Here is a 144,179-nt window from a genome sequence, read left to right as displayed (position 1 = left end):
GAGAGTGAAATTTGGGGGTTCTGAAAAATAATCTTCCCATTGTCACCTGAATGAGTTTTCTGTTGCTGCTATAACAAATGACTGCAAACTTAGTGGCTTAAAAAACACAGCTTTATTATTTTATTCTTCTCAAGGTTAGAAGTCCAAAATGAGTCTCAATGAACCGATTTCGAGGTGTCCGCAGGGCTGGCTCCTTCCGGCAGCTCCAGCAGAGAACCCACGTCCTCGCCTTTTCCAGCTTCTGAGGCCGCCCACATTCCTTGCCTTGCGGCCCTTCCTCCATCTTGAGAGGCAGCAATGGCTGTTGAATCCCTCAGGTCGCATCACTCTGAGCCCTCTCCTGCCTCCGTCGTCCACTCTTAGGAACCCTTGTGATTGTATTGGGCTCACCAGATAGCCTCCCTGCCCTCAAGTCAGCTGATTAGAACCAACCTTGACTCCGCCTTTGTCGCGTCACCTAACACGTCCACGGTTCGAGGGGTCAGAGTGTGGACGCCTTCGGGGGGACATTCTTCTACCTACCCCATCATCCAAAGAACCAAAGTAAGGGGGGCCTTGTGGGAGAGGTGAGGTAGCCTTGATTTCTGTAGGCCCCAAAGCCACACGCTAGGACGCCTCAGAAAGCTGGCTTTGCGCCATGTTTTATTTTGCTTCGCTTTGCGTCAGTCTGGCCTCATTTACGGCTGCATCATCCGTGGTCAGGACGATCTTTGTGGCGGCCGCCCCGGCGTCGTCTTTTCGCGTCTTTTCTCTCTCTCCGGCTCTCCCTCTCCCTGCCTTCCTTTCTCCTTTCCTTTGTCGTCTTGCCAGCTGTCCTCGGCTCTCCTGTCCCCTCACCGCTGCCGAGACGCCGCAGGGCCGGCCGTGGGGCGCGCGGAAGCGCACGGTTCTGCGTCTGGATTGATGTTATCCCCGGCGGGCTGCGGCCCCCGACGTGCTTCCCATGTAGACACCTAGCGGTCACCCGGCCCCTCCTGGGGTCGCCCAGGAACAGGTGCCCGACGCCTGTGAATGTGGAAGCAGGGCCGCCTCGTGGTTGAGCACCCAGGCTTGGGAATAAACGGGCCGAAGTTCAGTCCCTGCTCGTCGCCTCCCAGCGTGGGTCCCTGGACCAGCATCTCAACTGCCCGAGCTTGGCTTCCTTCAGCTGTGAAACGAGGGACTTACTCATGGGGCTGTGGGGAGAGTGAAACTCAGAGAACACTTGAAATGACTGCATCCAAATTGAAAATAGGCAAATAACACATAGTTTCAGGTTTAAAAAAGTAACCCCGATTCATTACTTCTACAGTTTTATGCTTAGCTATAAACTTCCCAAATAAATAACTTTGATATGTTGAACATGTCAGGCTTTGTACCTAGATCACCTCATTTAATCCTCACAATAACCATGCAAGATAAACAGCGTCATCGCCGTTCTGCCCGGGGAGAAGCTGCGAGTGAGCCCTGCTGTAGAAATAGCCGCCCAGCACTAACGCTTCTGGGGCACTCGCGGCCCGAAGTCCCTTCCAGCAGCCCTGGGAGGTGGGCTCCATTGTGGCGTCCATCTTACAGACAGAAGCTGAGGTGCGGAGAAGTCACATGCCGTACGCCACAGAGAGATGATCTGGCCTCAGGGTTGGTTCTCTTGACCACCCACTAGTATTTGCAAAAGTACAAATATAAAATTAGGTATGAAAATAAATATTTACCTAGAAATGAATTCAGTGAGTAGTGAATATGTATTTAGAATACCCCCCCGGCACACCATATGCCAGGGAGGGAGGTGTGGTCGGAGTAGGAGGGGGAAGAGAAATGGGGCTTGAGCTGATTGCAGTTAAATACCTTACTTTTGAAACTTTCCAGAAACCCCTGAGCACATAAGCAGACTGCTGCAGCCCCTTGGAGGCCTCGGAAGGGGCCCTGGCAAGTGAGAGCCCTGCAAAGCCTGATTAGCTTCCAGGTGGATGTTCCCAGTGGAGGGAGAGATGCAGTGGGAAGAGGCTGTTCTGAGCCTTCAGTCCCTGGAGGTCCATAGAGACTGCCAAGTACAACAGGCTAGCTTTTTGGGGGTAGAAAAGAAAATTCTCATATACACGACGTATATTTATAGGTGAGAGTATACATGCAAGGAAGCAGGCTTCCTCAGCAAAACAAGTACAAGCAGGATATGTGCAATATCACAGGTCCCATGACAATATGCACAACATCTTGTTTCAGATGGGCCCAGAGCCCTGTAGTTGACTTGCTTACCAACCATGCACAGTGTTCATGTCTGTTAACCCACCTATTTCTCAAGAAAAGGGAAAAAAACGTTACTTGATGCTCCCAGATGGTCCCTATAAGACTATATAGGACCTTAAAGAGATTACTGTCTGTTGTCCCAGGGTCTCCCATAACACAGATGTCACAACATGCATGCCTTAAAATCACACCCTTTTCTCACAGGACACTCCTTCAAAGCTACTCTTGGACACAATGTTGTATTACAAATATGTATACTATCATTTGCCCTTTTTTTGTTGAGGAAGATTAGTCCTGAGCTACCATCTGCTGCCAATCCTCTTCTTTTTGCTGAGGAAGATTCGCCCTGAGCTAACATCCATGCCCATCTTCCTCTGTTTTCTATGTGGGATGCCTGCCACTGCATGGCTTGATGAGTGATGTGTAGGTCTGCACCTGAGATCTGAACTGCGAACCCCAGGGAGCCGAAGCAGAATGTGCAAACTTAAGCACTGTGCCACCTGTCCAGTCCCCCATTTGCCCTTTTATTTCTGATATTTAAAGTACTTACTTTATTGTAGAAACTATAGAAAAGTAAAATAAAATTCATCTGTAACCCCAGAAATAATCATTGTTATTTCATACTCTCCTTTCTTTAGGATATATAATTTATAAACAAAACCATTTCATTCAGACTTGCCTGGGCTTGTCCTCTAAACTCCTGGGGCAGAAGTGCAGCCCCCAAGAGCCAAGATTGTGGCCTTCTGGAGAGAGCTCCTCTTGGCAGATGACCTGCCAGGTTGAAGGCTAGACAGGGCTTCCCACAGGAAGACCAGACTGGGTAGGGCAGCTGCAGACCCTGGAATTTAACATCAAAGAGTGAACATTTCGAGAGGAGTGACGTCACCCTCATGGTGGAGTGAGCTCTCCCCTCTAAAGTACAACTAAAAGGACGTTCATAAACCAAGAGAGGACATTCACACAACACAAAAGACATCTGAGAGACCCATGCAACCATACATCTGAAGGTAGTGAGGCTGGATCCTCCAGAGGAAGTGGAAGCTGGTAAGGAGGACTTTTTTCTCTTTCCAGTGGCAGCCAGTGACCTCAGGACAGCACACAGCTCTGAGAGGAAAGTGGGGAGAGGTGGCCCTCCACAGGAAAACCATTGCTCTCTGAGTTCCCTCACTGCCCAAGGGAAAGCCCCACACATAGAGGAGACTGAGCTGTTGTGGGGGTGTCTCCATCAAACTAGCACCCCAGGAGAGCAGTTGGTGAGGTCCCAGGGAGAAGGCTGGAATTGCACAGAAGAAAGAGAGAGCCCTTGCTCCCACCCAGGCCTCCAGCCCTGCGATCACTTGGAGCACTGAGTGGAGAGAGAGGTGGGGGCTGGGAAAGGTGAGCAGGTGAAAGAAGGCACGTTTTCCCTGCCTGGAACCCCAGCTCCGTGATTGCCTAGAGCACCATGGGGAGTGACAGTTGGCAGCTGGCAGAAGTATGCACATCTCTGTGATCACCCAGAACACTGAGTGGAGAGAGAGGCAGTGGCTGGGAAAAGTGCACAGGTGTAAGAAGGCACCCCTTCCCCCGCCCAGCACTCCAGCCCTGCAATTGCCCAGAGTGCTGCACAGAGAGAAAAGCAGAGGCTGGGGGAAGGGCACAGGTCTCTGTGATTGCCTAGAGTTTGGCGTGGAGAGAGAGAGGCGGCAGGTGGGAAAGGTGTGCAGGTGTAAGAAGGTACCCCTTCCCCTGCCCAGCACTCCAGCCCTGCAATTGCCCAGAGTGCTGCACAGAGAGAAAAGCAGAGGCTGAAAGAAGGAGGTGAAAGAAAGCACCCCTCCTTCTGCTCAGTGCCCCAGATCTGCCATCAGTCAGAGCATCACACAGAGAGAAAATAAGTCAGCAGCTGGAGCTGGGGAGCACTGGATCATGCCAGGCCCAGAAAACACAGCATCTGATCCCCACCCAGTGGTGGCAGGTGAAAGCTGTGATCAGATAATAACTATGAGGAGGCAAAAATCCACACCATAAAGCAGTATGAAAAAGTATATTAAATCTCCAGACCAGAAGGAAAGTGACAAGTACCCAGAAACCAACTCTAAACACACAGAAATTCATAACCTAAATGACAAAGAATTCAAAATAGCTATCATAAAAAACCTCAATGAGTTACAAGGTAATGCAGAAAGACAAATCAATGAATTCAGGAGTTTCTTCACAAAAGAGATTTAAACTATAAAGAAGAACCAATCAGAATTGTTGGAGATGAAAAACACAATGGATGAGATTAAGAAAAATCTGGACTCCCTAAACCACAGAATTGGCAATATGGAGGACTGAATTAGCAGTTTAGAAGACAGTAATATAGAAACGTTTCAGATGTAGGAGAAGAGAGAACTAAGACTAAAAAGAAATGAAGAAACTCTCAGAGAAATATATGACTCAATTAGGAAATGCAGCATAAGGATTATAGGTATTCAAGAGGGAGAAGAGAAGGAAAATGGAGCAGAAAGCTTATTCAAGGAAATAATAGCTGAGAACTTCCCAAAGAGGGGAAAGAGCTGGACATATGAGTGAACGAAGCCAGTAGATCTCCTAATTGCATCAATGTAAAAAGACCTACTGCAAGGCATATAGTAGTAAAACTGGCAAAAGTCAATGACAAAGGAAAAATACTAAGGGCATCAAGGCAGAAGAAAATAACTTAGAAAGGAACCCCTATCAGGCTTTTAGCTGGTTTCTCAGCAGAAACTTTACAGACTAGGAGAGAGTGGAATAATATATTCGAAATTCTGAAAGACAAAAACCTTCAGCCAAGAATACTTGATCCAGTGAAAATATCCCTCAGATATGGTGGAGAAATAGAAATTTTCCCAGATAAACAAAAGCTAAGGGAGTTCATCACCACAAGATCCCCCTGCAAGAAATTCTCAAGAAGGCCCTCATACCTTAAAAAAAAAAAAAAAAAAAAAAAAAGGAAAAAGGCTACAAAGCCCTAAGCAAGGAGATGAATAGGAAGGCAACAATCAGAAAATGTCAGCTCTCTATCAGATCAGGTTAATAAACACGTTAACACTAAGAATAAAGAGAAGGAAAACACCAAAATAAAAATAACCTCATCATTTTAACCACAAACTCACAACACAAGATGGAATAAGATATGACAAAAATAACTTAGAAGAGGAAGAGGAAAGGGATGGAATTGGTATAGTCCAAGGGAAAAAGAGTCTATGATAAAATGGACTATCTCATCTACGAGATTTTTGATACAAACCTAATGGTAACCACTAAACAAAGAATTAGAGACGTATATAATAAAGAAGGAGAAGATGAAGAAGACCATCATAGAAAACTGCCTAATCAAATAGGTAGTGCGAAATACATGGGATGAGAAACAAAGGAAATGCAGAAGAACTGGAAAATGAGTGATAAGCATTAAGCCCTCATATATCAATAATCACTCTAAATGTAAATGGACTGAATTTCCAATCAAAAGACACAGAGCGGCAGGATGGATTAAAGAACAAGACCCAACAATATGCTGCCTCCAGGAAACACATCTCAGCTCCAATGACAAACACAGGCTCAGAGTGAAAGGATGGAAGATGATACTCCAAGCTAATGGCAAACAAAAGAAAGCAGGTGTTGCCATACTTATATCAGACAAAGTAGACTTCAAGATAAGACAAGTAAAGAGAGACAAAGAAGTGCAATATATAATGATAAAAGGAAACCTCCACCAAGAAGACATAACACTTATAAATATCTATGCACCAAACACAGGAGCACCAAAGTACATAAAGCAACTATTAACAAGTCTAAAAGAAGACATTAATAATAACACAATAATAGTAGGGGACCTCAACACTCCATATACATCAATGGATAGATCATCCAGACAAAAAGTCAACAAGGAAGTAGTGGAACTAAATGAAAAGTTAGACCATATGGGAACACTCCATTCCAAAACAGCAGAATACACATTCTTCTCAAGTGCACATCGAACATTCCCAAGGATAGACCATATATTGGGAAACAAGGAAAACCTTAATAAATTTAAGAAGATTGAAGTCATATCTAGTATCTTTTCAGACAATAATTCTATGAAACTAGAAATCAACTACAAGAAAAAACTGGGAAAGGAAGAAAAATGTGGAAACTAAACAACATGCTATTGAACAACCAATGGATCACTGAAGAAATAAAGTGAGAAATCATAAAATATCTGGAGACAAATGAGAATGAGAGCACACCATACCAACTCATATGGGATGGAGCAAAAGTGGTCCTAAGAGGGAAATTTTTAGTAATACAGGCCCATGTTAACAAACAAGAAAAAGCTCAAATAAGCAATCCTAAACTACACCTAACAGAATTAGAAAAAGAAGAATAAATAAAGCCTAAACTCAGCAGAAGGAGGGAAATAATAAAAATTAGAGCAGAAATGAATGAAATTGAAACAGCAACAACAAAAACAGTAGAAAGGATCAATGAAACAAAGAGCTGGTCCTTTGACACTATAAACAAAATTGACAAACCCTTAGCCAGACTCACTAAGAAAAAAAGAGAGAAGGCTCAAATAAATAAAATTAGAAATGAAAGAGGATAAATTATGGCAGATACCACAGAAATACAAAGGCTTATAAGAGAACACTATGCAAAACTATATGCCAACAAATTGGACAATCTAGAAGAAAGGGATAAATTCTTAGACTCTCCCAACCTCCCAAAACAGAATCAAGAAGAAATAGAGAACCTGAATAGACCTATCACAAGTAAAGACATTCAAACAGTAATAAAAAACCTCCCAAAAAATAAAAGTCCAGGACCAGATGGCTTCTCTGGAGAATCCTACCAAACATTGAAAGAAGATTTATTACCTATCCTTCTCAAACTATTCAAAAAAATCAAGGCAGATAGAAAAATTCCCAGCACATTCTATGAGGCCAACATCACACTGATCCCAAGGCCAGATGAAGTACAACGTGAAGAAGGAAAATTACAGGCCAGTATTGCTGAACACAGATGCAAAAATCGTCAACAGAATATTGGCAAACCAAATACAGCAATGTATTAAAAAGATCATACATTATGATCTAGTGGGATTCATACCAAGGACACAGGGATTGTTCAACATCTGCAAATCAATCGATATGATACACCATGTTAACAAAATGAGGAACAAAAACCATATGATCATCTCAATAGCTGCAGAGAAAGCATTTGACAAGATCCAACATCCATTCAGGATAAAAGCTCTCAATAAAATGAATATGAAAGGAAAGTACCTCAACTAATAAAGGCCATATATGACAAACCCACAGCCAACATCATACTCAATGGGGAAAAACTGAATGCCATCCTTCTGAGAATAGGAACAAGACAAGTGTGCCCACTCTCACCACTCTTATTCAACACAGTACTAGAAGTTTTGGCCAGATCAATCAGAGAAGAAAAAGAAATAAAAGGAATCCAAATAGGCAATGAAGAGGTGAAACTCTCGCTGTTTACAGAAGATCTGATTTTATACTTAGAAAACTCTAAAGAATCCATTGGAAATAATCAACAACTACAGCAAAGTTGCAGGGTACAAAGTCAACTAACAAAAATCAGTGGCATTTATATATTTCAATAAGGAATGAATAGAAGAACTCAAGAATAAAATCCCATTTACAATCGCAACAAAAATAAAAAAATATCTAGGAATAAATTTAACCAAGGAGGTGAAAGACCTATACAAGGAAAACTGTAAGACATTACTGAAAGAAATCAACAATGACATAAAGAAATGGAAAGATATTCCATGCACATGGATTGGAAGAATAAACATAGTTAAAATGTCCATACTATCTAAAGCAATCTACAGATTCAATGCAATCCTAATCAGAATCCCAATGACATTCTTCACGGAAATAGACCAAAGAATCTTAAAATTCATATGGGGCAGCAAAAGACCCTGAATAGCCAAAGCAATCCTGAGAAACAAGAACAAAGCTGGAAGCATCACAATCCCTGACTTCAAAATATATTACAAAGCTACAGCAATCAAAACAGCATGGTAGTGTTACAAAAACAGGCACACAGATCAATGGAACAGAATCGAAAGCCCAGAAATAAAACCACACATCTATGGACAGCTAATCTTTGACAAGGGAGCCAAGAACATACAATGGAGAAAGGAAAGTCTCTTCAATAAATTGTGTTGGGAAAACTGGACAGCCATGTGCGAAAGAATGAAAATAGATCATTATCTTTCTCCATATACAAAAAGAGACTCAAAATAGATCAAAGACTTGAAGGTAAGACCTGAAACCATAAAACTGCTGGAAGAAAATATAGGCAGTACACTCTTTGACATCAGCCTTAAAAGGATCTTTTCAAATACCGTGTCTACTTGGACAAAGGAAACAAAAGAAAAAATAAACAAGTGGGACTTCATCAGACTAAAGAGCTTCTGCAACGCAAACAAAACCAGGAACAAAATGATAAAACAACCCATCAACTGGGAGAAAATACTTGCAAATCATATATCGGATAAGGTGTTAATCTCCGTAATATATAAAGAACTCACACAAATGAACTACAAAAAAAAAAAAAAAAAAAAAAAACCCAAACAAGCCAAGCAAAAAATGGGCAGAGGGTATGAACAGACATTTTTTCAAAGAAGATATACACATGGCCAACAGGCACATGAAAAGATTCTCAGCATCACTAATCATCAGGGAAATGCAAATCAAAACTACACTTAGATATCACCTTACTCCTGTTAGAATGGCTATAATCACCAAGAGAAAAAATAAGAAATGTTGGAGAGGGTGTGGAGAAAAGGGAACCGTCATCCACTGCTGGTGGGAATGCAAATGGGTGCAACCACTGTGGGAAACAGTACAGTTGGGCCCAAGGGATAAAGGGGTGCATATATATGGTGACTGACAAGTAATAACGTACAACTGAAATTTCACAGTTATAAACTTTTGCAATCTCAATAAAATTTTTTAAAAAGTTATTCAGAAATCACCCAAATATTTCTTCCTGGAATTTTAACTAATATCTGGAATTAGGGGAAATTTTAACTTAAAGAACTTTCCTGATTCTTTAAAGCAAACATCGGGTTACTTTACTGGGTCAGAAGCCCTGACCTCCTTTATCAGGTTCTTTACATTCTAACACCCTTTGGGCCCCCTCACTTAAATAGATCACTTTGATTTCTACTACTTTCTCCTTCTGTTTTTAAAAATTGAGTTATAATTGACATATATTAGTTTCAGATGTACAACATAGGGATCTACTTTATACTTGTTTCTATTTTCAGATTTTTCTAAAATGAGTTTATGTTGCTTTAATAATTTGTAAAAAGGCTATTTTCATTTTTTAAAATTTGTTGTATTGAGTTAATGATAGGTTACAATCTTGTGAAATTTCGTTGTATATTATTGTCTGTCAGTCGTGTTGTAGGTGCAACCCTTCACCCTTTGTGCCCACCCCCCACCCCATCTTTTCCCTGGTAGCCACTAATCTGTTCTCTTTGTCCACAGGTTTAAAGTCCTCATATGAGTGGAGTCATACAGAGATTATCCTTCTCTAACTGGCTTATTTCACTTAACATAATTCCCTCAAGGTCCATCCATGTTGTTGCAAATGGGACAATTTTGTTCTTTTTTACAGCTGAGTAGTATTCCATTGTATATATATACACCACATCTTCTTTATCCAATCATCTGTTGATGGGGATTTAGGTTGCTTCCATGTCTTGGCGATTGTAAATAATGCTGCAATAAACATTGGGGTACATAGGACTTTTGGAATTGCTGACTTCAAGTTCTCTGGATAGATACCCAGTAGTGGAATAGCTGGATTGTATGGTAGTTCTATTTTTAATTTTTTGAGGAATCTCCATACTGTTTTCCATAGTGGCTGCACCAGTTTGCATTCCCACCAGCAGTGTATGAAGGTTCCTTTTTCTCCACAACCTCTCCAACATTTGTTACTATTTGTTTTGGTTATTTTTGTCATTCTGACGGGTGTAAGGTGATATCTTAGTGTAGTTTTGATTTGCATTTCCCTGATGATCAGCGATGATGCACATCTTTTCATGTGCCTATTGGCCATCTGTATACCTTCTTTGGAGAAATGTCTGTTCATGTCTCCTGCCCATTTTTTGATCTGGTTGTTTAATTTTCTTGTTGAGTTGTGTGAGTTTTTTATATATTATGGATATAATAATATATAGCCTTTGCCAGATGTATTACTTGCAAATATTTTTTTCCCAGTTAGTGGGTTGTTTTTTTGTTTCAATCCTGTTTGCCTTGAAGAAGCTCTTTAATCTGATGAAATCAAACTTGTTTATCCTTTGTATTGTTTCCCTTGTCTTAGAAGACATGGTGTCCAAAAAGATCCTTTTAATACTGATGTCAAAGAGTGTACTGCCTACATTTTCTTCTAGAAGGCTTATGGTTTCAGGTCTCAGCTTTAGGTCTTTGATCCATTTGATTTGAAGAATTTTGTAAGCCTGGTCAACTTCCTGTAGTAATAGTAACAACAGCTGCTCTTACTGAGCCCTGACCGTGCGGCGGACAGTGGCCTGCTGCCACGCCCCTGCTCACCACCGGCCCGGCGACGTCGGGTGTCAGCACGCGGGCCGATAACGGACGCTGAAACGCGGCGGCAGAGGAAACCATCGGAAAAAGCTGGACCTCGCGGAGCCCCTCCCAGCAAGAGCGCGTGCGGGGGAGGAAGAAAGGCTTTCACCTGCCGTCTGGGGACAAGGGGAGGTCCCGGAGGCCCGTCTGTTTGCTACGTGGGGTGTGCAAATGTGAGGCCAGAGCTGACGCCCTGAGGCCCATTAGGAAGAGGCTGAGTCCTTCCTCCTGGCCTCCTTTTTACTCACCGCCTCTCCCATGCCGGCATGTCTATTAAATTAAAGTTGAGCTAATGTTTAAAGAACATTATTTTAAAGGGGCACCCACCCAGCCGGGCCTGCTTGCTGTGTTTCCGCACAGGTGCTATTATTTCCCCACTTAGGACTGCCCTTCACAGGGCTGAGCCAGCATCAGCTTCGTGGGCCTGAACCCAAACCCGGGCTGCCTAAAAGCAACCGTACAGACTCCACGTCTGCCCGCCCGCCGCAAGAATCAGGCAGAGGCAGCCAGGGCGGCTCGGTCATGACTCCCAGAGGGCGTCCGCTGCCGGGGAGGAGGGGGATCACATGACCACAGCCCCGGGAGGAGGGGGAGCACACGACCACAGCCCCGGGAGGAGGGGGAGCACACGACCACAGCCCCGGGAGGAGGGGGAGCACACGACCACAGCCCCGGGAGGAGGGGAGCACACGACCATAGCTGGGGCTGAACCATGCAGAGAGCAGGCTGGTGACTGTCCCACCACACCTGCTGAAGTGACAGGGAGCACGTTGGCAGGAGCTGCTTTCCCGAGTGGACAGCAGGGCAGAGGTCAGAGCAGTGGAGCCAGCCCCCAGTGGACACAGCCGGGGCCCCGAGAGCCGCCTCTCCACAGCGTGGCCCGGCTGCGGTCAGGGGCCGGCAGTGGCAAATCCTGGACCGGCAGGTGCGGGACCCCATGCTCTTTCTATTTCACTGCCCTGCCTCCATCTCTTCAAATACAGGTGTGCCCATCAATCGGATACAGACCCAGCCCAAAGCCGGCCACAAGACCCCCAGCCGCACCTACCCACAGGATGCCTCCCTCCCTAACTTCCCTCACACGCATGCTCTGCGCACCTGCTTGACACCTAGGCCCTCTTGGCTAAGTCTCTGCTGTAAGTTTCATCTCCCCAGTGAAACTGTGACTCTGTCCTGAAAAGTCCCTAAGACCTTCTTGTTGGGCGCTTCCGCAGCCTCCAGCACGGTGAGGAGCCTCAGAGTAAGCGTTTCACGGTCCTTGTTGAACTGAGTGTGACAGCATAGCTTAGAAACGCAATCTAAGGGTCAACAAATCAACACTAGTAACAGACAGGAAAGCAGGAACCCAGGAAGGGTGTTCAAAAGACGCTGGGCAGTCTCGGACATGGAGTGCCCACTGGGCCACTTCACCCCTGTTCCCAGGGCCACAGGACAAGGTCTCCCTCACCTTGGAACACCTCGGGCCAGCTCTGGGATGCTCCCCCTGGTCTCCTCACAGGTGGTGTCACAGATCTTTTCTTTCTGTCTGTCTCTCCCGGTAGATTGTGGGGAACATTTTGAGGAAATACTATTCATCCTCGTCGACCCCGTGCCTGGAAGGCTGGATGCTCAAAGACTCCTTGAAGGAAGCATAACACACCCTTTCAGCAAGTCCCAGAAGGCCACGTTGAAAATCGCTCTCTGATATACATGTGTTTTTCTCTGGTGTGAACTAGTGACTGAAATAAAGGAAGCAAGATGGTGTCCCTTTAGTACACAAGAAAGAGAGAGGATAGATACCTTTGGCCCAGTAAATAATAGATAAAATTCCCAGAATAACTCATTCTCAAGCTAATGCTTAATTTACTCAGCGGTGATAATATTTCATGTCATCAGGCATGAATTAACGTTCTTTCTACCAGAGACCCATATTTTCAATGCACCAATTTTATTAAATTTAAATTTTCTTATTGAGATAAAACATGCATAACATAAAGTTTACCACTTAAACCATTTTTAAGTGTACCATTCAGTGGCATTAAGTACATTCACATTCGTGTGCAGCCATCCCCACCATCCATCTCCAGAACTTTCTCATCGTCCCAGACTGAAACTCTGTCCCCATTAAACAGTCATTCCCTGTTCCTCCTCCCTTCAGCTCCTGGCAGCCACCATTCTACTTTCTCTCTCTATGAATTTGCCTATTCTAGGGACTTCATATGAGTGGAATCATACAATATTTGTCATTTGTCCACCTTATTTTGCCTAGCATAGTGTTTTCAAGGTTCATCTGTATTGTCGCGTGTCAGAATTTCCTTCTCTTTTAAGGCTGAATAATATATTCCATTGAATGTATGTACCACATTTTGTTTAACCATTCATATTTTGATGGACATTTGGGATGTTTCCAACTTTTGGCCATTGCGAATAAATTTAAAATTTTTAAGTAGTACTTTTAAATAGTTTAAAAATGAAGCAGTAATAAAAGGCAAATAACAAAGACCAGCAATCGCCCATCCCACTGCTGCTGCCCGTCCTGCTGCTCCCCAGAGGCGATAACTTGCGTACCATCGCGTTCCTGCTTCTGGTCATTACAGCCGTATTTATAAATATACTTGTAGGCCCTTTTCTTGAGTTTTTAAATTTTTAATATAATCTACTGACTCCCCACCAGAGAAGAGCCAGCTCTCCTCCTACACACACTTTCCATATATCCACACGGAGACGTCTCCCCTCTACCATTGTTCCAACACATCACATGTTGATAAGACAGGTTTCAGTTTTTATAGTGCCATGCCTGTCAGTCTGGGTCCAGCCAGGAGACAGAAACCACACCTGTAATATGAACAGAGAAAATTCAACAGAAAGAATTATTAACTGGTAATCAGGGAATTGACTACTAAGAGGGATAAAGAGAACTCTAAAGAATACAGAAATATCGGGTGTAGAGAGCAGCTACTATTTCTAGGACGGAGAGAGGGTGCCCAAGGAAGGGCCAGTTTACCCAAAGAAGGGCTGCCTCGAAGAGTCCCCTCCCTCAGGAGCACAGCATGTGGCTGTGGCCTACTGGGTGGCAGAGAAGTTCAAGGAGGTGCTGAGGCTGTGCTGATGCCCGGGAAGCCACCATGAGGTGACGGTGAAACTCACTGGGAAGCTGCCCACTGAGGATCTGTTGGCTGTCTTGCCATGAAAACAAGAATACCAAAGTCTGAAACTTGAGAAGCCCCTTCCTCTTGCAGTGTCCTCCACTGCCCTGTACTGACAAGGTTTGGCATTGTGACATAGGCAAAGGAAATGTTTACGGGGTCCCGCTCCGAGGTCACCAAGCAGGGCAAAGAGGGCTGGGCACAGAGCTGCAGCACTGCTGTGAAAACACCTGAGGACACTCTGGTTCCTGATCTTTTGTATGTGATCTGTTTTTTGGATTTTATTTTTCCTTACTCAGCAGAACCCTTTAGGATCTTTTCTTCATAGCCAGATTTTTGAAATTTCACAACGATGTGTCTTGGTCTGATTCTTTTTAGATTAATTACTCTGGACACCTTGTGCCCTTTCAATGTGGGTGACCCTGTTCCCCAGTTCTGGGAACTTTTCCCATATTACCTCTCTACTATTTTCTTCCCCTGCACTTTCTCTCATCTCTTTCTGGAACTTCTAATTGTTTGATGTTGGACCTCCTGGGTTGAACCTCTAGTTTTCTTCTCTTTTCTCTCTCATACTTTGCCCTTTTTCATCTTTTGCTTAACTTTATGCAAATTTTTTCAACCTCATTATCCACTCTTTCTACTGCATATTTTATTTCTGCTATCGTATTTTTAATTTTTCAGTCTTTCTTGTTTAGTCTTCCTTTTTCATAGCCTCTTATTGCTTCCTGTATGTTTATCTTTCTTTGAATATTACTTCTAATTTTTCTATATGTATTCTTTTGCTTCCTACATTGTGGCTTTTTCTTCCACCTTTCTTTTTTATTTTGTTTTGCTCTCTATCTTTCGTGTTGAAAGCTTTCTTCAAAAGTCCAGTCCATTCTTACTCGAATTAGACAAAACACCTGAGGGGCCAGCCCTGTGGTGCAGCGGTTAAGTGCACACGTTCCACTCTGGCGGCCCAGGGTTCGCCAGTTCAGATCCTGGGTGCGGACATGGCACTGCTTGGCAAGCCATGCTGTGGTAGGCGTCCCACATATACAGTGGAGGAAGATGGGCACAGATGTTAGCTCAGGGCCAGTCTCCTCAGCAAAAAGAGGGGGATTGGCAGCAGATGTTAGCTCAGGGCTAATCTTCCTCAAAAAGAAAAAGGAAAAAGAGAAAACACCTGAGAAGAAGTTCTATGGGCACAAGTACTTTTTCCTGCCTCTGGGTAAGTTCACTGTGCAGGTTGTGATGGCAGCAACAGTAGGAACCTCTGTCTTTTGTCTTGAGCTGGTCTGGCTCTCAGAGAGGAATCCACAGATCTCCTGCCAGAAGGGCTAGAAGCCTGGCCTCAAGCATCCTGGGTACCCAGGGCCAGGACTCTCACTTTCAATCCTTCTGTTTCCAGAGCAGCCTCTCCTGCCTGCCTCAGGCACGCCTGGTGTCGAGTCCCAAGTCTCGCTGTCTCACCCTTCCTTAACCTCCTGAGGTTCTGTTAGCTTATCTTTTTGCATACACGTGAGTTAACTTCGTAGACACCACAGTGCAGTAATTAAGCACACAGTCTCTGGAGCCCAGACAACCTATTGGAACCCTGGTTTCATCACTTACTAGCTGGTGAGTTTGGCATGTTATTTAGCCTCTTTGTACCTCAGTTTCTCCATATGTAAAGTGTGGATACTAATACTCTACAATCGCCCATAGCAAGGGTCAGCACACTGCAGTCCACAGGCCAAATCTGGCCCACAGCCTGTGAGCTAAGAATGGTTTTTACATTTTTAAACAGTTGCAAAAAACCCAAAAAACTCAAATAAGAACAGGTAACAAAACCTTAAGAGGCTCACAAAGCCTAAAATAATTACTATCTGGCCTTTTACAGAAAAGTTTTCTGACTTCTGGCTTCTAGGGTAGTTGTATGAACTGAGTTAATGCAGTTAAAACAGCAGAACAAAATTAAGCCACTCATTCGTTGATTCCCCAGGTGGAGATATCTGTATTTCATACGCGTAATGGGGTCTTCAGTGTGTCAGTGGCATTTAAAGCCCTTGAGACCACATAAGAACCCCAAAGGATTGAGATAGAAGGGGCCCAAGAGCTGAGCTCTGGACACTCCAACTTTACAGAGTCAGAGGATAAAGGAGGATGTTAGCAAACGACACTGAAAAGAGGAGCTATTTGAAGTAGGGGAAAAAGCAGGAGGATATAGAATACTGGAAGCTAGGTTTTGAAAAGCATTTCAAAGAGGAGGAAGTGAACTGCAGTTTGAAATCTGATGACTAAGAATCGCTCACTGGATTTAACAATACGGAGCCCACGGGTGACACTAGTGAATGCAGTTAGTGGAAGGATGTGACAAAAACCTTCTCAAAGTTTAAGAGAAAACAGGAGAAGAAGAATTAAAGACCATGAGGATAGATCTCTTTTGAGGAATTCCTCCCTTTGTAAGGAAGCAGAGGGAAGTAGAGTTAAACAGAGGATTTTTTTAAAGGAGATCAACAAGAGGTTGTATGCTAATGGGAACGAGCCGCATGCTTCAAGTGGGTGAATGTAATGGTGGGATCAGTGGAAGTCTCCTTTGATTGCTCTAACATTGCATTAATTTTTTTTTTTTAAGATTGGCACCTGAGCTCACATCTGATGCCAGTCTTTTTTTCTTTCCTCTTCTCCCCAAAGCACCTCAGTACATAGTTGTATAGTCTAGTTGCAGGTCCCTCTGGCTGTGCTATGTGGGACACCGCCGCAGCATGGCCCAATGAGCGGTGCCATGTCCACAGCCAGGATCCAAGGCAGCAAAACCCTGGGCCACCGAAATGGAGCGTCTGAACTTAACCACTTGGACACAGGGCCAGCCCCACATTAATTTTTTTCATTGAAGTTAGAAGCAAGGTAAGCAACTGAAGCAGGGATTGGCAAACTACAGAATGCAGGCTGTCTTACTCACCACCTGTTTTGGCAGGCACACTAGCTAAGAGTGGTTTTTCTACTTTTAAATGGTTGGAGAATTAATTAATAAAATATTTTGTGATATAAAAATTATATGAAATTTGGGCACGGCCCCATGGCCAAGTGGTTAAGTTCAGCAAGCTCCACTTTGGCTGCCTGTGTTCATGGGCACGGATCCTGGGTGCAGACCTACACCACTTGTCAGCCATGCTGAGGTGGTGACCCACACACACAAAGTAGAGGAAGACTGGCACAGATGTTAGCTCAGGGCTAATCTTCCTCCGGCAAAAAAAACAAAACAACAGAAACAAAGAGGATTAGCAACAGATGTTAACTCAGGGTGAATCTTCCTCAGGAAAAACAAAAATTACATGAAATTCAAATTTCAGTGTTCACAAAGTTTTATTGGGACACGGCCATGCCTTTTCATCTACATGTTTTCTGTGGCTGCTTTTACACTACCAGGGCAGACTCCAGTTGCAAAGGAGTGGTATATGGTGCTTTCCTAGCTTTGGGCTGCTACTCAGTGGTGTAGTTATAACATGACAGTGTTTCAAGTGCCATGTGCATTGCCATTCACCAACATTTTATTTTATTTTTTTTTTACCTGTGCAAACCCATCATGTCAAAACAATTAAAGTGTTCTTCAAATGTCACACTTCTAAGGCACAGTGGAGTGTGCATTGTTTTATTATTGAATTAGATGGCATTGTGTTTATTATGCAATGACACTACAGCTGTGCTAAATGAAGGCAATATCCATCAACCTCACCAGACTGAGTGCTCATCATCATATTTCCAACCCACAGGAAAGCAATGGTCAGAAAAATTAGAAAACTTAAAATACAATATCTCATTCCAGCAGAATTACCTCACAAAAATGAATACATTCAAATGAGCCTCCAACCAAAATAAGTTTCCATGTGGCTCATTTGTTATCCACGCAAGCCATTTACCAATGGTAAATTAACTAAATTATTTGATTGCAGCAGCCAAAGAAATGTATCCAGAGAAAACAAGCTTAGCCTTTTGGCAAAAGAGTTGCTGAAAGAGTTAAAGAGTCATTTAAAAATTTTAAAACAAGACAAATGTTTTCAAGTGGTTTTCCTTAGCTCTTGATGAGTCAAAAGATTTTTTACCAATATTGTAAATTTACCAGTTATCTTTGCAAGGAGTCAATGACAAGACTGAAATGACTGGAGAATTAGCATCTATGAATAGTCTGTAGATAACAACTACAGGCAAGAATATTTTCAAAGAAGTTGAAAAAACACAAATTCAGTAAAACATGAAAGTGGAATCTGCTGAGATTTGTTCAACTAATGGTAGCAAAAATTTGTGTGGAGGAGAAAAAGTCTTAGATGAAATGTAAACGTTTAAAGCTTATGGTTGTTCATGGTATTCTTCATCAGGGGTACTTTACAGTAAATATTTGAATTTATCAAGTGTTATTGAACCACTAGTGTCAAGGGTGAACTTCATTCACTCTCATGGACTTGACCATCATCAGTTCTGTGAATATTTGTCAGATAAGCAGCTGAATATCTTGACTTGCCCTACCACTCAGCAGTCCAATGGCTTAGCAGTAACAAGGTAGCATTGTGACGTTTTGAGTTCAGGGCTAAGATTGACATTTTTCTGAATGAGAAGAACCACACTCGACCACTATTACTGAACACTGAATAACTTGGGAAATTATCTTTTGTTGGAGGCTTGATGTTTCTTAATAAATTCCACTTAAAATTACAAGTCAAAAGTGCTTATATACAAAACGTATTGCAGTAAAGTAACTCCAACAGCTAATGTTGCCTGAATCACAAGCACCATCAAGCTACTTATACACTTCGCACACTGTCAAAAGTTAAAAAGAGCAACATCTCCATTCCCACACATATTTACCACAGATATATTTTCCAAGCTCAAACTACAGTTCCAGTCTTGTTTTTCAAAGATCCATGCAAGTGTAAAGGAAATTTTCTTATTTCAAAATTCATTTAACTGTGCAATTGAGGAGATTCCATCTAATCTTCAATTGGAAGTGATTAATCTGCAACATAATGGCATGCTGAAGGGCACATATCAAGAGAAGAATCTAATAGAATCATATAAACGTCTTCCAAGTGATGAATATGCTTGATTAAAATCATATGCTCATGGACTGATATCAGTATTTGGCAGTACTTATGTTTGAAAAGACATTTTCAAAGATGAAATACATAGAATCTAACAGACGAACATTTGCAATCAATTTTGATGATAGTGAACTGCTAACTTTGAACCTTGCAATTAAGCAGAATGGATACTCCCCCAAAAAGCATTCCATTCTTCTCATTAGTAGAGCTGTATTAGAAAAATTTGTACTCAATTACTATATTATGAATTTTGTCAATACAAAATTTTTCTTCTCTTGTAAGTACCTACATAATATCCTCCATGTTGTCTAAAATATTGACTCTGGTCCTTTACAGAAAAAGTTTGCTGACCCCTGAGCTTCAGGATGGGGGAAGTTTTAGAGATTTTAGGAGAAAGAAAAAGGTATGAAATAGAAACGTAGGATTGTGAGACAGTGAATGGACTAGAGCAGTGTGGGTCATGGTCATGTGTCTCTCTCAGGCATATTCAGCTACAGATGTGGAGGGGTGGGGCAGGCAGAGGAAGTGCTCTGGGGTGGCTATTATTGCCCTGCTAAGTCCATCTCCACTTAGCCATCTGCTTTCTATCTTCCACAATTTTGCTGCATGCTCACCTATTACTTTTGTCTTGGCATATGCTTATTAAACATTTATTTTATCAGCGAGAAGCAATTCACGTATGACTGGGATAGACTGGAAGGATTACCTATTTCAAATCTGTAAGGGTAAATGGACAGCAAAGGAGTTAAGGAATACTCATGAGCTTTCCCATATAAAGACCTAAATTTGGATCACAGCTCCACCACTTACTAGTTGTGTGACCCTAAGCATTTACCAATCTTTAAATTGGTGATAATATCAACACTATTTCATGGGTTGCCACACAGAAAGGACTCCAATAACTATAGTCATGTGTTGCGTGATAACATTTCAGTCAATGATGGGCCACATATATGATGGTGGTCCCATAAGATTAGTACTATAGCCTAGGTGTGTATTAGGCTATACCATCTAGGTTTGTGTAAGCACTGTAGAGGAGGAAGAAATTTTCCTCTACCCTAGTAGGTTCTTCTGGCTGGTCTAAAAATTAAATTGAGATGAGACCGATTAATACGGGAAAAACAAACAAAAGTTAAATAACATGGCTACATGGGGGAAACTCAGGAAAACTGGGTAACTTGCCAAAATGACTGAAGCCTTCACCTTAAATCCCATCCTCAGCTAAACACAAAAGAAGATGTTGGGGTGGGGAGAGTCAGGGACTTCAAAGGGAAAGAAGACAATTCACAGGCAGGTGAAAAGGAGCAAACATTTGGAAAAAAGTGGCCACACAGAAACAAAAGAACACAAAGGGGTTTTTGCTCCCACAAACAGACTTTTCTAGGTCCTTCCCTTTCTATCACCTAGTTCATGTTATGCTAAAGTGATAGACAGCTCACTTCCTGAGATGTGCTTTTTTATCTGAATTCTTTTAGGCAGTTAAGGGGGAGGTAACAAGAAAAACTTTCTGAGTCTTTTGTTTCTTAAAAATAATCAGTCTAAGGAGAGGATGTCAGCATCATGTTGGAATGAGCTCTTCCCTCAGTCTCTCCTTGCTAAGGTACAACAAAAAAGGATATTCATAAACCAACGGAGGCATTCACACAACACAACAGATGTCTGAGAGATCCACGCAGCCATATGTGTGAAGGTGGGGGACCCCTCCCCAGGAGGCAAAGGAAGAAGGTAAGCAGATCTCCTCTCCCCAGGGACAGCAATTTAGGGCACAGGACCTAGCATGGGAGCCAACGAACAACTCTGAAAGGAGAAGGGGGACAAAGCAGCCCTCCCTGGGAAGAATTTTGCTCTTGGAGTTGCCTCACAGCCTGTGGGAATGCTCCATACTCAGGTGGCTAAGCAACCATGGGGGCACCCTCACCAAGCCAAGAAGCCCAGGCAGGCAGCCAGTGCGTGCAGAGCAGGAGAACGAGTGGTAAAGAAGGTGCATGCCCCTCCATTCCACCTGGCACAACAACTCAGCCAGTCAGCCAGGGCAGGGGAGCCCTGCCAAAGCACCTGCACCTATATGTGTAAAGGAACAGTGGCCAGACAAAGAGAGCAAAAGTGGCACAGCTTCCAATGGATGGGCACAATGGCCAAAGCTCATGGGGGGCTCAGAAAACACAGCTCCTGCCCCCACCTCCACAGTGGTAGCAGGTGGAAGCTGCAACCAGACACTACAACTATGCCACAGCAAAAGTCCACTCCATCAAACAGTATGAGAAATATATTAACATTCTAGACCAGAAGGAAAATGATAAGGATCTAGAAACCATCCTGAAGTCACAGAAATTTACCACCTAACTGACAGAGAATTCAAAATAGTTATCATAAAGGAATTCAACAAATTACAAGAAAACTAAAAAAGACAGTTCAATGAACTCAGGAATAAAATTAATGAGCAGAAGGAATTCTTCACAAAAGAAATTGAAACAATTTTTAAAAAATCAAATGTTGGAGATGAAGAACAAAATGAATGAGATTTGAAAAATCTGGAATCCTTAAAAAACAGAGCTGATATTATGGAGGACAGAATTAGTAATTTAGAGGACAGAAATATAGAAATGCTTCAGGTAGAGGAGAGAGAACTAAGACTAAAAAGAAACGAAGAAATTCTCTGAGAAATATCCAACACAATTAGGAAATGCAACATAAGGATTATAGGTATTCTGGAGGGAGAAGTAAGGAAGAAAGGGAAAAAGAGCTTGTTCAAGGAATAATAGCTGAGAATGTCCCAAACCTGGGGAAGAAGGTGGAATTACATGTAAATGAAGCTAAGAGAAATCCCAATTACATCAATATAAAAAGACCTTCTCAAAGGGATATATTAGTAAACCTGGCAAAAGTAAATGACAAGGAAAAACTATCAAGGGCAGTAAGGCAGAAGAAAATAACCTACAAAGGAACTGCTATCAGGCTTTTAGAGGATTTCTAAGCAGAAACCTTCCAGGCTTGGAGAAAGCGGAATGATACATTCAAACTACTGAAAGACAAATACTTTCAGGCAAGAATACTCTATCTAGGGAATCTATCTTTCAGATATGATGGAGAAATAAAAACTTTCCCAGATAAACAAAAGCTGAGGGAGTTCATCAGCACAAGACCCCACCTACAAGAAATCATCAAGAAGGCCCTCATACCTGAAAAAAAAAAGGGGGGGGAGGGTTTAAAGGCCTTGAGCAAGGAGATAAATAGGCAGAAAAAGTGAGGACACTGCAGCTCTCTATCAGAACAAGTTAGCAAACATTTAATTATACCATTAAAGATAAAAGGAAGGAAAGTATCAAAACAAATATAATCACTTCATTTTAATCACAAACTCACAATACCAGATGGAATAAGTTGTGATAACAATAACTTAGATGGGGAAGAGGAAAGGGATGGAAACTTCTTAGACTGAGAAAAGAGGCTATCAGAAAATGGACTATCTCATCTACTAGATATTTTAGACACGCCTCACAGTAACTAGGAAACGAAAAATCAGAACAGAGACACAAATGATAGATAACTGAGAAAACCATCATAGAGAACTACCAAGCTGAATTGGAAGTCCAAACTACACAGGACAAGAAACAAGGGAAATACAGAACAACCATAAAACAATTGGTAAATGGTAGCATTACACCCTCATATATCAATAATCATTCTAAATGTAAATGGATCGAATTCTCCAATCAAAAGTCACAGAGAGGTAGGATGGGTTAAAAAATAAGACCCAACAGTATGCTCCCTCCAGGAAACACATCTAAGTCCCAAAGACAAACACTCAGAGAGAAGGGATGGAAGACAATACTCCAAGCTAATAGCAAACAAAAGAAAGCAGGTGCCACCATAGTTATATCAGACAAAGTAGACTTCAAGATAAAAATGGCAATGAGAGACAGAGGGGCAGTACATAATGATAAAAGGGACAGTCCAGCAAGAAGACATAACACTTACGAATATATATGCACCCAACACAGGAGAATGAAAGTACATAAAGCAACTATTAACAAACCTAAAAGGAGATATTAACAACAACACAATAATAGTAGGGGACCTTAACACCTTACCTGCATCAATGGATAGATCATCCAGATAGTCAAGAAGGAAATAGTGGGTTTAAATGAAAAACTAGACCAGATGGACTTAATAGATATATATATATAGAACACTCCATCCAAAGACAGCAGACTACACATTCTTCTCAAGTGCACATTGAACATTCCCGATGATAGACCATATGTTGGGGGAAAAGGCAAGCCTCAATAAATTTAAGAAGATTGAAATCATATCAAGAATCTCTTCTGACCATAATGCTATGAAACTAGAAATCAACTGCAAGAAAAAAAGCTGGGAAAGTGACAAATATGTGGAGACCAAACAACATGCTACTGAACAACAAATGGATCACTGAGGAAATTAAGGGGAAATCAAAGAATATCTGGAGACAAGTGAAAATGAAAATACACCATACCTACTCACATGGGATGCAGCAAAAGCAGTCCTAAGAGGGAAATTCATAGCCATTCCAGTCCATCTTAACAAACAAGAAAAATCTCAAATAAGTAATCTTAAACTACACCTAACAGAACTAGAAAAAGAAGAACAAACAAAGCCCAAAGTCAGCACAAGGAGAGAAATAATAATTATTAAAGCAGAAATAAATGAAATTGAAACAAACAAAAAAACAGTAGAAAGGATCAATGAAACAAACAGCTGGTTCTTTGAGAAGATAAACAAAATGGACAAACCCTTAGCCAGACTCACTAAGAAAAAAAGAAAGAAGGCTCAAATAAATAAAATTAGAAATGAAAGAGGATAAATTATGACAGACACCACAGAAATACAAAGGCTTATAAGAGAATATTATGCAAAACTATATGCCAACAAATTGGACAATCTAGAGGAAGTGGATAAATTCTTAGACTCATACAACCTTCCAAAACAGAATCAAGAAGAAATAGAGAATCTGAATAGACCTATCACAAGTAAAGAGATTCAAACAGTAATCAAAAACCTCCCAAAAAATAAAAGTCCAGGACCAGAGGGCTTCTCTGTAAAATTCTACCAATCATTCAAAGAAGATTTAATGCCTATCCTTCTCAAACTATTCCAAAAAATTGCATAAGATGGAACACTTCCTAACTCATTCTATGAAGCCAACATCACCCTGATGCCAAAGCCAGACAATGACAACATAAAGAAGGAAAATCACAGGCCAATATCGCTGATGAACATAGATGCAGAATCCTCAACAAAATTTTGGCAAACTGAATACAGCAATACATTAAAAGGATCATACAGAATGATCAAGTGGGATTTATACCAGGGATGTAGAGATGGTTCAACAACTGCAAATCAATCAACGTGATACACATTAACAAAATGAGGAACAAAAACCACATCATCATCTCAATAGATGCAGAGAAAGCATGTGACAAGATCCAACAACATTTATGATAAAAACTCTTAACAAAATGGGTAGAGAAGCAAAGTACTTCAACATAATAAAGGCCATACATGACAAACCCACAGCCAACATCATACTCAATGGTGAAAAACACATACCTCTGAGAACAGGAACAAGAATGCCCACTCTCACCACTCAACATAGTACTGGAGGTTTTGGTCAGAGCAACTAGGCAAGAAAAAGAAGTAAAATGTATCCAAATTGGCAAGGAAGAAGTGAAACTATGCCTGTTTGCAGAGGACATGACTCTCTATATAGAAAACTCTAAAGTATCCACTGGAGAACTATTAGAAATTATCAACAACTACAGCAAAGTGGCAGGATAAAAAATCAACCTACAAAATTCAGTTGCACTTGTATACTCTAATAACAAACTAACAGAAAGAGAACTCAAGAATACAATTCCACTTACAATCGCAACAAAAAGAATAAAATATCTAGGAATAAATTTAACCAAAGAGGTGAAGACCTATACAATGAAAACTATAAGACATTATTGAAAGAAATCAATGATGACCTAAATGGAAAGATATTCCATGCACATGGATTGTAAGAATAAACTTAGTTAAAAAGTCCATAATACCCAAAGCAATCTACAGATTCAATGCAATCCCAATCAGAATCCCAATGACATTCTTCATGGAAATAAAACAAAGAATCCTAAAATTTATATGGAAAAACAAAAGACCCCAAATAGCGAAAGCAATCCTGAGAAAAAAGAACAAAGCTGGAGGCATCACAATCTCTGACTTCAAAATATATTACACAGCTACAGTAATCAAAATAGCATGGTACTAGTACACAAACAGATACATGGATCAATCGAACAGAATTGAAAGCCAAGAAATAAAACCACACATCTCTGGACAGCTAATCTTCAACAAAGGAGCCAAGAACATACAATGGAGAAAGTTAAGTCTTCAATAAATGGTGTTGGGAGCCACATGCAAAAGAATGAAAGTAGGCTATTATCTTGCGCCATACACAAAAATTAACTCAAAATGGATTAAAGACTTGAAGGTAAGATGTGAAACCATAAAATTCGTAGAAGAAAATATAGGCAGTACACTCTTTGACATCAGTCTTAGAAGAATCTTTTCGAAAACCATGTCTACTCAGGCCAGGAAAATAAAAGAAAAAATAAACAAGTGGGACTTCATCAGACTAAAGAGCTTCTGCAAGGTATAGGAAACCAGGAACAAAACGAAAAGACAACTCATCAACTGGGAGAAAATATTTGCAAATCATATATCCAACAAGGGGTTAATCTTCAATACATATAAAGAACTCATACATCTCAACAACAGAAAAACAAACAACCTGGTCAAAAAATGGGCAGAGGATATGAAGAGACATTTTTCCAAAGAAGATATAGAGATGGCCAACAGGCACATGAAAAGATGCTCAATATCACTAATCATCAGGGAAATGCAAATCAAAACTACACTAAGATACCACCTTACACCTGTTAGAATGGCTACAAAGAACAAGATAAAAAATGACAAATGTTGGAGAGGATGTGGAGAAAAGGGAACCCTCATCCACTGCTGTTGGGACTGCAAACTGGCGCAGCCACTATGGAAAACAGTATGGAGATTTCTCAAAAAGTTAAAAATAGAAATACCATATGACCCAGCTTTTCCACTGCTGGGTATTTATCCAAAGAACTTGAAATCAACCATTCAGAGAGACTTATGCACCCCTATGTTGACTGCAGCATTATTCACAATAGCCAAGATGTGGAAGCAACACAAATGCCCATCAACTGATGAATGGATAAAGATGTATATGTATACAGTGGAATACTACTCAGCCAGAAAACAAAACAAAACACAAAAGCATCTCATTTGCAAGAACATGGATGGACCTGGAGGGTATGATGTTAAGCAAAATAAGCCAGACAGAGAAAGACAAACACCATATGATTTCACTCATATGTGGCAGATAAACTAACAAACACATGGACAAAGAGAAAAGATTACTGGTTACCAGAGGGGAAGGGGGTTGGGAGTGGGCATAAGGGGTTAAGAGGCACACACATATGGTGACTGACAAATAATAATGTACAACTGAAGTTTAACAATATTATAAACTATTACAACCTCAATAAAATTAAAAAATAATCAGCCTAAAATAATCCTCATGTTAAAGAGACACAGTTTGGGGCAGCAAATTTTCTTCTCCTCCAGTACAATCTGTGATGTTCACATGACGACGAAATTGCCCATCGATGCATTTCTCAGAAGCTCTCCCTGTTGGTAAGCAACCCTTGACTGTAGATCTGGGGTGGGTCCCACAGAGCTGCTCTTTTAACACCTGGGTTAAAAATCCAAAGACCTACAGTTAAAAAATTTTTTTAATGAAATAGAATTGAATGGAATAGAACACAATAAAAGTGTTTATTTCAGGAAATTTGTTTTATACTCAGGTGTATTGGGTGGCAAATATAAAATGTTTTTCAGTCAAAGTTGGAAAGCCGTCCTCCAGGAAACTCACTGAGAGAAGCTCTACCTCTGTGGAAGCACTTGGTAACCTGAGCCTCCCGTTTGGTTTTCACATACCACTTTCTTATCTACATTGAGCTCCAGAGTTGTGTACTACGGAGACACATGCTTTTCATTTTGCCATAAGCAGCCAGTGAAAACTAATGTGGATTATTTAAGATACACCTATTTTTCTACCTGTTTTCCATAAGTTTGAGGCTTTTTTTTTTTTTTTTTTTTGCGAGAGCGGCTGTGGGAATAAGATCAATATGTAGTAAATCAATCTCCAGGCAATAGGTCCAAAATCTGAGTTTTAAGAAACTTAACAAGTGACTTTTAAGTGTTTCTATTTTTAGCACTATTACAAATCATCAAGCCCTACATCCCAATCCCCTTGGCCTTCATAAATGGAAGGTTCCAAGTACTAAGTGCAGTACTAGTGTATGCACCCCCTTAGCCCTCATAAATGGAAGGTTCCAAGTACTAAGTGCAGTACTAGTGTATGCAGGGCAAATCACACTCACATACAAACACAAGAGAAGTGTTCGAAGGCACACTGAAACCTTAGGTGTTACTTCATGGATCATAGGTCATGTTTTCAATGGTTCTTCTATTTTCAAAGTTCTTGAATTTGAAAATACTTTTAATCATTAATTCACTCAACAAACATTTCTTAACATCTACCATGTGCCGGAAACATCTCTAGGTGCTTGGGATACAACAGAGAACAAAAAAACTCCCTACCTCCATGAGCTTACATTCTAATGAAATATATCTTGTTCTTGCAGCACGGTCATGATTAAAATCAAATCACTTTAAAACTGATTTAAACTGAAACTGAATTGAGAGCACCAGTAATGTTTGCGAGCCTCCAATGTGGCAGACATTGACTGCCATTTTCCAATCTGCATCTCTCTCTGCATCATCAAAGTAGTTGGCACCTCTCCCTTTCCAGAATGGAAACTAGATTGGTATAACAGAGAAATCTGTAACTGTGGTCAGGAGTCAAAGAGTTGGGCTCACTGAAAACAGGATCTTGATAAATTACTTGACCTGAGTAGTAGTTCCTTTACTGTGTAACACAAATGATTGTGCTCACTAAGGCCGAAGTCCCTATCTCATTCTGCCATTCCATCACACTTTCACTTCTCCCCAACTAGACTAAGCCTTTGAGAGGAGGGCTAGGTCTCATATCCTATTATGTTCCCAGCACCTGGCTTAGTGTGCCTGAAAGAATCCCTCAAGCTTGTTGAATAAACGGCTCCACAACTTGAGTACATCTTGTCACAAAAGTGTATCATATCTACGTAGAATAATTACGCTACAAATACGGAGGCAAAAGCAGTTATTTTTAAGTTTCAGAATACAATAATGGTTCTACAACTGCCATATATATGTCTGTTCTAAGCATTTTTTGCATTTTTCTTTATATCAAACATGAAAATTTTACAGAAAGACTTCAGTTAATCTACCAAAACTAATAAAAAAGTACTCGATATTTTATTACAAGGAAAACACTAGATCTGACATTAAGTTTTCTTATTCCAGGTGCGCAATTCCTGTCAGCAATGCTGAGATCCAAAAGTCTGAAAATCTGGTTTTTCCTTTTATGACAAAAACTTGCCTGAACCATGTAAAGCTTTCCCTAATCATAGATACCTTATCCCAGTTACTATGAATATCTAATTTATTGCCGCAGAAATATTTTTTGGTGCTACCCCAGGCCCCATTGAGGTTATTATGTAATCTACAGCATATATATTTTTGAAAAGAGAAAATTCTTAATCCTAAAACTCTCAAGGGTTTCTAAATGATCAAGGATTATAGCACACTTAAACTAGCATAAACAAAGAGCAACTGAAGCCTTGTGCTGCATACTACTGCCATCTGCTGACATAAATTTAGAACTACAAATATGTAATCAAATGGAAAGGTTTAATCTTGCTTATAGGGTTAAGAGTAGTACATCCACATCTTAGAAAATATTTGAGATTCTATTTTCAAAAGCAATTGCTATTAAAAAAAATCCTTAGTGGATGACGTTTAAAAATATCTATGATATACTGGATGTTGTGTGTTCCAGCCAAACCACATAACCAAGAAATTGAATCACTCGCCTTGATTCAATGTGGTTTAATACCTTCTAGAATTACCTCTAAGGCATAGTGGGGGTACCCTAGCAACCCCTTTGGATGCTATTTCTAACTACTCTTGTAATGAGTTGGTCTAAAGCCAGAGACGAGTACTAATGCCATCAAAATAGAACCATTAAAATCATCAGAAATTGCTCCACTGACCATTTCTAACAGAACTGAAAGCAATGTCAAGGTTACGAGAATGAACTATTTTATATAATCACAGGTGACAATTCTCTGAAACTACTCTAGGATCATAACCTTTACAGCATTTCTGAGTGTCCATAATCTTGTCATAAACTATCATGAATATATTCTGTGTTCCCTAGGAGTTAAATGTATGTTCAGCAGTGGATTTGATTTACTTCCATAATTTTAAGCATTGGAACACTAACGTCTTCTTAATCGTTTCTCTTCCTCCCTAACTACTACGGTTGGCAGTGGTTCTTTGGCACAAAGGAAATATGGAACTCAGCTTTGTTAAGTTTTGTGATAATGAATTTTCACGTGCTGAGTTTACTTCGGAAGAGTTAGCTGAGAAGGGCTTATAAAATTAGATCTAACACTTTCTGTGTAAGGCTACTTCACGGAAGCTTCCTCCCCGCTGCAAGAATTTTTATTCTCTCCAAGAATTTGCGATTCTAAATAAATAAGGACCCAGACATAAATATACAAAATTTACAAAGTCTCAAGTACAATATCAACTGCGATTAATTTTAAACTCCAGAATCAGAAACGAAGGCAATGCCTTCATTTTAGACTAAGAAACGAAGCCCAGACAGAATAAAGTGCCTAGTTGCAAGTCCCAGGAAGAGCTCCACTGTTCTTCCCATTTTTAGGATTTCCGCCTGCCCTCAACTCAACCACACAATGACCTCTAAATAGGACCCATATGGCCTGCGGCCCGTTCTTTGGTTTTATTCTTAACACTTTATTTACAGATTAAATCTTAGCCTCTCTTTGGTTCTTTTTTCTCAAAAGGACTAAATTTGTGAACTTAAGTAATTAGGACATTATCTGCCCAGATTTTAGGGACAACCTTCTCCTGGCCAGTTCATTCTAAGGCAGGGGATCACAGCAATTTATTTGGGGTTTTCCTCTAACATCTAGCTTCGAAGTAAAAAAAAAAAAAAAAAAAAAAGTACAAATTGAGACACTCCTTTAGGTGTTTCTACTCTCAGACCCAAAGTGATACAGTTAACCTGTGCAGGACATCAATTTCTAAATTTCTAAGATTTTGTTAGTAGTATCATTTCCAAGTATGATATACCAAGAAACAACAAAGTACTTAACACGAGAAAACAACATTAATAATGGTCTATTCCTAAGAACACAGTAGAATGGAATCATTGAAATTCAAAGAACTTCTCTAAAAATGATAAGGGGATTATTAAGGGGAAAATCCAGAAGTACCATAATTAAAGAAATTTATTCTTTAAAAATATTTTCATGTACACTTTCATGACTATGTTATTTGAGGGCAACAAGATTATCCTACAGCCAATGTTAACTTAGAGCATAAGTGACATATGTATAACAATACATTTTGGAAATAACTGGCAAAATAAAAGTGTAAATTTTTATAGTGATTTAAGACTGCAAGATATTTAAGATCTCAGATTAAATGGACTCACATTATAGTAGTACAAAGCAAAAAGTTGCAATTTTATGACTTCTCCATTACTGTAATCCTTGATACTGTGCATAAACGAGTGACCCTTCCCAAATCACAATTGGCCAGGACAAAGGGGAATTCATCAGAAAAACAGCGACAAAAGTTTGAATGCACAGTACAATATGCATCCTTTTTCCATCTCAATATGTTTAACACACTGCTAACAATTCTGTGTAATTAAAGGAAAACATGAACTACTACTTAAACAAAGACTATTTTTCTGGCCAAAGAAAAAAGGTTGAGCTTCTTGCCTAGAAAAGTCCTTTAATATCTTATATGTATTACCTACTACAGTTAAAAGCCTAAAAGATGCATTTGCATGGGAAATTCACTGTTCTCAATACGGATAAAAACTTTTTCATTGGTTCACTTTAAATGGTGAAATTGTCTTCAGAAAAAAAAATATAGCATCTCCAATACACATCTAAAGACAATAAAGTTATATTTACAGGAAGCTATAATCAGAAATCACTAAGAAGCAAAAAGAAACTGCTATCATTTTACTGATGTTTTTCTCAGCAGTCAGCTAAGACCACACAAACTAAGGAGATTCAGGAACTAAAGAAATGTATCCTAGGTGAAAGAAGTTTCACAGAACAAACAATTCTCATAAAATAGTATCTTTTTTTTTCCTTTTCCCCCTGAGAGTCAAGTGAATAAATCCTTGGATTCCAATTCAGACAAAGACAAGAGCTCTAAATCCTCGATCATGTTAAGATCGAAATTACGTAGCCATTTCTATTTAGAAAAGCTAAAATGTGCAATAAAGGAAGTGTAAATAGCAAGACAAGGTGCTTCATAGTAGTCCCATGGCAGAAACATGGTAATTGGTAAAATATACATTAAGTGACATTTGGAAAAAACTTTATTGCTCTCAATGGAATATAACAGCACCATTTTGAAGAATAAAAGATGGTTAGGATCAACCACCTTTTAATCAACAATATTATGTGTTTATAGGAAAAGTGCTTAAAGTAGTAGTTCTGGAAAAAGTTAAGTATAAGGAAACTTTTGTATTATATATTTTAAATGTTACCCACTTTCCTTCATTAAATAGACAATGAGCAATCTATTTTAGTCAAGTAATATTAGATTTGCTACTGTCAGTCTGATTATCAAATGAACAAATATAAAATTAAGGGACAGAAACATTATTCAAACTTACAATGAGTTAGAACATTATAAAGTAATTTTTATGCCCAAAATATTACTGATAATTATTGCTTAAATATACAGTGTGAATATACTTGTGAAATTTCCAAATCATGATGGAGAAAATTTCTTCTGAATGTTAACATTTATCCTAAGGAAGAGAGAAATATCTAAGGGATGTGTAGACATTGCCTAATCACCGTGGAAAATAGCCCAATTTCCCCCCAACAATTTTAAAAAACTAACGTCACTGTGGTGATTCAGGAATTAGAAACAAGACAACATGATTACACACATGCCATATGAAGTCAGCCAAATGATTTCTTCATGATAATTTGCAGCTAGCATTTTGCTCAGTCTTTAGAAAGTAGAATTTTAAAGTAAACTTCCTTGTTCTAAAAGAAAAGGTAAATTCTATGGATAAATTGCTATGCAGAAGCACAAAGTTTCTTTAATGCAATCTTCTATAAGAAGTAATTAAATTTCAAAAGCCAAACAATCTAACAACAAATGTGATTTCCCTTGAGTATACTTTATCCATCAGTTTCTTTCCTTGTTCTTCAATCATCTGAAATAGCAGAATTAACACACTGGTAATCTTTTTAGTAAAATGTGATACTATCTTATTTAAACTAGCTTGACTTTCTATAATAACTATTTCAGGAGTGACATTTCTAAAAATAATTTTATCCAATCTATGTATGCATCAGTCATGTTTGAGGGCAGGCACAAGAATTCTAATAAAGTTGGTCAAGCTTTAGAGTACTACTCAGGTACTGCGACATGATCTGTATCCTTCGAGCGGAAGGGATCAAATTTCTACAAAGGAAGAGGACTTTGGGTACTTACGTGTGGCACAAAAAAGAAAACAGAACTTTGTACTTTCAACAGACATTTTTACAAAGAAAATGTCTCAATGATCATGTTTTCAACAGCATTCTTCACATATATATATATATATATATATATACACACACACACATATATATATGTATATATACATTTTATCACTGACTGGGGTGATGCAGAAAGCCACAAATAAGAAAAGGACACTAAGGTTTTAATAAGGGGGAAAAAAGTTGTTTTCACCAGTATAGATTCACATTACAGTACACCAATATTGACAGCATTCTCTTGTCTATTTTGGTACAGAAGATGGTATCTCTCTACATAACGTTGTAAGGCTTCTGTAACTAAAATGTAAAACAAAACAAACAAACTCCCAAAAAACAAAACAAAAAACCCAGCCTATTAGTTTACAGTTTATTTTAAAAATTCTGAAAGACACTGCAAGTTCTAAACTTTTAGTAGTGCTACCCATACACAACCATCTGGTCAAGAACCCAGTAAGAGTCCCCTTTTCAAGGAAGCTTTCCAACAGTACAGCTGTGCAATATGGATGTCTCTTACTACAAGAAAAAAAATTATACATGGCACATTCTCATTCATATTTTGTAATGTAAAAAGTTACAAACATACCTAATCAAATAAATAATAATAAAAAAAGAATTTGAATGTATTTGTTAAGTATCCTAAAACCACTACATAGAATAATGGCAACTTTCACTCACAGATTATTTACATGGTAATACCCAGTGTGGGTACACTGCTACAGAACTCAAAACAGAAGGAGTAAACTTGAAATGTTTTCCATAATAAAGATCTAGCAGCATGACTATCTAATGCTGTTTTATCCCGATTGCTTCTGAAACGTTCCTTTTTAGTCTGTGTCTTCATCCAGTTCATAAGTGTCTTTATCATAAATATCTTTTACTAAAAGAACCCGTACGAGCATATTTTCCAAGGTGTTTCGGTCCAGTGAAGTAGATGTGTACCAGACAGGGCTATCTGTAGAACTAGAGCATTCTGGTTGCAAATAAAAAACATCCATCCTCTGATTAAGGTTCTGTGGACTGTGGGAGAAAGGAGAAAGTCAATTTCACAGTATATATACAAAACTCCCCACAACTTTCTTTTCTTCTTTCAAGAATAATTCTGCTATCGCTAACTACATTACGTGGTTAGACCATATGCCCCATTACCTACATTAAATATCCTATCATGAAGATATTTTGAAAGTTAATTTCTGTGATAAAAATAGTATTTTCCATCCATAATGAATTCCGTATTTGACTGAATCCAACACACCATCAATAGAAACATTATTTGTTATCATTATTTTAATATTGCCATAAACAAGTAAAACACTGCTGCCAATTATAACTTTAAGATGCATCAATTATAATATCCCAGTCAACTGCATCCCATCAATTATGCATCCCACTTTCAGAGACAGTAAAATCTGTCTTACAATTGATCAAATATGGTAGCACATGAAATAAAAATACTTAACAGCATTACACAATAGAAAGTTAATTTTTAAAATACCAACAAGATAATACTGAGATAAGGATTTCCAACTAACAAACAGCTACTACCATTGGAACTTCCTGATATACTGTTGCAGCCAAACAGGGCCTACCCCAAACCATCCTCAGAAATATTACTCTCATTCTATAAATGACATTGTTTTTGAGTTCTTCAGAGCTAACCTGGGGACCTAACTATAATTTATAAAATTGTTCACATAAGAAAATGTATTCTGAGTCCATGCTAACCTTTTGAAAATTAGGGAGTGTATTCTTAAAATAAGGGACAGGCATAAAATAATATATGGTCTAAACATTTCACTAATTAAAAATATTTTAAATGTCTGTTGGGGGGCCAGCCCTGTGGCCGAATGGTTAAGTTCACGCACTCTGCTTCGGTGGCCCAGGGTTTCACCAGTTTGGATCGTGGGCGCAGACATGGCACCGCTCATCAAGCCATGCTGAGGCAGCGTCCCACATGCCACAACTAAAAGGACTCACAACTAAAAATATACAACTATGTACCAGGGGGCTTTGGGGAGAACAAGGAAAAATAAAATTTTAAAAAAGCTGTCTGTTGGTATCAGATTAAGGGAAAAAGCAGTGGTATAGCTGAAAAGTATGGTACTTTCAGAACACTATTATCTCTCTCAGACCGTCTTAAAAGGCTATTTTCTCTTAAATGTAAGTACTTTGTTTTCATCTACACCTATCTATACTATCTTTGAACATACCTTTTCATCGGGGGTGGCAAACTATAGCCTGTTAACTTGTTTGTGTAAAGTTTTATTATAACACAGTCATGACCATTTATTTATATATAGTACATGGATGCTTTCTGGCTAAAATAGCAGAAAAGAATAGCTGTAATATAGACTCTACAGCCAAAAAGCCTAAAATATTTACTATATGACCCCTTACAAACAAGGTTTGTGCCCCCTGCTTTACACAGTCATTGTAACTGCTGTCATTTAAAAGACAATAATAGAAGTAATTTCATCAGTAGAGAGCTATTTCTTAACATATGTTTGAATTGTAAAGCATGAAGTAGAAGCTGGGTATTTTATAAAAATGGGACTAAAAAAGTTATAATTGAATGGGCTTAGATATAAATGAGAAGAGAAATATACAAAAGGATCAGTGAAAAAAACGTCACCTCTTGGTGGTGTTAAAGACAACTAACTTATACTACCATTTAAAAATTAAGTATCATTAACACTTACCTTTTAGACAAGTAGCATTCAAACATTTTCACAGGACATCTAGAAGGATTGGCTGTATTTTCAATTTGTTCAAATACTGGCTCATCATCTTCATGTTTTCTTTTCCCAGTAGTAATTTTATCTTAAAAAATAAAAATTACAAAAGCTTCCTAAGACCAATCTTGATGAAAGATAGTACTATTTACTCTATTCACTCCTGGTATCTGTTATACCAAAGAATGGGACTAGCTGTCCTTCAGAGTTCTAAGTTGTGGCTTCTGGTAATTCATAATTTTTCAAACATAATGAACTGAGAGGTTTTAAAAAGACATATGTTGTCTTATTTTATGAAAATGATTGTCCTTAGGTTCTTAACAAGTGACCCAGGCAGTCTTTAGTAAGGCAAGATTTGGCTAGCCCTGCCAGAGACAATCTCAAAATAAAAATCTGTTACACTACCTTCATTATCTGTTCCACATAAGGAAGACACTTGGTATCGAAGACATGCTTTGTTTTCCATCGTTAAAGGATTTTTTTTCCAATGCCTAAATACAGTGCCAAAGGACAGTCTTAAGTGTTGCTCCACTGTTTTCAGGCCAAAATACTTAGTGTTAAAGTAGAAGAGGGTGTTCAGAAGAGCTACTGGGGAATGCGATCCTAGTTGTTTTATCCTCCAGAGATAATCTTCTTCAACTCGAGAAAATATTGATCCTTAAATAGAGAGAAATATTTTAAAAGAATTATAACAAATAAAAGTTTTCATTTAACCATCTAGAAATAGATCTAGTTAAATCAACAACACACCTATTCTAATCCTCCACTCACACCAGGTCAACTGGAACGAATGTCAGAATCACCTAAGCAGCTCTCTGACAGTGCAGAGGCTAGCGAGCACACCAGGCTAGGGAACGGGCACCTCTGGAGTAAGAGACTAGATGTGTGCGTCTGTTTTTCTGTAGGACAAGTAGACAATGAAATTTAAATCTGTAGAATTTCTAAAAAAAAATAAGTGATTTCCACTCACAAACACATTTTCTTCACACATAGAAAACAGAGGTTTCTTAGAGAAATTGATGTCAGACTCTGCACTGGAGGGCTTAGGGAACAAACACCCAGTCTCGTACTCCAGAGAATGTAGGGGGACATTTATTACAAAGTGCTTCACAAACACCAGTTATCAACGACACTCATTTCTAGTTCAACAAAAGATGAACAGATGAGTTCACAAATAAGTACTCTGAAAAATATGCTAATTTAAATTATTTCCTAATTATTGTTAATATACTTTCTGTAAAAATAAAAATTCCAGTAGCAAGTTAGCAACACTTTCATTTAAAAGAGCATTACCATCGGGAAGAATGCTTGGTTGCCAACTTCGGAGTATTTTATTCAATTCTTGCTCAAATGTCTGGTATCCTGGATCAATAAATATGTTGTCTTTTCGATTACTACCACACAAGTACTACAATAAAAAAAAAAATTCTTGAAGGAAAACCAGCTAATTATAAACAGTGAATATATTACTCATATTCTGTATTTCTTAAGAAAAAAATAAGGTTTATATCTAAGAAAAACAAGCATACTAATAAAATATGAGAGATTATCAGCTTTATCTATACATCTAGAAATCATAAAGAATCATAAGTTACCAATTAATCCTTTGCTTAAAAAACCCAAAGCTGAAATACGACCAAGAATCTAAAATATAAGAACTAGATGAGAATCTTCATAAAAAGACAAAATATCTGGCTCCAGTGTTCATTATATAGTACATGGAGAAAACAAAATGAAATTGTAAAGTAAGAGTAATTAAGTTATTCATGATTAAAGAAAAGTTCTGAATGGTAAGGATGGGATGAATCTTACTCTGTAGCTGTTTAAAGATCTCTTCTAGCACTCTGACTTTGTTAGGCTAATGCTTGTTTCCTTATTGCCTCTCTATACATAACTCTCCTTTAAGTCATATAAATTTATGAATCTTGTTACTATGACAAACCTTAACAGTGAGAGTTGCTAAAAAATGACTAGAACACTGAAGTTTGCAAAGTCCGTCTCTAATTTAGGGATTTAAAAATAATGTAAAAATAAAATGGTGACAACAATAGCACAAAGAATGGGAGGCAGGAATTGGGGATACATTGTTGCAAGGTTCTCACATTACACATGAAGTGGTACAACAACATCTGAAGGTAGATAATGATTGTAAGTCCTAGGGCAATCACTAAAAAAAATCTTAAGAGGCATAAATAATAAACCAATAGTGGAGACAAAATGGAATCACAAAAAAAACTAATTCAAAAGAAAGCAGAAAAAGTCAAAAAAACAAAGAACAGGTCTAACAAATACAAAGCAACCAGCAGGCCAATAGAGTTTAACCCAATGATAGCAGAAATTATATTAAACGTGAAAGGTTTAAACCAGGGTCAGCAGAGCCTCGAGCCAAATTCAACCCACTGTCTTTTTTTTGTAAAGTTTTCTTGGAACACAGATCTGCTCAGCATTTACAGATTGTCCAAGGCTGTTGTCATACTGCAATGCAAGAGGTGACTGGTGGCATGACACAAATAAGTAGGGCTGTAAAGCCTAAAATATTTACTATCTGGTCCTTTATCTAAAAAAAACTTTCTTGGTCTAAACACACCAAGACAAAACGAAAGAAAAAGCAAAGCTCAACAACATGCTGCCTACAAGACAGCTACTTTAAATATGGAGACAGATAAGTGAAAAGTCAAAGAATGAAAAAATATGTACCAAATATACACTAATAAAAAACTAGATTAGAGTACCATCATCTGGGGTGATCTAATGTTACTACTAGTCAGAAGAAAGATTAGTCAGCAGAATTTCAATGATGGGAAAAAAATTCCTAACTAATGCCTTTCAAATAGAATGACAGACCAATTGCCTGCCAAGCAATGAAGTGACAATGTCAGAACCCTCCCCTGCTTTTGCGTTAGTCAGAGGGCAGAAGTTTTAAACATATCATTTCCTAAATTATCTGGAAATCCCTCAACATTATGATTATAGCATTAATTGGTTAAAATACAATATGTTGATTCAATTACTTAATGGGACTACAAATAGTTTCTTAAAAGTAGGGTTCCTACAGATTAGTGGCTACCAGGGGAAAGGTGGGGTGGTGGTTGGGCACAAAGGGTGAAGGGGTGCACCTACAACACAACTGACAAACAATAATGTACAAGTGAAATTTCACAAGATTGTAACCTATCATTAACTCAATAAAAATTTTTTAAAAAGTATGGTTCCTAGATTTTTTAAAAAATGTAAACTTAGTGCACATTATATAAAACAATCACAAAAATGAAATCCTCACGTTTAGAACAGCAATTTGTGTTTTGCCTTACCATAAAGCAATACGTAATAAAAAAATGAGGGAAATGATCCTGAAATAATTTTCAGCTATGAATCTAGCAACAAGGAGAAAACCATTTCCATGTACACTCAGAACTGTAACGATAACAAGCCAAAACTACTAAGCTCCCAACTCAGCCCTACTCAAAGCAGGTCATAAAAGAGGTGCTGCCGCTTGGTCCTGCTGAAAGGGCTTCCTTAGGGAATCAGCATAAATTAAAAGATCTGCTGCCCTTATTGTTACATGCTTTCTTAGTCATCGTGGTAGTATGAGAAACAATACTGTACCATTATTGTCGTTATTTTCCATTAAAGGCAGTCTCAATTTACAAACACCTAATCTGTCCCATCATCAAAGCCCTGCAACCAATGGAAATCTGGTGATGAAAAAAAAGCTGTGGTTTTAGAAGCAGTGAAAAGGAGAAGCCATCAAACACAGCAGCACGTTAGAGGAAGTCAGCATGGAGAAGACGCCCTGACGAGACAGGCCTGTCTGAATAGCAGTAATCTTAAAAAATTATCTTCACAGAAAGTCTTTGTTTGAAGAAATAAGCATCCTCTTTCCAAAATATAAATTCCTTTATAAAGGTTCTAGTCTCTCATTTTACTTAAGACTGCTTTGGAACAATATTTGAGAGAACTGGAGATCCATAGATAATTTTGGAACCACTGCAGAGAGCAGCATTAAACAATAAAAATGTAGTGTGATCTACACATGTAATTTTAAATTTTCTAGTAGCCACATTAAAAAAAAAGAAAAGAAACAGGTATAATTAACATTTCACTTAATCCAATATATCTAAAATACACAAGTTCAACATACAATAATATAAAAATTAATGAGATATTTTACATTTTTAAAATATAAATTCTTTGAAATCTTTTATTTTATAATCGGAGCACTTCTTATTTTAGACTACCTAAGTTTCAAGAGCCTGTTTTCTTGTGGATTAAAAACGCAAAGCAGGGGCCGCCCCGTGGCCGAGTGGTTAAGTCCTCGCGCTCCGCTTCGGCAGCCCAGGGTTTCACTGGTTTGGATCCTGGGCGCAGACATGGCACCACTCATGAGGCCACGCTGAGGTGGCGTCCCACATAGCACAACCAGAGGCACTCACAACTAGAATATACAACTATACACTGGGGGCTTTTGGGGAGAAGAAAAAAACAAAAAAGAAGAAGATTGGCACGGTTGTTAGCTCAGGTGCCAATCTTTAAAAAATAAAATAAAATAAAAATGCAAAGCAGCACATTGGTATATATCTACCTACTTAAGTAGAAATTCTGGTATTGGTATTTGAGAAGGAGAATGAAAATCCCATGTAACAGTTAATAGGCAGTTGAGAAGCACGTATTTTAGAGAATACGTTAAGACCATCAACATGTTTGTCTGGATATGTATTGTCACCAATATGGGAAATACATACGGTTAAAGAACATTTTGAAAAGCTAGCTAAGCAAGAAACCTATTATGTGTAACAATATGCAAAACAATTTATAAAATAAATGTTGGCAATATAAGACACAATTTTATGGCTATTAGATATATTTAAGAGATTCTACTTATAAGTGTCTAAAATTGGTTCTTATTAAATGCTATTTACATACAGCTTCATTAAGAAAAATGTAAAATAACCCACCATTAATTTAGACACAAATCAGTAGTTCTGCACAATAACTTGTTTCAGCTGCCTACCTCCAAGAAAAAATATCCAGTGTGATCCTTAAAAATGCAAAAAAACCTTTTCATGTTTCACCCTGGATAAAAGACGAGGTCTAAACATTTTTCAAGGAACACAGGCCCTTTGTGATATGACTCTTACCTACTTCATACCCACCCCCAAAGCTCTCCACACTTCAGTCTATTCTAGCCACACCAAGAAGTTCCTGGAAAACTGTGCCCTTGCATATATTTCTCTCTTTTTGGAATGCCATGTTCTTCCCTCCACCTTTCTGTCTAGTAAATTTCTAGATATACTTCAAAACTCAATTTAAAAGGTCTTCTCGAAACATTGTTCTTTTTTCTCACACTACATTCTTAGGAAGAATCGATTAGCCCCTAGTCTGTGTCACCAACATACCATACCATGAGTACAGCACTGTTAAATATTATTTGTCTATATACTTCAAATCCTTGAGCAGAGCATATTATAGTGGTTTTCAAGTCAAACTGCTTACCAGATTGAAAATGTATGAGCTGTGTAACCTTGGGTGAGCTACTCAACTCTGCTTCCTCATCAAAAAATGGTGGTAAAAGTAAGGTTGCCGAGAGGATTAAATGACATGTCAAGCACTTAGCACATTGCGTGGAAAACAGTAAATAATTAAAAAATGTAAAGTCTACTCCAATGTTCAGTGTTCAGCATAAAATAAGCACTTAACTAATGTTTCTTAAATGAACCAATGAAAGAAGGATTAGCAAAACTCTGAATCCACCATACCATTGCTATGAAAAATAAGGCAAATTCTTAAGGCCCTTCTGAATCAAAGAAAGATTAAGTAAGTTTAAAAACGTTATATGTATTTTAATAGAATTTAATTATCAGAAAATTATTTACACAGAACTCAAATTAACAAGCCATATAAGTGAGTTTACTGTATTTTTTAATTTGGTAAATGGAGTTCATACTCTTCTTAAAAAACAAATTCCTCAAGATAAAAGACTTAGCATATAAAAAAAATTAAAAAGCTTGGAAAAAATTTGGGGATAACAAAGAATTACATCTAGAATAAACAAGGAACTCTCACAAACTGACAGGGATAAACAACCCAATACACAAAGGGACAATTCACAGAAAAGCAACTCCAAACATGGAAGTGGCTGCCTACTCCTGTGTACATTCACAAGACTTAGTCCTTACAACTAAAGATGTTATTCCTTCTATAGACATATCTAAGACAAGCACACTTCTTCTTCAACATTATCTTATTTTATGCGACAGAAACATATGCACAATCGTCCAAAATTAGCTTCTATTTCTGTAAACACGGAAGTAACATTAAACAGTAATGATTTCTGGCAAGTTTATTTTAGATAGCTTATCTTTATATTGAGTTTTAGGATGTTTAAAGTTGCTTATAAATACCATACAGTCTTTCACAAAAATTAAATCAAATCTGTGAAAATATGTCTGATGATAATAGTAAAACAACTTTTTTTCCAATTGTGGTAAAAAATACACAGAACATGAAATTTAGCATCTTAACCATTTTTAAGGGTACTGTTCAGTAGTAAAAAAAATGTTTTGAGGAAACATTTTTTAGTACATAAAGAACTTATTTAAAAAGGAAGGAAGTTCCTTTACAGTATGCTACAACACAGATGAACTTTGAGGACACTGTGCCAAGTGCAATAAGCCAGTCAAAGAAAAGAGAAATATTGTACAATTTCACTTATGTGAGATACCTAGTCAAACTTATAGAGACAGAAAATAGAACAGTGGTTGCCAGGGGCTGGAAGAGGGGAGAATGGGGAGTTACTGTCAAACGGGTATAGAGTTTCAGTTTTACAAAATGAAAGTTATGGAGATGGATGGTCATGATGTTTGCACAAGATTATGAATGTACTTAATACTGCTGAACTATACACATAAAAATAGTTTAAGGCAGTAAATTTCATGTTATGTATATTTTACCACAATAAAAAATAGGGGGAAAGAGCCCGGTGGCATAGCAGTTAAGTTTGTGAGCTCTGCTTCAGTGGCCTGGGGTTCACCAGTTTGGATCCCGGGCAAGGACCTATGCACCACTTATCAAGCCATGCTGTGGCAGGCAGCCCACATATAAAGTGGAGGAAGATGGCATGCATGTTAGCTCAGGGCCAATCTTCCTAAGCAAAAAGAGGAAGATTGGTGGTGGATGTTAGCTCAGGGCTAATCTTCCTCAAAAAAATAAATAAGATAAACAAAAATTTTTAAAAATTGGGGGAGAAAAAACCCTATTTAAAGACATAATTTATAAGCATTCATTATGCAATCCAGTTAGCTCTCAAACCTCTAATAGAATTTGGAGTTCTAATATTTAAATAATTCATTCAGTAAAAAGCAATCCAGAGACTCAACTTCCTGTAACAGGGTTATGAGGAGTCTATCCCAGGAATTCAAGGTTGATTTAACACCTGAAAATTTACTGATACGCCATTATTAATAGAATAAAGGAGAAAAACCATATGATTGTCTAAATAGACGCAGAAAAAACAGTTGACAAAATTCAATAACCATTTATGACAAAAACTCTCAGCAACAAAATCAAAAGAAAAATTGTCAGCCAACTATGGACAGAAGAGAATTTCCTCCACCTGGTAACACGATGCTGCAAAAAAACCTACAGGCAACACCATACTTAATGGTGAAAGACCTTCCCTAAGGATGAGAAATAAGGCAAGGGTTTCTGCTCTCACCACTTCCATTCAAAGTTGTGGGTGTGGGTAGGGGAAAGGCCCCTAACGAATGTAATAAGGCAAGAAATAAAAGACATGCAGCTTGGGGAAAAAAAGAGGTAAAACTGTGTTTATTCGTAGATGACACGATTACATATGCCTCAGAACGTAAATTCATTTATTTGCAATTGTAAGGAGAGAATGATGGCATTTTGATTATCATATATATGGTAATAAATATACAACTTTATTAGGCCTGTTACAAGAGAATTTCAAGTGGCCCATCACGAACTCTGTTTTTCACAAAAATTCTTTTTGGTTTTGGTACTGTTTTAAAGAACTTGAGGATTTTTAGGAACATATCTCATTATAGCAGAAACACCTAAATATAAAGTAGCTAAGAAAATCCTTTACAATATTCTAGTATTTCGTAATAGACTAAATTCTTCTTTGTCTTTCCTGGTAAGCCAATAAATCATCATGTTCCATAAAGCTACCCTTAACATTCTTGAAGCATAACATTTCTCTCTCCAAGAACTACCACAACCACCTCTCTTATTAATATTATATTCAAAAGTATTAAATTACTCACCTCCTGTATCCCAAGGCAAAGATAATAGATGCTGTCAGGTGCATAATTCTCTCCATTTGGCCGTCGGACCTCATTGACAAAATGGGCTAATCCATAGTTAAGCTCAGCTGTGGTGTGAGAGAGTAGATCCTCTTTTAACTTTACTGATTTAGCTAAAAGGAAATTTAAAAATTAGTAATTATTATTATTTACTGTCTTAAGATTAAGAAACTTTCTGAAATTAATTTATTCTATATAAGAGCTTAAGAGTAAAATAAAAGCTACATTTAAACATACTTACAATGCTTTAAGCTACATGTATTTTTTTTTAATTAAAAGTAGTTAATAAAAATCTTGATTTTAAAAAGGACATGGGGAAACAAAATCAGAATACTTACGAGATTTTAGCTCATCTAAAACCAGAAGATCTTCATCAAGTTGCCTAGTTTTGACCCAGTGTTTCCATGCATTTACACCATACGTATATTTGAAAGGAAAGCTGCATTCTGAATTGTCAGAACTATCGTCATGAGACTGGTATCCTGATACAGCTTTTCTCTTGGCTCCCTGTGAGTAAAATACCACTGTAAAATCTTTTTTTTTAAGCCTATATTATTTCATGACCTTATGTAACCCATCTCTCAACAAATGCAAATCAAAGAGAAATATACTTACATGCTTAAAATTGACCGGTATTCCTGAATTTGAGAATAGCTACCTACAACATTATTTGAAATATATCTTTAAGAATGCCATATTTCTACAAAAACCACTTTGTACAACAAAATCATATTAACTTCTGCCATGAGTCACTAATGATGAGAAATTAAATATAAGACATCATTAAACTAAAAATCTAAAATAAGAGGATTCTAAATATTAATCTAAGAGAGAATCTGAGGAACTTTTCAATGACTCCACCTTATAGGGAATGACCACTCATTTTCACCCTTTTTTTTGGGGGATGAGGAAGATGGGCCCTTGTTGCCAATCATCTTTTTGCTGAGGAAGACTGTCGCTGAGCTAATATCCGTGCCCATCTTCCTCTATTTTGTATGTGGGATGGCTCCACAGAGTGGCTTGATGAGTGGTACAGGTCGGCACCCTGGATCCAAACCCACAAATCCGGGCCACCAAAGTGGAGTGTGCTGAACTTAATCACTATGCCACCAGCCCAGCTCCTCCTTTTCACTTTTTTGATGGCAAATTTCTAATTTCTAATTTGAAGTAGTCAGTCCAATTCATCTATTTTTTCCTTTTGTTCCTTGTGCTTCTGGTGTTGTAACTAAGAATCAACACCTAACCTAAGGAAATAATGAAGATTCAGGCCTATGTTTTCTTCTAAGAGTCTTATAATTTTATTCCCAAGTTTAAGTCTTACAACCCCTTCGCAGTTAATTTTTGAGTGTGGTGTTAAGTAGGAGTCCAACTTCGTTCTACTGCAGGCACTCCTTTTTCAGTTTTCTTTCTTTTTTGGGGTGGAAATTTGTGGAAGTCATCTTTTGTTTTCTTTTGCTCTTGCTTAATGTTGGAAATTACACATACAGAAAATTGTTGATCCAATATTTAAAACAATTATACCTATTAACAGATTTAGATTTGGTCTGCCTGAATGATTAAACCATCCAGCATGTCGTCCTATGTGTTGGCATGCTTAAAAGAGACCAGATATAATTAACTGTGTACCTCAATCTCACTGATTAGTGTCATCAGAAGTAACGGTAGCAAAAATAGCCCCCTAGAAAATAGACTCAATTCTTGCCAAATAACTGAATTCTTTTTCCCAACTATGTCAACCTTTTATCAAGACGAAATTAAAAAGAAAAACTAAGTGGCAATAATATTCACTCTTCTATGAAGTTACAACTAAATCTGAGACATTTTTATTATTTAGAAATGAAGTTAATAAAAACTTTACCTCTTAAAGTCTTTTTAAATCTAGGAAACAAAATAGCTTCCCATATTCTCAGGTACAACTGAAGATCACTGTATCCTTACTCTATAGTTATATAGAGAGAAATTAGGCAAATGCAAGAATATTACTAAATTTTATACCTTTTTTTTAGATCGAGGTCTAGGCTGTTCTTCATATTCTTCTCCAAAAACAGGTGGTAATAAAAATTCATTTTCCATATCAAGCTCCTCAGCAGCTGACAATTGAATCAGAAGAATTTTCATTGCAAACACAATAGCACAGGCTTATGTTACACAGCCAACAAAGAACTAACCACAGGATATGAACGGGCACAAGCATGTGGGGGTAACCTGTGCTGGATGCAGAGTGAGTGATTTTCTGTATCTAACATGGTCTATGAATGCTGATAAACCCTGTTCAGACTATTAAAAATAATGTACAATGAATAGCAACACAGAATTTTCATGGAAATGTTTAAGATATCAGAAAAATTATTACAACCCAAAATTCAATTATAAGATCTAAATGGTTTCAATACAAATCTGTTTCAATTTATTAAATCTTTTCCAAAATAAAATGTTTTACATTCTACTCAATGTGCTTATTAGCTATTGATAAATTAAGAAAATAAATAATGAAAAGCAGAACACATTTCTTTTACAACAAAAGACCTGAAAATAATTTTTTCCCTTTGAAGGTAAACTTAATTTTCAAAAAGGTCTTTTTTTTTTTTTTAAAGATTTTATTTTTTCCTTTTTCTCCCCAAAGCCCCCCAGTACATAGTTGTGTATTCTTCGTTGTGGGTTCCTCTAGTTGTGGCATGTGGGACGCTGCCTCAGCGTGGTCTGACGAGCAGTGCCATGTCCGCGCCCAGGATTCGAACCGACGAAACACTGGGCCGCCTGCAGCGGAGCGCGCGAACTTAACCACTCGGCCACGGGGCCAGCCCCTCAAAAAGGTCTTAAGGAAAATACTATCAATATTTTATTTAAATTTTAAAAAAAGACAACACTTCTTTATTCTTTTCTCTTTCTTTGAAATTTTCTATACTGAATTACTTTGAGAAAGGTTCTTCTTAAGGCTCTAAAAAATTCTTTTTAAGTCCCTATAATTCAATCCTGTGCCTCATTTCAAAAGTTAACTGTTGAGTAATTTGGGTAAAAAAGAGAAGACAAATATGAACAATAAAGGCAATGACTCGAGCACTAAATGGTTAATGATCAGATTCACAGTTGACTCCATAACTAAATTCCATAACCACAGATCACGTTGAAAGAATAAAATAGCATTTTGAGTACCTCTAGGAAAATCTATTTCGATATCCAAATCTGGTTCATATGGTACATCAGGCATGTTGGACTGTGTCTCTGGGTCAGAGTTCTTCAAGAGATTTGAACCAATTATGTCTGTTTCAATAATTATACCTGTAATCAATTCATAATATCATTAGAAATTATAATAGAAAACCTCAACAGTACCTGTAATTTAATCTGGCAAAAGGAAATCATTTAACTGTAAATACAAAACAAGAATACTTATATAAATATGTCATAAAAGGAAAAGTCATAGCTATCTTGAAATGTAAACTAGTATAAACTTTATAATTATTAATCATAAGTATACAAAAACTTTTAATCCTGTAAGTTTTTGACTGCCCCACTTCAAAAGTTAATAAGCGTGTCTGATAGTAAAACAGCTCTGATATGCCGAGTATTTCTAAAAGCAATCTCTTGTCAAAAATAAACTAATAAGGGTAGATAATTTTCAACATTCTTTTTGAATTGTGACCTAGGTTTTCCCCATCATTCAATATATGTTTATTTACAACTGTCTTCCAATGTTCTGATCAGTTGTTTTCAAAAGTTTTTGTATTGAATCCACAGTAAGAAACGCACTGTTGAGGGTGGTGGCAGGAGACAGAAGGACAAACAGACACATGCACACACACACTGGAAACAAAGGTTTCACCAAACAATACCCTTTCTGTGAGGAATTCACACTTTTTTCCCCGTTTCACTTCATTTTTTAAAAAAAACTGGGTGCAACCCACTGAATTAATTTCACAACTCCATAACAAAACACTTTACAAACACTGTCACATTATGAAATATATAGTGTTGCTATTGTGCTCTAGGGTAAAGGGAACTGGGCAGTTCACGGTTGGAAGAGGACTCTGGGTGTCACTAGAGAATGAAGGGTAGGAATAAATATTCTAAGAGACAGAATCATCCACAAAACATTCATCATGCTATATACGATTTGGCAAGCACGAGCCTAAGAGAGTTAGGATAAACGCTGGTTTAGATAATGCAAATACCTTATTAGAATAATCACTAGACAAAATTGGGAATAACCATTACAAAAGAAGAGTTTGGATCTTTTTTTTGGTTTTTTGAGGAAGATTAGTCCTGAGCGGACATCCACTGCCAATCCTCCTCTCTTTGCTGAGGAAGACTGGCCCTGAGCTAACATCTGTGCCCATCTTCCTCTACCTTATATGTGGGATTCCTGCCACAGCATGCCTTGACAAGCGGTGCACAGGTCCACACCAGGGTCTGAACCAGCGAACCCCAGGCCACTGAAGCACAGGGCACGAACTTAACTGCTGCACCATCAGGCAGGCCCCTGGATCATTATGAAAGCCTACTACAAGTCAGTTTTGTGTCTGAGCTAGTTCATTAAAACAAGAATAATTTTGAGTTGATTTTACAAGTCAAATGCTATTACTACTAAAACAGGGACTGTACAAATTCCTACTTGAAACTGGGCTTGGCAAAATAGAGCACCTAGCTAGATATAGTGTGGATCTCTTGATATAGAACACGTTTTTGTTGCAATCCTTCCCCCACTCCCACATCAAGTTGAAACACAACGATATGCCCTGGAACACTGTATCAATCACAACGCTTATTAAAAACTAACAATACACGTGTTCACAAGGTGTAACAGAGTGCAGCTCACTGTTGATGCTGGCAGCTTCTGTTCTCCCCTCATCCTCAGTCACCGCTTCTGTCCCTGCGAGCGACTCTGCATCAAGAGGATCTGAAGAAACTTGGCATTTGAGTTCCTCAGCTGCTGCGGGGATCTTCTCGTTGCTGTCCAACGGGGCAGGCAGAAAAACAGGAACTGGCACCTAATTAACCAAAGGATGCACTGTTAGGTTTACTCAACATTAAAAGGCATTTTTTCCAAATTAAAAATTAGTCTGACATATGATCTATTTGACAATACCATACTGAATAAAAGTTTGGAAGGAACACATATGAAAACTAAGATGTCAACTGTGACCAAAAAACCCCAGAATACAAGCAGCTGCTTTTTGAAATAAAAATTAAAGAAAAACAATTTTTGAGGCATTTCTGTCCCCCAGGGGTCTACTAGCCAAGCCCTGACACAGTGTCCTAAATACTGCAAATGATTTAGGATGAAGTAATGTAATGAATTTATATGAAACTCTATTCCATGTTTCAGTTCTAAACCTTACAGCTTCACAGATCCTTCTAAAGTGAACTCAAATGTAAAAGACAACATTAGTAAAGCAGACAAGACCTCTGCTGAATTTTTCTCTAAAGGGTGAACACACACCTGATTAAACATGAAGCAACACTGACAGAGATTCGTCCAAACCTAAGCTAATTGTTGAAGAAAGGCAAAGACTCAATCCTCTGTTTCACGAGCTTCACCCAGGGAGTAACTTAAACAACACTGTTCTCCCATATACGCCTGACGAATCTCAAAATGAAAAAGAACTTAACAGCTGACTTACGGGAACAGGAACCGTAGTAGGCACAGGAATATTCTGGCTGTACATGTGCATGGGCACTGGGATGTACACAGGCACAGGGATAGGCACCGGGACGTATTCTGTCTTCCAATTATCATCTAAAAATACAAAGCGTGTTCACGGAGAAACGGTAACTAGCACTTCAATATAGCTGCTCAATATTAAAATAATTTGGTAACAAAGAAAAGTAAGTGCCTCAGTGCCCATTTTAAAGAAATTCCCAGTTTTCACAAAATTAGGTAACTTAACAAAATTTAATGCAGTAGCTGTTCTAAGTTATAGAGAGCACAAATAGAATTAAGGCCCTTTTTTTTTAAGAGAAAGAAAATATCCTTTAAAAACTTTATATAGTTTCAGTCACCTTACCAGATTCCCCTCACAACTCCCACAAAAACGTTTATTTCATCAAACAATTAGAATACAGCTAACATCTAAATTTGATGAAAACACATATTTTAACTATTTCATCTCGTTCTGACAAGGAAAGAGAATTATCATCATTACAGACCACACATAAGGTGATTTTCTCAAGAGAATACTGTAACTTCACTGGGTCTTAGCCTCAAGGAAATTTTTGATACAACATTTTTTCACTTGTAACGTAATTTGTTTTCTAGCCTTTTACCAGAGGGTGATTTTCACTGATGATTTTAAATGATATGCTGTATTCTCTAGGCAACATATAAAATTGGATAAGCAAAATCAAAAGAAAATGAGAAAGTGGACCAAACAAATCTATTCTGTAGCTATTACTTGAGAAGAGCACGAGTTTCTTAGCTGAGGTGTAGGGGAAGCATGTAAGTCAAATGTTCCTAAGTTACCTGTCTGACAAGATTTGGTCTGCATGTGAGGTTTACAGTAAGTAGCTTTTGTCATGGTTAAAGGTTTGCAAAGAACTGCTTTGTTCTTCATCTCTTTGTTAGGTGTTGGAGAAGGAGGTGGCGCTGAACCCTATAGAGAAGCAAAGAGAAACATTTTATTTTTGCCTCTAATTTTTATTACTTCCTGGAGTTAATGAAATACCGGTTTCTAGGTCCTGCAGAGGGAATACACAAAAGTGGAAGAGTACAGGGGCCAGCCGTGTGGCACAGTGGTTAAGTTCACGCGCTCTGCTTCAGCAGCCCAGGGTCCATGGGTTTGGATCCCAGGTGGGGACCTAGCACCACTCATCAAGCCACGCTGTGGTGGCATTCCATACACAAAATAAAGGAGGACTGGCACAGATGTTAGCTCAGGGACAATCTTCCTCACCAAAAACAAAACAAAACAAAAAGTGGAAGAGTATAAACAAATTATGTTGTTATTACTATGTTTACCATAGTCTTAATGTGGAAGGATCAATAGGAATCTATCCCACTACTGGCAAAGCAGCAGTAATCAATCATTTTACAGATTTGTGTAACCTTAAAGGATACCATCAGCATATTTTTAAAAGACATAAAAAGACAATTCTGACTTTTAAGTAAAAAAGGTGGTTAACCTGAATTTTGAAAATAATAAGGCTCTTTTAAAGGTATTTGAGAAAAAGAAAGTTCCTACAGGTCTGATGGCTATCTGGTACTTTAGCTCCCTCTACTGGATAAACAGCTTATACATAGTACTGAATTTGAAAAGAGAAAAATGATGAAAAGAATTACCACAAATATTACCAAACTTTAAGTTGGGTGTTTCCTGTGTCCCAGCAATTGCAATTTTAGAAACTTATCCTATAGATAGTCTTTCAGATGTTTTCACCATATTCACCATAGCATTATTTGCAAATGAAAAAAACAAACAAAACACACACACACAAATAAAATCTAAAATAAGCTGAAGACCTGTCCATAAGGAATTAAAGATAAAGTGCTCTCCATACCACCTATTGATGTGGGAAAAATGGTACAGAATACTAATACAGTCAATTCTCATAATCTGGGCTAGTTAAGTTCTCCACAATTGCCATGAACAGTCGCCATGAAGAAGTGGTGAATACCACACCATTGCTCCAGAAAGAAATAGAGGGTTAGGTTCCTGAGAGCTTCTGGTCACATTTTCATCAACAGATCAATACATAACCTTGCTTCTGTTGAAACACACTTTATTTACTATGTATTTCTTACAAATAATTATATGCAGTATTTCTTTAAAATATATTATGATTACAGCATTTGTGTAATGTTCTCTACTATACTGTAATTATTGACTTTCACTCAGACATGTACACTCACACGCAGATACAGTATACACATAGTGTACAGTACTCATACGCATTACTGTGAACACATTGTATATTGTATAGTGATACAAATAAAGTCCTAAAAAAAACCCCAAAATTAAGCATTTAAAGTTTTATAAAAAACATTTAACATCTTACTATTGGTGGAGCTGCAGGATGTACGATGGGGCAGTGCACTGTGCAGTTAAACCTCTCAACCTTGGCATGCCCCAAGACAAGCAAGGGAGAGCTTGATGGAACTTATTCTGCAGAAGAGGAAGACGTCGATGATGGTGGCATGGTGACACCTGGCAGTTCTACCTCAGGAATTTGGCTCTTGCAACTTTTTGAAAGTGTCAGTGATTCTTGCTCCCATACTGGCTTCAAAAATTAAGTCAGCCTTGTCTGCTTGGCTTTTCGCCTCAAATCTTTTAAGCATCTTGATGTAAGGCACAAACATAGTGGTGCTTAAATTTGAGGCTTTGCTCAAGCATAGGGTTACATTCTTCCATGTTACTGACAATTATTCCAAGGCAGAATTCCATTCCGTTATTTTAGCTGCTGTTAGAGGGACAATTTTTGGAAGTCTCAGGCTGGCTTTCATCACCAAATCTGATACCTTGTTTTGCCATCCTGTCCAGGTCTTCTTTAGTGGGCTCTAACTGCCTTTTCCACCAAAATTTCATCCACGTCTTCTTCCTTCATGTCCCCAAAGCCCTCTCTACTTATTTGCATGCAATAGGCATTATGTTTTTAACAGTGTTCTTTTTACTTTCTGTAACACCTTCAGACTTCAAAGTTTTTCATACAATCTGGTGAAACATTTTCCTGACAGTCATCCACATTAGCCTGCTTGATGCTGTCCTAAGCTGTGCCAACCGAAGCAATACTGCTGCACACAGTGACTGACTTCCGGTGGGCTATCGTGGTGGTGTCCCTGTTGGTGCTGAGAGCCTCCCAAGCTCCCTCCTGAAGCAGGCCTTGACAGCTTTAACTACGCCCTGACCAAAGGTTCGATGAGAGACAGTGTTTGAGGGCATAAAAAGAACTACAGTGAGATGGGCATTTTTGAGTTCTCCACGGCAATGGATATTATACAACAATAAATCCCTGAAGGCAAGGTTTTCATTCTATAGATAGTGTTCAGCATCTAGGATGAAGCAGTTGTGCACCCAATCCCAGAATATTTGAGACCAGATTCATGCCTTTTTGTCCCACCTCTAACGTATTGGCATACGTTTCAGTTTTTTCGCTTTAATTGCTTGTGGATTTTGGGATCTGCTCACCATAAGGGGTTTGCACTTAAAGTTCCCCCTGTCATCGGCACACAACAGCAAGGATGCAGGGTCTCTGAACGACTGAAAGTCAGGGGCTTTGGATATCACTTGTATTATATAGGGTCATTTGCAAAAGATTTTATAAAAAAACAGGTCAGTCTCACCAGCACTGAAAACCTGCTTGTCCATATAATCCTCTTCCTGAAAAAACACTTAGCAGGTATTCTTCCACAGCATCCTGATCTGCAGAACCCACCTCTCCTGCAAGTTTAACATTTTTCACACCATATCGCCTTAAAATGCATGAGCCAGCCAACACTAAGCAAGAAAGGTTTAACATTTTCCTCATCTTGGGTAACGTGCTGTGAGCAGAAAGGCTCAAAATAATGCTGTTCACTATGCTTTTTTAAAAATCAGTCATAAATTCAAGAGTCCACAAATTTGGTTACTATTCTATCTTTTCCATAGTTTCACCATGCACTATAGATTTTACTTTAGCACTGGGAGTTGCCTCATCTACAGATTGGCAAATTTTTTATTCTTTTTTCTGGATGTACCATATTGCTGATTCATGAACACCATCTCACAGCCAACTCAATGAAGCTCACTTAACACACTTATTTCCTTCGCAAAGCACATAGCGGCCTCCTTGTGCTTAGAAACACAAGAGAGAACTTCAGTACTACACTTGGAGAAACCTTTTAAATAGCAAAATCATCAACAAAAAGCACAAAAAAATATGGCACTAATTAGATTGAAAGGGACACTTGCTTACAGTATGAGCTGAGAAAAGACGGTAAAGCCTTGCCTTGTTCGGCCTTGGCAGGAAGATGTGCCTCAGGCAACTCATTTTTCATCGCTCTGCACATGCCTATAAATGCCTTCGAAAAGTGCCATGAGTATTGATTTAGGGGTTACAAATAAATTTTAGACAGTAGGAAAACTCACAAATACAAATAATGCGGATTGACTGTACTAAAATAAAGCACTTACTATTTAAAGTTTGTGTGCATTTAAAGGTCTGGAAGGATATACATAAAAACAAACCTGTTTATGGCGGATATCTTATGAGTTACAAATAAACACATACGGCCAAAGGGGTTGGTGCTAGTGAGAGCTTATTCTAGATTCATCAGGATTTCAAACGGTATAATTAATCAAGCTGTAAGAGACAGTCATGAACAAGGAGCTAGGGAACTTGGTTCCCTACACTATTGCTGTGTAACGTCAAGCAAGTCCCTCAATCTCTTATGCCTCAATTCCTCAGTTGTAAAATGGGAATAATTTAAGTTATTGAGGATCTATTACATAACAAGCACCGGGTAAATTGGGTCTGAACTGGGAAATACTCTAGAATCCCCACTAAAGAACAAAGTTTCTAAAATCATAGATGTTCTAGACTACTGATGTTTCACCTCCTGTCATTCTGCCAATATTACCTTAGGTCAATTGAACTACAACAGCTGGTGGAAACCCACACTTGATAATGCTTCCCACTTCTCTGACAGGCAACAGGCGGAGTCTATACCTATTACAATGAATACTGAATAAGGACTCAAAATAATAAAAATTATGATAGCAAAAGCCATCATCTGTTGAGTATTTGCTATACACCAGGGACATGTGCTAGAAACAATGTTTGTATGCCCCTAAAATTCATGTTGAAAGCTAATCCCCAATGTGATGGCCTTCGGAAGTGTGACCTTTAGGTAGTGATAAGGGCATGAGAGCAGAGCCTTCATAAATGAGATTAATGTTCTCATCAAAGGAAATCCAGAGAGGTCCCTCACCCTTTCCACCATGTGAGAACACAGCGAAAAGATGGCCATCTATGAACTGGGAAGCAGGCCCTCAGCAACACCACATCTGCTGGCACCTTGAATTTAAGACTTTCCAGACTTCGGAACCGTGAGAAATAATACGTTGTTAATAAGCCACCTCATCTATGGCCTTCTGTTATAGTAGCTCAAGTAGACTAGGACACTATGTAAAGCACCAGAGTTACCTAACTCACAAAATGAGTGATTTAATCCTCATAACACCACAAGAGGTAGGTCTTTTTATCACTCCCATTTTACAGATGAGGAAACTGAGGCTCAGAAGTTACACAACCTGATAAAGGTGACAGAACTAAAACTACGAGTAGATTCATCTCATTATGTTCTTAACTATTACACATACTGTCTTGATGAGTTCTGGAATATAACAGCTACCATGTGTTTAGTACTTACTATGTGATAACCCTGAGGTAGGTACTATCTTCATCCTCATTTTACAAATAAGGAAATTTACAGAAAGAACAATGAAGCAATTTTCCCAAAATTATACAGCTAAGCCCTCATCTTTTGAAGTTTATTGGGGGTGGGGGTGGTAATTAAAAGATTCCAAAGTCTTTAAAAAGAAGAGATGGGAGAGGACTTTGTAAGACAAAAAGCAGCAGCTGCAGTGGCACACTGGCTTGTCCTTCCCTACTAATAATGCTCCCTCCTTCCCTCTGTCATATAATATGGTTCAAGTGCTGTGAGAGAAGAAAAGAGTTTAATATTGTGCTGGTAGAAGGAGTTTCTTGAAGACTTGGTCAAAAGCCTTGAAACAATGTTGAGGAGTTGCCTTTTGGCTGCACCAAGATAACAAAACAGGGAGTCATCATGTTTATATTCCTCAGTATGGATAAAAGTGCCTAGTATTAAAATGAGATGATTCAACTGAATACTTTTATGTATTTCTGAATTATCTAACTTAAAAATACATTTCCAGGGCTGGCCCAGCAGCAAAACGGTTAAGTTCACGCGCTCCAGTTCGGCAGCCCAGAGTTCGCAGGTTCGGATCCCAGATGCGGACCTAGCACTGCTTGGTAAGCCATGCTGTGGTAGAATCTCACATAAAGTAGAGGAAGACTGGCACAGATGTTTGCTCAGTGACAACCTTCCTCAAGCAAAAAGAGGAAGACTGGCAACAGATGTTAGCTCAGGGCCAATCTTCCTCACAACAAACAAAAAAAAAACCATTTTCACAACGCATGACACATAGGGGAGGAAAGCAAAGGAAAAAGCCTCTTACTTTTCTAGGATTTTAACTATTAACATTAAAAACAAAAACTGAATGGAATAATACAAAAACACCAACCTTTCATCCATAGCAGTGGCTCTAAACAGTGGTTAAATATTAAAATCACCTGAAGTCACCTGAAGAACATTTCAAACATACAGGATTTCTGAGTTTGGGCCCAGACACTGAAAACTCCCCAGGTGATTCTAATGTGTAGCCAGAGCTAAGAATCACTGATTTATTCTTTCTTATCAGCCCAGAGACTTATTGTAATGCCCATAAATGGTTACTGTAGACCTCCCCTTGGATGAGGATGCCAGAAATACCAGTATCCCCACACTGGTGAATATTGCTAGACTTAGCACACAGAGGGCAGGCTCACTGCTCTTCCAAGGGCGCCAAAACAGTGCTTGTTCTCTTTCTTTATTACACACAAACGGCCACTTTCAACCTACAACAGTCTTAAAATGCTAACATAAAAGCAGAATTTGATGCATTGGGGCCGGCCTGGTGGCATAGTGGTTGGGTTCACGCGTTCCACTTCAGTGGCCGGGGGTTCGCTGGTTCAGATCCTGGGCATGGACCTGCACACAACTCATCAGGCCATGCTGTGGCAGCATCCCACACAGAAGAACTAGAAGGACTTACAACTAGGATATACAGCTATGTACTGGGACTTTGGGGAGGAAAAAAAAAAAAAGAATTTGATGTATTACACCAAAAGAAAGGAAAAGACTAAAGAAAAAAGAACAAAGAAAAAACCCATGACACACTATGGAAGTATTTCTCAAATTTAAAAAGTTACAAATCCTAGCCCCCATCAGAGATCTTCAGATCCCTATTTGAGAAATAAATACATATCTGGTCCAGCCTAACCTTTCACCCTCATTTCCCATGATTCTACCAGAGGCCCACTTCAAGCCTGGCCCTAATGAATAGTTTTGCCAAATATACACGCCCTTTGTACATTATTACTCCTCCTTTTCATCCCTAAACAGAGGAAAGTAAAAAGTCTTTTATTATGATCAGATTTAATTGGACTAATTATTTTTTTATGCCACATTATAAAAACCAATATTTAGCACTTTACTTAAGCAATACTTACTGTCATTTTGGTTCGGGACGTCTGACAACCCTGATCTAAAAATATAAACAAATTTAAAATAAGACAAATATCACTTTCTTCAGAATTTTCTAAATCTGTATTTCTCATTAAGTTTTACTGATCTTTAAAACAGTTACTGAAGAAAATATTTTAAGCTATTTTAAGTAAACAGTATCAAATTTGAGAGCTGAAATATATAGCTAAGTAAGTGGAATTAATTCTTTTCCCATTTTGTCCCCTCAGAAAGTATACACTGCTTTGGGCGCAATATTATGCTCTTAAATTTAACTCTTAAATACGTCACAACTTCTAAAGGGTTTTTGTCATTCCTCCCAACCTACCCCCAAGCACATATAATTTTCTAAAACTGGTTTTCATTTAAATTTAAAGATGATACAGGATACGTAATGAACTTTTTAAAATTTTTGTTATAACTCTGTTTAGGTTCTCTCCACTCCAACTGGACTCTATTCCTTCAATTAGCATTAAGTTTTTACAAGAGAATAAAATAAAAAGAAATATACCTATAGAAACATCATACAGGGCACTCCCACCCAAAGAAACTATAGAACTTGCTAGTAAACTATCTCCAAAATCACCTATTCATTATCATTACTTTGAATTCAGTTCAGATCTAAGAAACCAAAGACTACTGTATAGATTTTTCAACTTACTATTTAAATTATTACATACCATAATGTAAGTTTTCAGGTCCTTTCTGAGTTGTCATGTTGGGCTCATTTTGCTGACAGTAGAAACGTAATAAGCAATGTTGATCACAGAAATGTTTCATTTCCCCACGCCACTGCACTCTCTCTTTAAGAGTTCCTTGAGATTTACAACAGTCACACCTTGCAGCCTTAATAAAAGGAAGGGATCAGACATTTTGAATTAGAAGGTTTAAAAAGTCAGACATGCATTTTCAGATTTCTAAGTTTATCAGTGATTATTGCCAAATGTGATAAAACAATGTCTGACAAAGAAAAAATAAAATTACAATATAAATCATAAACATACAGTAAAATCCACAATAAAAGCAAAAAAGAAAGGTAGCAATTTACCTAATTGTCAAATTTCTTTTCTGTACTTACCAGAAGTCAAGACCAGCATTACAAAGATAGGATAACCAAAAAGTGAACATTGGTAGACCAAACTGGTATTTTAATATTTTGAGGGCCATAATGATATACTGGTAGAAGTCTCCTACAATCATATCACATTGAAAATCTCTGAATGATGAACAGATCTCCCAGGTTCAACTGATAGTTTATAGTAAATCAGTTTAAAGAAGTTGTGCAGGACCCGAATAATTCTGAAGCAAGCTCTTATGATGAGAAAATCACGGATGTTAACCAAGTATTTTTGTTTCTCAACAGTTTAATATAACAAATCTGAAGAGCTTTAATAAATACACTAACTTTAATAACAAGAACTTCCAGTTCATGTTTTAAAACACTCAATGTTTAATTAATTAAAAAACAATTATATTTTAAGACAACAAATTTGATCTACGTCTAGGAAAACAAAATCAGCCCTAACTGGTCTACCAATATGCAAAATAAAACCAACTAAAATTCATACATAAAAAGTTATACTTTATGATGATGAAATCAATAATCTAGGGACAAATTTATATGTTTCAGGATCCCATTTTCCCTAGATTTTGCCCATTTTCACTAATTCTTAACATCTTAATGAGTGAACCAAAAGATATAAATGATTAATTTCAAATATAGTTCTTTTGATAACTACGTTTCTGATTTAGAGTAGAAATAAATTACTATAATTTTTTAAGTTACACTTTGGTTTAACTAACAACTTAGAACTTTTGATAAAGCAATAAATATTAAGTATTTTGTAGTTCATAATTAATCATGGCTGTACCTTTTCCTCATTACTCTAAATAATCTAAAGTTTATACTGTGGGTTTTGAAATCTCTCACTTATGTCTCAACAGGAGTTCAATGAATAAATACTATGTCAAAGTTCCTAGTCAGGAATATTAACAAGTGATTGTGTTGGTAAACAGGTCTTATATAACAAACATACCCCAAGGTTAGAACACAGGCTCTTTTTTTTCTCCAGGTCAGGTATTTCTCCTGCTGAATAAATGTTAAATGAATGAAGATTTGTAGTATAAATTATGACTATTAAGTGATGCCAATATCACATCTCTTCTCCAAAAAACTGTGAGTTCAAATCTTATATTGCTGGTAATATTACGTGGTAATCTCAATAATGTTAACACTTAATATCAACCAGGTCATATTTTACTCAATAATGAAAAAGGTCGCTATGTAAAATTTTCACCAGTCAAAATCTGTTCTTTAAAATAACCACTGAAGCATTCCAGGTTTCAACTTTTTTTTCCCCTTTTTATACCTCATGCTCACTGAGCCTAAACAGTGCAAGAACAGAGCAAAACTGAAGCTGTGACCCAACTACCTCATTCAGTGAGAATCTGAAAAATAAAAGCCCAGCATGTATATCTACTCTCTATAATCCTCACGACACAACTAGAAACTAAGGTCCAAATAGGTTACCTGACTTATCTAAGGCCAAATATTAAAAATGCAAAGACAGGACTCAAAGCAGACAGTCCAAGTCAAACTTGGACTTTATTTAGTACATCAGGTTACAAAGACAATGGAAAGACACAGTGAATTAATATAACTAGAGAATACAAATCCTAATAGCAGTAAATGTTGCAAGAAGTTTCTCAATGTGACATCTAAAACCCAAACTAGGGCTGGCCCAGTGGCAGAGAGGTTAAGTGCATGCACTCTGCTTAGGCGGCCCAGGGTTCACAGGTTCAGATCCCAAGCACAGACCTACACACTACTTATCAAGCCACGCTGTGATGGTGTTCCACATCCAAAATAGAGGAACAGTGGCACACATGTTACCTCAGTGACAATATTCCTCACCATAACAAATTAATAAAACCCAAATCAATTTCTATAAAGAATATTCAAATCACTACATGGACTAGGCTGACTCTAAGTATATGTATATCACATACATCTCTTGTTCAAAAAATTGTGAGCTTGAATCTTATATTGGTGGTAATCTTCTGTGGTGACTTCAATAATATTAGCACTTAATATCAACCAAGTCATATTTTATTCAACAATGAAAAAGTCCCTATGTAAAATTTACACATTTAAACAATAATTTAGAAGGCCAAGGGCATAAAACCAAGCACATTCCACCCAAAGAATTGGCACAATGAAATCAGTTCATTATTTTGTAATCAAAGACATTTAGATTTTGTAGTAATAATACTTTTCCTTTCTTCCAGGAGATTCAAAATAATTTAGATGATTTCTCTCTATCCAAAAAAAAAAGGGGGAGCAAGATTAATGCCAATTTGCAAATAGGAACAAAAATATGTATATACTTTTTCAGGATGAAAGGATAATAATAGAACTCAATATTAATTCCAAGTTTAATGCCATAACCAAAATTTCAGAGGTTTGTGAATCGCTTTTTTTTATTGTTTTTTCTTTTACAGCCACTAATGCAAACTCCTGGTAAAGTGCCTGGAACGGATAATTTGAAAACATCATTAATGACCATCATTCCTTACCAACACCACTCCCAACCACAAAAGAGAACTCTTAGGAAAGGTTAATATTTCTACAGCATAAGAACTGAAGTGTGACTTAAGTCTCTGGTTTAAAAGGTTTTCCTGCCACTGTGGAAAATTGGGGAATTGTATGTTATTTTGAAGAAAAAAAAGTCAGTGATTCAAACAAATCTAAATAATAGGCAGACACTAAACTCTTAATTCAAAAACCTTAATCCAACCTCTCAGCTAATACAGGAATCTCTTTTTCAATAATTGACAAAAGGTCATTCAGCCTGTACTGACATAGTCCTTTAAATTATTAGACAGTTTCAACTTCTGTTTTTTGTTGATACACACACACACACACACACACACACACACGCAAAAACCCCCTTGTAACTTTCCCATCCACTTGTTCCCCATTTCACCAATCAGATCTAATTTTGCAAGGGGGAACCACGAACATACATGAATTAGCAGATTTTTAGTCATTTTAAAAAGGCATTCTTTATAATGTCCCAATGTCTGAGTATAACAGAGTGATTCATTATAAAAAAAAAAAAAAAAAAAAAAGGAATGCAGTGATAAAAGAGTAGGTGATTGGGTACTATGCATAGTATTTAAGTGATAGGAATTCTTCAGTTACCAAAAAAGCACATTTAAAGCAAGAATGTTAGATATTATCTTTCTGAAATTAATTTCAAAAGCAAATAATTTGGGGCTGGCCCCATGGCAAGTGGTTAAGTTCGAGGGCTCCACTTCGGTGGCCCAGGGTTTGGCTGGTTCTGATCCTGGGCACGGACGTGGCACTGCTCATCAGGCCATGCTGAGACGGTGTCCCACACAGCAGAATCAGAAGGACCCACAACTAGAATATATAACTATGTACTGGGGGGCTTTGGGGAGAATAAGAAAAAAAATAATAAAAATGAGGAAAAAATTTTTCTTAAAAGAAAAATCAATATTTCTAGCAATTTACAGACAAAAAAAAGAAAAAAATGTAAAGGACCAATAATATTTTTCATTCAGCTATCCTTTAATAACTAAGACTTACTAAAACATTAAGTATTCATTTGATTAAAGCCCGTAAGTCATACTGTTTAGACTATTACAGGGCACTTGCATTAAATAATTTAATACTGCTACCATTCACTACTGGTTTCTAAACAAATCAAAACCTGTGTTCAAAAACTGTAATCTGAAGCAGTAAGTTTAAGAAAAGCTTATTAGTTGTAGTAAGAAGTATTAGTACTGTGAGGTACTAGTACTTTCTCGGGAAACAGTGGGTCTTTTGAATTATCTTCGCTATATATGAAACACCTAGCTATTATTGCATTACAATACTAAATCCTTTTTCTCCAAAAATTTTACACTTACAGAAATCAAAAGAACTGTCCTCCCACCTGGTTTCACATTATGCCTGGAAACATTTACTTTGAGAAAAAGTAAAATCTACTTCCTTCTAAAGAGTTATCTGGGAGAAGAAAAACAAAATTTTATTCTCAGAATTTTTAAAGTTGCATGTTTTCAACAGATTTTATATCCCAACTTAGAAGAGACAGTATTTAATAATTCTCTATTTTAAATCCAAAGCAAACCATTATATTAAACCATTACACAGGGGCTGGCCCCGTGGCCGAGTGGTTAAGTGCGCGCGCTCGGCTTCGGCAGTCCAGGGTTTCACTGGTTCAGATCCTGGGCGAGGACATGGCACTGCTCATCAGGCCATGCTGAGCCAGCGTTCCACATGCCACAACTAGAAGGACCCACAACTAAAAACATACAACTATGTACCAGGGGACTTTGGGGAGAAAAAGGAAAAATAAAATCTTTATCAAGGGAAAAAAAAACCATTTCATAGAAAACACGGATCATTCAAAACATCTTGCCAAGTAAAAGAAACATAAGCAGTAATTTCAAAAGTATAATACTAAATATTTAGATTAAATTTACATAAATAAAAAAGTATGTATACCCTAGGTAGTCTCTTAGATTGAAGCACAGAGAAGAGAAGGTAAAAACACCTGGGTTCTCCTCCATGTAGGGAGCAAAGCTCATGACTAAAGGTGAAGTAACATTGGAATTGGCTAGCTGTTGTTTTTAGTTTCCTTGATGAGGCACTTTTTTTCTTGCCCTAATAAAAACTGGATTGACTAGTAAGGGACATTTTTTTATAAAATAAAATCTAAAACTCTGTATTCTTAAATTTAAAAAGTGGAAGGGGAAAGAAGGTCAAAAAACTATAATTTGGTTGGAACTCAATTTACCACATTTTCAAGATGATGCTAGCAGTGAATAGAAGGGACTCATGAGAGGTATAAGAAATTACAGTTTGATTCAAGTAGAAAGCACAAAGTTATTCTTTGATTATAAGATTGGCTGCCTCCACAAAGAGGCCAATGATGAATCAGGAGAATCAACTCTTTTCTTCATTTTGAAGACTGTACTCCTATTGATTGCATAAAAAAATCATCGTTGTTACTTGCTTTACAAATTCCTACCATGTGACGAAAATTTTCTTACCTTTATTCCTCAGATTAGTATAGTATGTAATAATGCTATTGTGTATATTACACAAAGATTTGTTGGGTTTAAAATAAGACAAGGAATAATAATCAACATGTGTTTAATGCATAGAATACTGACATTAAACATAAACATAATTATAACTGGTTATTTAATATATTCTTATATATTCTGAAATAAACTGCACCTCATTGAAATTTCATCATTGGACACTGCATGAATAGAAACATCAGATACAATTATCCTTTAAGATAAATAGCAAAATGGAACAAAAGGCAACATCTAGAGTAATGTGGTCTTTCGACAAAGAACACTTCTTTCCTTCCCAAAAAAGAAACCAAAAGATTTCTCTATTTTAATTATAATATAAAAGAAAGCAGAAACATTAAAAAAAAAAAAAAAAAGCCAAACAGAGAAATATGTTCCACGTGCTATGAACAAACAAAAAGCAAAATCTTCCAAGAAAGACTATTTCAAAAAATTAAAGTTTTAGGTTCACAATTACACAATTAGGCAGGAATCTGTATAGTAAAATAATTACAGGGAAACGGTCATTATCACAGGGTAAGAACTTCTGTCTCAAACAATAAAATAAATCATGAAGAGGGTAAAAGATAATAACAAAATGAATTTTCACATTTGTAGCCACTAAATAACAACTGTTTCTAGATTTATCCAAGACAAATTTCCAAAAATAAAACCACCTAAATAGTGGAGAAGGTGTATTTGTGTGTGCTAAACTAAAACGGAATATTTAAAGTCATTAAAGTAACATTTTCTGAGTGATTTCTCAAAACTGCCGTCTATAAAAGAACAAGACATTGGTTTAGACTAAAAGGAATCCATAGAGGGTATTAGCGTATTTGTCCTGTGTGTTTCTAAAATTTGAACCTTAATTCTAAGGCTCAAATTAGTTAGAAGCAACAGTAAAACTCAAAAGTCCACCAAAACTCTTAGCCACAAAACAACCTCTGACAATTTGGAAAGTATCTTTCTTCTTTTTTCAAAAAAAACAAGTTAACGTGCGGAACTGTAGATATTCAAGAACTACACCAAGAATTCCTGGAATTCTCCTAAGTACATAGTACCATTAACACTAATCACTTTCATTAAGTGAACTAAATATTCTACATATTTCAACCATTTTACTGTTTGTTTATTTAGCAGTATTTCAGTTTTGAAGTTATGATGACATCTGTATTCACATGCTTTAGAACTGCATCCATAATAAAGCTTTAGGATTGAGATGGTTTTCCACGTTTTGGACAGAGGAACTAAGAACTTTTTCTTGGGTAGTATCTGACTAAGCAAAGCCCAAATTTACAATCATTTTCTTATCTAGAAAGAAACCAACACAATGAACCAGAAGGTTCATTTATCTTAACTCTTTTACAAGTAGATTTTAATAATACACAGACACACACGCGCGCTTATCTACAGTTTCAAATTAAATGTTTTTGGTCTGTATTTATCCATATCGTGTCGTTTCAGTTTGAAACTCTCAAAAGATCCACCATGAAAAAGACAAAAAGAACAAGTGTTTAAAAATATATCCTAAGTATCCAAAACAATTACCTGCTAATGTTTAACACTGACAAAGTAGTCATCAAAAATATTTCTATTTAGTGAAATAAAGACAACAAATTTTAGAGAAATAATTCACTTTGTTAAACAACACTGCTGAAAATACAGATGCATCCTAATTTGGGGTAATATCTGAGATATAAAACAAGTAAAAATACTACAAGTTATAAAGAACAAATTGAAATGACAAGAATTTTAATGAATTGTATAATCTGGGCTAGGCCTAATGTGTGTACATTTTTAAAATAAATAACCTACTGTATTCGTAATGGTAATAACTACTACATTTTTTTAAAGACTCGTTCAAGTAGCTGCTATAATAAAAATTTTGAGTCACTTGCCTTGTAGTACCAATCCTGAAATTTTTTACAGCAGTCTTCACTACAGAAATCTCTCACGACACCATCAAGTTCTTTAGTTGCTCCCTTCTTACACAGTTGAGAGCAATAGTTACAAGTAACACATCTCAATCCTAAACGTCTTGCAAAATCTTGTTTGTACAATAGTTTGCAGCCTGAAAAATACAAGTTTTTAATATTAAAATAAAAAACACTTTTTGAGGTGAGAAAGAGCTTATAGGTCAAATAGATCACTAGCTCTAGAAAGCATCTATAAATTCACATATAAAGTCCTTTCTCTCCTGATCAAAACTGTGAAATCTACTGTGATCAACACCAATGTGTAAAAATTGGAACAGAACATGGGATACTATACTAGATACCACGTGGGTTCAAATAATCAATGCTCTAAGACATTCAAATCTAGTAATGTCTCAGAACTGTGCTCTATTTAAAAATAACCTTGCTTAAGTATCATAGAGTAAACACACCACAAATAGGCATTTTAGAGAAATGTAGACTGTTGATAAGCATGAAGTAAACAAAGATGTATTCAGCTAAGCAGGCATTTAGCTGAATTTTTCTAGCCTTACCTGTCTCTGTCACCCTACATGGACCTTCAGGGAAGTAAAACTGGTTTATTGACTTGTCCAGAGAAAACGCTTTGTTATTCTATTCCTTTAATAAAATATTTCTTTTACCTACTACATAAATGCATTATTTTAAATGTTTTTACATATCAATCTTATTTATTCCCTATAGACTCTATACAAATTACATAACCTTCCATACTTTTACTCATGCTGTGTCACATACAAATGACCTTCCATTCACGTCTCTACTGAAATTCTACCCATCCTTTAATAAGGAACTCAAATTACACCTCCTCCACAATCTCTGCCCTCATCAACTTAATTTTAAATGATCTTTCCTATCTGTGAACTCAAATTGCAACTGTTTTCTATATAATTTATTTGGTAAGTCTTTATGTAATGTCTTATGACTTCTTCTCTTTTACCCTGAACTACATTTAAAAACATTTTTAATATTTTACCTTTATTAGCTTTCTCTTTCTAACTAGATTTTGATAGCAGTACCGGGTATTATATGTTTTATTTCTGACAGCTTCCAGCAGAGAACTAGGTGCAGTTAGAGAAAGCACAAAATACATTATTAAACAGGAAAAAGACACACATCCTTTTTAACCTTTTATTGCCCATTTAAAGTTATAAGTCCTTCCAACTGAAAATTATGTTCTTAAATGTCAATTATCTATGTGCTGCTACTTGTCTATTCATTTTAGTAAAATCCATGTAACCCAAATGGTACAGATCATTGATATGTATGTTAGCCATCAACACCAATACGTTCAGACTTATGAATCACCAGGAGTGTCACTGCACAAAAATTCAGGCGTAAAGAGTTAAATCAATGCAGAATCAATCTTTTCAAGGAAACGTTATGTCATTTTTCATTATAGCAGTGATGTTAACAGTAAACATGGTTACTTTTCATTCCAGGTGAAATGTACCAATTAAACCTATGCGATGCCTTGCTTTATAAGCAGTACCCTCTTACATATATAACCTTATATGTGAAATGTATGATATATAAACAGAGGCAGTAGTTGAAAGGACTGATACTCTTGATATGCTGTCATTCCCTATTGCGGGCACTTAGGTTTTTCCAACCTTTTTCTTGCCCCTAACTAGCAGTAGAAATCCATTAAAAAAGGAGATCTAGGGGGAAAAAAACCCCAAAACTAACTGGAAAACCATAGATGAGGATAGCAGATAGGAAAGCTGGGAGTTCAGTGCCTGGGGCCAATAAAAAGAAAGAAAGAAAGAAAAGAAAGTGAAAGCCAGCTTAGACCAAGAATGTGATATTTGGGGAAAAGTAATAATAACAAGAGCCCAAAGCCCATACCTACAACCCTGGCTTCCTATCTGTGGAGAATTAGAATGAGAACTGGAGTTCATTTCTATAATTTGCTGCCTGACACCAGAGCAGCACAAGTATAAATGAGAGGAAAGAGAATTCTTGAATGTACTACTACAAAAGCCAGTGTCAACACTTAGTCCCTGTAAGTATTTACTTATTATGTAAGCAGTGATGCCACATGTGATTTTCTTTCTGGTATATTGAAAACCTTTGTAGGCTAGGCAGTAAGCTGGGCAAGAAAATGGATCCAATGGAATACAATTCTAATCCACTTGGAAAATCAACTTTCAGATCACAATTTATAAGTTTAGAAATGATGTGGTATGATAATGCTCTTATTTCATCCTCAAAACTTCCTTGTAATGGAAAAATAGGTTACCAAATTTTTAGAGATAAAACACCATGAGGTCCAGAGGTCTACAAATATATATAAAATAACAAAACAAGTCTGTAACAAAGTGAACTCAATTTTTTGTTCAGGTATGCTAAATTGTAAAGCTACTCTAGACATATGTAGTTATATATTTTGGCAAAAAATTAACATTAAATATTAATAAAAGTTATGAACAACAGTGTATATACACTTGCCTTCACTACAGAAAGGTCTCTTAACGCCAGAGAAATTTACTGTTTCATGAAGAGTCTTCTCCTCTTGACAGTATTCGCAATATGTAACTATGCAATGCAACTTCTTATAGTCATCTGAACAAGTTTTGCTGCAGAATTGATGCACTTTGTTCTAAATGCACAATGGGAACCTTGGTAAGTATATGACAACCACCTCAAGAACAAGTTTAAGAAATAAACAAGCCACGTTTACGAAAACAAAGTTAAATCATTTAGCTACTTAATGTTATAATCTTTAGGGATACATTTCCTATAGGCCACAGACACCTGGTGTAACTAATTCACTGCTACAGTTAGAGACAGCTCCACAAAATTCAATACCATTAACTACCCTAAAATTACTTGTGAAAAACTACCACTAAACAAGATGGGAGTCTGGTGTTGCTAACAACTGTAAAAATAGGAAGAAAACAATGGAAGATACAACATGGGTATGCTACAAAAAGATGAGAATTATGATATTAATAATGTCTTCAAAAAGAAATATTCTTTCTTGAATGTAGTCAAGTAGGTTCAATCACATTCCTATCACTGCTTAATAGTAACAGACCAATTAGGGGTCAAGTATTCGATTTGGGGCCATCACACAGTGTGCTGCTAAGCTTAAGACGGAGTTGGTTCCCTTGAATAGAGCAAGGTTAGTAATTATTTAGTTATTTCTCCTGGCCCCAAACCCACAATAGCCAGAGCTATTTTTCAGATATCCAGCCAAACAGGAACAAGTTAACACTTTCAGGGTGGCAGCTTTCCCCCTCCATTATGACGGAGGATGTAGACTAGGTCTAAATCATCTACCCAACACTTAGCAAAAATACGTGAAGACAGAGATAAGAAAGGTGAAAGAATCTAGGAAGGAACTCAAGCAGTAAGGCAATCATCATGGAAAGCTGCCCCATCATGGACCTATACCTTCTAAGAGGAAAACAGCAACAAAGAAACCACAACTGCCAACCATGGAATGAGAAGCAGGAGGCCCTTAAATTTTCAATCCCCTGGGGAACAGGTTCAACTATCATTCAGTCTGAAGTGTTTCTTAACTCCTTCCAACACTTAAACTCCCTGTAAATAAAAGCAACACACCAACGAGACTACAAAAGTGGAGTAGGGCTAACATGGAGATGGCCGAAAGGACCTCACTTTCATCTAGTTATTATCAAAATTCAGTTTATGTGGGATCTTCCTTTCCTACATGATATACTTCTATGTCCTAGCTTATGGGTTTCTTTCCTCATTCCCCCATTCTCTCTTATTGGGCCTTCAACATTCTTCCTGCCATGATTTAAAGAGGGTATTAGTCACTAAAAATCATCACTAGGTGCCAAAGACACTCTCAAAGAATAATTGGTTTAAATTATTGAGACAGCACCAAACAAAAATAACAAACTAAAAAAATTTCTAGGGACTAAAGTGTTAAAATAATGAAATTTCAATTTCCAAAGTACTTTAGAAATTGTGTAGTTCACTTCTGGGTATCACCTTTCACCTAACACTCAGATACTGAGTGACTTGCTAACAGCCACTAATAAGTTTTGGCTCAACAGCAGTCTGTTGTTAGTACTCCCTCTTGTATACCATTTTATTATATACTCTATGCCCTCGAAAAAGATGAAATAAAGAGTGGCCAAAGATGAACATTGCTCAAGAAAGAAACGTTCAACCAGGGCCACTTTGTCCATCCATCCATTATTGCCCGCTCATAGAAACAAAAATTAATGATCAGAGTTTTCAAAAAGATATGGCAAAGTAAATTGATAAACTAGTGAAGGCAAGAGTGAGGAGAAAAAAATAAATTTACATTAGGGTTCTTTCATTAAAACATAATTATAAAATGTTACATGACAACATGGTAGATGACTAACAAATTCTAATTTTTACAGGTAGTAGGCAATACAAGATATAGTTAACAGACAATACTTATAAGGATGGGGGAAAATGTGAAAAATATTGTACAGATACTCCAGATACATAGCTAAACAAAGTGACATTCTTTACACTATTATGAACCCTACTATGAACACATAATAGTATTCACTGTTATGAACACTATTATGAACTATATATTCACTATATAGTGAATAGGACTTCAATAATTTTTTGTTTGACCTAAAAAGAAACAGATCCTTTGTTGGTGCCACATAAAGTAAATAATCCAATCATCACAAAACTAAAAAAGACTAATCCTTATCCACTAAGAAATAGATTCTCAAATGGAAATGCACAGTAATTTTACTAGACTTTTATTTTAGCACTAGATAATATACATAACAAAATATGACTTGCCTCCCATTCCAGGATTTCTGGCTTTGAACAAAAGGAATTTTTGCAATAGTTGCACTTCAACTGAATATCACTTGGGGCTACGAACTGGCCATTTGGAGAAGACTGCATACTTAGAGCCTAAAATAAAGAACAAAACATACCTTGTTCGATATGGATTTTAGAATTTTTTTTTTTTAAAGATTTTATTTTTTTCCTTTTTCTCCCCAAAGCCCCCCAGTACATAGTTGTATATTCATTCTTTGTTGTGGGTCCTTCTAGTTGTGGCATGTGGGATGCTGCCTCAGCGTGGTTTGATGAGCAGTGCCATGTCCACGCCCAGGATTCGAACCAATGAAACACTGTGCCGCCTGCAGCGGAGTGCGCGAACTTAACCACTCGGCCACGGGGCCAGCCCCCGGATTTTAGAATTTTTATTTGTGACTATTGTCAAATACCAACTATGTCCAGAAAATAGTATGCATTTTGCTTAAATATTTCCTCAACACATAAAATTACATTTTTAATTTTATCTTTAAAAATTATACTAGGACACTAAGTTATATGAAACTGAAATTCATTTTCTACCACAGGATTACTGCTATTTATTTAAAATAAAATTATATGAAAAAGGAACAAAAATCATACAGTTCAATTATAATTTTTTCTCTTTAAGAAAATGTAAACAAACAATAGTGATGTTAGTTAACCAAGTTCTGAACTAGTAAATGAATGTTTTTAAAAACCTAGTTCCTAGTTCCCTCTCCAACAGCTCATTTACCAGTGATTCGTCCCACTTACCACCATTTTCATTTCAAGTCCATCAGCAAAAACAGCCTACATCACTTTTTAAAAACTGATCATTTCTTTCTCTTTTTTTTTTTGGTAAAGATTGGCCCTGAGCTAACATCGTTGCCAATCTTTCTTTTCCCCTTCTTCTCCCCAAAGCCCCCCAGTACATAGTTGTATATTCTAGTTGTAGGTTCTTCTAGTTCTGCTATGTGGGACGCCACCTCAGCATGGCCTGATGAGTGGCGCCACGTCTGCGCCCAGGATCCAAACCAGCAAACCCCTGGGCCACGGAAGTGGAGTGCGCACACTTAACCACTGGGCACAAGGCCGGCCCCTTATCATTTCTTAGACAAAGTTAGGAAGAAAAAGATTTGCAGACTGGTATCGATATCAGGAATTTATTTTAGTTTTATTACATTTTTAAAAGTTAAAACAATTTACAGAATAGAAAAACATAAGAGCATACATGGGCTTAAAAGTTTTGTTATAATTTCCAACCTGAGTGGTGTGTACACTGATATTTAATTACCATTTTCTTTTTTGGGTTTTTTGTGAGGAAGATTGGCCCTGAGTTAACATTTGTGCCAATCTTCCTCTTCTTTATGTGGGGTGCTGCCACAGCATAGCCTGACAAGCAAAGCCAGGTCTGTGCCCAGGATCCGAACCCACGAACCTCAGGCCACTGAAGAGGAGCGCATGAACTTTACCACTATGCCACTTGGCCAGCCCCACAGGTGAATAAATTTTTGAAACAAAAACCAGCAACATTACCCTTAGAGTTTCTAAAATTTTTAGTCCATTAAAGTTAATTATTCTTTCAAAACAAATGAAATACTATCATATTATCTTACTTTGAAATGAAAAAACATCTAATGAAGACAAAGTTCAATATCTATGGTTTGCTGTAAGATAAAGGGAAACAATGCTGCTTTTCTATTTGTCAACTTTGTATTACTTTAACACCGAGTTACAGAGTGATGAGGCTGCCTCCAGGTTTATCTGGATGCATTCCTCAGAAACGATTCTAAATCCTTTCTCTAAAATACACAATGTACATATACGAATGGTCTCATCAAATCACAGATCATAAAAGTTTCAATTAAATGAAAAAAGTAGTTAAAATATTTTCAATTAACATTTCAGTTTACCCAACATCAAAAAGGAATAAAGGAAGCTAAAATCTGACAAGTAGCATGCCAAAGACACTGCCCTTCCCTCATCTAATTAATCCTTATTCTTTAATTTCTAGCTTAACAAAAGCCAGCAAATCAAAAGGAATATTTACCACTCTAAAGATCTATCAATGGCCATGATCCCAACTTTCAAAATAAAAGTTTAGTCTTGAATGTGGTTTATCACCTAAGCTCAGAGGATATAACTATTAACAGAAACAACATTCATCTGGCTGAAATCAAAACCACCTCAATTTAAATGCTAATAACTGCTCTAGTAACGACTGCAACATACTTAAGAGACTGCTTAGTTAAATAAATTAACATAGAGCACAGTGCCTGCAACACAGTAGAATTCTTGGATGAATTAACTCACGGAAGCATGGCTTTACGCACGGGTTTAAAACCTTGAGTAACACCCTGAAATTTTCACACAAAACAGGTAAACCTACTCATACCACTTAACAAATGCTGAATCTCCTCTAAACTATTCCTTCCTAGTGGTCAACTGGCTTATGTTTGAATACTTCCAGTAATACTATCTTCTGAGACTAACCATACTTCGACTCTGAAGAACTATGTCAGAAAGCTCTTTACGTTTACCAAAAAGAAAATGTCTCCCTGAAACTGATCTTGTATTAAATTACGGCCTACGTCCAAGTCCAATCCCCTGTTACACGGCATATTTCTAATATACAAGGAAAACATTTATGCTTATCACTTACAGGCTAAACATACCTACACCCTTCATCCGTGTATCATAAAACAAAATTCCCCTTAAGAGTCACATGTTATTCAAACCATCTACTAAGAAAATACTACATAGGCACTGAGCTTAATTATACTAAAACATTTTTCTTTAAAGTCTGTATCATAAGTAACACTTAAAAAGTCAATTAGATTTTCAGTGCTAAGTAGAGAGCTGGTGCAGCTATCTTTACTGTGACTCAAGAATCTCCACTCTCTAATTTGACCCTCAACAAACTATGGAAAAATTAGCACATTAAATAAACATAAAGCATACTACACTGTTTATTTTCTATGTGTAGTTTATTGGGGGTGGGGGTTATGCAAAGTAAATAACAAACCTGAAATTTAGCCACACAATTGGAATTGCAAAAGTTATACAGTTTTCCATCAGGCATTGTGGCTTGATATTGAGGTAAAGAGTTTCGTTTACAGAAATGGCAAATAATTCCCAAACCTAGGAGAGAAAAGGTACATATCTGATTTCCTTATAAAGCAATAAAAGTTAAAAAAAAAACAAAAAAAAAATTGACTTCTGAGAATAGTTTAATGGAAGCTTCTGTAAACTATTCTTTTATTAATTTCCAAGATTATTTATACCTGAAAAAAGACTGTCATGAGAGTCTACTATTAGGTCTCTAGAACATACAGAGACATGAAAACAAATCTCAGTTTTAGATAACATTTGGATGGAAAAACAATTTTAGCTAAGAACAGAGACATGGTGAGAACTTCACCAATACCTGAAAAATTAAAAGAAATATGGAATAATCAAAACTATTGAAAGTCTGCAGTAAGAAAGCTTAGTATAATAATAAACAATTTATGCGGTTAAAAACAAGCATAAAAACAAAGTTAAAGGAGAAGAGTAGTTAAGAAATTAGTCATGTTATTAAAGTTTTTTAACTTCCAAATACCTGAAACTTACTTTGTGATTTTGCATATTTTGTCTTGTGACTGTTCATGCAAGCAGTTGAACAATATGGCTCCATGTATCCATTAGGACCTATACACTGAGTCATATCAAAAAACCTGCACTGTGTTCGGCAGCCAGTACAAGTGGTCAGTTTTCCATATTTCTAAAATTGGAAACATAAAAAGATAATTAAGAAAGACACAGTTTAACCAGAAAAAAAATTACTGTATTTTTCATTACACTTGCTCTCTCTGCAAAACAATTCTGTTAATCTCTCATCAGGTTTAGTGGGTCAGAAGTCTTCATCTGTATGCAAATGGTTAACCCCAATGCAGCTAACTTAGGTTCAAACAAACGTAATGATCTCAGGTAGGTCTCCTTCAAAAATAGTGTTTTTCTCTACTAATTTAGTTTAACAGATCCCTACAAATAGGCAAGTAAAAACTGAAAATCAAAGAAAGGTACAGAGTTTTCAGTTTACAATGACATATTTCCCTGTCATTTGACAGAAGAAATTAAATGGACCTACAAAACGTAAGGCTTCATAATCAAATGACTACAGACTTTTTAAAGGAATAATTTGAAGATGTTAAGTACTTTTTCCATTGAGCTGCTGTTGTTACAAGCACTTTTGGAACTTCCCTTCCCATCTATCAACTATTTTTAAAACCTCATTCAACCACAATAAAATATACATTTTTTTCAACTTAAGTAAAAAAAAAAAAAAACCTCATTCAAAATGATTTTTGGCTATTAATTACAGTTAATAATTAGTCAACAGATAATAATACAGTCAATCTTTCTGCCAAGGGTGAATATTTGCCAATATTGATGTAATTCAAAAAAACAAAATAAAATAGTCACGTGCTGCATCACATTTCAATCAAAAACAGATCACACATGTGACAGTGGTCTCATAAGATCAGTACCATAGAGCCTAGGTGTGTAGTGGGCTCAACCATCTAGGTTTGTGTAAGTGCACTCTATGGTCACCTAATGACACATTTCTCAGCATGTATCCCTGTTGTTAAGCGACGCATGACTGTATATGAAGGTAAAACCAAACGAGGTGTACTTTGAAAATTATGAGACAAAAGCAATGTCATGAAAATGCAGACAGTCTTACAAAAAATACAATTCAGATCAACTGATGTGTTTGTATTAAAAAATTAACTTGACAGTCACAATTAGAAATCAAACAAGGAAAGGCAAGCCTTTAAGTGCAACTTGTATTTGATCTCTCTTCTGAGTCATTACAAAACTGTCATAATCAGTTACATCAAATACCACATATCATGTCAAAAATATCTGTATCCATCTTTCCACCTGACGTTAAGATTATTTTACTCATCTTCATACCCAAGAGCATCCAGTACGATATGATATAAGAAGCCTCAAAATGTTCCATAGATAGATGAATAATGGATGTCACACAAGATGACAATCAAGCTAAAAAAAACATAAAATGGGCAAACTGCATGGATAAATTTCAGAAGTGCCACAGCATTTTAGAAAATAAAGGTAATAAATTGAAGATAAAAACAATAAACATTAACATAAAGATCAAAAAAAGAAAAAGAAAAAAACTTTCTCAGCATACAACAAATAAAATAGGTGTGAGAAAATATAGCTATTTATGTACCAAGAATGTATGTTATATTCATTCTGGTACCATAAAAAATAACCCATGCTGTCTATTCCTCATTTACTCAAATATCACTTAAAGGAAGCCCTAACTTTTACTTTTCAAAGTGGAAATCAACTCATTCTTCAATCTCTGATAGGCTCTTAATCAACAGCAAAAGAATGGTAACAAGGAACAACTAAGAATAACTGTAAAAATATTAAGTCCAATTAGGACCCTCCCAATGTTACAAGGACAATAGAGGAGAATGCTCTGGTTTTTTCATTTGGAATGACAACATGTTTTCCTGAGAACTATATACTAATTTAAATTTTTACATTGGGAAAAGGATCAAAGAAAACACATCAATAAAATAATGGAAGATAAAACAATGTTTAAAATCTGGCGCCACAGTACAAATTAGGAACACTAAAATTATTAAGACACCTGCCACTGTATTGCAGGATTACACAAAGAAAAATAAAGCAGTTCCCAGTAGATTTACATATGAGACCTCCATGTAGGAGCACCTATAAAGTATTCTTTTACCAATATAAGTGAAGTCCAACCATCTAATCTAATCTTGGATTAGATTTTTCTTTAACTTATTAGAAACATCCTTCAAGTTGACAATGATTTTATTGGCAGAATGGTTAAGTAATTAATTAGTAAGCTGTAAGACGTACCAATAAAAAGTAGACCAGTTGAATTGAGTCAAGTAAACAAGGAGCTAAGCAACTGGTCCACATTGACAAATACTTTTATCTGAAGAGAATGAGAAAGTACTATCAGAAAGATAGAATCATTAATACGGAAAATATTTTAAAGCCACTTTCATAGCTACCACTACTTCAAAAGCAAAAGGACCCATTTAATGGAAGAACATTAGCAAAAAGAGAAATATACATTCATGCCACGTTTTCTCTGCTTCATATGTAAGCAATCAAAATAATCATAGTTAAATTTTATGCATCCTATAAACATGCACTGAGTAATCTAAAGAAATGAAATTAAATGGAACAAATACACAATTAATATATTCCCCATTCAGGCATGGAGAAAAAACAAACTTACTTACGAATTCAGTGAAAAACAACACACTAAAACTGACTGAAACAAGATACTGGTAAGGTAAAAGGTAAATACAATGAGGAATTTACGGCAAATTGATTCATTTTCAGTCTACTCACTGAAAAACAGTACCTTACTTTTTATTTTAACCAGTTCCACGTGAATATCAAAATTAACCATCACATTGATTTTAAAACTTCCCCCTAATTTTTCCTTTTACACGTGAGTAATTAATTTCATTCAGTACATTTTGACCAAGTGAGTAAACCACATGGGAATGTGATCAAGACATACAGGCTCGATATACTTGTTGCTGCAAATCTAATCTAGAAAATGGGTACGAAGATACAGTCTGCACAGAGCCTACTTCCTAGCCATATTCAAATACAAGTTAAACTTGGGTCCATTACACTGCATGGAAAAAAAAATCTTTATATTCATTAACTTTAAATGAAATGTTGCATTCTCTTTCATTCTAATTGGAGGCAACAAACCACATTACTTTCAGCAGTACCTGTGACCATGTCACAAATAAAAATCAAGGGCTAGCCCGTGGCCAAGTAGTTAACTTCACGTGCTCTGTGTTGACAGCCCGGGTTCCCCAGTCGGGATTCTGGGCATGGACCTACCCACCGCTCATTAAGCCATGTTGAGGCACCATCCTACGTAAAAGAACTAGAATGACCGACAACCAGGATATACAACTATGTGCTGGGGCTTCGGAGAGAAAAAGGGGAGAAAAGAGGAAGATTGGCAACAGATGTCGGCTCAGGGCCAATCTTCCTTAAAAAAAAAAAAAAAAGGTTAAAAAAATGTAAGAAAATAAACAAAAATCCCCAGCTTTTCATATTGTATTGGTGGTTAGCTCAATGTATCATTTGTGTTCAACACTGCTTCAAAAGAATTATAGTCATTAACCACTATATATTATTACTTAATGCATTAATAAAGTATATATGTTACATTTCAAGAATTTAAAAAACATTTTGATAACTGTATTTTGATATAATTCTAATAAGTTCTAATTATAATCACAGATATTTTATTTTATGCATTTAATAACATTCTGAGAATTAGTCTAGCCATATTACCAAGGGAGTCCAAAGCATAAAAATAGTGAAGAACTCTGATTAGAGGTAGTGATGATAAAATTTCAGCAATGACATGGTGTTGTACTAATGTTTATACTAAGTGAAGACTAAGAGATAAACTCAATAAAACTTATACTCCATTTATTCAATAAAATCCTGAAATTACTTGTTGCAAGATGTTTGTACAGAGAAAAAAAGGTCTAAAAAATATACACATCATCATGTTTTCCTTTTCTTCACTACGGTACAGTTTACAATTTTTCTTTCAACACATATATACTATTTTTGTAATTTTGAAAATTTTTCTAATTGACAATAGATGCTAAAAATAGTGGGTGAAAAGTATGCTGAGCAACAGGATATTTACATAGTATCAAATATATCACCCCAAAAAACTTAATAAATACAGAAGGAAAAATAGCAAGTGGTCCCTGGAGAAGTCTGACAAGCACCTCCTTACCAAAGTGAACCAAGGTAACACACAGTCAGTCACACACAGGACAAACAAACATCACGTGCCTCCTGCCAGAAGGAAACAGTATCATTTATGAGGTATTCATGCCAAAAAAAGGCATTAGTTCAATCTAATCTTGAGAAAATACCAGACAAATCCAAAATGAGGAGTACTCTCCCAAGTGTCCTATAGTATTCAAAAATGTCAAGGTCACTAAAGACAAAGACTGGGGAAGTGTTTCAGATTGAAGCAGATAAGACACTCACTCCCAGCCCCAAGTAAGAGACTAGATTTAACCTCTCACCTTTACCAAACAGAAAATTAGACAAAAGATATGAAACAATGGCTTTTAAACATTGCACAAAACATGATATAACTCATTATATAGTAAAAAAATCAACCTGTGGAAACAGATCTAGAAATGACAGATAGGAAAACAGTAGGCAAAAAAGTTAAAATAGCTATAATAAATATGCTGATATATTAAAGAAATTAGTAGAAAAAAATATGAACATAATGAGGCAAGGAATAGAAGATATAAAAAAGACCCAGATGGAACTTTTAGAAATGACAAATACAAGATCTGAGATGAAAAAGACACTGCATGGAACTAATAGTATAATAGATTAGAAAAGATTAGTAAGATTAAAGATACAACAAGAGAAACTTTCCAAAATAAAGAAGGAAAAAAAGACCAAAAAATACCTCAACAAATAATAGAAGCACAGTGACCATGGGACAATAGCAGGAAGTCTAACAGATCTGGAATTGGCGTCTCAGAAAAGAGGGGGGGAAAAAAGCCAAAGATTTTTAAAGAAATAATGGCTTATGATCCTGGATTGGATCCGAGGCATGAAGAAATATTTTTCCATTTGCTATAAGGGACATTACTGGACAAAATCTGAATCAGGTATACAGATTAATCAGACAGATATTAACATAAAATTCCTTATTTTGTTACAATTATTCCTAATTGTATACATTTATTATTCACGTACTAATTTATTCATCTAGATTAACAAAAATATAGATTTGAAAATTTTTTTGAAAAGGTTTTTATCTTTCAGGTAGGCACAAAAGAGAAGGACTTTTATATCCTATAATTAAATGCTTACTGTGGACAAGGTACTGTGCATGAAAAAGTTATATCTGAAAATGACTTTTTAAGAACATCAATACCTAAAAGGAAATGAGCATATCACAAGAAAGCACATGTAAAATTCAGTGAAATAAAAAAGTTTGTCTATGTCTTAGAGATAAAGTGAGAAAACCATCATCTGGCACATTTTAAGTTCATAAATTTCAATATACTTGAAAATTTATGATTTTTCAGAGGCATAATAAAGACAGTAACAGTGCATGAAATTGACGGGGCCTTGACCCAGCTACATTCCTGCTTACCTCAGGCTGCATTAAGAAAGAGTCCTGCATGTGATCTCGAACCTCCTTCAGGAAGCCTGGATGGCTACCTACCTAAAAGAAGATTTTAAAAGACTTTATAAAAACATATTTAAAAAACCATATGAAAAGAATGTCTGTTAAATTGAAAGGTAAATAAGCAATCTGTAAAAGTTGATTCTTAATTACTTGTTTTGTGACTTATAAACTCATTCCAAACTTTTAACAATGCTTATCTATCCTATTCCCAATGCCATTGCCCAACTTACAGAAAAATTAACAAATAATTTTAATTAGCGTATAGAAAAAGATCACAATGATAAAACAATAGTATAATGGAATAAAGAATTAAAAATAGACCCTTAGATTTGACTCACCTCTAAGCAGACCTTGCAAAAAATCTCATTTCTCTTAGATGACAATATATTCTAAGATCTCATTAAAGTCTATTAACAATACTTATAATGATATCTCAAAGTCCTGTAAATTAAGCGATTTGGAGGTTACACAGTTACAATTTTCATCATCTGCATATAATAGCTCCCAGCACATATGAATTTACATCCTTACTCCTTGCAGAAAGCGTCCTGCTTTCCAAGAAAGTCAAAATACTACACATGAAAATGGACAATACTGAAAGACAAGTGTTAAGCATTATACAGTCTCCACTGCCAGGATCTAGATTATTAATTAGCTGTATCAGTATACTCCAGAAACTAATTAAGCAATGGGAACGTAGATAAACAATAATGGCAGCCAAGTTAAATGTTAGAAAGAAAGAACAAAAGAGAAGGGGAGGGCAAAGTCAAGAAAAGATCGCCATACAATTTTAGTTCCCACGCTACAGGAAAAGAAGACATTCACTACAGCATCTTGCGTAGTGGCCTCCAGTCCCTTTATCAGTACCAATGTACGCATGATTCTCATTTATTTACTTATAAATTATGAACACACAGTATGTGAATTATAAAACATATAAAGCAATATTTTAAAGAATGAAACATGAAACACAATTTTAAAATAACTTTTATTTTATTCAATCATAGTACAAAGATTATTTTCTATATCCACTAGAGCAGGATCATTTGGTGTTGGTGGAGGCTATGTGGAGTACAGTAAGGAGATACTCCCTCCTGCTCCCAATCAGGGTGGAATCAGCCAAAGCCTAGACTGGAGCTGGAACGCCTACACTCGCCTAGCATTAACAAGGAGCTCTTCCCCCACTCATGAGTGTCAAGAGAGGCCAAGTGCAGAGCCTGGACTTCTAAATCCACCTAGCAATAATGAAGTCGAGCCTTCCTTCCCCTGTCAGGGCAGTGCCAAATAAAGCCAGCTAAAGAAAATTTAAATAAGATTCAGACTATCATAACATAATACCCAAAATGCCCAGGCTTCAATGAAAAAAATCACTTATCCTACCAAAAACCAGGAAAACAACAATTTAAATGGAAGAGACAATCAACGATGCTAACACCAAATGTCTAAAGATGTTAGAACCATCTGACAAAGATTTTTAAAGCAGCCATAATAAAAACGTCTCAGCAAGGAATAAAAACACACTTAACAATGAAAAGCTAAATCCTCACCAAAGAAATAGAAGATATAAAGAAGAACCAAATGGAAATTCTGGGACTGGAAAAAACCAGTAACAGAAATTTTTTTTAAAAATCAGTGAATGAGATATGTCAAAAGAACACAGGAGCCAAGTGAAAATGCTCCCAATGGCCAAAGCCAGAAAATTTTCAGCAACAAAATAAACAAGTACTGAATTATAACCCAAAGTATAAAATAAATATCCATGAGTCCATACAGCTATTAATAAAGAAGTGAATAAATCAGTAAGTGTAGAAGAGACAAATCTTCTATGCAGAAGAATTCCAAGTATCTATATACTCCACCCTTAAAGGAAAGAGTGACTTCATCCCAAAGAGTACAACATGGAAACAAGGGGGAGGGGGACAGTGTTAACTTCACAATGGAGAATCTTTTTTTTTTCATTTTTTTTTAAGATTGGCACCTGAGCTAACAACTTGCCTATCTTTTCTTTTTTTCTCCCCGAATCCCCCCAGTAGATAGATGTATACTTTTAGTTGTAGGTCCTTCTAGTTGTGGCATATGGGATGCCACCTCAACATGGGCTGATGAGCGGGGCCATGTCCGCGCCCAGGATCCGAACCGGTGAAACCCTGGGCCGCTGAAGCGGAGCGTGTGAACTGAACCACTCGGCCACAGGGCCAGCCCCCCCAGTGGAGAATCTTGACAAAGACTACTTCAACAAGGTAATCAACTTCAACAGTCATAAATCATGTTGACAGATGTACCCTTGTTATGTGATGAAAATGGCAAAAGTGTGAAAGGCAAACACCTCTGTGATCTTCCTCTTAAAAGCCCATAGCCCCAAATCTGTCTAATGATGAAAAAACATCAGAGAAGTTCCAATACAGGGACGTCTTACAATACACCCGACTCCCAAAAACTGTCAAAGTCATCAAAAGTAAGAAAAGTTTGAGAAAACGTCACAAGCAAGAGGAGCCTAAGGTAACATGATTACTGAATATAATATTGTATCCTAGATGGGAAACGGGAACAGAAAAGGGACATAACATAAAAATTAAGGAAATCCAAATAAACTGGACTTTACACAATAATAATATATCAATATCAATTCATTAATTGTAACACATGTATTATACTAATTTAAGGTGTCAATTCAAGGGGAAACAAGAGGGCCGGCCTGGTGGCGCAGCAGTTAAATGCACACGTTCCGCTCCGGCGGCCCAGGGTTTGCCAGTTCGGATCCCAGGTGCGGACACGGCACCGCGTGGCAAGCCATGCTGTGGCAGGTGTCCCACATATAAAGGAGAGGAAGATGGGCACAGATGTTAGCTCAGGGCCAGTCTTCCTCAGAAAAAAGAGGAGGATTAGCAGATGTTAGCTCAGGGTTAATCTTCCTCAGAAAAAAAAGGGGGAGGATAAGAGGGGTTATAACATGAGAACTCTGTACTATCAGCTCAATTTTTCTGTAACACTGAAACTATTCTAAAAAATTAAGTATTAGTAAAAAATAGTAAGAACCACAACAAAAATCCCAATGGATAGGACCAAGAGCAGAATGGAGAAGACAAAGGAAAGAATAAGTGAATGGGAAAATAGAAATTATCCAATCTGAACAGAAAGAAAACACACTTGGAGAGGCTCAGGGATCTGCAGGACTCCAGCAAAAGATGTAACTTTCATTAGAGTCCCAGAGGGAAAGGATAAAGAGAACACAGCTGAAAAAGTACTCAAAGAAATATCTGAAAACATTGCAAATCAAGCAAAGGACAAACCTACACACGGCTGGAAAAGTACTCAAAGAAGTATCTGAAAACACTGCAAATTAAGCAAACGACAAACCTACAGACAGAAGAAACTGAGCAATTCTAAAGAGAATAAACTGAAAGAATCACAGTATAATATCACAGGCAAATTTCTGAAAAAAACTGAATAAAATAATACAATTAAATTTTGAATAAAAATAAAGACAAAGAAAAAAATCTTGAAACAGCAAGAGAAATGACACACCTCTAAGAGAAACACAATTGGAATGATAGCCTGGGAAGACACAAAACTTTTAGCCAATAGCCCCTCTACCTCATGCAAACACTACAGAAAAAAAGGTGGCACTAACCCCACCTACACCAGAAAAGGCCAAGTGGAGAGCCTAGTCTTCTATCTTGGCCTGGTTGCAACAAGGTGCCCCACCCCAGCAACCCAGCCAAGGTAATGTCAGAAAAGGACAAGTAGGGAACCTGAACTTCTACCCCATTAGGAAGTTACAAGGTACCCTAACCCACCTAGCCACTTAAGATGAGAACTAGTAGAAACTCTCACCACAACTAGCAGTAACAAGGCCGAAAGTGAAATTATGGAGTCTGAGGAGCAAAACCAAAAAAGATGAATCAAGAAAAGTGAACAAAGCCTAAGAGACCTGTGGGACAGATCACACAGGCCAACATGTACATTATGAGAGTCCCAGAAGAACAGAGAGAATAAGATAGTAAGATTATTTGAAGAAACAATGGCTGAAAACTTCACAAATTTGATAATGGACATAAATCTACAAATTTGATAATGGACACAAATCTACAAAGCTAAGAAACAAAACAAACTACAAACAGAATAAACTAAGAGAAAGACACAACAGAACACATTATAATCAAACTTAAAAGACAGAGAGAATCTTGAGAGCAGCAAAAGAGAAGCTACTCATCAAGTACAAGGAATCCTCAATAAGATTTTCCACCAATTTCTCATCATAAACCATGGAGGTCAAAAGGCAGTGGACAACAAATGGAAAATACTGAAAGAAAAAAACTTTCAAACAAGAATATTATGCCCAGCAGAACTATTATCCAAACATGAAAGAGAAAATAAAGACATACCCAAATAAAAGCTGAGGGAATTCATTACCACTAGACCTACCCTACAAGAAATGCTAAATAGAGTCAAAGGCTTACGCTGAAATGAAAGGTAACTAGACGGTAACTCAAGCAGAATGAAGGAATAAAGATCTTTAGTAAAGGTAACTAAATCAGCAAATATAAAATGTAGTATTATTGTATTTTTGGTTTGTAAATTCACTTTTTCTTTCCTACGTGATTTTAAGGACCAATGCACAAAAAATAACTGTAAATCTATGTTATTAGGCACACAATGTTTAAGATGTAACTTATTACAACATAAAGGGGATGGAGCTATATAGGAGCAGAGTTTTTAAATGCCAGTCAAGTTATTATCAAGTCATATTAGATGGATATAAACTTAGGACGTTTAATGTACTCCCCATGGTAAACTCAAAGAAAACATCTAAAAATTATACACAAAAGGAAATAAGAAGGGAATCAAAACAATTCTACAAAAAATCAACTAAACACAAAAGAAGGCAGTAATGGAGGGAATGAGTTGCAGAAAAGGTATTAGACATATAAAAAACAAAAAGACAAATGGCAGAAATAAATCCTCCCTCATCAGGAATAACTTTAAACGTAAATGGATTAAAATTTCCAATCAAAAGGCAGAGACTGGTAGAATGGAAATAAAAAATGATCCAACTATATGCAGTCTACAAGAGACTTTCTTTACATCTAAAATCACAAATAGCAAAATGATGGCAAAAGATACTCCATGCAAACAGTAACTAACAAAAAGATGAAGCTGGGCCTGCCAGGCGGTGTAGTGGTTAAGTTCGCACGCTCTGCTTCGGGGGCCTGGGGTTCACAGGTTAGGATCCCAGGTGTGGACCTAGCACCACTCATCAGGCCACACTGTGGCAGCATCCCACACAAAATAGAGGAAGACTGGCACAGACGTTAGCTCAGTGACAATCTTCCTCAAGTAAACAGAGGAAATTGGGAACAGGTGTTAGCTCTACTCCAGGCCAATCTTACTCACAAAAAAGAAGAAAAAAGAAAGCTGAAGTTGTTAGACTATATCAAACAAAATAAACTTGAAGTCAAAAACAGATATAGGAGACAAAGAAAAACAATGTACACTGATAAAAGAGTAAATTTATCAAGAAGATATAACAACGATAAACAATATTGTAGACAATTCTACAGTAACAGTTGGAGAATCCAATATATAACACCACTTTCAATAAGGGATAGACCATCTAGACAGAATTTCAATGACTAAATACAGGATTTGAGTAACACCATAAAACAACTAGTGTAACAGATATATAGAATACTACACTCAACAACAGCAGAATAAATATTCTTCTCAAGTACACATGAAATATTCTCCAGGAAAGACCATATGTTAGGCCACAAAAGCGTCTCAATAAATTTTTATGAAGACTAAAATCACATAGGGTATCTTTTCGAATCATAATAGATTGAAACCAGAAAATGAACAACAGAAGAAAAACTGGAAAGTTCACAAACACATTGATATTAAACTACACCCTCTTAGAATTTAAAATTATGGACTAAGAACAGTTTAGTGGATACCAGGGGAAAGGTGGGGTGGGGGGTGGGAACAAAGGATGAAGTGGTGCACCTACAACATGACTGACAAACATTAATGTACAACTGAAATTTCACAAGATTGTAACCTATCAATAACTCAATAAAAAAAAAAAACTACACCCTCTTAACCAGTAGGTCAAAGAAGAAATCACAATGGAAATTTAAAAATACTTAGATGAATAAAAGCAAAATACCACAAAATACCAAAAGTGATGAGGTGCAATGCAAACAATGACCAGTGGAAAATTTATAATTATAAATAGTATCTCAAATCAATAAGCAAATTTACACTGTAAAGAAACAGAAAAAGAAAACTAAACCCAAAGCCAGCAGAAGAAAGGAAATATAGACAGTCCTCAACTTAGAATGGTTCGTCTCAGAATTTTTTGACTTTATGATGGTGCAAAAGTGAAATGCATTCAGTAGAAACCATAGTTCAAATTTTGAATTTTGATCTTTTGCCAGTCTAGCAATACGTGGTACAACACTCTCTCGTGATGCTGGGCAGTGGCAGCAAGCTGCAGCTCCCAGTTATCCATGAGATCATGAATGTAAACAACGGATACACTTAGAATCATTCTGGACCCAGACAGCCACTGTGCATTTTACTTTCAGTATAGCATTCAAGAAATTACATGAGATATTCAAAATTTTCTTATAAAATAGGCTTTGTGGTAGCTGATTCTGCCCAAGCAAAGGCTAATGTAAGCATTCTGAACAGATTTAAAGGAGGCTAGGCTAAGCTATGATGTTCAGTAAATTAGGCGTATTAGACGTATCGTCAACTTACGATAGGTTTATCAGGACATAACCCCATCGTAAGCCCAGGAAGATCTGTAAGAAAGATTAGTGTGGAGATAAAACAGATGAAAGAAAAATAGAAGAATTAATGAAACCAGAAGTTGGTCATTTGAACAGATCAAAAAAGTTGACAAACCTTTATTTAGACTACGAAAAATAAAAGATACAAAGGACAAAACAAGGAAATGAAAGTAGGGACAACATTATTCCTGAAAAAAAGGACTGTGAGAAAATACTATGAACAATTAACATTCCAACAACTTGGATAACCTAGATGAAATAGACAAATTCCTTAAAACACACAAACCACTAAAACTGACTCAAGAAGAATTGAAAATATCAACAGACACATAATAAGTAAAAAGAGTCAATCAGTCATCAAAAATCAGTCATCTTGCAATAAAGAAAAGCCCAGACCAAATGACCTTACTGATGAATTCCGCCAAACATTTAAAGAAGAACTAACAATTTCTTCTTAAACTCTTCCCAAAAATCAGAACAGGATGGCACATTTCCCACCCCTATTCTATCAAGCCAGCATTACCCTGATTTCAAAGACAGAAAGACATCATAACAAAAAAAGTTATAGACCAATATCCCTTATCAATATGCATATAAAGATTCAGAACAAAACATTAGTAAACCAAATTTAACAGCATATTAAAAGTATTAGACACCATAACCAAGTGGCATTAATCCCAGTAATCCAAGAGTGGCTCAATGTAAGATAAGCAATGTAACACACCACATGAATAGAATGAGGTTTTAAAAACCACATGACAACTTCAAATGATAAAGAAAATGTTCAACGAAATCCAACACCCATTTATGATTAAAAATATCCAACAAAATAGGAATAGAAGAAAACTATTTCAACATAATAAAAGCCATATATGAACGACCCACAGCTAACATCATACTCAATGGTGAAGACAGTTTTTCCTCTAAGATTAGGAACAAGACAAGGGTGCCCACTTTCACCACTTACACTCAACATAATAGTGAAAGTTCCAGACAGAATAATTAGGAAAAAGAAACAAACGGCATTCAAACTAGACAGGAAGAAGTAAAATTATCACATTGTACAGATGACATGACCCTATACAGACGCAATCCAAAGGGATCCACAATAAAGCTAGAGCTAACAAACAAATTCAAGAAAGTTGCAGGGTACAACATCAACACTCAAATATGAGCTGTGCTTCTAAACACTAGCAATGTACAATCTGAAGAAGAAATTAGTAAAGCAATTCCATTAACAAAAGTGTCTAAAAGAATACCTAGAAATAAATATAACCCAAGAGGTGAAGACTTGTACACTTAAACTACAAAAGACTACTGAAAAGAAATTAAGAAAGACTTAAATAGAGGGGAAGACATCCCATGTTCATAGATAGGAAGATTTAACATTGCTGAAATGTCGACACTACCCAAAGCAATCTAAAGAATCAATGCAATGACGATCAAAATTCTAATAGCCTTTGCTGCAGAAAAGGAAAAGCCGATCCTCAAATTCATATAAAATTGGAATGGGTCTACGATATCTGAACAATCTTGAAAAAGAACAAAGTTGGAGAACTCATTTTCTGATTTCAAAACTAACAGCAAAATCAACAGCAGAGTGATCAAATAAACGACTGTTCCGACCAGTGTTGTCTTGCATATGGTTAACTACTAGCTCTTGGAAGGTGAGGAAATGCACCATAATTTACAGCATTTGCCATGAAAATACTCCCACTATGGCTATTTTCAGGCTGCCAACAACAAACTAAACATGAAATTGGTAACAGATGCACAGAAGCACACCATTATATATATTTCCATGATACAAATACAATAGATGTAAATAACCTTAGAAGTATAGCTAATATTTAAATGTAATAAAATAATTAGGAAGTGTTAGGTTTTGAATATTTATTTTTTTTTGTTTTCAAAACTGTTATGGTATGAACTGTGTCCTCTCAAAATTCCTATCTTGAAGCCCTTACTCCCTAAGAGCTTGTATTTGGAATTAGGACTTAGAGTCCTTATTAGCAGTTAAAGTTAAATAAGTCCTAAGGGTGAGGTCCTAATCAGATAGGACTGATATCTTTATAGTAAGAGGAAGAGATACCTGAGATACCTCTCTTTCCTTCTGCACACAGAGGAAAGACCATGTGAGGACACAGCAAGACGGAGACTATCTACGGAGACTTTCTACAAGCCTGGAAGAGTGATCTCACCAGAAACCAACCCAGAAAGGCATCTTAATCTTGGACTTCTAGCCTCCAGAGCTGTGAGAAAATAAATCTCTGTTGTTTGAAACCTCCAGTCTTCAATTTTGTTATGGTAGCCCTAGCAGACTGATACAAATATAATTTATCTATAAGTTTCTATAATTTAAGTTTTAATAATGGGTGTTTTTAACAACTAGCTCACAAAATTCCTGAAAATTTAACTAATGCAGCCATAAAAAGAATGAGGAAGGTCTATATATATACATTGATAAGGAATTATTTCCAAAAAATGCTGTGAAGCGAAAAATGGAAGGTGCAATATGGTACATACAGTTTGCCACCTTTAAATAGAAAAAACAGAAACTAAGAATGAATTACATATTTCCTGAATTTTTCAGAAAGAACAAAAAACATAAAATACTAAGAACTGAAAAAATCGATATCTATAAAGAATGAGTAGGAACCAAGAGAAGATAGAAATGGGAGCTGGATTTCTCTACGTACATCTTTTTATGCACATTTTACTTTTGAATCATATGGATAAATAAAAAAACAAACTACATCAAAAAGACTTTAAAATTTAAATGAACCTTAAAATTGAAATATAAATAAGATAATCATTCCTAAGCTAAGCCTTAACCATTTGAAAAGCCCTATTTGCAACCCCTCTTCCATCATCCAAAAAAGAAAATTGAAAAGAGGAGCCATTCTGGCAGCATTTACCTTTATACATAAAATCGCAAGTTTATTTCCAATAATCTACATATATTTCAGTATTCATTTGAGATATGTCATTTCCAAGATGTGAAAACAATAACAAAATTAAATGAGATTCCAAAATAAATCTGGCTAACAAATGCTGTTAGAGTAAAACTACTACAGCAATTTAAAACACATTCAAAAGAATGGCCAATTTTGATTAGATCATGAGTTACCTGTTTGTATTCACTGACACAACTTTGACAGCAAAATCTTTTCTGCTGACCATCAATCACCAGGACATTGTTTCCAGCACCTTTGCTGGGCAAGTACTCTCCACACTGTTCACAACAATTCATTATTAAACCATTGGCCATTCTGTATCTATTAAAGCAGTGGTCACTGCACAGCTTATGAGTCATATTTTTAAAGCTAACTTCATGGCGAATCTAAAAGAAAAACAACAAACAAAATTTTAAAAAACAAAGGAGTATGTCAAGCAGCTAACTAACAAGGTGCTCCAACAGAAAGAGAATGGTTCAATAATTTTTCAGTGGAAGGTTTGTCTATGGAAATGTAAAGACAAAGCCCATTTCACTATTCTTTGAACTCTTTTTATACACATAAAGAATATATGGTCTGGCAGGGGGCTAAGGAGGGGAACCACCAGTGACATCACTACAAACTTCTCTAGAAGTATCTAAGACTGATAGGAAACAAGCCAGTCTGGACAGTGTTAGTTTTAAACAGACTGGAAATCTTCAGACAAATCTACAAGAAACTGTAAGTACACTGCTCTTCTAGAAAAGGGAAGGGAGAGAAAACCAATATTATAAAGAATTCAAATGAGGTATGTATACACAAGGTTCCTTTTTCTTTAGTCACATGCAAAAACTTTAAGACCATATTAACATTGTGAAGTTTATCAAAAAATATTCCCTCCACTTGCTCTACTTCTTAAGCAAAATTATTGTCTTTCTTGTGTAGTCAGCCTATTTATTTAAACACTGGTTTTGCCTAGGAGTGCTCTCAACCTCTAGAAAAAAATAGTCAATTAATATTATATTTTAATTTTTCCTAAATCATTCTCTCTATGGGAGAATGGGATACTTATAAAGACTTTATATATTCTCACTTTTAAGGAAAAATACACTGATCAAAGACTATGTCATAACTGTTAAAAATATTCCCATTAGCTAGAAGTAAATGATAAAGCACAAAAATACAAACCTCTGTTAGTTTACCACAAATTGTACATCTTGATTTATTTAGAGCTCCTTTAGTAGGATTCTGCTTGTCTTCATAAAGAGACAAACAAGACGTACTACAGAATTCCTGGAAGGACTCACTTGAATCCACTTGAGCAACAATGGTTCCTTTCATTGTAGTTATATCTCTGAAAAATGAGAGGAATAACAAAGTAAAATTCTATTTTAAAATAAATCAAATATACGAGTAATAACTGACATTTTTAATTTTCATAGGTTGAATCCCAGGAATCAAACACCATTTTCAGATCCATTAAATCATCTTTACTCTTTAAAAACTCTTGGCAATAAAAAATGAACACACAACATTAGGAAGCGAAATCATTTTATACTATTAAATCCTTGCCACTACCCAATTTATCTGCAAAACTCCTTAACGAGGCTTTCAGATCTTGGAAACAAAAAAAAAAGGCAGTTATTATTTATATGGAGTTTAATATCAAGGCCTAATTTACTGAACTATAACTTGCAATATCTATTCAATTCCTTTGCCATGCGTTAAGCAGAAAGCATGAGATATTTAGGTTACAGGAGTATTACATGCATTCTAAGAGGATAATTAAACTTAAATACACCCCCATAACCCAAAATAACTCCACCTACCATTCTGTACAGCTTTCCAACTGTAATCAGAAATGTCAGTAAATGACAAAATTGATGACCTTTGAAGTTTCCCTTAATTCTGAATTTCAAGATCAGAGTATACAAAGCAACCGAAAAATTCTATAACAATTGTTTCACTCTTTGAATTCACCAAACTTGTACAGAGCACTAAGCCCTTTGCAAAGTTCTAAGATCTAAAAATATCCTCACAAACTTGGGCTGCTCCAACAGAAGGTACAGAAAATCCACCTGGTTTGATTTTGCACATAATATACCATTATTCCACTTGTTTTTAACTAGTGAAACCAGACCTGAAAAATGGCAGAAGAGAAGACTGTCTCTTCAAGGCTGGCACAAAATGGTACCTGAGGCTTAAAACAGTGAGTATTCTAACGACTTAATGTTGAAAACAAAAATAAACAAAGTCCAATTTTGTTTAAATAATCTTAACATAAAAATAGTATAAAGTTTGACCCATACAGAACTAGGCATACATAAACTGCTTAACAATTTTATCTGGCTAGAACTAAATTCTTATAATTAATAGAGTAAGTAAGCATGTAGGTATTTTTACAGATTCAAGGAGCTCAATCAAGATTACAGACAAAATTAATTACAAGGGCCTACAGTATCTAAATCAACCCCCAAGCCCATCCAAATGGAAGGCAAGCCACCTGGCTTTGATAGAGAACCCTTCAAAGCTATTACAATGAGTTTGGCTTTAAGATTCAAACAACTAGCTTACCAATTTTTAAAACACAGTAATTCACCTCTTAAGACATTTTATACCACCAATACTCAACCACATGGAATTATGTTGAAAGGTAAACCTTACTTTTTACACATAACACAGAGTTTCTTTGGAGCAGGCTTGTGAGAGAAGGAAGAAAGGCAGGTGGTAGAACAAAAGAGGTGAGCAGATCCTTTTCGTTGATAAGCTGTCTGTCCCTTCTGTAAAGGTTTTTTGCAGTTTGCACAAGTGACTTTCACTGGTTTAGTGGGTTGCTGTTGGGCTGAAGGCTGGAAAATCTGTTTAGGAAGCGAGGCCACTGGTGATAAAGAATCCACCCCTGGCTGTTTCTGATTACGGGGAAATGATGCTGACTGGGAGATCCAAGAATCTTAAAAACAAAAGGCACAAGAAAGAGTAATGAAACAGGTATTTACACACATTGAAATTTATATCAGAGACATAGTTTAAGTTCTCATTTTGTACAAGTTTAAAACACTAATAAGGCAGCAGCATAGCAAAGAGGTAAAGGACACAAGTTTTCCAGTAAGAATGGCTGGCTGACATTTACGCTCCATCACTTACTAGACTGGAAGTTACTTAAACTCTGTGCCTAACTCTTCTCTAAACTGGAAATGGTACCAACCTCCTACAAAGGACATTAAATGAGATAATGGGTATAATAAAGCATGGTGACTAGCATATAGGAAGCACTAAAAGGTATTAGCCATTAGTTATTAAACAGGAAGGATTAATTTACAGAATATTACTTTAAGCAAGGAATACAAACACTGACATAAAAGTATAATAAAATCTTGACCAACCATTAAGTTTTGGCAAATATAATACAGGTCTGACAAAGTTTATTTAAGATTAGATTCAAAACATCTTTTTTTTTTGCTTGAGGAAGATTGTCTCTGAGCTAACATTTGTGCCAATCTTCCTCTATTTTATGTGGGATGCCGCCACTGCGAGGCTTGACAAGCAGTGCTAGGTCGGCACCCGGGATCTGAACCTGCGAGCCCGGGCCACTGAAGCAGAGCACACAAACTTAACCACTATGCCACTAGGCTGGCCCCTCAAAATATCTTTTTAAGAACAGCTTTTCCATATATATGTTTAGTTCCACAGCCTCTAAATATACCACATAATATCAAAGAAATTAGAGTGTTACAGAGAAATGATGATGTTAAGACAACATTCAGTGACAAATCCGACACCATATTACACAACCACTACAAACAGTTTCAGCATAGCTCAGCACTAAAAGATACGTGTAATGTTAACACTAGAGGGCAGCTATTCATCTCTTCTCTCTTTAACAGTCAGCTTCTTTGGTACTTAGCAGGAAGTCTCCAGCTTACCGCACCAGTTACAGTTCCACAGGCCTCTCACCACACTACCAATACCACAACCTTTTTTCATTCTGAAATCTTTCAGGCCACCGCTTCCAATTTCTACTACTTTGGTCTCTTGTAATTTTTTTCCTTTCTAGTGTCTTCTGAATTTTGAACTTCCATACATAAAAGCTGCCCTTCCATTTGAGAAATAATTTTCTTTTCCTTCCACAGGAAGTACAAATATATCCAGAGCTCAGAAAAACTTCTTTACTACCAAGAGAGCAATTTCCTGGTTCTGATCCAGTCTATCAACCTAATGGTTTCAAGGGGCTACATACACTGCTATTCAAATTCTACCTTATTCCACAATATCCCTCCAAAGTATATACTTTAAACACAGAGTAAACAGAGTACATTCTGGAATCCTGCTATTCTCTCCGGGTACCTGACCAATTTTAATAAATAGGAAACACTACTAATGAATACAAAAAAGTACATCACTGAAAGAACTGGCAATTCCATCTTATAAAGGGCCTTCAACTAAAAATCATATTTGAACATGTGCTAGAAGGAACAGCTTTTTGCAACACAAATAATGGCTCCTTAGGATTTTCAATTTTGTAGGCTAAGCATTTGACTATATATTCAAAGGAATCTATCTAAACTTAAGGGCATCTATTAACTTAATTTTGAAAAAACACATTTGGGAGCCAACCCGGTGGCACAGTGGTTAAGTGCGCACGTTTCTCTTTGGCGGCCTGGGGTTCGCCGGTTTGGATCCCGGGTACGGACATGGCACTGCCTGGCAAGCCATGCTGTGGTAGGCGTCCCACATATAAAGTAGAGGAAGATGGGCACGGATGTTAGCTCAGGGCCAGCCTTCCTCAGCAAAAAGAGGAGGACTGGCAGCAGTTAGCTCAGGGCTAATCTTCCTCAAAAAGAAAAAAAGGAAAAAAAACACTTGCTTTTTTTTTCAATTTAATTTTAGGCCTTCTATAAATAATGCAATGGCTCCCTTTATCCATATTTCAACCCTACTTTAAAGTTTTCTCCTCTTCCAACATCAAAATGCTTTTAGGAATAAGAAGGGACCTAATCACTTTATCTAAACCCTCTATTTTATACAAGGAACAAAAAGGGATAGCATTTTAATTTGCCCAAGTTACAATTAGTCCAAGAGACAGAATAAATAGCCATGATTTTATAACTCTCTATTACAAATAAAAACAGCACATAATCACAAGTCTAACTCATAAATGCAAGAGCAAGAGGTGTATTTGTTTAGTTTTTCTGATGAGTATTTTACATTCTCTTGTGTAAGAGAGTGAGCAAACAGGAACACAATTCTTATAATGATATGTCCCTTTGACCCAGCAATATTCCTTAGGAAATAAGTATCACAAGATACATGTATAAGAATATTCTTAAGAATTATTTAAATAGTAAAAACTGGAACCGAGCTAACCAGAGAATTAACAAATCAAACATATGCTGGACATGGTCAAAAGTTCAAGATCTACTGTTAGGTATTTAAAGGGGCAGATAAAAGGGGAGAGTTTGCAAAACTATACTATACGATGATCTGAGGTTTAGAATTAAATGCACCATTCTCAATGGTGACATTGAATGTTTTCTTTTTCACACTCTTATGTTTTTAATACATTTATAATTACAAGAAAGACAAAATAGCTATTTTGAAACTAATTTGAACATTATCGCTTCTTAAACTTTTATGTGATACGTAAGGTTACAAGGAAAAACACTGTGGTAGTAGTATAAATTGGTAAGAACTTTCTGGAAGGCAATATGAAAATATATTTCCACAACTTAAAAACACTCATATGGGGGGCTGGCCCTGTGGCCGAGTGGTTAAGTTAGCACGCTCTGCTTCAGCGGCCCAGGGTTTCACCGGTTCGGATCCTGGGCACGGACACGGCACAGCTCATCAAGCCATGCTGAGGCGGCGTTCCACGTACCATAACTAGAAGGACCCACGACTAAAATATATACAACTATGTACTGGGGGGCTTTAGGAAGAAAAAGGAAAAACGAAATCTTTAAAAAAAAACAAAAAACACTCGAACAAACTCACACATACATCCCACACACTCACTGACCTACTACAAATATATACACACATATAGGGGTAAAGGGTCTTGGAGGGCATAAGAAATTTTCAAAACTGAGTAATAAAGAACATGTTTCTTTGAAAATTATCATAAACCAGATACATTTTTTAAACCAAATTATCTTTGGAGGGACAGGGGTAGTGATATCCTTTGGCCCAGTAACTTCACTTCTAGGAATAAAGGAATAGTCAGAAATTTGAACAAATATGTTCATCATAGATCTACAATATCAAAATATGGGAAACAATAGTAAAAGCCACATACGGGAATGGTATATCCATGCCCACTGTGCAGCCATTAAAACTTTTGTGTATAAATAACATCAATGGTTTGAGAAAACACAATGTAATAGTAAATCAGGAAAAAATAGGAAGCAAAATTATACAGAGCTGCACTTCATCCAAGTTAAAATATACAAAGCAAAAAGACTGAAAGACAACCACTCAAAGCATTAACAGTGGTAATCTTTAATTAACAAGAGCATAGGGGATTTTTTTCCCTTTTTTAATTATAGATTTTCCAAACATTCTTCAATAATTAGACATTAATCTCATAACCAAAAAAATAATTTAAAAAGAAAGATGACTAGCATTTCATAGTGCACTCTACACTGCCTAGGTTTTAGTCATTTCTTATTTTTCTCCACAATTCCTAGGCTGCTAAGTTGCTAACGAGCCAAAAATGATGAAAGAATGAAGCAGACAGAGAGGGATATGAGAAAGACAGAGGAAGACAGACACACACAGGCCTGGGGGCAGAGGTGAAAAAAAAAGGGACATACACAGACATGGTCATGAAAAAGCCACAGAGTTCTTATAACTTCCCTGTTTTAATGTTTTCACAGGGCAAAGCTACCTGCAGAAAAATTTTTCAAATCATCAAGAAATCTACCAAGCTTCAAATATAAAAAAAATTAATAATACAATGCTAATAAATAAAAATTAAAATCAGATAGGCAGTCAAAATTAAACAAAAGTAGAAAAAATCTAAATGCAATAATTATATAATATTGTATTGCTTAAGTGTGCTATTTTTCTTAATTCTCTATTTATACATTAAAACAATACTACTAAAAATATAGTAACAAAAAGTGAGTGTATGACAAATAAGATATCAAACTGTCAGACTTTAGTGGTGGTGAATGTAAAGACTATTCCTAAAAGTTGCTTAGACATAAATTTATGTGGTTAATTTTCTAATAATCTGCAGCGAAATACTATACGTTTTCACATCACTTATTAGCTAAAATTTCAAATGTAAAAGTCAATAAAAGTAATATAGCTTACATGAATAAACAAACCAAGGTAGCACCAATTACTACAATGAAAAAAGACTCAGCCAAAGTTTAAATTCATTTACATGGGGTAAAAAATCAGTTACTGCTTACCAGGATTATGATGAGTTGCAGATTCTCCATTCTGAAATACGTCTCCTGCCACATTCATTCTACCAGGATTAAAAGGTCCTACTGCAGTCTTGGTCTGTGAAGTTAAAGATGGGGTGTATGTTTGTATATTAACACCAAAACTACTTGACTGCAGTCCGTTAGAGACATCTCCCAAGTTGGTATTCTGCAGTGATGTTACATGTGTAATCATTAAGTTCATATCTCGCCCGTCAGTATTTTCTAATTGGCCATCATTCACCGAGCTTACACCTGTTTCTAAGGTTGTAACATTAGCAATCTGAATTTCAGAGTCTGGTTCTGTGGTGATACCACTATTACCCATTCCTGCATTTACCTTACTTCTTGAAAAACTGGAAGTGGAGAAATCCACATCATTGGTTCTGTTTTTAGTCTCAGGAGGTCTCCGTTCAATAAAATTGGAGGAATTTTTCTCTTGCCCTTGATTTGTTTCCATGTCCTCTTCATCATCAATGACAATTGTCTCACTTATACTTCCCTTCTGAGACGCCAACTCTTTTGAGGAAAGAAGAATTTTGGAATCATTTCCTTGCAGTTCTTCATTTTTTGATGATGTAAATGTTATGGTTCTTTGATCAGCTACCACTGGTGCAGAAGGTGGGGGAGGTTGTACAGGTTCGATAAAAACAACATCATCATCATCTTCCACTGATGAGTTTTGAAATTTATTAGATCTAGAAACTAAAGGATTAGATGGACCACTAAATGAATTTCCTACATTCGTAAGACTAGTTGCCATGGCCGTACTCCCTAATAAAACAGGAGTCTGATCAGTCAATTCTAATCCTCCTACTGAACCTGCGTCCATGCCAAAGAACCTGTTAAGAGATGGAAAAAAGAAAAAGAATATAAATGTCGGTGTATGATTTTTTATGTTATTCTAATTGAAGGATTTTTTTAAAAGTACTTTTACTTTCTTTTTTATTCTAAATAACAATCATTCTTATCTAACATCCAGGAAAAATTTGATATCCATTCTGTGATCTTCTCTCATTCACTAATCATTTCATATAGTTTACATGTGAACTTCTTGCAATATAAAAAGGTAATTATCCAATTTTCAGTAACATGCAGTATATTCTCACTTCCACCACCTCCTTTCTGCCACATTATTTACCCTATAAACTTCAACACTGAAAACAGATAAATCCTCCTACACACATCTAAACAGGAAAATAACCAAAATCTGACAATAAAAATCCCTTCTCTACATTTATCCCATTTATCCACTGTATTAAATAAAATGATATGATCTAATCCCTAATCCCTTACTTCATCTTTTTTGTATCCCTTCTTCTCATATTCAGTCTCCCATGTAACTGTATGATTAAATCCTCCCGAGCATCTGAAATCTTTCCTGACCCTATCCAGAAAGTTTAAAGCCTTATTTGCCAGGCACTATGCTGTGGGCTTAATACCCACATATCGGGCTGAATAATGGCTCCCAAAGATACCAGATCCTAATTCCTGAAACCTGTAAATGCTACCTTATATGGAAAAAGGGTCTTTGCAGATACGATTAAGGTTAAAGATTTAAAAATGATATTATCTGGGTGGACCCTAAATGCAATCACAAATGCCCATACAAAGGGAGGTGGAGGGAGACTACAGACACAAGAGCAGGCAGTGTGACGAGGATTACAGGAGCCGAGGCAAGGAGCACATTCTCCCCCAGAGCCTCTGGAGGAAGCATGGCCCTGCTGACACCTGGACTTGAGCCCAGCGTCACTAATTTCTGACTTCTGACCTCCAGAACCCTGACAGAAAATTCTGTTGTTTTAAGCCAGCAAATTTGTGGTAATTTGCTACAACAGGCAGAGGAAATTAACACAATCCACTTCTTAATTACATCTTCAAAACAACCCTTGATATAGTTAGAGTATTTGTCCCATTTTAATGATTAAGAAATTGGGGATTACAGATGCTAACTAACCTGTCAAGTCACAGGTTAGAACATATACCTAGATCTTTATAACCCAATAGTCCAAACTATTCATCACTCTGCTATATTCAAACTAATATTATCTGAGCACTTACTATATATGCAGGGCTATGCTGAAACCAAAAGGACAGCAGAGTTGACAGTAAAGAGACAGAAAAGAAGGAAAGTTCGTGAGCAGATGGAGACAATGAGGTCATAGGCACGGGTGGGAGTAGAACTAATCCTGAACATGAAGCACCTTAATCTCAAAGACTAAATAAACAGGGAGGAAAAAGAACAAAGCTGGAAGGGGGGGGGGGGGGGGAGGGGGGAACCTAACAACTAGGAGGGAAAAAAATGAAGGGTGAGTACAGATTGTAGGTAAATCTGCAGATGGGATGAATGGGAATTTAAAGTTGTTTATACACGGTAGCCTCATTTTCGGAGAGTAGGTTATCTGACAAGATGATGAGACAGTGGTTATACAGATCTTAAAGACTGGTTCAAAAGCTCCAATGCCAACTTTTAAAATCTTTGTAATCCTCTTTCTCTAATAAAGTCACTTAGCCCAGTTTAAGGAAAAAAAAAAAAAACGACCAGTTTAAGAAAACTTACTACTTCACATATATGGCCATTTGCTTATATTGCTATAGCAAGCCACGCAGAAGGATAAAGACACTAACATCACTTTGGCAGATGGGTGACAAGGATGGAGAAATTGTTCACTGCATATTTTCTTAATTTTTGAACATGATTTCTCACTTATTTTTAAAACTAAGTTTAAATTTTTAAAAAACAGAATAACAGAGTGAAGAGATACTACACCAACTACTTTGGTGAGCAGGTGATATTTACAGAGAAATCTGAAAAGAAAAATCCAACTGTGGGAAAATTGGAGGAAGGGCATTCCAGGCAAAGAAAACAGCTCCTGCAGAAGCCTAAAGGAAATGAGGTTGGTGAATTCAAGCAACAGAGCAAAGGCCAATGTGGCTGGAACAAGGGAGGTGGGGAAGAATAGTATGAGATGAGATAGAAAAACAGGCACAAGCAACTCACCAAGGCCAGCAAGTTAATTCATTAAGTGCACTTAACAAAGATTTAGAGCACCTAGTATGCACCAAACACTGTCTTAGAAAAATCAATAAACAAAACAGGTAAACATCACCACCATCTGAAATCAGGAATTCTGAAGGCAGAAGCTTGGATTTTCTGTAATAGGAAACATTACAGCATTTTCACCTAAAGGCTGACAAAATCTCATTTACGTTTTAAATAAATCACTCTTGCTGCTATGTGCGAAATGGATTATCAGAGGGCAAGACTGGAAGCAAAGAAACCAACTAGATGGACGTGATCTAAGTGGGAGACGATAGTTGCTGAAACAAGGGTGGTGGTCACAGGAGATGCAAGAAAGTGAACAGATTAGGGTTTTTTAAAAAGTAGATCTTGGAGGCCAGCCCCATGGCCTACTGGTTAAGTCTGGCAGGGCCCAGGTTCAGTTTCTGGGCACATACCTACACCATTCATCAGCAGCCATGTTGTGATGGCAATCCACACACAAAATAGAAGAAGATGGGCAATAGATGTTAGCTCAGGTCGAATTTTCCTCAGCAAAAAAAAAAAAAAAAAAAAAGTAGATCTTACTGATATGAAAAGATTTACAAGATATCCTGTTGACTGGAAAAAAGTTACAGAACACAAAGAGTATTACTACAATGTTATGCATTCCCCCAAAACCCATACACACACACACACACACACACTATATTTTTCCTAAAGTACATATATTTTCATGTAAATTCATGAAGGAAAAAACTCTGGAAGGATCACACCATACTGACAGACGTAGTTTGCTAGGAGGAGCAGGGAGTTTGAGGAGGGGAGGTGATCAAGAAGTTGCACTTTAATTCTACATTAAACTAGAAAGAATGTCAGGCAGCTAAGCATCTGAATGAATAGAGAAAAACAGGAGTCAGTGAGAGAAGATGACATGAAGTTGACAAAGTGCTAGTTAAAGACGAAGGGATATCAATCTCCAGATACAAGATGGATAGAGATAGGCACTTTTCACAGACATTAAATACAGGCACACCAACTTTTTAATGAAATACTGTGGAGAGACCATAAATAGCCTGTCTTCTCATTGAATGTCTAGAGCTTAAAACACTGCCTGGGCACAGAGTAAACATTCAATTGTCCCAAATATTTGCAGAAAGGCCAGAAGGCAAAAGCTAGTATGTTCACTTTAACTACCAGAGTTATTTTTAAGTAATATCATTATTTAAATGTCAAGGTATACAATCTAGCTCTTATTTTACATACACTGTGTTATTCTCTGACCATTAAGCATCCTAGTTAAACCAAGTTCTAGTGTCTGGAGGGCACCGTATCCCATTCAACATGGCAACAAAAATGAAATGTTTTTAATAACTCATACAATATTTTATAGAAAAGGTTTCATTTTATTTTCACTTAACTGTGACAACAATCCCTTTGAGTCAAATAAAACAGATATTAACTTTTCTCTATAACAAAATGGTAGCTGAGACACATTAATTAAAACTGCCGAAGATTCCAAGACAACATCAAGATTCAAACTCTATGTACAAAGCTCAATTCCAAAAGCGCTTGTCATTCCTCTTAGGGCAAGAGCTGTGTCTGTGTCAGAGTGGAAGATATGCTAATATTAGAAAATGACAAAAGATACATTTATATCTGCTTTAATGAAAATGGATAATTCTATTTAAAAGCTTAAGAGGTGACTATTTGCTTTACCCAAAGATCTACAAATTACCATTCTATATTCTAATATACTTTAAATGTATTTTCAAAAAGTAAAATATATACACCATTACTCTAAAACAGCTCCTCAACAAGGGACTTCTTTATGGTAAAACAATAATGTACGCAAGGGGAAACCTTCATATAAGGCCTTCACTTAATTTTAAGTAAACATGAGAAAATTTTTTAACATTACTGCTACAGAAAGTTTTAAAAGTTGAAATATGCTGAACAACATTTTGGTTCAAAATTTTCATAATTTATTCAACTAAATTTTTTTAAAAATTACAAGTACGTTCATCTGGTAATAGTTAGCATTTATTTAATGCTTATTATGAGGCAAATATTCAGGTCAGTTAAACATTAAAGCAACCCCATGAAGTAAAATCATTATTATCTCCCTTATTATCTCGCTTATACAGACTGAAAAAAAAAAACAGGGGGCGGCCGAGTGGCGCAGTGGTTAAGTGCGCACATTCCGCTTTGGCAGCCTGGGGTTTCCCGGTCCAGATCTGGGGTGCAGACATGGCACCGCTTGGCACACCATGCTGTGGCAGGCATCCCACATATAAAGTAGAGGAAGATGGGCATGGATGTTAGCTCAGGGCCAGTCTTCCTCAACAAAGAGGAGGATTGCCAGCAGTTAGCTCAGGGCTAATCTTCCTCAAAAAAAAAAAAAAAAAAAAAAACCACCAATCCTCAAAAGTAAGCTCGCGCGGTGTGTGTGTGGGGGGCGGGGGGGGGCCGCGGTGCGGTCCCGTGGCAGAGTAGTTGAGTTCCTGCGCTCTGCTCCAGCGGCCCAGGGTTTCACCAGTTCGAATCCTGGGCACAGACATGGCACCACTCATCAAGCCATGCTGAGGTGGCATCCCACATACCACAACTAGAAGGACCCACAGCTGAAAATACACAACTATGTACCGGGGGTCTTTGGGAGAAAAAAGGAAAAATAAAATCTTTTTTTAAAAAAAAAAGTAAGCTGCCCAAGGACAGCAGGCAGGAAGTGGTAGAGGTCAGGATTTGAATATTCATTAACTACTAAGTAATATGTAATTAAACACTGAACCATAAAATAATATAGCACAGCTCCGATTAATTAAAAAGAAAAAAAGACTGCAGCCACTCAAAACAACAATAATCAAATTCATATTCAAAATACACAAGTTTCAAAAGGAAGAAATATCAAGCCCAAAGTGCCAGGCTAAAAGGGATTTAAAAAACAAATGAAGTTGAACTTGTAGTTAAGATTCATTTGCCACAAAGCAGGAATTATCCTCATCAACAAAACAATTTTGAGAAGAATGAGGCATAAACCTACTGATGTTTGAAATGCATAGGCTTTTTTTTTCTTCTCCCCAAAGCCCCCCAATACAAGGTTGTATATTCTAGTTGTGAGTCCCTCCCGCTGTGCTATGTGGGACATCACCTCAACAGGACCCGATGAGCAGTGCCACATCCACGCCCAGGATCCAAACCGGCAAAACCCTGGGCCGCCAAAGCGGAGCGCACGAACTTAACCACTTGGGCACGGGGCGGCCCCAAGAAATGTATAGGCTTTTAATGCATGAGTTCTCTGGACCCTTTCTATGTTTTAGTGTACCTAAAGCAAAACACAACAATTTCCGGGACAGAAAAGCCAGAATTGTCTTCACTGTACCCTCTTGTGGCTGCTAGGTGTCAATTCATTCTTCTTAGAAGAAAACAGTGGAGCACAAAATAGGACTTACATTACCACACATATAGTTCTCTGCAGTAATTCACTTCTCAGAACAGAATAACTACTCAACTATAAGTTATTTTCAAATCCTACACGGTAAATAAATTTGGTCACTTCTCCATGTTATTGAGAATATGTTTCAACCACCAAACACTTATTTAGTCCCATAAAGAAAACACAATCCAATTAAAAGTTGTGCACTTTCACATTATCCAAACAAAGCATATTCCATTCTGCCACTTTTCTACATCAAGTCAATTCTAATTAGCTATTTTAACACTAGGTATATAACTTCACTTCTCTAGAGTAAATGGTATAAAAATAGTTCCCAGGTTTTTCTTAGAATTCAAAGAGACAACTGGATGTGAAAATTAGCACACTGTTAACTCTTAAACAATTACCAGGTAATTTTTACCTGTACCCCAAAATTTTGGTAAATTTCTAATTAATTTTTAAGCTCCTTTGTGACACTCTACCATCCCTACAGACCAAATGTTTGTGTCCCTCCAAAATTCATATGTTGAAATCCTAACCTCCAATGCAAATGGCACTGGGAGGCAGGGGCTTTGTGGGGTGATTAGGTCAAGCACATGGAGCCCTCATGAATGGGATTAGTGCCCTCTTAATAAAAAGAAACCCCAGAGAGCTCCCTTCCCCATTCCACCACGTGAGGACACCGCAAGAAAATGGCAGTCCGTCTATGAACCAGGAAGCAGGCCCTCACCAGACACCAAATCTGCCAGAGCCTTGGTCTGGGACTTCCCAGCCTGCAGAACAGTGAGAAATCAATGTCGGTTGTCTACGGTATTCTTATTATACCACCAGCCCAAACAGACTAAGACAATCATCATAAATTATAAAGTGCTTTCACAGTTTTATTTGGTCTTTATTTTGATTCAGCAAGAATCAATTAACACAATACTTGATGTTCTCATGGACAAAACAAAGGTGGTAGGTAAAGTATAAATGTTGTTGACATTCATAACAAGAAAGTATCAGTATTTGCTGAGAAAAGCTTATGAATTTTCAAAGAAAACAAGATCACAAAGAAAGCATTTCAAAGTGATTCAAAAAAACATTCATCATTTTCTCACTGATAAGCCTATCTAGGAGCTTTCTAGGTACCATGAGAGTTACAAAGAAAGCTAAGATAAACTCCCCTCTACAGCAAAGGGTATTAGCCAATATGTGTTCATCGCACTTAGAATAGTTCTCAGTCAGTATGACACATTTAAAATTTTAAGAATAAAAATTCTTAATAAAATAGGAATAAATGGACTTATATAAAATATCAAAACAAAAGATATCATCAAACTTAACAAGAAATATTAAAAACATTATCATTAAAGTAAAAAAATAAGATAAGGATATTCTTTATTATTACCACATATAGCACTGTTCTGGAAGTACCAGCCAACGCCATCAGTCACAAACCATATAACGTTTCAGTCAACAATGGACCACATATACAATGGCAGTCCTGTAAGATTAGTACCACACAACCCAGGTGTGTAGTAGGACACAATGAGGAAATCACCTAAAGATGCATTTCTCAGAACATATTCCCATTGTTAAGAAGCGCATGATTGTATATGAAAAAGAAATCAAGAGATAAAAATTTGAAAGGCGGCAAATTATCATTATATGCAAATTACATTAGTCTTTACTTCAAAGACCCCAAATATTTATCTGAAATACTACTACACTGAGATAATTTAGTCAAGTGCTGGATATAAAACCAATATGCAGAAATTAATTAATTAGATGGCCAATTAGAGACAGATATAAAACTTACTTCCATCCAAAGGCCAACTCAAAAAGGAGATTTAAAAGAAAAAACCCCACAAGGATAGGGAGAATTCAATAGCACCAAAATTTTGGAAGAGGGAGAGCAAATGAACATGGATTCATTGTAACTCATTTAGCAGACCTCAAAAAGGCAAACTCTGAACCCACAGTAAACACACTTCTGAAATGACTGAATTACAAATGAAGTTAAATTTGCAGTTAACATTCACTTATCATGAGGTAGGAAGTATCTTGATCAACACAACAATTTACAGAGGAATAAGACAACAGGTCTTAAGTAAGACATAAAAAATAGATGAAGACCCATGCCATGCAAAATAGTGGAGGAGGAAGCTCTAGGTATGGGTCCCTCCACTCTAGTAGCCATTGAACTGCAAGGAGTATTGGAACGAACTACATTGGATCTCTAAAAACTGACTGGACACTTACAACAACCAGGGGAGTGCTTGACAAAGACGTTACTCATTAGCAGCATGCAAGAACCAACGACCATCTTCCATTCCTCACCCCAGTCTGGCTATGGGGACAACTTCCTGCATTCCTGGAGGGTTTGGCTGGACACAGGACTGGCAGGGAGGAAATTCTAACAAATTTGGGACAGTGTTTTTGGAGAGGTCTGGAGCAAATGCTCCTCGTGATTTCTACCTTCTGGGAAGCAGCAGATTTTCTGGCAGAATCTCTCAGATTTAATGCAACACAACTCTTTATTTCATTCTTTTTCTTTTTTCATCCAGACATTTAAGGAAATTTTTGTCAGATCACTAGCTCACCACAGGGATAACAGAGTAGAAACTTCAACAACCACAAACAACAAGAGCAGACACTTTGCAAAAAAAAAAACAGCTTAGAAAAAGTCAAAAAAGAACAGCAGTATACCTCAACAACTAAAAATGAGCAATCAATGAAGTTATCAAGAATTAACTCAGAATGTTATAAAACATACAAAGAAACAGAAAAGTAGGCCCAATTTACAGAAATAAAAGAATCTGAGTGAAACAATTCCTGAGGAATCCCAAATACTGGAATAACTAGACAAAGACATTAAATCAACTATCTTTAATATGCTCGGTGAGCTAAAGGAAAGCATGAACAAAGAACTAAAGGAAATGAGAAAATGCATGAACAAAATGAGACATGAATAAACAAATCATAAGAAGTAACGAAGCAGAAATTCTGGAGATGAAAAATATATTAGAAGCAATGAAAAATTCATTAGAAGAGATCGTGGCCAAGTGGTTAAGTTCACACATTCCGCTTTGGTGGCCCAGGGTTTTGCTGGTTCAGATCCTGGGTGCAGACATGGCACCGCTTATCAGACCATGTTGAGGTGGCGTCCCACATGCCACAACTAGAAGGACCCACAACTAAAATATACAACTATGTACTGGGGGGATTTGGGGAGAGAAAGAAGAAAAAAAAAAGATTGGCAACAGTTGTTAGCTCGGGTGCCAATCTTTAAAAAAAAAAAAGAAGAGATCAACAGCAGATTTGAGCAGGCACAAGAACCATTAACTAAAGGACAGAATAACTGAAATTACCCAATCTGAGGAGCAGAAAAAAAAGAATGAAGAAAAATGAACAGTCTGAGGGATCTGTGAAACACCACCAAGCATATCAATATATGTATCATAAAAACAGAAAGGGAGAGGAAAAACATTTAAAGAAATAATAGCCAAAAACTTTCCAAATGGGATGAAGATAAATATATACATCCAAGAAGCTCAACAAACTCCAAGCCTTATAAGCTCAAAGATATCCACACCAAGACATGTAATAATCAAACTGTGGACCCCAAAGATGAGGAGAGAAGTTTGAAAGCAAGAGAAAAGTGATTCATCATATGCAAGGGAGCCTCAATAACATTATTTATATTATCAGCTTACTTCTCATCAGAAACCACAGAAGCCAGAAGCTAGTAGAATGACATATTTAAAGTGGTGAACAAAAAAAACGCTGTCAACCAAGAATTCTATATCTACCAAAAATTCCTCCAAAATTAATGAGAAATGAAGACATTTCTAGATTAAAAAAAAAGCAGAGGGAGCTCATTACCTGCGGACCTACCCAAATGAAATGCTAAAGGGAGTCCTTCAGGCAAAAGTAAAAACACACTAGAGTAAATTGAAGGCAAAAGAAATAAAGAACACAAGTGAAGTGAACTACATAAATCAACAGAAAGCAAGTATTAACCTACTTTTCATTTACACTACTTTTTTTCCTATGACTTAAAGGCAAATGCATAAAAAATAATTATCCATGTTAGTAACTACACATATATATATAAAGATGTAATCTGAGACAACAGTAATATAAAAGGGAGGACAGAGATGTACAAGGGTAGAGTGTTTGTATATTGTTGAAACTAAGTTGTTCTAAGTTTAAGATGGTGATTTTAATCCTCAAGGTAATTATTAAGAAAATAACTTTCAACCATATAGGAAAGGAAAAAAGAGAATGAAAACGGTACTACAAAAAAATTAATCAGGGGCCAGCCCGGTGGCGCGGCAGTTAAGTGCGCACGTTCTGCTTCGGCGGCCCAGGGTTCACTGGTTCAGGTCCCGGGTGCAGACATGGCACCACTTGGCATGCCATGCTGTGGTAGACGTCCCACATATAAAGCAGAGGAAGATGGGCACAGATGTTAGCTCAGGGCCAGTCTTCCTCAGCAAAAAGAGGAGGACTGGGAGCAGTTAGCTCAGGGCTAATCTTTCTCCAAAAAAAAAAAATTAAACACAAAGGAACCAAGGAAGGAGCAATAGAAGAAATGGGGGAAAATATATATAAGACATACAGAAAACAAATATAAGATGACAGAGGTAAATCCTTCCTTATTAATAATTACCGACCTCTAAATACGATAAACTCTATTGAAAGATTTGCAGATTGGATTAAAAATATAAGATTCATCTATATGCCATCTAGAAGAGACTTGCTTTAGATACAGAGACACAGAGAGGTTGAAAGCAGAGAGATGAAGAAGACAGTCCAGGCAAATAGTAATGAAAAGAGAACGGGAGGGGAGTGGATATACTAACATCAGACAAAATAAACTTTAAGTCAAAAGAGTTGAGACAAAAAAGAACACTACATATTGAAAGATTAATTCCAGCAAGAAGACATCACAATTATAAACATACATCTACAGAGTCCTGAAAATCTATGAAGCAAAAGTTGCCAGAATTAAAGAGAGAAATACTTCTATGATAATAGGCGGACACTTCAATACACCACTTTAAATAGTGGATAGAACCACCACACAGAAGATCAATAAGGAAAGCGAGGACCTGAACAACACTATAAATCAAGGAGACCTACCAAAAACATACAGAGTACTCCACACAACAGAATTCACATTCTTCTCAAGTGCACATGGAACATACACCAGAATCAGCCATATGATAGCCACAAAACAAGCCTTTATAAATTTAAATAGATCAAAATGACAGTCTTTTCTGATCACAATGGAATGAAAATAGAAATAAATAACAAAAGCAAAAATGGAAAATCACAAATAGGTAGAAATTAAACAACATTCTTTTTATTTTTTAAAGATTTTTATTTTTCCTTTTTCTCCCCAAAGCCCCCCAGTACATAGTTGTATATTTTAGTTGTGGGTTCTTCCAGTTATGGCATGTGGGATGCTGTCTCAGCATGGCTTGATGAGAGGTGCCATGTCTGTGCCCAGGATTCAAACCCAGCAAAACCCCAGGCCACCGAAGTGTAATGTGCGAACTCAACCACTCGGCCATGGGGCCGGCCCCCAACACACTCTTAAACCACCAACAGGTCAAAGAAGAAATCACAAAGGAAATGAGGAAATAATCTGAGACAAAAGAAAACAAAAACACAACATATCAAAACTTTTGGGATGCAACGAAAGCAGTGCTTAACAGGAAACTGTAACAATGCCTACATTAAAAAAGATCTCCGGGGCCAGCCCCATGGCTGAGTGGTTAAGTTCACGTGCTCTGCTTCGGCGGCCCAGGGTTTCACCGGTTCAGATCCTGGGCATGGACATGGCACCGCTCGTCAGGCCATGCTGAGGCAGCATGCCACATGCCACAACGAGAAGGACCCACAACTATAAATACACAACTATGTAGCGGGGGGCTTTGGGGAGAAAAAAGGAGAAAATAAAATCTTTAAAAATGTTTTTTAAAAATCTCAAATCAATAAACAAACTTTACACCTTAAGAAGCCTGAAAAGGAAGAGCAAACTAAATCCAAAGCTAGAAGGAATGAAATAATAAAGATTAATGCACAGATAAACAAAATACAAAACAGAAAAACAATAAAGAAAAATCAACAAAACAAAAAGGTAGTTCTTTGAAACAAATTAACAAATCTTTAGCTAGACTAAGAAAAAAGTCTCAATTAAAATCAGAAATGAAAATAGGACACCATGACCTATTTTACAGAAATAGAATTATAAGAGAATACAACTGTATGTCAACAGGATAATTGAGATAAAAGACAAATTCCTAGATATACACAAACTACCAACACAGACTCAAGGAGAAATACAAAATCTTAACAGAACTACAAGAAGCAAGGAGATTAAATCAGTCATCAAAAATCTCCCAACAAAGAAATGCCCAGGAACAGACAGTTTTGCTGGTAAATTCTACCAAACATTTAAAGATTTAAAATTAACACCATTCCTTCTCAAATTTTTCCAAAACACTGAAGAAGAGGGAATACTTCTTAACTCATTCTATGAGGCCAGCACTACCCTGATACAAAAATCCAAACAAAGACTTACAAGAAAACTATAGGCCAATATTCCTTATGAACAGAGATGTAAAAATCCTCAGCAAAACAGCAGCAAGTCAAATTCAGCAGCATGTTAAAAAGATTATATACTATATATATATACATATCATGACCAAGTGGGATTTATCCCAGAATGGACAGGTAGCTCAACATAAGAAAACCAAAGTAATATACCACATTAATAGACTGAAGGGGAAAAAAAACCACCACCACCACACGATCATCTCAATTGAGGGAGAAAAACTGACAAAATACAACATACTTTTATGATAAAACCAACAAACAAAGAAGAGAAGAAAACTTCTGCAACATGATAAAGGCCATTTTTGGAAAAACCCACAGCTGTCATACTCAATGGTGGAAGATGGAATGCTTTCTTCTAAGATTAGGAACAATGCACAGATGTCCACTTTCATCACTTTAACTCAACATAGTACTGAAGTCCTGCCCAGAGCAATTAGGCAAGAAAAAGAATATAAAAGGCATCCAAATATAAAAAGGAAATACAAATCAACAAATACAAACAGAATACAAAATCAACACAAAAGATCAACTGAATTTCTATACACTAACAGTGAACAATCCAAAAAGGAAATTAAGAAAACTTCAGGTCAGCCATGTGGCCAAGTGGTTGAGTTCGCGTGCTCCACTTAAGCGGCTCGGAGTTTCGCCAGTTCAGATCCTGGGCACAGACATGGCACCACTCATTGGGCCATTTTGAGGCAACATCCCACATAGCACAACCAGAGACACTCACAACTAGAATATACAACATGTACTAGGGGGCTGTGGGAGGAGAATAAAAAAAAAGCTGATATATTAAAAAAAAAGAAAACTTCATTTACAATAATATTAAATAAAATACATAGAAATAAATTTTACCAAGGAGTTTGAAGGACTTGTACAATGAAAACTACCAAACAATGCTGAAAGAAATTAAAGACATAAATAAATAGAAAGATGGGGGCCGCCCTGGTGGCATAGTGGTTAAGTTCACACACTCCACTTCCTCGGCCTAGGGTTCGCAGGTTCAAATCCTGGGTGCAGACCTACACACCACTTATAAAGCCATGTTGTGGTGGCGTCCTACATACAAAGTAGAGGAAGATGGGCACTGATGTTAGCTCAGGGTCAATCTTTCTTACCAAAAATAAACAAATAAATAAATGGAAAGATTCCCTATGTTCATCTATTGGAAGATTAATTAAGATGACAATACCACCCCAAAGCAATCCACAGATTCAATGCAATCCCTAGAAAAACCCAAAAGATGTTTTTTGCAGAGAGAAAAACTCATCATAAAATTTATATGGAATCTCAAGGGACAAGAATGTTGAAAACAAACAAAGCTGAAAGGGTCTCACAATCTTGATTTCAAAACTGACCACAAAGCTACAATAAATCAAAATAGCATGGTACTGGCACAAAGACAGATACACAGACCAATAGCACAGAAGAGAAAGCCCAGAAACCCTCAAATACTTGGTCAAATGATTTGACAAGAGTGCTAAAACCACTCAATGAGTAAAGAACAATCATTTCAACATAAGACTGCAACAGGACCTTACCTTACACCATATACAAAAATTAAAATGGATCAAAGCTCTATATTTAAGAGCTAAAACTATAAAACTCTTAGAAGAAAACATAGAGGAAAAGCTTCATGGCATTGGCTTTGGCAACAATTTCTTGGATATGACATCCAAAGCAGAGGCAATAAAAGAAAAAACAGATAAATTAAACTTCATCAAAATTAAAAACTTGTGTGCTGATAGAAAAATACCGCCAATGGAGAATACTATATCCAGTAAAATTTTCCTTCAGAATCAAAGGAGATAAAGAGTTTTCCAGACAGATGAAAGCTGAAGGAGTTCATCACCACTAGTTCAATCTTACAAGAAATGTTAAAGGGAGTTCCTCAAGCTGAAACAAAAGGACACTAATTAGTAAGAGGAAAACATACGGAATTATAAAACTCACTGGTAAAGCTGAAAAAAAATTTTAAACTTTTGTGCAAAGTACACCATCAAGAGAATGAAAAGACAACACACAGAATTTGAGAAAATGTTAGCAAATCATGTATCTGATACAGGATTAACATCCAGAATATATAAAGAATTCTTACAACTCAACAACAAAAAAAACAAACAAAACAATTAAAAAATAGTCCAAGGACTTATACAGATACTTCCCCAACCCCGAAGAAGATATACAAATAAGCAAAAAGCACAGGACAAGATATTCAACATTACTAGTCACTAGGGAAATGGTATCAAATCAAGAGGAGGAAATACCATCTCACATCCCTTAGGGATGGCTACTGTCAAAACAAACAGACACAAAGCAAGGAGTGTTGCTGAGGCCAAACTGATTGGTTGGTTAGTTAGCTGAGGAAACTGGATCCCCTGTGCACTGTTCATAGGAATGCAAAAAGGTACAGTAGCTATAGAAAACAGTATAGAGGTTACTCAAAAAGTTAAAATTTGAATATATGATCCCACAATCCCACTTCTGGGTATATATCCAAAAGAACTGAAAGCAGGATCCAAAGAGATATTTGCACATTTATGTTCACAGCAGCACCGTTCACAAGAGCCAAGAAGTAGAAGCAACCAAAATGTCTACGGGCAGATTAACAGATAAACAAAACGCAGTTCGTACAATGAAGTATTATTCAACCTTAAAAAGAAATAAACTCCAGTTACATAGCTACAACATGGATGAACCTTGATGACCTTATGTTAAGTGAAAAAAGACAAACATTATATGATCACATTTATATGAGGTACCTAAATAAGTCAAATACATATAAACAGAAAATAGGATGGTGGTTACCAGGGGCTGAGGAGGAGGAAACGAGGAATTGTTGTTTAATGGGTATAGAGTTTTGGTGTTTCAAGATGAAAAAGTTCTGGATATCTGTTGCATGACAATGTGAATATAATACTTAAATACTACTGAGCTAGACACTTAAAAATGGTTAAGATGGTAAGTTTTTTGTGTGTGTGTGAGGAAGACTGGCCGTGAGCTAACATCTGTGGCAATCTTCCTCTTTTTGCTTGAAGAAGATTGTTGCTGAACTAACATCTGTGCCACTCTCCCTCTATTTTATATGTGGGATGCTGCCACAGCATGGCTTGATGAGCAATGTGTAAGCCCATGCCCAAGATCCAAATCTGCGACCCCCGGGCCACAAAGCAGAGCATGCAAACTTAACCAGTATGCCACCGGGCTGGCCCCAAGATGGTAAATTTTATGTTATGTTTTTTTACCACAATTGAAAATAAAAAATAAGGAAAAAATGACACACTGTTTCACAGCACTAGGATAGATATCATTTTTTTAAAAAGGAAAATAACAAATGCTGGCAAGGATGTACAAAAATTAGAACACTTCTGCATTGCTGGTCAGAATGTAAAATGGTGTAGCCACTGTGGAAAACAGATTGCGGGTAGCTCAAAAAGTTATACACAGAATTAAGGGGCCAACCCCATGGCATAGTGGTTAAGTCTGGCACACTCCACTATGGTGGCCCAGGTTCCTGCGATCAGATCCCAGGCGTGGGCCTACATCACTCATCAAGCCACGCTGTGGCGGTGACGTACATACAAAATAGAGGAGGACTGGCACAGATGTGAGCTCAGGGCAAATCTACCTCAAGCAAAAAAAGAGGAAGATTGGCAATGGATGTTAGCTCAGAGCAAATCTTCCTCACCAGAAAAAACAAAAACCAAAAAGTTACACATAGAATTAACATATCATCAGTCAATTTCACTTCTAGGTATATACCCAAAAGAACTGAAATCAGGGACTCAAGTGAGTATTTGTGCACCAGTGTTCATGGCATTATTCACAATGGCCAAAAGGTGGAAAGAGCCCAAGGTTCCATCAACAAATGAATGGATAAATAAAATGCAGGTATACACACACAATGGAATATTATTCAGCCCTAAAAAGGAAAGAAATTCTGATACATGCCACAACATAGATGAATCCTGAAAACACTATGCCAAGTGAAATAATCCAGACACGAAGAGGCAAATATTTTATGGTTCTACTTATATCAGGTACCAAGAATAGGTGAATCCAGAGAGATGGAAGGTAGAAAAGAGGCCACCAGGAGCTGGGAGGAAGGGGTACTGGGCTTATTGTTTAATGAAATATAGAGTTTATGTTTGGGATGATATGAAAGTTCCGTAAATGGATAGTGATTATTTTTGCAAAACATCTGTGAATACACTTAATGCCATTGAACTGTATATGTAAAAATGGTAAATTTTATGTTAGTATATTTTACCAGAATTTTTTTTAAAGAAAAAAAATAGAAGACATCTCTATGAGGGAAAATAATACCACAAATACAATGATTAACTAAGAAGAAAATATTTGCAACTCATATTCTAAAAAAAGGAAGACAAAGCAGTCCTACAATCAATGAGATAAATCAACAACCAAAGAGAATAACAGGCAAAAAAAATGAACACAGCTCACAAGAAAAGGAAATACAAACAGCTCTTAAATCTATGAAATGTTTAAGAAAACTGCAAATTTAAACTCTAAAGGGCCACCAATTTTCTCACTACACTAAGATCAAAAGGTTTAACTATGTAATAAGTCTCATACTGTAAATCTGTGTAAATTAGTACAACTTCTATGAAGGGCAACTGAAAAAAATATTTCTTTGACCAATTCTACTTCTAGGCATCCTTCCTACAGATATATTATGTCATCTTTTTAAGAACGAAATGTAGAAGGATATTCATTGTAAAGTTAAAAGATTGAAACACTCACAATGTCTCTCAACAGACAACTGATAAAATGAATGACGATAAAGACAAGCAATGAAATACTATGCAGTCCTGGAAATAAGGCAGCTCTAAACCTACTTATGTACTAATATGGACCAACCTCTCATAAAAATTAAGTGCAAACAAGGTACAGTACAATGGATGAACACACACACACACTCATGCACAGAATATCTCTAGGTAAATAAGAACACAACAACAGTGTTTTGCTACTAGGGAAGAGAACTGTGTGGATGGGTCGGGGGAAGAGAAAAGAATCTTCTCAATATTTACCCTTTTGTACCTTTTAAATTTGGTACCATACACTGGGATTTGATTAGGGTTTCAATGAATTTAGAGATTTGGAGACAAAAAAACTAACATTTTCACATTATTGAAGTCTCCTTTTGCAGACATATGTCTATCTTTCCCTTCTGGTTTTCTTGTACGTCCTATGGTATCATTTTACAATTTCCGTCATAAAAATATTGCATATTTGTTTTACTTATCTCCATTTCCTGCAATAGTGAAATGGATTTTTCCCATTATGTTGTAAAATGTTTACAAAGCAAAGAAATACCATAAATAAGGTGCAAAACTATGCAAAATGAAAAGATATATACATACATATATATTTATAACAGATATAACAATGAATTGATATCCATACTTTAGAAAGAACACAAATTCAAATGACAAAAATTTAACTATTTGATAATTTCCAATGTTCGCGAGAATGTGGAGAAACTAATGGAAATGCAGTCAATATAGTGGTCCAATGGAAGGCAATTTGGCAGTATCTATTAAAATATTTAATACGCATATACTCTGACTCTGAAATTCCTATTCTCACAATCTCCCCCCTAAAGAAAACATACATGAACCCAATGATACTACACAAATATTCCATGCAGCATTACCTCTAACAAAAAATTGCAAATAGACTAAATATCCATCAATAGAATATATAAACTGTGTTAAATCCATGACACGAAATATCACATAACAGTTAAAAGGAGAGATCTTTATGTACTAATTCAGAAAGATATCTAAGACACACCACTAAGTGAAATAAGCAAGTTGCAGAAAGATACGCGTACTACACATTTTTAAAATGCACACACAAAATTACTATAATTCTTATGAATACATGTTCGTATATGCACAGAATAGAATCTGGAGTGATATATACTAAACTGATAATACTACTCATCTCTGGGGACGTGAGGAAAGGAACCAGGGGACCAATGATAGATGACAGAGATTATTTAACATGTCCTTATCAGATATCTCAAACAATGCTACTCTGGCTTTAGAAGTTGATAGGAATCATTTAAAAATCCAATCAAGGATTATGATAGAGTCTAGACAAAAATCTCCTTTGATTTAATAAATAAATGAATAAATAAGTTAATTCATTCAGATTATCACTAAGGCACAGAATTTCTAAAGATAAGGAATAATCTCTCCTTTCCCATAGGACCAAAATTTAACTGCAAGGTACTTTCAAGCAATTTTAACTTTCTTTGGGGATCTCATCCACTCCCATGATTTTAAGTAATACGTCAATACCTTGGACTCCTTAACTTATCTCAATCAAGATGTTTCAAACCCCACACTACCTCCTCCCTACATCTAGTTATTTAACTTGCTCTTTCATATTTATCTTGCTCTGCACCTCCTCCAGTCTTTGCCATTTGGGGAAGTTATATGGCTGGCTACTCATACCAGAAATCTGAAGGTCACTCTTAATTTCTTCTCCTTTCTTCACCTACAAACACACCATCCCCAAGTCCTATCCTCTTTCCAAAATAAATCTTGAAACTGTCCACTTTTATCCCCCTCTTCTGACACCTGTCTAGCCCTAGAAATCCACCATCATTTTTCTGCTAGATTACGGACATTACCTACTTTATTCCTCAGAGTACCTAAAACTCTATTTAAAAATTAAATCAGACAACACCAGTCACTTCTCACATGGTTTTCCAGTGCACTTAAGAGAAAACCTAAGATTCTCCCCTGCCCTGTAAGATTCTTGCCTAACTGGATTCCTGCCTACACACTAGGCTCAATTTCAGCACTACTCTTCCTCACCTTGCTCATTAAGCTTCTGCTAAACTAAGCCTTCTTTTACTTCATGGAAGGGTCTCAGGGGTCCTTTGTGCATACTCTTCCTCTACCTGAAGGGTTCTTTTCCGAATTTCTTTCCAATCTCAGCTTAAACATCACTCCCTCAAGATCCTTCCCTATCAAACACTTCACTAACCCATCCCTGGTCTAAATTAGCCTTCCTTGTTATACTCTGCCGTCATCATACATATTTCCTCAGCTGCACTTATCTAATTTGTAATTATGTTTACTTGTAATCTGTATCCTCCATTAGACTGTATGTTCCAGGAGGGCAATGATATGTTCTTATTTCCTATCACTGTATCCTCTCAACTTAACATAGTGTCTAGCCAATAGTTACTGAATGAGTATTTTTCTCTAGTAAAGAGACAGAAGAAATAACTTTTCTGGGGTGTTTTTTGCTTCTCTCTCCTATACTGTCCCCTCCAATGGCATTCTAGCTCTACCCCTCACCTCCCTTCTTGTGTGCCAAAGGACAATCACTTCACCTTGAGCCTCAGCTTCCCCGTTGTAAAACAGGAAATTAGGATAATTTCCTCAAAAGATGAAACAAGAAAAAAAATCTCTGCCTTATGTCTTTGGTCATGATTTTTTATTACTTCTATACTCAATCTACATAATTAGTAACATGGTCTGATCGTAGTCCCTAATTAAAGGTTATCATACCCTATCCCTTTCTTCCTCTTAACCAAAGAAGCTAAATAAACCCACACTTCCTTCTCCAAACATAGTTTAAAACGTATGACACAAGTAATCTTCAACCGCATACGTTAACTTGGAAACATTCATTTATTCTTATGATACTTGGTATTCCAAATCTATGACCTAGTATAATGATTGGTTTTGATACCAAATTTTCCCTATTTTTGATTTGTTTAATAATATTTCCCTATTTTCCCTGTTTTTGATACCAAATTTTCCCATGTTTAAATATGATGGAGTAGAGGGCTTTAAGAAGAATATTACCTTCTTTACATAAGTTCAAAGGTTCCATGATTAAGACCTCATCTAACCGAAAGAAGCAACAATACTTGTCTCAATAAGCAAATGAGACCATAGAATCAAAAAGGCTAGACTTTAAGTACTAAGAATTTATTTCTCCAATACAGGTCATTTCTAAATAAAAACTATTGCCTCCATTTCATAAGACTCAAAACTCAAAACAATTTTTACCAGCATTCTTTCCCAGAGATATATTCTTCAGATGTTCACTGATGGCTCTTAAAAATAAAAGGAATATAAAAAGAATATGGAGTATAACAAAAAAAATCTGTTTTTTCTCCCTTGACAAATTTAGAAAGTAAATAGACAATCATATCATTTATAATTTAATGTAGTTTTGTTTTTTAAACTATCTAGTAAATATTCAAAGCTCTGTAGCAAAGGCACTCAGTAAGTCTTGTTTTATTTTTCCCTTTATTCAACCCCTTCATAATTTGAGTTTGGCTTTTTTTGTCTCTGAATTTCATGACATATCTAATATAACAATAACAACTATAACCATTTATATAAGACACACTTGGTACCACTCATCACAACTATGTTAAAATGTCTAACAGATAGCCTAAAAATATTATCATCATCCCATTTCTCAGATGACTTTTCTATTGTGTGTAATCAGGTAGCTTTCCTATGGCATATAGCTCTTAGGCGGCAAAACCAGAGTTCGTACTTAAAGTCCACATACCTTTCACTATACCACATTATCCCTCAATCATATAGAACTGAGACTGTTCTAACACACTGACCACTAGAATTCAAACATTAACCAGTTAAAACTTTTGCACCATCAGGACAGGGAAGGGATTTTAACAATGTCAGACTTGTGTCAAAAATGTCAATTGTTGATAGTAATAGTGTATATGCAAGATATTAGTGTGATGAACGGGAAAAAAATCCTAAGACTATCTTTAAAAATGTAAACACCAGCTTCAAAAGAAATGGGATTATGGAGGAACTTTCATTTTCTAGGTCACATATTTCTTTACTACTTAAAGATTTTAAGGGCATATTTTATTTTTATAACCAAAATATTCTTTTAAAAATTGTCCTTTCTGGGGCTAGCCCCGGTAGCTGAGTGGTTAACTTCAGTATACTCCGCTTCGGCGGTCCAGGTTCAGTTCCCAGGCACGGACCTACACCATCTGTCAGTGGCCATGCTGGCAGTGGCTCACATACAAAAAAGAGAAAGACTGGCAACAGATGTTAGCTCAGGGCAAATCTTCCTCAGCAAAAAGAGGAAGATTAGCAACAGATGTTAGCTGAGGATGAATCTTCCTCAAAAAAAAAAAAAATCATCCTTTCTGATATGCATACAACTATTCATTTCTATATATTGCCTATTATGCTTCATTGTTTATATTTATTCACTTACATGACTATCTCCCCAAACTGAACACTGAGAAGCTACCTAAAAATCACATATAACATTTGCTAATTGATTTCTTTTCAAGGGTTTAAAGTCCACACTTAGTTTGCACTTTGTTTCACATGCTAACAAGAATCTCTCAAGTTTCTGCAAAGTGAGGGATGTGATCAGACTGGGCATTAGGAAAAACTAATCTGGCTGTAGACTGGAGTAAGGAACAGGATGAAAGTGTCTTATAAATATAATTCCCTATTTTCTAATACAATAGACTAAGGTCAAAGTACAAAACAAAACAGGAGAGAGCTGAGTACCTTAGGAAATAAGGGCACTTAAAGGTCTCAACATGCAACAGTCTAATGAGGGGAAGGGAAGGAGATGGTCAGAAGTATAATACCATGTTAAGTTCGAAGTCCCAAAAGTCAATAGAGTTTCAAGGAACATCATAATAAATTTCAAATGTTACAGAATTAAGAGAAAAAAGGAACTTAAAGATTTGGCAATTAAGTCACTAATGACCTCAAAAGAGCATATCTGGTAGAGTGCTGAGAGCGCAAATCAGTGAATTTGTTTTGGAAAGAATGAGAAAAGGAACGAGTTTGGAAGTTTGAAAAAGGTGCAGAGATTCTGGAGGATAGAGTGTTATAGCATACTAAATAACAATACACTAATGAAGGAGTCAGCAGAGGAAAGTCAGTGAAGAGGAAGATATAAATCCTCCTCTCTACTATCAGATGAGCATTCAGTGAGTTTACTGTATCAGTGGTGGCAACAAATTCATGATGTCTGGTCCATACGTACAGATCAAAAATCGGAGCTGCTACAAACTGAACACCTACTACTGACCAGTCACATAGCAAACATTATTTTTAATCCTTACCTTGTAGCAATCTCAGGAAAGCAGGCATCACTACACTCATTTGTCAAATAAGTAAACTAAGGCTGAGAGGTAAAAGGACTAACCAGAGATCGCAAACTGGTAGATGGTACAGCAAAATTGATTTTTCAGTTTTACTGAGGTACAATTTACATATGATTATTTAAACAAGAAGTTTGATAATTTTTAGTAAATTTATATAGTTATTCATTTATCACCACAATCTGCTTTTAGAACACTTGCATCACCCTGAAAGTTCATTCGCGAGCAAGGCAGATTTGAACCCCAAACTGTCTCACTCCAAATGCATGTCACGATGCAAATCCCCTAGCAACACTCAAGTGACAAAAATGGATTTTTTAGACAGAAAAACTGAAAAATTAAGTCCCACTAGTTCCCTTTCCATGTGAGGCCCCAACATACCACTAGAACTGTACCCACATTCCATGATCTCACCAAATTTAAGTTTACTAAAATTTGGATAAGCCGCGTGTTGAGTATAGCAAAATTAGAACACAGGATGCTATTACAGACACTGTGTGGTATATTTAAAAAATGCAAAAGGAATTAGGAAAGGGAAAGACAAATGAACACAAGTCCAGGAAGAAGGCAGGACAAAAACAGCTACGTAAGGACGTCAAGGATGGAAAACGTGATATACAAATGAAGAGAACAAGGAATAACAGAAATCAGAAGTTTGTGTCCTAGAAGACAGACTAACTTAAACAGAAGCTTCTCTTTGATGAGCAATGCAAAACTGTTTGGAGATATATAATGGAATGACTTCCTAGGCAGGAGTTAAAACATTTGATTAAGAAACAGGATGATACAATATTAAAACAAACAAAAATAAAAATAGAAAGTGAGACAATATTCACAGTAATGAAAGTTGTAAAGCTAAAACTAGTTTAATTTTATAGTAATGATTTTATATAACTAATTAAAACAAGGGAAAATTTTTCATTACTTCACAAACACACACAGAACCATGAACGTAAGAATTTAGATATCATGTTAGGGCCAGAAATAATTAAAATAAATTAAAATAATTAAAATAAAACATGACAAGCTTTGAAAAAAATACGAGTATAAATCTAACACAAAAGGATAAAGTAAAAATTTCACTTACTAAATTTTCACTTCCACTCTAACATTTCTTTAGTTCTATAGAACTAGAAACACAAATCACTAATTTTATAGTCACTGGGCCTAACCAAACTTTACAAATTCCAGATTAGGGCCCTGTAGCGTAGCATTAGAAGTCTAGATGAAACGCTCTTCCAAGCATAGAGCCAAAGAAACTGCTAGCCAACTATTAATGAACACATCTTTTATGACTACTTGATATACAGTACATGATATAATATATAATTTGCTAAATAAATGATTTCTATTTATTCTCAGTCTGGTCCAGCTCAATAATTCAAGAAACATCACTCTTCCCAGGCAAAAGACATGCCTCTTTGAAATGAATAATTATAACTGCTCCAGTATTACAAGAAAAAGTTCCTTTAATGTTTTTAAGTTACAAAACCATAATTTAAGTCCCAAATTCTTACAATAATAAATCCAGACAAGGTATCTAGGTGACTACTGCAAAAATAATACACACATGGCATCGCCATAAAGTAAAAAAGACTGAAGAATCTGTCTCATTGTGTCACATTTTATAAACTTTCTTCTGTCTGAAACCCCTAACTGCGCATTATGATTTTACTTAAAATTGCCATTTTTTCCTATCCAATCTAAATATATAGTTAGAAAGAAATAAGTTTACTGTAAGAATTATAACAGATCTTTCCCAAATTGTTTAACACGAGGTTGCAACAATTAACTCTATTCCTAGCAAATTTATCTTAAAATTACAATTTAACATTAACTTTTAACATCAGAATCAAACTAAAAATTTAATCATTTAAGGATAAAATACTTTAAAGCCTTTTTTTAATTCAGATATAACTGATATATAGCATTGTATTACTTTTAGTGTATTTTTTTTAACCTTTGAACTTTAAATTCACAAAAACAAATCTGACCTTCAAACTCACTAGGAACAGTTAGAGAGGAAAAAAAATCTAAAACCCTCTGGAGAAGTAAGAGAAACCTGATCCTTAGCAGCCTACTGATATTAAAGAGAATGGATGAAATGCTTTAATGATAATTTGGTAACTCTTCAAGAAGGATAAACAAAACGATAATATGTAATATTGAATTAAATATGCAAAAGTTTTTTTAAACCAGAACTATTAACTATTCATTACCTATTTATCCTAATATCCAAAGTTTACTCTTAAATCATTCTTGAAATAGTAAACATTAATAATCACAAGACTGACCAAATCGATAAAAATAAAACCCCAACATTCATATCCTTCTTTTAAATTAAAGACCATGAACTCTTCTTAAATTTTATTACTTCTAATTTTCAATGGACTGCTATGAAGTAAAAATAAAATTAGAACTAAGAACAAATCCCAAACTAGTCACGTGATCAAGTGATTTTGCAAACCTCTCTACACATCATTTTTTAACTCTAAAATAGACTTTTCAATGGTTTACAAAAATTTATCCTGCAGTTCCAAAGTGCTGCAAGTGTTGTGCGTAACTTGATCCAAAAAATTAATATATTTTAAAATATGCAATAAAACAAAAGATACACTCAAATGTGTTGTAATCCAGATTTTAACACACTTTAAGATGACCAATTTATCTTGTTACCAAGTAAGTGTTTGGTGTTGGCGTTCTTAATTCTCCTCCCATCTCTACTGTAATAACATAAACCAGATTACAAAGTGACTTCTTTAAAAAACAGCTTGCAGATATAAAAATTTGCAACTCCAACTGTGTAAAACAGAATTTTCTTGCTGGTATACAACCAAAATAAAAAATAAAAATAAACTATAATTGTTACCCAGAGCCCCACAGTTCAAAATTACAGATTTATCCAACAGCAATTTTTCTCACCGACAACTTTATAGGTCTTACATACTGGAATTGTGCATAAGAACTTTCAGATTTGACTGTTTCAAAAGTCTAAAATCCCAATTCTACGCACTGACAGGAACAGAAGAAAATTAACCAACTGAAATCAAAAAATGGAAAATACATGGAGTCAAAGCAATGTCTCCATCTACTTGTTTCCAAAGTTAAAGTACCCTACATAAAATACTGTTAGAGAATCCAATGGGAGGAGACACCTGCGTTTGGGTTCACCTTGCGTTCCCTAAAAAAACACACCCAAGTTGCATATGCCACAATCTTCTTATAAGTGTTACTCCATATAAAACATGTTATGAATATTACTAAAAGGGCACAGACAGATATCAGTGCCTAGAAAGGCAAAAAATAGAAAATTTCTAATTATATCACACCTTTTAACAACAAAGATAGAGCTCCAACATTTCGCACATATTCTTTCCAATACAGTAATACCACAGCATCTGATTAAAGGTTCGCTTTGTCTCAAATGCACTAAGTTTATACACTTTTGTAACTCAAACAAGGGCAAAATACAATAAAACTTTAAGAATACGAACACTGCTGTACAAAGATGGTATATCAAATTCCATATCCACATAAAAGTCTGAAACATTTATGTTCAGCATCCGTGTGATATGTGAGTGATTCAGAATTGTCTTACCCCGTGAGGTACAAAAGTCCAGCCCATGAAATTATATAAAAGTAGAACACGGAGAAGTAGGGACCACCCTGTATCTTTCCCCCAACTCTTTAAAAGGACAGGTGGGAGAAGTGGGGAACACATACTATTAAGGATGCACTAAAGAAGGTGCCATAAATATGCAAAGTATTTTTGACTGTCAAAATATGAACTAAGTACTACATCTAAAAGCACCTAACTCACATTAAGTGCCCAATAAATCTAAGTATAATAAAAAACTTATTTAGTCAAGGTCAATTAAAAATTGTCAGGTTATCTTCAACTTACTGTCTGGCACATTAAAGCAGCATTAGTTGATGTTTTTAAGAAAAGGAATTTTTAAATTCTGAGTTAAATCGTTATTTAACATTTGGTATAATTTGAAAGAACCATGGCTTTCCTTAGTATACATGTGCTGACATTACAGAAAAGTCCTGATTATACATTTTTACGTTCTCATCTCCAAATGTCTACTAAACATAACCAATTAACACTCTCCCTACCAACAACACAACTAAGAATAAAGAAAAAAATCTGAAAATGCTAACTCTTTTGTGAAAATATGTGATGATAAAATAAGCACTGCCCATCTATCTGAAAGATCTGCTCCTTGAGCCATTATATCTGAATGATCTAATGTCTGCCAAGAGCTTTAAACTCATTAGAGAAGTTATATTCATTCAAGTTACAGTATTTAGGAAACAATTAGACTCTAAATTGTACAAGGACACACTGAAAAAAGAGAATTCATTATTTCTGATTGAAATAGACCCTGTTAGTTTTAAAATAAGACAGTAAAATAATCTAGTTGATAACCATGGTTCTATTATTTTTTAAAAAGGTACTTAGTTAGGGGCCAGCCTGGTGGCATAACAGTTAAGTTCACATGCTCTGCTTCGGCAGCCTGGGGTTCACAGGTTCAGACCCCTGGCTCGGACCTACGTACCACTGGTCAAGCCATGCTGTGGAGTCATCTCATATACAAAATAGAGGAAGATGGGCACCAATGTTAGCTCACATCTAATCTTCCTCAGCAAAAAGAGGAAGATTGACAACAAATGTTAGCTCAGGGCTAATCTTCCTCACCAAAAAGAAAAAGAAAAAAAGGTACTTAGCAAGATTCAAGCATTTTCTACTTGTTTACACACTGTTCTTTACGAAAAGAACACAGGCTGAGAAGATTTTAACCTTGGATTTTTTTCACCATTTCAGTTTCCAAATTTGTAAAACAAGCATATTATGTACTTTAAACCAGGACAGAAACTTGTTTGTAATCAAACTGCTGAAGTTCAAATCCTTTCTTTAACAACTACTACTACCTGGTTTTCTACCTGTGCCCCTGTTACCTCCTCTACAAATTAAGAGTAAAAACAGCAGCTACATCACTGGGGTTTCATGAGATTTAAAAGATTATACGTTAAAAATTAGTTTGGACATGTGTCAGTAATTACAGAATGTAAATGATAGGTACACAGAAATTCAGTATATTACTCTCACTCATAAATGTGAAAGTTTCCATAATAAACTTTTTTTTAAAACTTGGCTTAGATTTGTGGTGGCATACAATAAGGACTCAATACATGCTATTTTTATTACCCTGCAGGCGACTTTCTGAGACTAAAGGAAATAATTTATGGAAGTGTCCTGCACTATGCCTAGAATGGTGTGCATTTGAGCTGCCATCCTCTCATCGTCCTTCACATCTGTATTCAGGAAATATTCATCATCAATTGTCCTTGGTCCCATTTAGGACTTAATATTTAAGCATAAGCTGCTACACTTATGACTTACCTCTGACAGAGATCTGTAAGTTAGCTATCAACTGTCAATGGGCTCAAGAGATATAACGTATCCAGAGTGCTAACTTCACTGATATTTTGTAACTAATTTCAATTGACAGACATTTTGACTGGTCGTTTCTCTTATCATCCAGCACTCCACAAGACAGCCTTAAAATCAACAAATTACAAGCATTAAATGATAATTCTCAGTTAACATATTCAAGAATGACGCATTGAAGACTACTCAGCACAGAAGATGGGGGACATAAGAAAGTAACTAGAGCAGTGCACTGGTCTGATCGGCAGACTACTTGGTGAACAAAGAGTACTACGAGTGGACTTCATGCTCTTTTCTGAGCAAAATATGAAAGAGATCTATCAACTACTAAACCCTGAGAGTTAAAATCTATGTTTTAAATCAACACAAACAAAAAGTTAGTGGTTCTTTCTATTTTTCCAAGCCCTTCGATCAATTATCCATTGTAAAGGAAGAAAAAGTGTTAAAAGATGGCTGCATGCATGCATAGTATTTAAAACGAAATAACTTCAATTCCCACTTTGGAACTCTAGAGGGCACCAGAAATATGCCCTCCTTCACACCACCCCTCCTCCCGGGTAACGTGAGCAGCTGCAGGAGCCCGTCGTCTGGTTGCTGAGGTTGGTATTGCAGCAGCAGGAGAGATGTCTGCAGCGGTGGAAACAGCAGCGCCCACTCCCAGCTGCCTCACCAGTCATTACCCAGGCTTCGCCCCGGGGGCAGCTGCCACCCAAGCGAAAGCTCCTCCCCCTAAAAACAACGAGGACAGACAAGTCCCGAGGCAGAACCCCTACAACCTGACAACGTCCTCTAAGAGCAACAAATCAGAGGCAAAGGACTCACAATGGGAGTGTTTCCTTCTCACTTTCTGCCAAAGATGCACCAGATAGGGTTGAAGGCGATTCCTGGTCCTGGGGTAAGAGGAAAAACGGAAAATGGATCAAGAACATCTAACCAGGTGGGAGAATCAAGCCTTTTCCACCAGGAGAAGGCGGAGAAGGGAAGAAGAGGTCAAGCAGGTTCGGCCCTTCTATTATCACTCTCCAGCACGCGACCAACAACTCCCTCCTACGTAAAGTGGGGCAAAACGGCGTAAAATAAATATTTGGGACCAAAAACCACGTGAGAGGCAAAATCTACAGGGAGGAGGCGGAGGGCAGCGAGCCTGCCCCCGGGAGGGGAGCCGGGGAAGGCAAACGCTGCCTCGACGCCAGCGAGGACGGTCTTCCCTCCTAAATTGGCCCACCCAGCGTCATCCCCGACACTCCGGGCGCCAAACTGGAGGTAAGGGGCGGCTCCCGTCCCCGCTGCGCTGAAACCACCCCCGTTTGCCCCAAGCAGTTGCCCCGAGCCCGAGACTTGCCCCCCCCGCGGTCGGCGACCGGCAGCGCTGCCTCCCCGTCCGCCATTAGAGACCCAGCCAAACAATACGTGAGGAGGAGAGCCGCGCAGCGCAGCGCCGGGCAGGGGAGCAGCGACGGGGGGCCCGCGGGCGCCAGGCAGCACCCTCGCCCCGAAAAACTTGGGGCCCTCGGGCCGCGGCGGACGGGCGGGAGCGCAGCCCGGCAGCGGGAGGGCGAACTGAGGCACCCCTCCCCCACCCTGCCCCCGCCGCGAAGAAAGGAAAAATGCCCCGCGACCTCCCGCCGCCCCGGCCCCGCGGCCCCCGCCCCGGCGACCCCCGCCCCCGGCGCCGCCTCACCCAGCCCGCCCGGCCTCGCCCTCGCTCCCGCAGCCCTTCGGGCCGCACGCGAAGGCGCCTCTGACATGAGCGGAGCCCGGCGCAGCCCCCGAGGCCCCGACGCGGCAGCGGCGACGGCAGCGCGCCGCGGGGGATTAATCCCGGGTCGGTGGGAGGCTCCGGAGGCTGCCCTCACCCATCTCCGCCTCCCCAGTCGCCCCCGCCTCCGCCTCCTCCTCCGGAGGCTGCGCTGCGCCCAGCCACCCCCACTATCGGCGGACCCGGACTGGAAAGACAGCGGGGCTAAGCCTCACCCGGTTCTGGCTGCGGCTCCGCGGAACGAACCTCCCCTCCCCCGGCCCACCCCCCTTCGGCAACACGCACAACTCCGCTCGGTCCAGTCCCGGGTTTAGCGCTGGTGAGGAGGAGGAGGCGGAGGCGGCGGCGGCGCGGCCGAGCCCGGCGAGGCCCCGCCCTCCGCGCCCCCATTGGCTGGAGGGGAGGGCGGGCCGGGGCGCCTCGGGCGCGTCCATTGGCTATCTCTGCCCTCCTTCAGGACCCCCCTGGAGGGGGTGGTCCGAGAGGCTGTCCGTCAGGCGCAGGCCACGCCCCCGGCGTTTCCATTCCACTCCCCCCGCCGCCAGCCCTCCGCTCTCAGCCGCGTCCGCTCCCTCCTTACCCCCGCCTCCTACCCCGCCCCCACCCCGGGTCCGTCAGGGTCAGGCAGCCCGAGCTGCGCTGCCCGTTGCACCGGCCGCGAGCTCGGCCCCTGGGGGACGGGGGACCCTCCGGGGCCCGGAACAGCCCGAGAGGCTGAGGCCGGGGCCGCCTGCCCTCGCTCGAGCCTGGGCGCCCGGGCCGCTGCGGCGGCTCCCAACGACCCTGCCCGAGGAGAGACGCGGCCTCGATGTCCCCAACGCCCTCCCTGGCCAGTTCCTTGAAGCCCCCCGTGAGGGCCGAGCCCGGGCAGGGGCTGGAGCCAGGCAAAGTGGGAGGTTGGGTCAGCAGGTGAAGTGGATTCCCGAACGCCCGGAGGAGAGTGGAAGCGCTTCCACCCTCGCCTCACCCCCGTGGGGAATTGTCCCCCCACCTCCCGTCATGGCTGCTGGAGGAGACGACGTCCTCCATTTTGTCGGGACTGCTGTGGGAACTTGGGACCAGTTCAAACGCAAACCCCGTGGGGCTGGGAAACTTGTCCCCGGGAAGCCCCAACTGGACTCCGCCATTCGGCCCGAGGGGACAGCCCCTGCCTCCAGCGTCTGCATCCGAGGGGCCCTGGGGCACAGGCGCGACGGCGGGGAGACCCGGACGCCGCTGCCCGCCTCCATCAACCAAGATGGAGGAAGCTGCGGGCGCCCCTGGAGCTGGGCTCCCGCCTGTTGGAAGGCCGGAGCCTCCCCTCGGTGTGTCCCTCGGCGCTGCCGTCCTCCTGCTCCGCAGCCTCTCTCGCTCGCCCTCCCTCAGCCTCCACCCAGCCTCTCCACCGCCTTCCACCCTCTCCTGGTCCTCAACGATTGATGGAGGCTCCACTGCACGGCGCGCCCAGTCGCTTCGCCCGCCCGGGGCCGGCCCCGCCGGGGGAGCGGGGCGGAGAGGCTGCCAGCTGCCGCGCGCCCCGGGGCGGCCGTGCGCGGAGAGGCCACAGCCACCGCGGGGCTTCTCTTTTGTTCCTCGTCTACACCTCCGTCTTGGGCGCACGTCATGGTGCTGTGCAATTTCCAAGATTCCACGTAAAGATGAAAGGGAGGCCTCTTCCGTCTCACCCTAGCGGTTGTTAGTGGGATTACAACGGAAATAAAAGGATGGACAAATTAGACTTCTCAATTTCACGATTATCTAACAGCACTGCTTATTAATAAATAGACGTGTGATGTTACAATTTAAAATTCAACACAGTGATGATAAACATGAAGTTTTTAATGAAGTTTGTCTTCCATGAAGGTCTCAGTAAAGACTGACGTTGACCTCCAATTTATAGACACCACTTGCAGACCATAATCTAGTAGAAATTGAGATTCATTCATTCATTATGAATAAAAAAGTAAAGTAATCCTTCCATCTAGGCCTCACTGCAGTAAATATACTGCTCTTTATTTAAAGTGAAGAATTTCCAACATGTATTTCAACAGCTTTCTCAAAATAGTATCACTTTTATTTTTCAGCATTTTCTTTCTTAATTGTAAAATTTTTCAGTTTTCAATACAATAAAATATCTTTGTAAGACTTTCTATTACACAGTACTGTTTTACACTGACATTCTTGATGTGACTATCTTCACAACAAAAATGTCCTGTATTACCAAATGCAGGGCAACATTGTAATAATTCCATGAAAATTTGCGCCATCTTTTTATTATCATGTACCATCGCAATAGCTTCTGCTCGTGGAGTTTATGGTTAGAAGGCTTGAGCAGACATACTTCCAAATAAGCTGTCTCATGGGCTTCAGTGATAGATTAGGTTGCCACATGCTGTTCAGTTTGAGGGAGCTCTGTACTGCTACTAATTCGCTGGCATTGTTGCTGTTTTATAATTAACAACAAGAATAGTGATTCCAGTAGTATATATTATTCACATTTTGTATTTCTTCGTTCAAATCCATTTGCCCGTGAGACTGTTCACTGGGTTGCCTGCAAAGTATCAAGGAGAATTCTAATTGAGCATTTAGAGGTGGAAAAAAAAGTTCTTGTGTCATAATTTAAAAATTATAATTAATTTTATATCCTAGTACTTTTAAGAACAAATACTTGAATGTTCATAACAGCATTATTCGCAATGTCCAAAAGATATAAGCAACCCAAATGCCCCGTAACTGATGAATGCATAAACAAATGTACTCTATCCAGACAGTGGAATATGATTCAGCCATAACAAGGAATGAAGTTCTGATACATGCTACAGCATGGGTGAACCTTGAAGATAATATGCTGAGTGAAATAAGACACAAAGACCACATACTGTATGATTCCGTTTATGTGAATTGTCCAGACTAGGCAAACCAATAGAAATAGAAAGTAGATTAGTGGTTGTCTGGCCTGGGGAGATGAGGAGTGATAGCTAAAGTGTATGGGGTTTCTTTTTGGAGCAATGAAAGTGTTCTAAAATTGATTGTAGTGATGTTTAGACAACTCTGAATATACTTTAAAAAACATCGAATTGTTCACTTCAAGCGGGTGAATTGTGTGGTATGGAATTATAACTCAATAATGCTGTTACTAAAAATGCGTGTGTGTGTGTGTGTGTGTATGGAGTTATTCTGTACTAATCACAAAGCATACTAAGCATTGCAGGAAGGCAACATGAAGACTTGAGCAGAAGACTTGCATTGCAAATACTCGTTTGGCCACTCAAAACCTTGCGCAAGTTACCTTCTCTCTAAGCCTCAGTTTTGTCATTTATAAAATAAAGTAATACAGCATCATTGTAAGGACAAAACAACTTTGGTGAAAGTGATATACAATGCTGGAAGTTGCTGAGAGAGTAGATCTTAAAAGTTCTTATCAGGGCCAGCCCAGTGGCGCAGTGGTTAAGTGCGCATGTTCCGCTTCAGCGGCCTGGGTTCCCCGGTTTGGATCCAAGGTACGGACATGGCACCACTTGGCACGCCATGCTGTGGTAGGCGTCCCACATATAAAGTAGAGGAAGATGGGCATGGATGTTAGCTCAGGGCCAGTCTTCCTCAGCAAAAAGAGGAAGATTGGCAGCAGATGTTAGCTCAGGGCTAGTCTTCTTCTTCAAAAAAAAAGTTCTTATCACAAGAAAAACGTGTAACTGTGTGGTCATAGATAACTAGATTTATTGTGGTGGTCATTTTGCAATCTATACATATATTGAACATTATGTTGTACACCTGAAACTAATATAATGTGATATGTCAATTGTATCTCAATAAAAAAAATGTTAGGTATAATTGTATTTTTGGAAACCAAAAGCTCACTAGTAATTGAGATACAATATAATAGTTATTCTGAGCACAGCTTAGGAGCCAGACTGCCCAAGTCTGAATAATTCTGCCTTTACCCACAACTAGCTGGGTGATTTTAGGCATGTGTTAACTTTCTAAGCCTTGGTTTTAACATGTGTAAAATGTAGATAATAATTGCACTCTCAGAGAGTTTTTAGGGGGGGATTCAATAAGCATACACATTTAAAAACTCCACTTCATACTGGGTAAGACCTGAAAAAATGTTGGCTGATTTTATTATTAATAACTGAAAAAATAATTGACTCAGTGGAATATTAGAAAAATTCTTTATAATATTTTTGATGAACAGAAACATTGATATCTCTACCATCAGTACTGTGCTAGTGCATAATCCAAGAAACATCATCATCATCCTCGCAATAAATGGGTCAAATCTTGGAAGACGTACATCAAATCAAAGTCTATTTTTTCCTTGAAAAGGAGCTTGGTATAACCTGCCTCATCTTCCCAGTATGGATACTATGAGACTAGAAGTTCAGATAAAAAAATTGTTTGGGGCTGGGGATTGGAGAGCTAATGTAGACTAGCATTCTAACTTTTAATAGTGAAAAGAAAAGAAAAATCAATATTTAACCACTGAAGGCCTTAGGAAAATTTTCTGTGGGAGAAGGAACAAAAGCTGAAGCAAGCTCAACATGGCTGATTGCTACGTGAAAATAGTATCCCTGAGTGCTTCTAATAGAAATAAAAATAATTTTAAATAAAAATTGTTAATCTTAGCATGTTTGACTTTTATTAATTCGCTTGTACTGAATGATGTTTGATATTCTATTATAGCAATCATAAGTTTTAATTGTGCAATTTCACTTAATAAACTGCTTGTATATTACTTATAGTGTCAGAAATTGTTCTGTGTTCATTGGGAATAATAACTCATTATCCTCTTAACAACTCTGAAGTAGTTAATATTACTGTCCCACTTCTACAGATGAGGAAACTGAGACAAGGAAAGGTTAAGGAACTTATCCAAAGTCACATAGCTAGCAAGTGGTAGAGAAGGACTCATGGCCCTAGGATTCTTTTTGTGTGTGTGTGTGAGGAAGATTGGCCCTGAGCTAACATCTGTTGCCGATCTTCTTCTATTTTTTTTTATGTGAGATGCTGCCACAGTGTGGCTTGACGAGTGGTGCCATGTCCGCACCCAGGATCCAAACCTGCTAACACCTGGCTGCTGAAGCAGAGCATGCAAACTTAACCACTACGCCACCAGACTGGCCCTGATTCTTGATTCTAAAGTCCACACTCTCAACTATCTCATTGTGCTGCCTCTCCAGAATAGTCTTCTCCTAATTCTTTTTTGTTTTGTTTTTTAAGATTGGCGCCTGAGCTAACATTTGTTGCCAATCTTTTTTTTGTCTTCTTCTTCTCCTCAAAATCCCCCAGTACATAGTTGTATATTCTAGTTGTAGGTCCTTCCAGTTGTGATGTGTGGGTCATCATCTCAGCATGGCTTGATGAGCAGTGCGTAGGTCCACACCCAGCATCCGAACAAGTGAAACCCTGGGCCACTGAAGCAGAGTGCATGAACCCAACCACTCGGCCACGGGGCTGGCCCCTCTTCTCCTAATTCTTAAAATTTAACTCTTAAGCGTATCATCTTAGATCATTTAAAATACAGCACAAAATAATATATTCTAGAGCAGTGGCTTATAAACTTTTTTTTACCACGACAACCACTAGGCTATATATCATACATGGAGACCCAGTACAAACCCACCTACATATATATATATAACTACATAACTGACGCAAAAGTTTTATAGAAGAATTATTTCCTTTACTCCCACAGATGGATTTCAATATTTTCTATTCTAATCTGCACTGTTTTCTTTTTTTTTAAAAAAAAAAAAAAACAGTGGTTCCAGCCCACCAAATTGATTTCATCGCTTACAAACTATGGTTTGAAAAACACTATTCTAAAGAAAGCAAGTCATGGATAAATTCAAGTTCTAAAACAGAAGTAAAAACAAGATGATATCAGAAACTGAAAGTAATCCAGAATGAACTATATGTTGAAAACTCATTTTAAAAAATAGAGATTTAAGGGGCTGGCCCCATGGCCGAGTGGTTGGGTTCGCGCGCTCCGCTGCAGGCGGCCCAGTGTTTCGTTAGTTCGAATCCTGGGCGCGGACATAGCACTGCTCATCAGACCACGCTGAGGCAGCGTCCCACATGCCACAACTAGAAGAACCCACAACGAAGAATACACAACTATGTACCGGGGGGCTTTGGGGAGAAAAAGGAAAAAATAAAATCTTAAAAAAAAAAAAAATAGAGATTTAAGTTGCCATTCTTCCTAAATATATGAAATACTTATTCCTTCTGACCGACATACTTTACACTTTATGAAACTGTAATGCAGCTAATTAACAATGTCTCTGGAAAAGCAATGCGATGATTTGGAAGCAGATGCCATTGAAGTTGATGCTGATGTCACCATTTGTTAGCTTTGTGACCCTAGACCTTTTTGAGCCTCAGTTTCTTCAGTAAAATGAGGGAATTGTGCATACTACGCTCCTGAAGGGAAAGCCCCTTCTCGCTCCTTATAGTCTTCTCTTCCCTTGGATCTCAATGCCTCCGCAAACCCTTTCTCACTTTTCCAGCTTATTATGAACACTCCTTTCCTCTCAGTTCCTGTGGCTTTTTTATTAAACAATCAAATATGTTTACCACTATGCTCTTCATAAAGATTGCTCTTCAGTCCCCTTTGCCTGGCTGCCTGGAGCGTGGAGACCCATGATGCTCCTCATTTTATCTCCTGGCAGCATTGCCTACCCAAGTGACTTCTAAGCTTTAAAGGTACTCACTGGAAAACAGAAGCAAATTTTAAAAGAGAAAATTATATTAGATGATTATGGATGTCCTTTCCAGCAGTTAGATTCTATGACCTTATAAAATCATAAACAGAAAATAATTATTTAAGGCTTAATATTTGCCCATGTAAGGGCTCCTTATATTATTAACTATTATTTATTTGAGTTTCTGTACTAGAAACTCAAGAGATTAAAACCTAAAATCAAGCAGGCCTAACAGTTTTGAATTTACCATACTTATATTTTTAAATATTTTTTCCTACTTCCATAGGTATAAACACACACTCAATGACAAAAGCGAAAAATAAACAAACAAAAACTTTGGAAAACCTGCAAAGTGCAAAGAAAAACATTGCCAATAGTCCTTGCATCCAAGGATGACTATTGTTAACATTTTTTTCAACAGACCTTATTTTTTAGAGCAGTTTTACTTTCACAGCAAAATTGAGCAGAAAGTACAAAGAGTTCCCACTTACTCCCTGCCCCCACACATGCACAGGCTTCCCCACTGGCGACGTTCCGCGGCAGAGCGGCATATTTGTTACAGCGGACGAACCTATGACAAACCTACATCGACACATCATACTCAAAGTCCATAGGTTACATTAGGGTTCACTTTTGGTTTTGATTGTTCTATGAGTTTTGACAAATGTATAATGACATGTATTCACCATTATAGTGTCATATAGAATCGTTTCATTGCCCTAAAAATTCTCCTGTGCTCCACCTGTTTATCCCTCCTTGGCCCTAACTCATCGTAACCACTGACCTTTTTACTGTGTCCATAATTTTGTATTTTCCAGAATGTTGTGTAGTTGGAATAATACATTATATAACCCCATCAGATTGGCTTCTTTCATTTAGCAATAAGCATTTAACTTTCCTCAATGTCTTTTCTGGCTTGGTAACTCATTTCTTTTTAGTGCTGAATAATATTCCATTGTCTGGATGCAACACAGTTCATGCATCACCTACTGAAACGCATCTCTGTGTCTTCCAAGCTCCGGCAATTATGAATAAAGCTGCTCTGAACGTCTCTGTTCAGGTTTTTGTGTGCACGGAAGTTTTCAGTTCATTTGAATAAATACCAAGGAGTGCAATTGCTAGATCTTATGGTAAGAGTATGATTAGTTTTGTAAGAAATGGTCAAACTGTCTTCCAAAGTGGAACTTTTCACATCCACTAGTAATGCATGAGATTTCCTGTTGTTCCACGTCCTCACTAGCATTTGCTGTCCGTGTTTTGGATATTCACCATTCTTATAGGCGTATAGCAGTATCTCATCGTTGTTTTACATTGTTAACATTTTGATGTTTCAATATTTTTGCACTTAATTTTTCCACAGAATGTTTTTAAAACATTTATATCTCCCGCAAAAACTATGTCTTGCTAATACTTTTATTATATGGCATAGAAATGAAGAAGAGATTCTGTAAAGAACTGGTCATATTTAGAAAAATAAAATTGTCACTGAGAATAGGATAATCTTCATTTGCTGTTGTCAGATAGGTAAAAAGATTTTAAGAAGAGATCCATGCAGTGGAGACTAACATGTAGCTACAAAAAGAATCGCACTTAGGCTTCTTTCTACCCCTAAAACGGGTAAGAAGTCAAGTCCAAGGACCCACTCATGGAAAAGTGGCGCTCTCAGGATAGGCTGCAGACTCATAACACATAGGGAGATGAAAACGCTACACATATTTATTATGCGATGTGATATAAAACGGTTTGTGGAAAATGCTTTTGAGATACCATATTTAGGGTGGAAAGGAACTAATCTTGCATCTAATTGTTATTTTTTCAATGTAATAAAGAAAAAACAATTGTAATAAAAGTTAAAGTTATTAAGCTTGATAAGACAGACAAGTTTTACCAACTAATGCTTAGAGGTGGTGACAAAAATTAGTCACTGTTATTATCAAAGTGTGGAACTTTTATTAAGATCTTTGTTGTTCATTCATTCCATAAATGTTAATTGAGTGTCTATGTGATGCCAGATACTATGGTAAGTGCTAGAGATATAACAGTGAATGAGATGGATGTAATCCCTATCCTCATGGAGTGCGTAGACTAGACTAGAAAGAGCCAGGGCAGCCCCACAGCCCAGTGGTTAAGTTCGCATGCTCCGTTTCACTGGTTCAGATCCTGGGCGCAGACATGGCACTGCTCCTCAGGCCACGCTGTGGTGGAATCCCACAAGCCACAACTAGAAGCACCCACAACTAAAAATACACAACTATGTACTGGGGTGATTTGGGGAGAAAAAGCAGGGAAAAAAAAAAGAGGATTGGCAACAGCTGTTAGCTCAGGTGCCAGTCTTTAAACAAATATAATAAAATAAAAAAACAGCCAACAAACAGGGAATCAACAAAATGAATAAAATAATTATAATTGTGTGCTACGAAGGAACTAAACAGAGCTTCTTTATAGAGAATAACAGTGGAGACCTATGTTACTGATCATGGAAGACCTTTCAAAGGAAGCAACCTTTATACTGAGCCCTACCAAAGGGACAGCCATTAGAATAACCAGAGCACATTGTCTTAGACAGCAGGAAGAGCAAAAACTAAACTCTCCCTAGGAACTGGAAGGTCAGTAAGAGTGCTAGATCAAGGGAAAGAGTGGCACAGATGCGGTGAAGAACTAGGCCAGAGTAGGTTCAAGCAGGGCCTTGTAGGAGATACCAAGTGCATGGAGAAGTCATAAGTAGGGTTCTTAAGTGAAAAAGTGATACAATATGCAGATAACTCTGGGCACTTTGTGCAGAAAGGCTGGAGGGTACCAAGAGTAGAATTTGGGAAGCTGTAAGCATTCTGGGCAAGAATTGATGTTGGAACCCTCAGTGATAGAGATGGGAGAAGTAAATAGATTCAATTTAATGATGGAAGGATGTAGGGTACAAAATGCACACCGAAAGTCATTTCTAAGATTTAGAAGCTAGTTTAAAATTACAAACAAAAAACTTTCTGATATTAAATGGTTATCAAATCTGATCAATTTCATTCACGAAAAGATGAGAAGATTCACAAAAAATAGAGACTATCTATTGAGAAGTGCAGCTGACAGGAAGCATCCAAAAAGGACAATAAATTAATCCCAATTTGAATTGACCAGGTTTTTGAAAGAAATATAGTCTAAAAATTTATAAGTAAAACATTACTGAGTGTTTTACTTACAAATGCTTTTTTTTTTTAAAGATTTTATTTTTCCTTTTTCTCCCCAAAGCCCCCTGGTACATAGTTGCATATGTTTTTTTAGTTGTGGGTCCTTCTAGTTGTGGCATGTGAGATGCCGCCTCAGCATGGCTTAATGAGCAGTGCCATGTCCACGCCCAGGATCCCAACCGGCAAAACCCTGGGCCACGGCAGCGAAGCCAGTGAATTTAACCACTTGGCCACGGGGTGGCCCCTATGAATGCTTTTTAGTTTCTTTTTCTACGAACTTGGAAAAACAGCTGCTAGGACAACGTTAATGCTTTTGAATACTAAACGAAATACTAAACTATATACTGAATACTAAACTAAATAACTGTTGATTATTTGTAACTAATTTCAAAGCTGTTCGATTCTGTTTTTCCAATTTAATTATTTTCATATAATACCATAGTAGTTCTTATTTTATTAGTGAATAACCTTGGAGAATTATTTTCCTCGTTTTATGTGTTTCTCAGTTAATGTTTTTTCAAATTTTGAGATACATACATGGAAGGAGAGGTGATTTCCTTGAAGAAGAAGAGAAGAGAAAGAAAATTCACAGTAAAAATTGTCTTCCCCACCACTACCCTCCAGCCTTCCAGTCAGCCTCCCCAGAGCCAACCATTGTTACCAGTTCCTTGTAACTCTTTCCAGAAACATTCTCTTCTGTAAAAGCATATATTCTTCTTCTGCAACTTGATTTTTTTCATTCAAGATTATATCTTAAAGCTGAGTCCACATCAACAAGCGTAGATATACCCCATTTTTTTCAAGACTACATAACATCAATTGTACTGTAATTTATTTAAACTATGTCAATCATTGACAGCATCACGTTACCATTAAAGTCATTTCCTTCTTTTGTCCTTAATGTCTAATTCTAATAATAGGATGTCACTTGCAAATTGTATTGCTTTTTTTTTTCTTAGGAAGATTAGCCCTGAGCTAACTGCTGCCAATCCTCCTATTTTTGCTGAGGAAGGCTGGCCCTGAGCTAACATCCGTGCCCATCTTCCTCTACTTTATATGTGGGATGCCTACCACAGCATGATGTGCCAAGCAGTGCCATGTCCGCACCCAAGATCCGAACGGGTGAACCCCAGGCCGCCAAGAAGCTGAACGTGCGAACTTAACTGCTGTGCGATCGGGCTGGCCCACATATTGTATTACTTTTTTAATCAAAATACTCAAAACACCTTTTAAAAAATATTTTGTCTCAAAACAGCGGTAATGTTTTGATTACTAAATTACCGGCTCTGTGGCCATTGTTCTTGTTTCTTTTGTACTATAGTTTTAAATATTTAAAGGTCCTCCCATATAGGCATAACAAAAGAGAAGTAGCAAAGAAAGATCCAAGCCTTCCAAGGCTTCTGATGGCCCCTATTTGCCTAAAAGATATACTAAAATCCAAAATTCTTTTCACAGCCCCAAGTACTTCACAATCCTGTCCACTAATCCAGCCTCCTCTCCCCTCTGGTTCCCCGCAAGCAGCCAGCACTCTTGGCACCTTGGATGACTTACTCTTCCCCAACCATTCCGAACATTTTCAATAGTTCCTACCCTTGTGCTATTTCCTCAAACTAGTGAACAACGTGCTTTCCACTCAGTCTGCTGAACGATTTCATCTTTAAGGCAGAAGCCTTCACACTTGAGTACACATATTCCTGGGCTCACAAATACTGTCCAAGGGGCAAAGGGCCAGGAACAGTTGCAGAGTAATCCATTTCCAGATCCTCAAATTCAGTCATACTCTTTCCCAAAGTTGACCTGATGAGATCCAGGCTGCCCCAGGGAGAGAAGCCCAAGGCATCCTGCCCTGCATACTGATCTGTATCATCCTCCGGGATGCCTAGGACGTCCTGACGTGATCCCACCTGATTTGTATCCAAAGTTATAGGACCACCCAATAACGAGACCCCACCTGCACTGATACCATTTTAACGACTTTTTTATTTGATCTTTCCTTTGTCTTGTAAAGAAATAACTCGCATACCTGTGCCTTATAAATTTAGCCCTACCCTCAACCCATTGCATCTCTTCACTGCCCCTGGGTCCTGTCCCCGTGCTATTTTTTTCAACAAAGGAGCACTCCTACCAGACCTTGAGAGTCAAAGAAATCTTTCTTTAGACTCCTCAGCTCGCCAAGCCTGCATCAGACCTGCCTGAGAACTCATTAGGGGAAAGTTTCCCTTTTCACGTCCACCCTTCTCCCACTTTAAAACAGAAGACAGGCACGGTGCCTATCAAAAGGACAATCTGAAATACTGGCATAAGTTTTAATGTAAAGGAATGACTCATAACTGGGTAAAAATTTTTTCAATTCCTTATTTTCAACAAAACTGAAGGAACACCCAATTAGAATGTCAGATGATAGGTCCTTAAAATAATTTTTGATAACAGATAGTGTTATGAGTTGAGTTGTGTCCCCCCAAAAATATATGTTGAAATCCTAATCCCCAGTACCTTAAATGTCACATTATTTGGAAATAAGGTCTTTATAGAAGTAATCAAGTTAAAAAGAGGTCTTAGGGTGAGTCCAAATCCAATAGGACTGGTCTCCTTATCAAAAGGGGAAATTTGGACACAGAGACACACACACATACACACACACAGAGGAAAAAGACAACATGAAGAAGATACACAAGAAGAAGACTGCCACGTGACTGGAAAGATGCATCTCCAAGGCAAGGAAGAGCAAGGATTTTCAGCAAGTAACAAGAGCTAGAAGAGGTGAGGAAGGCTTCTTCTCTGGAGCCCTCAGAGAGCCAGCAACCTGATTTCAGATTCAGAGGCTCCAAAACCACGAGACAAAAAATGTGTGCTGTTTGAAGCAGCCCAGTTTGCAGTACTCTCCTACAGCAGCCCTAGGAAAGCAACCCAGATTTCTACATGAGTTTTAGAATGTAATTCCTAGAGAGTTCAAAATAATGGAGAGACAGCATTAAACTAAACTTGTACTTTGATCTACGTATTTATGCGAACCAATTTTTTCATCATTTATACCTATAAGACTGAAAAAGGGGAAATAAAATCTGGCCCCTTCTAGGAAAAAATAATATTCATCCAAAGATTCATGAGCTATTTTTAAAATTACTTTTTAGGGGCCGGCCCCCTGGCCAAGTGGTTAAGTTTGTGCGCTCCACTTCGGGGGCCCAGGGTTTCGCTGGTTTGGATCCTGGTTGCGGACACGGCACCGCTCATCAGGCCACACTGAGGCGCCATCCCACATAGCACAGCCAGAGGCACTCACAACTGGAACCTACAACTGTGTACTGAGGAAGCTGTGGGAAGAAAAAGAAAAAAGAAGAAGATTGGCAACAGATGTTAGCTCAGGTGCCAATCTTTTAAAAAGAAATTACTTTTTATACCATTAAGTGAGATGCTTCTATAAAATTCTACTTTTCATAAATTATTAATTAAAATGTGTAATACATTGTGTTGGCTTAATGAAACAGTTAATAATTAATTCATATTTCATTGATGAGAAATGTTTAATACTTAGCTGTATGGGCCTAGAAATTTTTCAATTTAAAATTTTCATTTATTTACATATTTTTGTTGCAGAGCAATATAATAGGAGGATTGCTAAAAGACTTTTAAGAATAAATATATATTACAATAGGATAAAATTCTATGGGGAAAGTGGCATTGTCATGGACTAATTGCCCTGAGCAACTCAAGGGAGGTGTTGCCAGCATTTAACGGTTTCTCCAAAATGTTTTTTGTTTTTGTTATGTTGAGAGATGCAATCACCAATCACCCTGAACCAGACTGAGTCCCACAACAAGAGCAGCGCCTGACCACATGAGCCAAGAGATTACCTAAAGTCACCTTTTCTTTCATTTTAATGCTAAAATCTCTGCCCCAGGAGTAGCCTAAGCCTTATTACTGTAGCCTGCCATGTGTGTGGAAGCATGTTTTCTGACCAATCCTGCACAAGCAAATACCCACCTCTCCCTTTTGAATATTCCTTCCCCATCCCAAATAAAACACCCGTGCTTTCCTGTGCTTGGGGAGCCATGACTTTGGGAAATAATTCCCCAAGGCCTCCTTATTTGTGGCAGATATATTTTGATTTGTGTGACAACTACGTCTGGTGAAGGCTCTGATTTCAACTAACCAAGAAGCAGACCGACTTTGATTCAGTGACAGTGGAAATGAAGTTTAAATAAGAAAAAGGAATCATATAAAATTTCCTACTACAAAGAATTTCTTACTCATGTACTTTTGAAAAGAATGATGGTAAGTGCCAAAACAATATAGCATTCAGATGCCGTTGAATACATTAGAAAAAGTGATTCAAGATTGAAAAAAATGTTTTGACTTCATTATAGTTTACATCATTGTGAAATTTCAGTTGTACGTTATTTCTTGACTGTCACCACATATCTAGATGATCATGTGGTTTTTATTCCTCATTTTGTTAGTGTGGTGTATCACATTGATTGATTTGTGGATGTTGAACCATCCCTGTGTCCCTGGAATAAATGCCACTTGATCATGATGTATGATCTTTTTAAGGTATTGCTGTATTTGGGTTGCCAATATTTTGTTGAGGATTTCTGCATCTATATTCATCAGCGATATTGGCATGTAGTTTTCCCTTTTTGTGTTGTCCTTGTCAGGCTTTGGTATCAAAGTGATGTTGGCCTCGTAGAATGTGTTAGGAAGTGTTCCATCTTCCCTAATTTTTTGGAATAGCTTGAGAAGGACAAGTATTAAATCCTCTCTGAAAGTTTGGTAGAATTCCCCAGGGAAGCTATCTGGTTCTGGGCTTTTATTCTTTGGGATGCTTTTGTTATTTTTAAGATTTTATTTTTCCTTTTTCTTCCCAAAGCCTCCCGGTAAATAGTTCTGTATTTTTAGTTGTGGATCCTTCTAGTTGTGGCATGTGGGATGCCACCTCAGCATGGCTTGATGAGCAGTGCCATGTCTGCACCCAGGATCCTAACCAGCGAAACCCCAGGCCACCAAAGCAGAGCGCACGAACTCAACCACTCGACCATGGGGCCAGCCCCGTATTCTTTGGGATGCTTTTGATTACTGTTTCAAGATCTTACTTGTGACTGGTCTATTCAGATTCTCTATTTCTTCTTGATTCAGCTTTGGAAGGTTGTAAGAGTCTAAGAATTTATCCATTTCCTCTCTATTGTCCATTTTGTTGTCATATAATTTTTCATAGTACTCTCTTATAATCCGTTGTATTTCTGTGGTATCCGTTGTTATTTTTCCTATTTTACTTATAATTTTATTTATCTGAGCTTTCTCTCTTTTTTTCTTTGTAAGTCTGACTACTGGTTTGTCAATTTTATTTATCTTCTCAAAGAACCTGCTCTTTGTTTCTTGATTCTTTCTCCTGCCTTTTTTGTTTCAATAGCATTTATTTATGCTCTGATTTTTATCATTTCTCTCCTTCTGCTGACTTTGGACTTTGTTTGTTCTTCTTCTTCTAATTCAGTTAGGTGTAATTTGAGGTTGCTTATTTGGATTTTTTCTTGTTTGTTAGAGTGAGCCTGTATTGCGATGAATTTCCCTCTTAATCTGACTTTTGCTGCATCCCATGTGAGTTGGTATGATATATTTTCATTTTCATTTGTCTCCAGTATTTTTTGATTTCTTCTTTAATTTCGTCAGTGATCCATTGGTTGTTCAATAGCATGTTGTTTAGTCTCCACATCCTTGTCCTTTTCTCAGCTTTTTTATTTTAATTAATTTCTAGCTTTATAACATTGTGATCAGAAAAGATGCTTGTGATTATTTCAATCTTCTTAAATTTATTGAGGCTTGTCTTGTTTCCCAACATATGGTCTATCCTTGAGAATGTTCCATGCACACTTGAGAAGAATGCGTATTCTGCTGTGTTTGGATGTCTGTTAAGTCCATCTGGTTTAGCTTTTCATTTAATTCCACTGTTTCCTTGTTGATTTTCTGTCTGGATGATCTATCCATTGATGTGAGTGGAGTGTTGAGGTCCCCTACTAGTATGGTGTTATTATTAATGTCTTATTTTAGGTTTGCTAATAGTTACTTTATGTACTTTGGCGCTCTTGTGTTGGGTGCATAGATATTTACAAGTGTTATTTCTTCTTGATGGAATGTCCCTTTGGTCATTATATACTGCCCCTCTTTGTCTGTCTTTACCTGTCTTATCTTGAAGTCTATTTTGTCTGATATAAGTATTGCAACACCTGCTTTCTTTTGTTTGCTGTTAGCTTGGAGTATCATCTTCCATCCCTTCATTCTGAGCCTGTGTTTGTCATTGGAGCTGAGATGTGTTTCAAGGAGGCAGCATATTGTTGGATCTTGTTCTGTAATCCATCTCACCACTCTGGGTCTATTTATTGGAGAATTCAATCCATTTATGTTTAGGGTGATTATTGATATATGAGGGCTTAATGCTTCCATTTTATCACTCGTTTTCTGGTTCTCCTGAATTTTCTTTGTTTCTCATCCTGTGTATTTGGGTCTACCAATCGAGTTATATAGTTTTTTATGTTGTGTGTCTTTGCTTTCTCCTTATTTATTATTTGTGTCTCTCTTCTGCTGTTTTATTTAGTGGTTACCCTGAGGTTTATATTTAAGATCTCGTGGATAAGATAGTCCCTTTTCTGGTTGCCTCTAATTTCCTTAGACTAAACCAATTCAGTCCCTTTCCTCTTCCTCTCCTAAGTTGTTTTTCTCACATCTTATCCCATGTTGTCCTATGAGTTTGTGGTTAAAATGACAAGATTATCTTTGTTTTTGGTGCTTTCCTTCCCTTTGTCTCTAATGCTACACTTGAGTATTTGCTATCCTGCTCTGATTTTGTCTACCTATTTAACTCCTTTCTCCAAGCTTTGTAACCCCTTTCTCCCCCCTCCCTTTATAGTATGAGGGCCTTCTTGAGGATTTCTTGTAGGGGCCATCTCATGTCTATAAACTCCCTTAGCTTATGTTTGTCTGGGAAAGTTTTTATTTCTCCTTTATATCTGAAGGATATTTTCGCTGGATAGAGTATTCTTGGCTGAAAGATTTTGTCCTTCAATGATTTGAATATGTCATTCCAGTCTCTCCTGGCCTGTAAGGTTTCTGCAGAGAAATCCACTGAAAGCCTGATTGGGGTTCCTTTGTAGGTTATTTTCTTCTGCCTTGCTGTCCTTAGTATTCTTTCTTTGTCATTCAGTTTTGCCAGTTTCACTACTATGCTTTGCACTAGGTCTTTTTACATTGACATACTTAGGAGCTCTCACGGCCTCTTCCACGTGGATTTCCTTCCCTAGGTTTGAGAAGTTCTTTGCTATTATTTCTTTGAACAAGCTGTCTACTCCATTCTCCTTCTTTTCTCCTTCTAGGATACCTATAATTCTTATGTTGCATTTCCTAATTAAGT

General features: G+C 37.3%; 1 protein-coding gene and 1 long non-coding RNA gene across 26 annotated transcripts; both read right to left on the bottom strand.

Moving 5' to 3' along the window:
• Positions 1 to 13,445: 13,445 nt before the first annotated feature.
• On the bottom strand, positions 13,446 to 14,086 carry LOC139076305 (uncharacterized). Its single transcript, XR_011527737.1, has 2 exons — positions 13,968 to 14,086; positions 13,446 to 13,655 (listed from the first exon to the last, which is right to left on the bottom strand). It is a non-coding gene; the product is annotated as an uncharacterized lncRNA (long non-coding RNA).
• An 18,916-nt stretch (positions 14,087 to 33,002) lies between these two features.
• On the bottom strand, positions 33,003 to 127,425 carry ZMYM2 (zinc finger MYM-type containing 2). Of its 25 annotated transcripts, none has more exons than XM_070577787.1 (28): positions 127,134 to 127,230; positions 125,982 to 126,049; positions 125,112 to 125,269; positions 99,938 to 100,100; positions 96,819 to 97,320; positions 96,464 to 96,557; positions 91,713 to 91,998; positions 90,237 to 90,402; positions 89,243 to 89,455; positions 79,283 to 79,354; positions 73,654 to 73,804; positions 73,067 to 73,182; positions 70,039 to 70,155; positions 67,720 to 67,870; positions 65,194 to 65,366; positions 57,865 to 58,030; positions 57,172 to 57,206; positions 50,369 to 50,498; positions 49,530 to 49,645; positions 48,725 to 48,896; positions 47,062 to 47,187; positions 45,904 to 45,998; positions 44,247 to 44,415; positions 43,870 to 44,021; positions 36,878 to 36,992; positions 35,990 to 36,241; positions 35,552 to 35,672; positions 33,003 to 33,872 (listed from the first exon to the last, which is right to left on the bottom strand). In XM_070577787.1, the coding sequence occupies exons 4-28, from the start codon at positions 99,958 to 99,960 to the stop codon at positions 33,680 to 33,682; spliced, it is 3,906 nt and encodes a 1,301-aa protein (XP_070433888.1). In that variant the 5' UTR covers positions 99,961 to 100,100; positions 125,112 to 125,269; positions 125,982 to 126,049; positions 127,134 to 127,230; the 3' UTR covers positions 33,003 to 33,679. The 25 variants fall into 25 exon arrangements, 22 of the variants coding, with proteins under 22 accessions (XP_070433888.1, XP_070433890.1, XP_070433889.1 ...); XM_070577789.1 differs by having other exon boundaries at positions 99,938 to 100,029; positions 127,016 to 127,135; XM_070577788.1 differs by lacking the exon at positions 127,134 to 127,230 and adding an exon at positions 127,016 to 127,113.
• Positions 127,426 to 144,179: the final 16,754 nt, after the last annotated feature.

This window comes from Equus przewalskii, chromosome 16 (genome assembly GCF_037783145.1).
Source record: "Equus przewalskii isolate Varuska chromosome 16, EquPr2, whole genome shotgun sequence".
NCBI lineage: Eukaryota > Metazoa > Chordata > Mammalia > Perissodactyla > Equidae > Equus > Equus przewalskii.
This window is presented reverse-complemented; position numbering and strand designations above follow the sequence as displayed.

What these genes read in the sequence shown, in the direction of transcription:
- ZMYM2 (XM_070577773.1), bottom strand. Translation starts at nt 127,352, where the DNA reads ATGGACGCGCCCGAGGCGCCCCGGCCCGCCCTCCCCTCCAGCCAATGG. An exon ending in CAGAAATCCTGGAATGGGAG is followed by an intron (nt 67,871 to 70,038) that starts GCAAGTCATATT and finishes TTGTGCATTTAG; the next exon opens with AACAAAGTGCATCAATTCTG. An exon ending in CTACTACGGTTCCTGTTCCC is followed by an intron (nt 48,897 to 49,529) that starts GTAAGTCAGCTG and finishes TTGGTTAATTAG; the next exon opens with GTGCCAGTTCCTGTTTTTCT.